Source organism: Aotus nancymaae, unplaced genomic scaffold (genome assembly GCF_030222135.1).
Source record: "Aotus nancymaae isolate 86718 unplaced genomic scaffold, 86718_ANA_hifiasm-v0.15.2.pri h1tg000021l, whole genome shotgun sequence".
NCBI lineage: Eukaryota > Metazoa > Chordata > Mammalia > Primates > Aotidae > Aotus > Aotus nancymaae.
The window spans coordinates 1,670,966-1,815,144 of NW_026988433.1; positions in this window are offsets into that span (position 1 = coordinate 1,670,966).

Below are 144,179 nucleotides of genomic sequence, written 5' to 3' on the forward strand. Positions count from 1 at the left end.
GTTGGTGAGAGTTAGCTGTGTGTTGGGAACACCAGGCACTCATATGCCTTGCCTGGTCTCAGTGAATCCTCACACTGACCTATAGGACAGGTATGATGTTACCCGGATTTGTAGATGAAAAATCTAAGTTCCAGAACTGGCCATCTTGTATTTAATGGCGAAGATAGGACAGGTCTAAGATAGGACTAGTAGAACTAGTACATATCACAAGGATACTGTGATTAGTGGGTACACAGAATTGGAAAAGGGGGACACTGTGGGAACCATGAGGATGATATCGAATGGGTGTGGTTCATCCCATTCATCCTCAGCAGGGCGTGGGGTCACTGTTAATCTCCTGGACCTTGTTGAAGCCTCACTTATCATCCAACAGCTATTCACTGAGCACCTATCACATTCTAGAAAGTGGGGATGAGACACCGAGCAGGTTCGACACGGTTCCTGCCCCAATGGAATTAATGTTATGAGGGCAGAGGCTGACAATAAGCAAGTAACAGAATCATGGACACAGTGATTCCAGGTGTGATGTGTGTTCTGAGTGATCTAGGGTAGTGGTAGGTTGTGTGTGTCTGTGCATGTGTAAGTGTGTAGATGTGTGCTTATGTGCAAATGCTCCTGCAGTTTGTGTCTGTGGACTCGTAAGTAGGATTGTGTTTCTATCTGTAAGTGTGGAGGTGTGTGTAGGTTTACAGGTATGAGTGTGTAGGTGTTTGTGTTTTTATGTGTGTGTGTACATGCATGCTAATTTAGAAAGAGTGATCAAGGAGAGCTTTCCTAGATTTCACAGCCAAGCTGAGGTGTTGGGGAAAAGTGTTACAGGCACCGCAAATGTCAAGAACAAGCAAGCTAAGGTCGGAGTGTGGAGAAGAGAAGCTTTCATTAGAGGTATGGGAAGCAATGTAGGTGGGGCCAGGTCCCATCAGGAGCAGCAGCCTGAAGGAAGAGGTTTGGGTTTTTATTCTGATTCCCTTGAGAAGCCCTCGGGGTTTTTTCATCAAAACCCCATTTATTAAGGGTAATTGTTATGTAATAATCTGCACAGATTTAAAATGTGTAAGTTTGATAAAGCTTTATAAGGTTTGACACATGTGCTCACCCATGAAACCATCATCACAATCAAGGTTGTGAACATAGCCCGTTACTCTCCAAGCCTTCCTCCAACCGATCCTTGCTTGCATGACAAACAGAAAGTGCTGGCATTTGATACCCTCCAGGAACAGCCTCCCACTGATGACTGATGGGAATTGGTGTATCAGTACCCCAACTCCCTCATCCTTGGGAGGAGATACCTCTGAGGCATGTTTTCTACCTGGATTCTCAGGTTTCCCAGGGGATAAAGCTCTGGTTGCCACAGAAGTAACACCTGAAAACAAATTCTTTACTAACTGCCTCCTCATCCTGCCCCACTCCCCCTTCTCTCACCATTGTTTCCTGGGGTCACTTACCAAATACACTGCTTGTCCTGAATCTTTGTCTCAGGCCTGCTTGTCTAAGATGACATATATTAGAGGTAGACCTTGTAGGACCTCCAGGAGATTAGACGCGGGACGTGAGGTGATGAGGGAGGTAATGAATGAAGTCTACAATTTTTGGCCTGAACATGAAGGCAGCGCTGCTGTAGAATCATGGATTTTATAAAAGGAAAGCGTTCCAGAATTGGGAAAATACCAGTAAAATCTTGAGAGTCACATTATCTAAACTCTTCATTGGCAGGCCCGGGATGATGGGCTGTTGAATATTTATCCGTCATTTCAATAGCCCCAAACTGCAGATGTCTTCTGTGGGTCTTTTCAACCCTGCCTTACAGCAGAGTCTCTCTTCCTATCATCTGTTGCCAGTGGAATATTCAAATAACTTCCAGTGAGCAGCATTTGTGTGTAAAATGTCCAGACACTGTCCCCAAAATAATTTCATTAGCCACCTCATTTTCAGTCACACATGACTTTATTAAAAGTTTCCTCTTAGGAATTAAATTTTCATGCTTGGTTTGCACCTGATGGTGAATTCATTGCAGAATTTAGTTAAATTTATTTCAGTGCTTTTTGAGTTAGCAGAGGGTGTGCTTCTAACTAGCAAATGGATTTCTTCAACTTTACCTTTGACCATGTCAAAGGTATTCTGGTTAATAGGCAATTAATACTGCAATTCTCTCTCTAATGGAGTGTGTCAAAGGTGAAGTTAGCACAGTCGGTAGGCAGGAGCGGGAAGGTGAAGAGCCTGGAGATCAGTCTACAGCCCCCTTCCCACCCTGGCCTTGCACGGTCCTTAGCGAGCTCACCCACCTGCTGCTCTGAGCAACCCTCGATTCAAGCCCATGATGGTGTGTTTGGTGGAACAGTGGCCCCCAAATGTGCGCACGTCCTAATCTCTGCAATCTGTGAATATGTCCCCTCACATAGAATAAAGGCCTTTGCAGATGCAATTAGGGGTTTGGACCTTGAGATAGGGAGAGCATCCTGGGTTGTCCAGTTAAGCCCAGTGTCATCACGTGAGTCCCTACAATAGGATAATCCCCAGCTGGGCCAGAGAGATGAGCCAGAAGCAAGAGAGATTCGGTCTGAGAGAGCCTCACCCTATCGCTGGCTTGCAAGGTAGAGGAGGGTGCCAAGGCATGCACATGGCCCCTAGAAGTTGGGAAGGCGCTGAGCCAGCCAGCCAGCCAGCGAGGAAACGGGTCTCAGATAACCACAAGGAACTGAATTCTGCCAGCAACCTGAGTGCACCAGCCAATGATCCTCCCCTAGGGTCTCCAGAAAGGAACACAGCCTGTGGACACCTTGATGTTAGTCCAGTGAGGTCCACGTCTGACTTCTGACCTACAGAACTGCAAGAAAATAGATCTGTGTTTTCAAGCCTCTGAGTTTGTGGTGATTTGTTAGGGCAGCAGCGGGAATGGAATACACGTGGCTATGGTTCTGGGAGTAAAGGAGAGCGGACCTGCAGCTTGCAGAGACTGGAAGTCTGCGCCACCTGAGGCAGGTGTGTACGTGCAAGCTACTGGGCGGGGAGAGCCGACCTTAGGATGGAGAATAGAAACAACTGTGGTGAGAAGGGCGCGCCCAGCTGCCCAGGAGAGAAGGCTGGCAGTGCTCACCAGTATCCTGAAAGGTAGGACAGGGTGAGTCGGCCGCAAACCACCTCCCCCGTGAACTGGCATCCTGAGAGCTGATTACCCGCTTAGCAGAGCGCTGGCACTGCCATTTGCTTAGCAGACTTGGCAGAGGATCAGCAGAACGACTTCCTAGCAATGCTGGGGCAGAGAGACAGGTTTGGAAGGTGTGTGATCTGCTGAAGTGTTTTTCTTTTCTTTTGAGAATGTCATGTGTGTGTTTTTTGTGTCCTAACTGTGAAATGATACATTGAGAGATTAATCTTGTTAAGAAACTGCTCTTTGCTTGCTGTGATCTTGTACTTTTGAAAGGTTCTCAGGGAGGGGGTCATTTTTTCTTTTGCTGGCAGGCCTGAATCACACACCATTATTTATAGAGCAGTTGGACAATTTCTCTCAGCTTCCCTGGTGGTGACCGGCTGTACCAGCTCTGGTATGGGTCCTAGAACATTGTCTGTGACTGTGGCAGGTGATGGCTTCCTGGAAAGAGACCACATTGAGTTCTCATGATGATATGCAGCCTGTGTACAAGTCTGCGTCTGTGACAAGGACTTGGTGGAATGGTTCTGGGAACCTGGACACTTCCTGATGTTCCTTCTTTCACCTGATCTTAAGAGTGTGTATTGTGGGCCAGGCCCCCTGGGTGCTGGGTGTGAGCATCAGTGGGAAGACCCAGTCCTGTAAACCAACTCCCATACTAGACACGTGGGGAGGAGGGAAGGTGGGATGTGGCACGGTGAAATTGCACCGTCTGAATACCAGGACGGGGAGGTATTTTATTTTGACTTTGCCCCAGTGTTATAAGTCAGGTTCTGCAGTGGACTGAATGTTTGTGTCTCTTTAAATTAATAAGTTAAAATCCTAACACCACCACGGGGATGATATTAGGAGGTGGGGCCTTTGGGGGAGTGATGAGGTCTTGCAGGTGGAATCCTCATGAATGGGATTAGTGCCCTTATTAAAGAGGCCCCAGGAAGCCTCCACCATGCAAGGGAATGGCAAGAAGTCTGCTGTCTGCAACCTGGTATAGCCCTCACCCTGCTGGCAGCCTCATCTCCCCTGTAGAGCCCTCACCCAGCTGGCACCCTCATTTCCCCCGTAGAGCCCTCACCCAGCTGGCACCCTCATCTCCCCCGTAGAGCCCTCACCCTGCTGGCAGCCTCATCTCCCCTGTAGACTCCTCACCCAGCTGGCATCCTCATCTCCCCGGTAGAGCCCTCACCCAGCTGGCATCCTCATCTCCCCGGTAGACCCCTTACCCAGCTGGCATCCTCATCTCCCCGGTAGAGCCCTCACCCAGCTGGCACCCTCATCTCCCTGGTAGACCCCTCACCCAGCTGGCATCCTCATCTCCCCGGTAGAGCCCTCACCCTGCTGGCACCCTGATCTCAGACTTCTGGCCTCTAGAACTGCGAGGAATAATACATTTCTTTTGCTCATCCACCCAGTCTGTGATATTTTCTTATAGCAACCCGAGCTAGGACAGAGATCCTAGAGAGCTGTCCCCTTGCATTTGGGGTCAGTTATGTTTGCTTTGTATGAGTGAGCGTGAGAAAGAGAAGGCAGAGAGGAGGGAGAGACATTGCTACTGGCTGACACAAGAGCCTGAGGGAACACTAGGGAAGGCTGAGCAACTTCAGCTCTCACTCAGGTATAAATCAAAAACCACCTAAAGTGAGTTGATGGAAAACTCAGGAGACTTTTCTTCCAATTGGTAGGCAGAGGAAATGGGGTGTAGAAATGAAACAGATGTTCTGACTAAATGTTAATAACCCAGAGGCATGTGTGAAAGGCAAGATTGTATAAAATCAAAAAATAAATTTTAATCTAAAGGAAAAAAATACAATGATAGTTTCTCTTGCTGTTATTCTTCTAAAGTCTAGGTTTAAGCATTAGGACTGAAGTGATAAGAAAGACAGTTAATGCAGCCAGGAGAGGAATAAAAATGTACATTCAACATGAAGACATATTTGCGTCCAGGGTCCTAGTAATGAGAAGGATGAGAGAATACTTGATAAAAGCCTTCAAATGCCGTGGTTTATTCACAGACACCTTGGAGCAAGGCATGACAAATTCAGTCATCATTTCTGCCTCCTTTACTGCAGAGTCCATCCCGTGAAGCCGAAGTTAATAACCACAGCATTTGCTGTGCACCTGCTGTGTGGCAGCCCTTGTGCTAAAGGCCTTAGATGCATTGTCTCATCTAATCCTCGTCTAGTGAGGCACTGCTGTTAGCATCCACATTTTACTTTGGAGGAAACCGAGGCAGAGAGGTTGCAGAGTTGACAAAGGCCATGCATCCGGTGAAGGAACGTGGCCCAGTGGGCTGGTGACACACAATATGCAGGGGCTGCAAAAACACGGACAGTGCAGTTGAGCCACCCGTCACTCAGGGACTGGGTCACACGCAGGGCCTCTGAGCAGCGCCGTTTGCCTGGCGTCGGAGCAGACTGCAGTGTTTCGCTTCTGTTTCCTGTCCAGTTTCAGATGAAGGCGCTTCCTTTTTGTAGGGCCATTTTGAATGAAAAACTTAATTTAAACATCAAGACCAGCTTCCAAATGGTGAGATGTTCTCCCGTGGAGAGACAGATGAGGGGATAGACCCCGTACCTCAGCTCCTCTCCATTTGGGGGTTAGGCTCCTTGACTTGAATTAGTTGAATAGTTCAAATTACATTCTCTCTCTCTCCCGCTGTTTTTGGGTCTATGCATTTGGACTTAGTAATCACGTGAGTGTGGCAGGGTCCTACTGCGTACTGTATAATAATAGCTCAGTAGAAGCTTCCTTGGTCGATACTCACATTGCAAATCCCCCACGCTGACCCTTTGCTCCTGTGCACATGCTGACCACAGCCCAGGGCGTGCTGACCATGTGTGGGGTCAATCCCTCTCCATTCCCACCCATGTCTGTTCCGACCCGGGAGGGTACTGGTTGGCCAGGAGTCAGCGTGTCCAGTTCCTAGCCTGCTTATGCCAGTTGTGTGTATGCCTGAATTTAGGTGCTTTAATAAAGCATCATAAGTCAATGATATAAGAGGGTTATTGCTATGAAATCTGCATTGAAAGCAGTGGGTTTACTTAATGGGCATACTAAAAGGAATTCATTCATACAGAGTGTAGCTGAAGCAACGGTCGAGAACCAGGTACAGTTATTGGAGGATTTTGTCCTGGAATTATAGGATTCGTTCCTTCGTTAAAAACAAGAACAGAAACCCCTAAAACGGTGACTACTGAGTACCATACTGTGGCTGCGGTTGATGGAAGAGAAAGCGAGTGGACCTCCAGTTAGGAACCCACGCTAAAAACACTGGCAGACAATTGCACATTTCCATGCACTGTGTGAAAATATTTTTAAGAGGTATAGATCTTATTTTTGTCATGATTCGCCGCTTTACCCAACTTTATTCAGTTAACCACCTAAAGAGATGTCTATTCTGATATGAAGGTCATGGGTAGGAAAGAGAGAGTCTTAGTTTCAGGAACTGAGATTCGGCTGTCCTTTAGGCTTTGATCTTTAATTCTGTTAAGCTCAACATGGGTGACCTCTGACTCCTCCATCATCCCAGTGAAATGGGAAAAGTTCCCTTGTCCCCCTCACGGGGCGTGTGATGGGAGAGTGGCTTGCTTCTCAGTGCCCTGCTGCTCAAACCTCTAGGGGAGCACACAGACTGGCAGGGGTGGGGCTCTGACCCCACGGCAGGGTCTGGGGGTGAATGTTTACAGCTGAAGCCCCAGGGCATGTGTGTTACAGGCGCTCTTTTAGCTGCTTGGGTTAGTCAGCTCAGTTAGACCCTCGTCTTATCTCAAGGACAGAGGGCTTTCTGTATCCCAGGGTTCTTGCCTTCGTGCAACTTCGTGCAAGAAGAATCAAATCACACATGGCCTTGGAGAATACTCATTCTCCAAGCTTTTATTGAGTGGAAGTAGCTCTCAGCAGATGGGGGAGCCAGAAGGGAGATGGTTCTGCCCGGGAGTTGGGCCACTCAGGGTCTGAGCTCTCCTCCAACTGCCCCAGTCCAACTCCACATCATTCTGCCAGTCAGTGGCCTGTTGATGCATTTTCCTCTCAATGCCCAGCCTCCCGTGTGTTCCTCCACTGACGTCCTTCCTCCTCTGACATCCAGCCACTTCTGTCTGCCTTGCTAGGGTCTTGGGTCTTTATAGGCACAGGATGGGGGTGGGGCAGGCCAGGGTGGTCTTGGGAAATGCAACATTTGGGCAGGAAATGCCTGTCCTCACCTAGGTCTGTGGGGCCAGGGACCATGCCCCCCTCTACCCAGCACCTCCCTGCTTCTGTATCATTTAAAGGGATCATGCCCTTTCCTTCCCAGCACCTCCCCGCTTCTGTATCATTTAAAGAGACCATGCCCTTCCCTTCCCAGCACCTCCTTCCAGTATCACCAACAGCTCTGCCCTTCCCCTCCCCCTGCCATCCCTGGCTTCCATCTTCGTGGCTCCCACCTGCTTCCAGACTTACTTCCCACTCACCTGAGTGATTCTGTGTCTTCCCCCTCTGTCCACTCCCTTATCTTTCTCTCCCCAACCCCGCCCATTCCATCCTCCACCTTCCTGAGACACGGCTCACTTCACCCAAACCTAGTAAGCGAGTGAGTGTCTGCATGGACAGATGAGGGAGCCCCAGCAGTCCCTCAGCATCCAGCACCACCCCAGGGGTCCACTGTGGCTCCGTCCACTGTCGTGCTCTTCAAGTCTGATCCATTCATTGCGCACAGAGGAGCTCCAGGCCCCTGGATACATCCTGCCAGAACCAGTGTCCTTCCTGGAGACACACCAGCTAGAGATCTCCAGTTCATCAGGAGATGCAGATGGTCGTCCTGCTGTTCCTGAGAATGGCTGTGGGGACAGACTCACTGTGATCCTACAACAGGCTGCAGCTGAAAGCCCCAGTATGCCCAGCACCTCTGGCCTCTAGCTTCCTTCCTTCCCTGAATTACTGGGCTCAGTTTTTGAGCATGGTGAAATGATTTGCTGTTCAAACATGGAATAGCATTTCCTTCATCCTGCTTCGGGCAGGCAGGCAGACAGGCAGACCCCAGTCCTGAGACTTCCTCCCCACCCTGGACACCTGCATCGCCTCCAGCATCCGTGTTTGTAGAGGGGCAGACCGTTTGAAAGTGGCATGCATGGAGAAGTCCAGCATGGTAGCATGTACAGTAGATCCTTGTTAAATGCTGGGGCCAAGAACTCTGACCGTGCCAGCAGAGAGGGGCACTGGCAAAAAGCCAGACCTCTGAAGGAGCCACATGCAGATAGTCAGTTAGCAGGGCAGACTCAGCTTCATCTCCAGAACACTCCTTCTGGGAGGAGCCCTGCTCTGTTTGGGAGATGCCTGGGAGCATCCATGGACCAGATCCACTGGGGTCACGGTGTCTGGCTGGACCAGCCTTAGAAAGACATTTTAGAGTCTCGTGTTGAAAGTGAGAGGGCACTAGGGAAACTTCTGGGCAGTTTTCTCAGTGCTGCAGCCTTCAATTTGGGTATCATGTTCTGAAATGACTGGAATAGTCAGGAAAGCTCTCTGTGGAGGTGACATTCAGACTGAGGCCTGGATAGAGATGTGGGAGAATATTCTAGACCAAGCCCGTGAGGATGGGCCAAGTTCAGGCTCATCGTTTCTGAGTTCAGGGTTTGGGTGAAGCTGCTGAGGGTGTTTTGTGGCCTCTTATGGTCCCTGTGAGTGCCTTTCCTATGGGCACACATCTGTCATGGTGCCTCTCACAGTTCCAAGGGGGGAACCAGACTCCATTTCCCAGCATCCCTTGCAGCCAGGCCTCTCATGTGATCTGAGCCCCATCATGTGACCCAGGCTCAACCAATCAGAAACCTCCCATGAGCCTTTTCCTAGGAAAAGAACTGGATGAAGATGGCAGCTGGGTGGATCCCTGTGTGGGTGCTGGGGATGGCGGGCAAGTGGACTCAGTGGGAGTGGGAAGGAAGAAGGTTGATGTCTCCTCCTGGGGCCAGCAGGGCGAGCATTGGGGTCGTTGAGTGGCCTTCCTTGTAGCAGCCCCTGGTGTGGGCTGGGCATTTGTAGCCATGGAGTCTGCCCCTACGAAGTCTGCCCGCATGAAGTGCTGGGACCTTCCTGATGTCCACACTGGCCCCAAGGAATCCCCTTCCTCTGGGTCTTGTTGGAAATGCATAGTCTCAGACCCCAGTCCAGACCTGCTGAGTTGAGGCCTGCATTTTTCAAGACCCCTGGGGATTTGTGTGTAATGGGAGTTGGAGAAGCACAATCTGTAATGAGCTATTCCTGCTTAATGCAGCTGGAGGGGTGGGCTTCTGTGGTTACAGCAAAGAACCCGATGATGCAGAAGCTGTGGGAGGGATGTGGCCAGGGAGTGAGATGATCGGGTTCATCCTTTATCCTGCTGCTGGACTGCACAGGGGCGAGACAGGAGGCCAGCCCATATCCAGAGAAGGCACACCTACGACAAGACAAACATGCAAAACCTGTGGAAAGACCCAGACACACACCTGCGGGGGAAACATAGACACACGTGCACACACACGCAAACCCAGAAACAACCATCTACACAGGTGCACAGAACCACAAAGACACAAGCGGGGTGGGGTGACTTCACCCAGAACGCCTCCTTCCTTGTTTCCCTGGATCTGCAGGAAGGAGCTGAGCCCGCCTGACTTTGGTCCCTCAGTTACCACTAGACTTTGCAAGTGAAATTGAATATCCACAAGCCCCGACCTTGGGGTTCTGGAGAATAGGTCCTGTGAGGAGTGTCACGGCTCCAGGCCAGATGAAATGCAGGCATTCCAGCCTCTGTCCGGGAGGGTGGCTCGGCCCAGCTGCTGAGGGCTGCGGATGGATGAGGATCAAACGCTAGTGACTTTTCAGCTGGGGCTGCTAGAGCCCAGGGCAGGACCAGGGCCGTGTGCTTGCTGGCACTGGCACTTTTGCCCTCCATCACGGGCTACCTGCTGTGACCCAGGCTGGCACAATGGGATACGTGCCGTTTGTGCAGCAGCAGGGGACTGGGCATGGAGACAGGGGGCATCAGCCTCTGCCCGTGATCCAGCTGTAAACAGATTTCTACCCAGGCCAAATCTATCCATGAATCCATTTCAAAGGAACAAAATCGCATCAGAGGGATAGTAATTGTGCAATATATTGCACTTGAAAGTAGAATTCTGTGAAATCTCATTATTTATGTCTAGACTAAAAGAGATTGAGTTTTGATTATTTAACTACATTTCCTGTTGCTCTGATGAGGAATGATGCTTCTCTAAGGGCCGACTGTCTCATTCCTGAAGATTGGTGTTTTCAGAGCAGCACCACGAGGGGCTTCTGGAAGTCTCTGGGCCTCAGGGTTGGTCTGGAGGGACATCGTGGCTGCCCTGGGCCTGCTTGTCCTCAGGCCCCTTCATCCCCCTTCTCATGAGTCTCTGGGCTCACCCCCGTGGGCCGCATGTTCCAGGCTCTGGGCTGGTGTCTGCCTGGATTAGCAATGGGGCTGTGGTGGAGGGGAGGGCAGGAGGACCCAGGGCGCCCCTGTCTGCCTGGGCCCCATTTGTAGTGGCTGCCTCTCCCCTATGGCTCCGGTCCCCTCGTGGCCTCTGAGCTGGGGACCCTACTCCTGTCGTGGTCTACCCCAGGGTCAGTGACAGGTTGCTGTGCTGACTGATCTTCACCTCACAAGCCTTCTTTTGCCTTCACAGCTTTCCATGCCGATCCCTGCACTGTCCCTTCCTGGCTGAAGTGCCTGCAGTGAGCCCTCTTTCCTTGGACCCTGGTGCAGATGCGCCCCTCCCCAGGACACTCAGGCCTCCACCCCAGCCCGTTGCATCCTCCTCTCATCCTCACACACCCTCTGCCCTGGTACAAAGACTTCCTGCTGTCCCCCACACCAGCCCCAGCACCTTTGCTCCTGCTGCCTGCTCGTCTGGAGTCCCCACTGTGGAAACATCCCCTCTGCGAAGTCCCTACTCACATGTCATCTCTGGAGGTCACCAGTCCCGAGCTTCCCACCTGAAGATAGCATCTGATGGGACCTTCCAGAGCCTTTTTCTGTCCCGCTTAAGTGCTCAGCGAGAGGCATCTTGTGGTAGTCAAACATGCTCATTTGAGTTCATTCTTTTATTCATCAATTATTCACCAAGTATTCACTGATACTAATTGTGTGTAAATCATTGTGATAAAGCAGGGTAATCAGGACTTTTTCCACTGTAGGTGACAGAAATCCCAACTCAAACTGGCTTGAGTAAGAAGGAAAGTTTTTTGACATACAGTAATCCATAGGTAGTCAGCTTCAGGCATGGCTGGATCTAGGAGATCAACTTAGGTCTCTGAAGGCTGTCTCTTTGCCCCTCTTGGCTCTACTTTTCTTCATGTTGGTGATGGAGCTGCAACAGTGTAATGAGAATTTATTTTCAGTTCAATGTAGCAGAAATCTCTAAAACTGGCTTAAACACCTACTCGCTTAATGATGCAAATAACCACCCAGGGGTAGTTTATCTTCAGGCATGGCTGGATCCAGGAGATCTCCAGAATTCTCTCTCGTTGCCTCTTACTGCGCTTTCCTGTGCACTGGCTGCGTCCTCAGCCAGAATCTCGCACTGTGGTGTCAGGATATTGTCCAGAGGTCTGAGGCTTGCCTCTCAGCCTCCCAGGAACCCCACTGGAAGAGGAGGTGCTTGATTTCTCCAGTCCTTTAAAGCAAGAGTTCCAAAATTTAGTTTCCTTGTCTCCCAAAAGTCTGGTTTGGGTCACACATCCATCTGTGTTCCTGTAACTGGCCAGGGGAATGCAGGGTTTTGATTGTGACACACAGGCCCAATGAGCTGAGCGTACATTTCAGAGAAGTCAAATACACGTGTGTAAACAGGAAAAGATGACATATATTCAATTCAAACTCTGGTTTTGAGAAAACTGTAGATTCACGTGCTGTTGTAAGAAGTAATACAGGACCTTCTCAATTTTTACCCGTTTCCCCAGTGGTAACTTCTGGCAAAGCGATGGCCCAACGTCACAGCCAGAGCGTCGCCAGTGAGGTCTTGTCAAGTGGCTAAGTGGCGGCTGTCCCCACATCACAGCCAGAGCTTCGCCAGTGAGGTCTTGTCAGGTGGCTAAGTGGTGGCTGTCCCCGCATCACAGCCAGAGTGTCGCCATTGAGGTCTTGTCAGGTGGCTAAGTGGTGGCTGTCCCCGCATCACAGCCAGAGTGTCGCCATTGAGGTCTTGTCAGGTGGCTAAGTGGTGACTGTCCCCACATCACAGCCAGAGTGTCGCCATTGAGGTCTTGTCAGGTGGCTAAGTGGTGGCTGTCCCCACATCACAGCCAGAGCGTCGCCAGTGAGGTCTTGTCAGGTGGCTAAGTGGTGGCTGTCCCCGCATCACAGCCAGAGCTTCGCCAGTGAGGTCTTGTCAGGTGGCTAAGTGGTGGCTGTCCCCGCCAAAACGTCAGCAGATAGCCTTGGTTGTGTTTTCAGATGCTCCCTATGCTTCTGCGTGTGCATCCGTGTGTCTGTAAGAACACCGCACAGGGTGGCAGAGGTTCGCCACAGAGGCCGCAGGTTACAGGGTTTCGTGGGGTGTGGTTAGGTTGGAGGAGGCACTCAGAGCCTTGTGAGTTATGCGTTAGCTTTAGAGGGAAAATGTTCTTACACGGTGTGCAACAAAAAATTAGTTTCCCAAGATGGTGGACTAAGAATGTGCTCATGCATCTCTGTGTAATTAAAATTGATTTTAAAAAATAGAAATAAAATAAAATAGTGTCCCTTTCCCTGAAGGCAGACTGTCTCTTATCTAGTGTGACATTTGTCACATGACTGGCAGAGAGTGTGTGATTTTATCACATTTTATCTCATTGGAAAAATTTTCTAACACAATAAGGTTAAGAGCGTCTTTATTATTATAGCTTTGTGTAATTGCAGCATTTTATTGGTGACAGAAACCAGCATGGGCTCTCAGTCTATAAACAGTCCCCTCCCCGCCTATAGCAGAGATCGCCCTTCCTGTGGTTAATGGGGACGTATCCCTGGCTTCCTAAGGGAGGAGCTGTCCTCAGAGGGTGGTCAGTCTCCCAGATCCTGGTTATGCAGGCAGTGGGTGCTGTCACCCTGTCCTGGGAGGGTGAAAAGTCGAGGGTACTTTTCTCCAGGGCAGGGGAGAAGGAAGTACATGTGCAGTATGCAGCAGGCACAGCCCCTGCTCCAGGATCTGCAGTGGCTCCCTACTGACATTAATGATGGAAGAGCTACCGGCAGGGGGGAGGGAAGGCCCCGCGAGCAGCACTTACCTGGGGGGGTGTGTGTGTGTGTGTGTGCGCGCGTGTGCATACCAGATGCTGACTCAGTGTGTTTTATGCATCCTCTGATGCATATTTAAGGCAATCCTGTGGCAGGGGCATGAAAATTATCCCCATTCTACAGAGGCAGGAGCTAGGCTCGACTCCTAATGGTGGGGCCCATGTCCACGCCCCTGACTGATTGATTTAACCAGAGCCTGTGCCACTTGCTACAGCCCTTCAAGGCTTCAGCACCATGCTGGCTCTGACTTGTGAGCAGGTTGCCTAAGGATGAACCCAATCATCTCACTCCCTGGTCACATCCCTCCCACGGCTTCTGCAACATCGGGTTCTTTGCTGTAACCACAGAAGCCCACCCCTCCAGCTGGATGGGGTGCTGTGCACGTGCCCCTTTTTTTCTTTTGCCTCAGGGAAATGAAAGGATATACATGGAAGTGGAGTTGAGGAGGAAGGTCTGAAAGGCAAAGGAGGAGTCCATTTTATTATGACCTTCTGGCTATCCATCATTACCATCATCACAATTATCTTCATCATCCTCATCATCACCATCACCATTCACCATTGTCATTGTAATCATCATCATTACTGTCATCTTCATTATCATCATATTCTTTGCCATCGTGACTTTTGTCACTATCAACATCCCCTTCATCATCATCACTGTTGTCATAACTATCACCATCATCACCATCATTATCATAACCATCTTCACCATCATCATCAGCACCATCACCATCATTATCATAACCATCTTCACCATCATCATCAGCACCATCACCATCATCATCATAACCATCTTCACCATCATCACCACCCTCATCGTCACCATTATGATCACTATCACCATCCTCACCACCATTATCATCACCATCATCATCATAACCATCCTCACCATCACCATCCTCACCATCCTCACCATCATCATCCTCATCATTATAATCATCACCATCATCCTCACCGTCTTCACGATCATCATCATCATCACCATCACCATCATCATCACCATCATCATCATCATCATAACCATCACCCTCACCATCCTCACCATCATCATTACCATCACCATTCTCACCGCCATCGTCATCATCACCGCAAACACTATTGTAATCATCACCGTCATTAGTACCATCTTCTGGATGATGTTTCTTACCACACTCATCACCAGTACACCCATCCTTGCTATATCATTATCACTGTTACGGTGTTCTTCCTTATCATAATTGTATGTTTTACCATCGTCACCGTCATCACCTTCAGTATCACTGCTGCCATAACTGTCATCATTTTCACCACCACCATTATCTCAGCCATCAGGAAATATGGTGCTCCCCATGTCGCAGTGACTGCACTAGGTGATTTTCATCTATTACTTCTCTATCATAATCCCAAGCCAAGAAGGTAGGTGTCATCACAATCCCCATTTTAATGATAAAGAAATTGGGCCACAGAGAAGTTAGAGCTCACCTAATGTCATACAGGTGATGGCTGGCATAGTCTGGATTCAGAGCAGCCATCTGGCACCACAGTCCATTCCTGTGGGTACTCCCTGTACTGTAAAATACAATCTGGGATGCCTGAGTAGGAGTGGCTTCCGTAAGGGTCCTTGGAGACTCCAGCCCTAGGATGTGAACCCTGAAACCCTCTGGTCAGTGTGCAGATAGGAAGAATCGGTATTGATGATACCTGCTCTGTGCTGACCACACTTGTGGGAGAATTACTTATAAGACCAGCCCACTGAATGCTCATCCTAACAGGTGGCGATTGTCTTACCTTCGATATGCAAATGAGGAAACTGAGGCATTCAGTGGTGTGGACCCAGCGAGTGAGTAATGGGGCTGGGGTTTTTGTCCTACTGATTCTCATCACCATCTTCATCCTCATCACAGTCACCCTTCCCTCCTTTGAAAAAAATGATTGTCTTTTTCTAATGTCTTGATTTCTTTGAGAAGGCGAGGTCATTTTTCACTATGGTTTTGATTAACTTGTTTCTTTCTTAAACATACAGGCACTGTTCAGAGATTTACACAGAGAATATGTTCAGATATTGTGAAATTAAAACCAAATAATTATAGTAAGAGAAGAAAAAGTCTGGTCATTCATTCGCACTAGTAGTATTTTTACGGCTTTCCTTCCAGTCTCAGTTTTCTGAAAAGATAGGCATTTTTTTCTTTAAACAAACACGGATGAATGCAGTCCGTGATATTCTACCACGCGCTTCCCTCCCTGGGCGATACGTCGTAATACAGCATGCCACTGTGGGGAACCCTCAGCTGTGACTCTGGCCGGCCCTCCCACCTGTCCTCATGGCTGGTCAGTGGACAGTCCTCGGTTCCCCACCTCCCTCTCTCCATCTTCCTCCCACTATTCCTTGATCATCAGCCCCTGACCTGTTTAGGCTGATCTATGAGGGTCCCAGGGGACCCTTGCTCCCTTGTCCTCTGGCATCCTTCTTCTCGCAGAGGGTTCACAGCCCACAAGTGATCTCCTTCCATGCCCTCGTCATGAATGAACATGTCCCGAGCCCTCCCACTCCAGACACTGGGCTGGGTATCGGGGACATAGGGACAGCCCAGCTGACATTACTTGACCCCTTACAGGCACCAGGAGTTTACTTGTCTAATCCTGTTAATTTTCACAGCAGGCCTATGAGGTATGTTCTCTTATGTTCCTGAACTGAACATAGATAGAGGTGGAAGTTGCACCGTGAGCAAGAGGAGAGGCCACACTTCACCCCAGGCCATCAGAATCAGGGCTGAGCTCTGAACTCTCATGCGAGTCCATGGCCCCAGCCTGGGAGGAGGTCACCCTGCGTCAGAGGACCCTTCCCCTGTCCCTGTCTTGTGTCCTGAGGAAGGCCGGGCAGTGCCCTAAGTGCTCTGAGCAGCTGGAACTTGTTGGGATACAAGCGACAGAAAAGCCAACTTGAACCAGGGGATTCCAGGTTCAAGCTCCTGCACAGTCCAGGGCTAGAGCTGGCTTCTGCAAGGCTGGATTCGGGCTCCACGGCCCATCAGGACCCGACGCCTCTCTCCCCACACCACTGTCTCCTTGCTTCTTTCACGTTGACTCCTTTCTCTGACAGGCTCCTCCTTCATGGACGCAAAATGGCTGCAGCACCTCCGGGCCTCACATGGTCTCAGCTTCAAGCCCACTGGGAAGCCACCTGCCTAGGTCCCAGCATTCCCTGCAATCATCTCATTGGGTCTCACTGGGTCGGATTGGGTCACATGTCCGTCCCTGAGCCAATCACAGTGGCTGGTGGAATAAATGCCCCTGTTGGTTTAGGCTTGGGGAAGCCACATGGTCTTGCCTGAGGAGTTCTGGAGCCTTTTCCAGAAGACAGGTCTAGGAGCAGGAAGGGCCAGCTCACCGGGGAGAGGGAAGAGACAGCGCTTGGCACAGCCGACAGCACGGCTGCTCATCCACACCCACAGCCTCTCCACGGTCAGAGGACCTTCCCTGCCACTGGCATCAGGCTGGGCTGGAGAGGAAGTGAGGGCATCGCTCTGGGCAGCAGCTTTAGGACTTCGTCCGTCACATTCTCTCTCTTTCCCTCTGAGCGGCCCGAAGTGCAGATGGTGAGGAGGAGACGCCCAGCCAGGGACAGTGGACGAAGAGCGTGAGCAGCTGCGAGGCTTTCCCTTCGTGAGCCGCTGGGATCAGGGGTGCTTGCCACCGCAGTGCAGCCTGGCACGTCCCGGCCGGTCCCCCACTTACACGGTGCGCACCTGCCGTGGACTAGGACCTGGGCATCCCTGGGGCTTGTTTCCCCACAGAGCCAAGTCTGCAGGGCACCCAACAAATAACCCCCAAGTCGCTGTTCACACTGCTCCTGCTTCCCTGGGCTCTGAGTGGCTCCTTCTCCCTCCAGAGCCACCAGAGCCGCCCGTGCTCCTTGCTCCGGCCTGAAGCACCCAGGAGGACCCAGCAGCAGGTCGGGACCAGCGACAGGCTCCAGCTCACCCGGCTGAACTGTGGAAATGAGTCTGGTTTTGATCGATATCCTCGGGGCCTCTGGGCTTGGGTGTGATGAGTTTCTGCCCTGGATAAAATAGCTGTGGGGAGAGCTTGCCCCAGACGGATGTATACAGGAAGAAAACAAATGTCTTTTACTGTTTTTCTGTTTTTTCTCTCCACTATTCAGGAAATATGGGTGTACTGGCAGCCAGACGTTCCCCAGAGTCATACAGGGCGGCGCCTCCAAGGCAGCATGTGCCCAGCGCTCACCCGTTCTGCGCACTCTGAGGTGTTGACGCTCCCAGAAGCAGCCACTCCTCCCTCCCACGCGACGCGGTCTGTGCATTTTCAGGTGAGGGCCGGCCTGTGTCATCGTTGGAGCTTCCTAAGACTCCCAGAGGCTGACGTGCCTCCCAGACTCACCTCGGCCGGGCTCCCTGGGCCCTGCTCCCGGGGCTTCATTGCTCACCGCCCTGGCTCACCCCTCAGCTCACACCATCTCTCAGGTAGGCGTCTTTACATCAGATGTGTGGCTTTTTCAAAAAAATTCTTCACAAACTGGCTGTGCCCCGGCGGCCATGGCCCAGGGCTGAGCAGGGGCTTGCGGAGAGTGAGTCCTGGCCCCCGCCGATTCTGACTGTGGGACTTCAGTCTTCTCCTCTGTAAAATGGGGATAAGAGAGTCTTCCTCCCCATGGTTGGGGCATTGCCCCGGACCACGTGAGTTCTCAGCACAGCCTTGGGATGCATGTGCACTCACCATGTGCACTCACTCGGGCGTTGCTGGCCCTGGGGAGACAGAAGGAGCGGCCGATTTGCACAGTGATGGGAGTGAGATGAAGGGCATCTCTGAAGTTGCTCTCATGGGGACCCACATTCCCTGTGGTGGGGACGGGGGGCAGGGGTGGTGGTGGCTGGAGGAGGCCTTTGCCGTGAACCAGGCGAACAAGCTTCACGGCCTCTCAGCTTGAAATCTGAGGATGTTAAACCTACCCAGATGTTTCACTCCTGGCTGTCCCAGTAAAATTCTCTTTTCTTTCTTTATTCTTGAATCTGGGCAAATACCTACTTAGAAAGGCAGCAGAAGCACGTGCTCCCTGCAGCTCCGTGGGCGGCTGCCCTGGGGTCTTTACAGGGGGCTTGGTGCAACCTGCCTCTATCGACCGAAGTCGAAACCGATTCTGTTCTCAGCCCCATCAGTCCCAGCTGTGGAAATGTGCTCAGCAAATGCACTCACACATGAACAAAATGTGCATTCACACACAGTTGCCGGAACGTTGTTTGGAGACTGGAGGACATTCGCGTGGGCCTGGCTGACACCGCGTGCTCATCCACGTCACGGGGCCCCGTGGGTTCTTCCCAGGGGAGCCCGCACACCTGTGCTGATGGCAGCAGTCATGGAGCTGCATCTGGGTGAGGAGCCCGGGAGTGGCCACGTGTGTGTGAGCTCCCGTCAGCGTGAATGGGGACACGGGTGGGTGCCCTGTCTACCTGTCCTGTCCCTGCTCAGTGTTGGCCTCCTTGTGGAGTGGGGCCCCATCGGTGGCTTTTCAGATGAATCAAGGACGCTCCAGGCAGAGCCGCTGTCACTCCAGGCAGAGCCCCCGTCTTCGAGGAGCTGCCCCTCCTCAGATGACAGGTGAGGGCACTCATGGGGCTCAGGTCTCCACCCCACCTGCCCCCTGCTTCCCTGCTGCTGAGGCCGGGTGGACTCCGGGGAGGGGACCCAGTGCTCACAGGTTCACAGACACACAGCAGGATGTGGGGACAGAAAATCACATCCCTGTACACACCCCTTGGTTCTTCCCAGAGACTCTCTTTTTCACGCCCAAATCACCTGGACGCTCTTCTATTGCCCTGGTGGTTCCCAAAGTGGCCCTGACCCCTACGTCTGAGGCACTGTCCTTTCCACATTCATCTTCCCCCCAGGAGGCCCCCATCCCTGCCCCAGCCCAGGGGACTTCAGTCCCGGGTCCACAGCGGCTCTTGGGGGTCTCTCTGGGAAGGATTGGGTGGGTCGCTCCCATTCCCATCATCCCACTGGGGCCTTCCTGGTCGATTCTGGGGTCCAGACCCTTGTCTTTTCATCTTGATGGGGACACTGAGGCTCTGGGAGGGAGGTGGTGCTGGGGGGACCATCAGGAGATCAGCAGCCAGGCCTGGGCCGTGTGTTCTGGGGCAACCTGGGGCCCTGCCGCCTGGCCTCTGGGGCCTCTTGGTCCAGGTCTGCAGCCACCTGTGGTCCCGAGGGCCACACAGCTCGCATCTTGCTGTCCAGGACATTTCTTTCTAAATCAGTCAAGCCTGACCTCTGTGACCACCAACACCACTGCCAAAATCAGGTCAAAGGCAGCTCCCTTGTGCACAGGGCGGGCAGCCGTGCGAGGCGTGGAGCAGCAGAGCTCAGAGCGCACGAGGGGCTGATGCGGGGAAGCCGCCCCCCATGCTGGGGCCCCTATGGGGGAAGAGGCACGCGGGAAGGGGGCACTGTCATTGGCTGGGAGCCTCCACTGACTCCACAGCACTCCTGAGTCCTGCCAGACGCCTTGGAACAGTCACTGGGCGGAAAAGGGACCAGGGCACGGGGTCGAGCTGTGAAGACGAGCTGGCCCTGAGTGGAGACGGTGAGGGAGGGAGCAGCCCTGGCCTGGGCTCTGGCCGCCCGCTGGGTCCAGCTCGCTGAGGATGGGTCGGGCTGGGCCGGGCTGGCACCCGTGATGTGGAGCGGGTGTGCTGCGGGAGCCTGGGTGGGAGGGACTCCTGCTGAGAGGAGCCATGTGTGGTGGAGGCGGTGGTTCCGAATCTCTCCCAGGTGTGATTCTCTCCTTATTCAAACTAACTGTAAATCCCGCCGCCACAGCCACTCCCACTGGTGTCCGTGGATTTGCTGCTCATTTCTTGTTAGAAAGTGCTCTGGGCATCGGGAGAAGCTGATAAGCAAAATGAAGCGGGCGCGGCAACTTCCGGCAACCGAGTGTCCGCTGGGCCGTGCCTGCAGGTGTCTCCCGTTTCAGGAAACCGATTTGCCCCTGGTCCGCCCGTCATGATGGGGAGGGCGGGGTTTGCTCCCCGGGATGGAGGAGCCGGCTCCGGGAGGATGAACCGAGGCGCAAACAAGATGGTACGCTGTGCCGGGTGTCGTGCCCAGGTCCCTCTGACACTGCAGGTGCCAAGCTCTAGGGCCCCTCTCCACCCACGTCCTTCATCCCAGGACAGACGCTCTCCTCTGTTCAAGCCCAGAGGTGACAAAGTTCACCGTGACCTCATTTCCCTTTAACGCTCGGGCAGGATTTTCCCTAAAGCACGTCTTGGCGTGGCTACGCCACTCAGGGGGCCTTCGCCTGTGTAAAGCCCAGGCCGCCTGGCTCCAGGGAGCTATGGCAAGGATGTGACGACGGCACAGCAGGAGCTCTGGGAGGGCCGCAGCAGGCCCCTGGCAGCACCGTGGCCCGACCTGCCTCCCCGCATCACTGGCTCCTCTCCCGACCTCTCCTCGTCCCACCTCCTCTAGAGGCGCCCAGGAGCGCCCGTCTCCAGGGACTCCTCCCTAAGCCCACATTCTCTCCCGGCACGTCCTTTATTCCTCCTCCAATTTACGGCCCCACTTTTCCATTCTCTTAAATGAGGGGTTTTAAAATTAATTTCCACCAGGAAGAATACGTGGTGATTTTAAATGAACGTCCTCTTTCTCTAACAACTGCCACTGAGAGAGGATTCTCCAGGCTCCCTCCGTGGGCAACCCTGTCTTTTATGAACCTTCCAGAGACATGTTAAACACACGCAGAAACATGGAGACGTGCGTGCTTTCCAGGATAACAGCACAGCGCGCACTGTCTTCTTGAGAATTTTTTCATTCTTTTCCTTCTGCTGTTTTTTTTCGGATGGACATTCTGCATCTCTTGTCGCTTACCCTTTGACACGTGCATTTAATTCATTACACTTTAATTCGTAAACCTCTCTGCCTCCTTTCTGAGTTATAATTATTAATTTCAACTATTGCCCTCTGGCTGCCAGGCTGTTGACATACAGTCTTTTAGCTGGGCTTGGTTTTATCTCCTCTGTGGATGTTATTGTTTAATAATTATTTAATGCTATAGCACATCCGTCGTTCTCTTTACTCACGGTGACTCGCTGTATTTCAGATGCTTCTCAGCAGATCGTCTTCTTTACGCATCTCCTTCAGGAATTCTAGTGGGGGCTCTAAGTTGGCCCCTCCTTTCTCTGTATGTTTGAAAACAGTGCTGGAGGTTCTCCGTCAGTGTCCCCGGGAGCCTCACCTACCCCTCATATTCGCTATTTTCCATCTGGCCCTGTTCGGAAATGTGTGGCTGCCTCTGGGATCCTGGGAGATGGTGTCCTCCTGAGAGGTCGACCTGGAGTCACCTTGCAGGGCCTGTGCCTCCCCAGGCGCCCCTTGGGGACGTCCCTGCTCCTCTCAGGCCCCCACCTATGAATAGCCCCCTGTGGTGGCTGTGTTAGACCCAGCTCGTGGCCTCAGGGCTTCACCCCTCCCTGAGGAGCTGGCACCCTCTGCTCTGGGCTTTGGGCTTGAGCCTGGGAGTGGCTCCGGCCAGCAGAATGGGGTGGGGATGGTCAGACCCCTCAGGCTTCTGGTGTCCACGTCCCTGGCTCCTCACGGCACTGGGACAGGACTCCCGCCGGCAGCTGGCTGCTGTGGGCTGAGGCGCTTTTTAGACACGGGATATTTCACAACTTATCAGGAACACAGCATCACTGCTCATGGATGTCTCATGACTGCTTTATGGGGAAATAGGTCTCTCATTGGAAGATTAAGGAAGAAAGATTCTCTCCCCACAGACTCCTCCTGAGCAGCCATGCACAGGGCGTTTGCTCCCAGTGGGCCTTTGCTGTGCAGCGGGCGCTGACGGGTGCGCCTCCAGCTGGGCGCTCCCTGCTTTTAGGAAGCTTTGCCTCTCCTGGGCCCCATGGTCCTAGGATCCACCACGAGCCATCGCTTTGGTTATTTCTCAAGTTCAGAGAAGAGTTTTCTGTGCAGTGAAAACCTTCCTTGTGACACTGCCCAGAGGCTCTGTGTGCATTTGGCCGCTGGCTACAGCACAGGCTCTGAGCTTCCCCTGGGTAGTGGTTCTCCATTTTCAGTGGTTGGCAGGGGCTTTCCTGGATGCGTTCGTCCCCAGAGTGGGTGCCGTGCAAATTAAATCAAAGGCATGAAAACAATCTTGATGACAAGGCTGCTCAAACACGCTCTGTCCTCTGGGCTCTGGTGTCCAGGAGGTCTTTGTGTTCATCTCAGAAACAGGATCGTGAATTAAAGGCCCTCTAAGGCCCCTCTGGGTGTCCTGAGCAGGAGGACGGATGGAGGTGTGGCACCCACCTGACCTTACCTCTGTCCCCACTTATCCCGCCCCCCGCTGATGGGCAGAGTCATGTGACTGGTCCTGGCCAATGGGCTGAGGGCAGGAGGGTCCTGGTGACACTTGGCTGAGGCAGAGAAAAGCTGCCCAGGCCCCTCCAGCTGCGTATTTCCTGCTGCCCTAAGGGGCCATGTGCTTTCTTGAGTGTGGACATGAGGAGCAGAGCCTTGGTCATCAGGGCCCTGAGTGACTCTGTGGAGCCGAGCCTCTGCCCGCTGTGCTCGTGGAGTGTGGGTGAGCAGGAACTGAGAGTTTGTGCCGCTGCTGGGATTTCAGGGCCATTTGTTACTGGAGAAGCTGGCACAGGGGTCCCAGACCTGGGCTTCCTCTTAGCTTGGTGCATCTTGGGAACTCTGGATATTACCATCCTCATCTCTACAGTGAGATTCATCGTCATCATCAAACCTCATTCACTTATATGAAGATTAAATGCGCTAACATAGTAAAGCTTTAGAACAGTGTGTAGCAAATGTAGTCACTGCATTCCAGCCTGGATGACAGAGTGAGACCCTGTCTCAGGAAGGAGAAGGAGAAGGAGAAGGGAAGAAGGGAAGAAGGGAAGAAGGGAAGAAGGGAAGAAGGGAAGAAAGGAAGGAAGAAGGAAGAAAAGAAGGAAGAAGGAGAAGAAAAAGGTCTGACTTTTTCACAGTGTCTCCTGCAAACACTAATTCTACAGAATATTAAGACATTGTATAAAAGCAGTATTCTGTGGTGATTTTTTACTTTTTAGCAACAGTGGATTAAGCAAAGTGAATGAATTGTTTTCAACTTGAGAACTTGTCAGTGCCTTTAATATGAGGGATGAGTCTCCAGGAGAGTTTGTTGTCAGGATTTAACACTTATTCTTGGCAAAGCAGTGATTTGTGCTGGAAGTGAACTGGGCAGACCCCGCTCCCATGTCCATCTGCCCCAATCTCTGTACTGCCCACTCCCATTAACAGTGCCTGTAAACCAAGTCACTGCACAACGTCCACAAATGGCAGAGTGGAGGAGCGTCACTTTCCACCCAGGACCATGGCGAGGGCTCCGTAACTTTAACGACCGGTCAGAGGACACCTGGGCTTGAGCTTGTGCAGCAGCTCCGGAGCCTGCCCTCCCTTGTCACCCAGGGCACCATGACTTTGGAGGGTCTCAGCTCAGTCCTCCCTGCAGAGGGGCTGTCAGTGCAGGGCAAGAAATTGTGCCTGTCCAGAGATGGGGCCTAAACCTCCTCTGGAGGCACCTGACATGCTCCTCCCATCTTCCTGTTGCCTGGGGTGATGCCCAGGTGACCCTGGAAATCGCATTTGATGGTAGCTTTTAGCCATCAGCCTGGGTCCCTGAATGACTGCATGGCGCAGTCTTCCTGCCGACTGGAGTTACCACTCCACATTCCTGTGAGAGAGAAATGAGTGTTTTCCTTGTGAGGTTGTTGAGTTTTGGATGTGTGTGTGCATACACAGCTAACCTTGGCCCAGTACACAGGGTGAGGGCAGATGTTCCCCAAGAAGAGAAAAATGGTGTTGGGCAGAAGAAGAGGTGAGGCAGGAGGGCAGGTGTGGGAGGGTGACTGGCTCTTCCTGGAGCGGAGGTGGGGGCGGAATAGAGCTGTGGGCCTGTGGGCAGGTGGGTGGGGGAGTTGGTGGCTGTCTTCCCACTCCCTCTAGAAAGGAAGCCCCAGGGTTCTCAGAGCTGGGAAGGAGCTCTGTCATCTTGCGGAGGGGAGAGTACACCCATGCCTGGGGGCCATCGTCCTCCCCACGGGCTCCTGTGACTGAGCAGTGGGTCCATCCCCTTCAGTCCTGTTCCCTCCCCTCTGCCGGCACCCCCTGAGCTGCTCGGATGACATAGGATTGGACCAGGAGCCCTGCTGTCACCACTCGAGCTCAGAGGACAGAGCCAGCCTGGCTCAATTGCCAGGTCTGGGGGAGACCCTGAGGGTTCCAAAAGCATATTGAACCAGTCCCTTCCCAAAACCAATGGGCCGAGTGGCCAACCCGCCTAGGCCTTGTTTCACTTATCCTCAGGCAGAATCATCCTCATAGCTACAACCCGGAAATACGCACTTTACGGATGAGGGCTCTGCTCCAGGTTTAGATCAGCCTCGTTCAACCCACAGCCTTTGGGCCACATGTGGCCCAGGACACCTTTGAGTGCAGCTCAACACAAATATGTAACATTTCTTAAAATATTATGAGATTTTTTTTTTTTTAGCTCATCAGCTAGTGTTAGTGTGAGTGTATTTTATGTGTGGCCCAAGACAATTCTTCCAATGTGGCCCAGGGAAGCTGAGAGACTGGACAGCGCTGGTCTGGATGGACAGAGTCTCCGTGAATGAAGTGCATCTGGGCTGGGGACGAGCAGAGAACAGGCCGAGGCTCAGTGAGCAGAAACCACAGCTAAGCAGGATGCCAGGTCATAAGACCATAAACCCAGCTGCCAGAATGCACATTTCCTCCTTTTCTGTAATTGGATCCATTTCCTATCTTGAGCCAATATTATGACTGATGTGAAAGTATAGTTTATGAAATTCTAAAGAGACTTGGACAAGATCAAAGTAAAGTAATGTGGTAGACAGGGCGTGAGTAGGAGCTTTGCAGAAAAAATATCCAAGGAGGAAGCACGTGTGTGTGTGTGTGTGCAGTTCACCCACACAGGGGTTGGGAGTGCTCACCTCCCATGCAGTTGAAAAATCCATGTATAATTTTTGACTCTTCCAAAACTTAACTATTAATAGCCTACTGTTGACCAGAAGCATTACTGATAACAATAGATTTGCATATATTTTGTACATTGAATACTGTATTCTTATAATAAAGTAAACTAGCATACAGAGAGTGTTATTTAAAACCGTAAGAGAGAAGAAAACCTGTTTTCTATTCACTAGTGGAAGTGCATCATCGTAAAGCTCTTCATCCTCATTGTCTCTGTGCTGAGCAGGCTGAGAGGACGAGAGAAGGGAGGGGTTGGTTGTGCGGTCTCGGGGGTGGCAGAGACGTACGAGGTGGAGGAGGTGGAGCGAGGGAAGGCAAGGCAGGCCGGCACCCTTGGTGCAATTTCATGGAAATTTTGTCTGGCTTGTTTGCTTTTTCATTTCTCGAAGAATATTTGTATGTGAATCCCTCTGCCACCGTTTGCTTTAGATTCAGAGCCTGCGTCATAGAAGTGTTGGCGTCAGTAAGGGACTCAAAGCGGGGTGGAATAGCTGGGACGCTCCTGGCAGACTGTCTGAGGTCAGTGTGTTTCCTGGCATGGCTTCTTCCTTTTCAGCTCTTGGATTTCTCCAAGATCCATATCTTGAAACTCTTCACCCTCCAATCACTTTTTTTTCCAGATCCGCAATTGCTTTTATGATTTTTTTTTTTTTTTTTTTTTTTGAGATGGAGTCTCACTCTGTTTCTCAGGTGTGTGGCTCACTGCAGCCTCCGCCTCCCGGCTTCAAGCAATTCTCCTGACTCAGCCTTCCGTGTAGCTGGGACTACAGGCATGCGCTATCATGCCCGGCTGATTTTTATATTTTTAGTAGAGATGGGTTTCACCATGTTGGCCAGGATGGTCTCGATCTCCTGATGTCGTGATCTGCCCACCTTGGCCTCCCAAAGTGCTAGGATTACAGGCATGAGCCACTGCGCCCGGCCTCATGATTTTTTTAATTGGCTCTGTTGTAAACCCTGTGAAGTCATGTACAACATCCGGACACAGTTGTTTCCAGCAGGAATTTATAGTTTCAGGCTTGATGGCTTTCACAGCTTTTTCTAACAATGGCCTCTTCCATGGCGTAATCCTTCCAGACTTTCATCACATTTTTGCTGTTGGAATTCTGTTCCATAGCGTTGACAATCCTTGCCATACAGTACCATGCGTAATGGGCCTTACAGGTCCTTATGACCCCTGATATAGAGACTGAATGAGAGACACTGTATTTGTATTGTGTTGTGTTTTATAAGACATTGTATTGTATTTGGGGACAAGACCACTCTGATGCCTTTGGTGTTGAACCCAAGACATTCTGGATGGCCAGGGACATTATCCAATATCAAAAAGACTTTAAAAGGCAGTCCCTTACTGCCGAGTACTTCCTTACGTCAGGGAAAAGCAGCCATGAAATCCATCCAGGAAAAGGGTGCTCACTGTCCAGACCTCCATGTTGTATAATCATAGACTGGCAACTGGTGTTTATCTTTTCCCGTCAAGGCTCGGGGGTTAGCAGCTTGATAGATAAGGGCAGTCCTGATTGTAAACCCAGCTGCATTTGCACAAAACAGTAGAGTTGGCCTCTCCCTGCCTGCTTCGGTGCTGCTGCTCACTTCTCTTTCTTACTAATAAATGTCATTTGTGGCATTTCTCCTCCAGAGTGGAGCACTTTTGTCAGCATTAAAAATCTGTTCAGGCAGATAGCCTTTCTGCTCATTGATTTTCTTAATGGCGTCTGGTAACTTGTCTGCTACCTCTTGGTACGCAGAAGCCGCTTCTCCTATTATCCTGACATTTTCTGAAAGCCAAACCTCTCTCTCTCTAAAGTTATCAAACCATCTTTGACTGGCATTAAATTCTCCAGCTTTAGCTTCTTCACCTTCCTTTTGCTTTAAGTTGTCAGACAGTGACTTTGGTTTTTCGCAAGTCATATTAAAGTCTACAGGTGTGACTTTCTCCTAGTAATCCTGCACCCACACAAAAGCCGCGTTTTTCCATACAAAATTCAAGGGTCTGCCACAAAAAGTGTAAGGTGTTTGTGCTTGCAGCAACGACTTCATGGATTTTCTTTTCTTTTTTTTTTTGTAACGGTCCTTATGCTAAATTTGTTTATCTTGAATTGGCAAGCAATCACAGCTGCAGACCTTGAGTAGAGTACACATCAGGCAATTCAGCTTTTTATTGGAATGTCATGACTCTTCTCTGCTTCTGGGAGCACTTCCAGCATCACCAGTGGCACTTCACATAGGCCTCATGGTGCTATGCAAGGTTTATGGCATTGCAGTAAACAGGATTGAAAAATACATGAGAACCACAAGTGATCACTTTTTACTGCAATATGTAATTTACTGGAGAGGTGAGCTGCTCATGTGGAGGTGACTAGCATCACACTGCATTTAAAGCAAATACTCAGAATACTTGAGCTCACCATAATAGCCACAGGCGGTGGCTGTGAAATGATTCTGGTGGTGTGCTATGTGTGCAGTTAGTTTTATGCAGTTATGATTCGACACTGTATGTTTATGTTTGTTTACATTTCCCTTGACTGTGAATGATGCCATGTAAAGTCTGTGTTTTTACGTGTAATTTTGATAAATTTTAACTTCTATAATTTGTCTAATTTTGTGGTAGTAAATAAGGTAGACTAGTGTCTACATATATTTTATGCATTCATGACATGCCTAACTTTAAATTTTTTCCCAATATTTGCAGGTTGTGTGTTTCATCTGCAAGTTTTTCAAATTGTTGCAAATCTTCGAAAAATTTTCCAACATATTTAATGAAAAAATTCACATATAAGTGGACCCCCACCAGTTCAAACCTGTGTCGTTCAAGAGTCAGCTGTATTTATGAGGGATTTTCAAAAGTTCATGGAAAATGTGTCTTACGAAAAAACTATGCATGGATTTCAAATTTCTTTTGCACCAAAATAAACTCATACTAACTTGTTATAATACGCCTGAAAAGTATCTGGTTTGAGACACTAAGAAAGATAACACATCAGTTTGGAAAGAGTCCCTATCAGAGCAACATGAATTATGCTAAAATTGAAGCAAGAATAAACACCAAATTTATGGTGAAGCTTTGATACGGGAATGGTAAAGTCATTGATGCTTTATGAACAGTTTGGAGAGATAATGCCCCACAGAAAGCAGCCATTTACAAATGCTTAAGTCATTTTAAGAAGGAAGAGGGTGACGTTGAACACGAAGCCTGCAGCAGCAGACCACATCAATTTGAGAGGAAAAACATTAATCTCGTTTATGCCCCAACTGAAGAGGACTCGTGCTTAGCAGCATAAGTAATAGCTCAGACATCTCAACTGGTTCAGCTTACCCAGTGCTGGCCAAAAAATTAAGTTGAGTGAATTTTCTACTTCATGAGTGCCTAAACTGTTGCACCCAGATCAGCTGCCAAGCAGAGCAGAGCTTTCAATGGCAATTTTAAATGAGAGATCGAGATCTTGAAGCTCTGCTTTGAAGAACTGTAACCGGAGATGGCGCATGGCTTTGCTAGTACCACCCTGAAGAAAAAGCACAATCAAAGCAAGGGCTACCAAGAGGTGGAAGTGGGGCAGTCTCAGCAGAAGTGGTCCGCTCAAGAGCAAAGGCCATGGCAACCATTTTGGGAATGCTCAAGGCATTTTGTTTGTTGACTTTCTGGAGGAAAGAAAGTTATTGTCCAAAGAACAATAACAGCTGCTTATTATGAGAGTGTTTTGAGAAAGCCAAAGTTTTAACAGAAAATTGCCCAGGAAAGCTTCATCAGAGAGTCCTTCTCCACCACCACAACGCTCCTGCTATTTCCTCCCATCAAACGAGGGCATTCTGAGAGTGTCCCTGGAAAATCATCAGGCGTCCTCCTTTCAGTCCTGATTTGGCTCCTTCTGACTTATGTTTTCCTTATCTTAAGAAGTCTTTAAAGGGCACCCATTTTTCTTCAGATAATAATGAAGCCCAAGGAGAGGACATTGCCTGGCCCTGCCCTGAGGCTGCCCCCTGGCTGAAAGGAGAGCTGACAGTTGCCAGGGGTGGACATTTGGGACAACAGGGCCTTGTCCGGTAGCCTGTGGGCTCCTGTGCCATTTCCCTCTTCAATCTAGTCAGCTGTGGCAGGGAAGCTCATGGGCAGAGAAGGGGTCCAGGGAACTTTCAGAGTCCCTCTCAGCCCTGTGATGGAAACAGAGGCCACCTGGGGATGATGGTCATAGTGTCATTAGGCACAGTGTCCACTGTGCCATCCAAGCCCCAGCCAGGCCTGACCCTGCTTAGCTTCTGGGCTGCGGCACCCTCAGGCTGCTATGGCTGGGGAATGCTGGGGCTGAGCCCCATGGGGAGGTCCTGGGTCGCAGTGGGGGCATGCAGGCAGATGGGAAAGAGAGAGCCAGAGAGACAGGATGTGGTTGGGAAGTGAAGTGACAAGCAGGGGAAAGCAGGAAGGGATCCAGAAGCCAAAAGCCTCCAGTCCCAGGTCTCTGCCGGCTGCCCTTCCAAGCCCCAGCCAGACCCGACCCTGCATAGCCTCCGGGCTGGGGCACCTTCAGGTTGCTGTGGCACTGAGGGATGCTGGGGCCAAACCCCACGGGGAAGTCCCAGGCTGCAGCGGCTGGGGTGGGGCGGGGAGGGGGTTGGGTGCCCACAGGCAGGCAGGAAATAGGGAGCCAGAGAGGGTGCGGTTGGGGGGCAGCGGGGCAGCAAGCAGGGAAAAGCGTGAAGAGAGCTGGAAGCCAAGAGCCTCCAGCTGCAGTCTCCCTAGGTGGTCCCCCATCTAAGCCCCAGCCAGAGACTGTGCTGAGGACTGACGAGCCATCCAGAGACACTGCTTACATCCCAGGGCAAGATCCCCCAAACACTGGGAAAACCTAAGAACCGAACACAGGGACTGTCTCAACTTTAGGACGGAGGCAGACGAGGGCTCTGCAGAAATCAAGGGGTCTTACGGATCTGCGTTAGTTAGAAGCAATGGTGTGAAATTTAAATGGTGTTAAATACAATCTAGTGAAATTGGTAGGTGACAAAATATTGTTTATAACGCGGTCCCATCTAGGTATAAACAAGGTTATGTCTATTACGTACATTCTATGTGTGCCTTTTTAAAAGTGAAACTGTAAAAGATGGTAAAGATTCAACCCTAATTGTTCACAGTGATTTGTACCTGATAATAGAGATTTGTAGGCTTCTACTTTCTTTGCCTGCCAGTATCTTCTGGCCCCTTCCCCTTTCTGCCTTTATGAGCAATGAATATGCATTACTCATGCAGTTAAGCAAATTGGAGGCTTTTAAAACCTGGCTTTGTTTTCTGGCTGGCATCTTCCTCTCTGGGCACCTCTCCTAGCAAGAACAGCTTCTGAATTTTCCCATGTTTGTGAAATGCATGGACATTAGCTCTGCCTGGCACAGCTGAGAGCGGGGAAAAGTCAATCAGAAAAGCAGAGAAAACAGATCCCAACACAGCTCGAGTGACAGAATATGGTGACACCCTGTGCACCCACACTTAGCTTTGCCTCGTTACTCATCCTGGTGGGAAAGATACCGGGTGGCGAGTGATGTAAGAGCAGTCCGTGGGGTAATTTATATTTGGCTTCAGAGTAAACCATTTCCCTTTTTAATAATGATCTCCTCCCAGGACAATGACATTTCAAAATGTCCAACTTCGGTAAGTGTTAAGAGTGGAGTCCTTGGTTCACGCTGATTAATAGAGAGGGCAGGGGAGGAGCAGGTGTGTGCAGGGGCACAAGGAGGGCATAGGTGGGTGGGGCAGCCTGTTTGGTAGCAGAAATCCCGGGCCGCACAGGAACCAGCACATGTAGGATGTCCGTGAACAAGGGGCACCGGGGCAGGGTCCTGAAAGTAACACCTTCATGGAATTCACTAAGAAAAATCTGGGCAGACTTCATGGAATCTCACTTAATGATCGATTCTCATCGTTAGAAGTGGGACTCCGGTGTGGGGCAAGGCTTGGGGAAGTTCCTTTTCAGGATTAATTAAATAAGCCACATGTATTTCTCCATGGAGACCTGTCCTCTGCATCTGCACAGTTAATCGGGGAATTGTCAGGACATGCTCTTTGCTGCTCCCAGGTCAGATCCCTGCCCCCCTTTCTCTTGTCACCGTCCCTGTCCCTCCTCCAGACTGGGGTCACCTGCGCAGGCCAGGCTGGCGCTGGGGGCAGGGGGCGCAGGTCCATGCGCTGTGGCTTGGTGAGAGCACAGGCGGCGGGCGCCCCTTTGCGTCCACGTTTCTCCCCACTCCTCCTCATGCCCCACCATTGATGATCAAATGGAACCAGCTCAAACTCGGCTTCCTCCTGCGGAAACAGGGAAGAGGCACAGGCAGACAAGAATCTGTGACCGTCACAGCGCAGCAGAGCTGACAGCCCTTCAAGTGGCTGGGATTTCTTTTAAGGAGGGATAATTACATTTTCATTGTGTTAAAAAAGGAGGAAATGTGGTGTACGCCCACCATCACTGCTTTGAGTCTCTTGAAATTTCATTTCCTTTTGAAACTGTTGGGAGTCCAAGGCAGGCCTGTGTGTGGGTGGATGAGAAGGTGCTCGGGGCCCTTCAGTGTACGGTGAACAAAACCCCCACAGCCCCCCCTGCCAGCTCAGACCCACAACTGCTGGTGCGGTGCCGAGCCTCGGGCGCGTAAGTGAATGCCTCCCCAATAAAGATGGCATTGGCGCAGAAAAAGATGAACGTCATTGGAGAGGTTTTCAAGCTCAGCAGCACCTGGGCTTTGTCCAGCCCGGGCAGGGCGGGAGAGCGTTGAGGTGCTTCCCAGCGTGAGTTTGGATTTGGGGTAAACCCAGAACCTGTGGAAGGTGAGGAGAGTCTGCGTCGGTGTCTGTCCTGGGACCTCCCTGCACAGAGAGGCTCACGTGTTCCCACACTCCCTTGGGGACTTCAGCGCGGTGGGTACCAGAGCCGGATCTGCAGGGAGGGCAGGACAGAAGCCACTCGAGACACCCCCAGCCTGCGATCCAGCACCTGTCAGCGTGGGTGCCATTGAAACCTAATTGCCAGTCATTAAACAGAACAAGACTGCCCCGGATCTCAACTGGATAATTCGGACAATTGGATTAACACGGGTTTGTCTGGTGCTGACATCACAAGTGGAAGAACAATGTCTGTGGCATTAACTCTGAAAGCGTCTTGTTCCCAGGACTAAGCAGGTCAGCCAGTGATTAGGAAATACTTCACCACCACAAAACCCCCAGCTTCCCTGTAGGGTGGGCTCGGGGTCCTGCAGGCAGAGCCCACTTGGACACCACACCCAGGAGGTTCATTACTACACCCAGGCAGCTTCTTTGGGTATAAAAGAAAAATCACATTTTAATGACCTCATCACCTCTCTTCATTATGTCATTAGCAAAAGCACCATAATTACATACTTAGAAACTGAAATCGTGAACGGGGTCTTGTTTTGTAATTTGGGCTGTAATTTATCATGGTGAGCCCTCTGCAGTTCCAGGCGACATGCAGAGAGGTAATTTCTAGATAGATGACAAGGGGTGTGGTCAGCAGCCTGGGCAGACACTGTTCGGTAGTGAAAACCAGGATCGGAGCCCTGGTGGGACACTTCAATTTAAAGATGCCAAGGCATTAAATAAACAGAAGGTAGATCTGAAATACATGCTGCGAACTGGCAATTTGGTTTTGAGTGTTTGAAAATCACAAACTGTAGAAGACTCTGACACACTCTGGTGTTTTTCAGAAACAAAGGTTGGGATTTTCCCTGACATTTAGAAACAGTTGGGAGCATGTGTGTTAACTCTGGTGTTGAAACTGCTCTGCATTCATTTAGGACTTTTATTTACAAGTCACCTTTTGGAGGACCCGGGTGTGTGTTTGCAGACGTCCCTCTGCAGCTGCTTGGGAATCCGTAGAGCCCAGCCTCGCAGGTGCTTGGGAGTCTGGAGCGAGCAGCACCCACTGGTCCAGATCTGCTCTTCTTTTCTGAGGGGCGTCTGGAGAAAGGAAGAGGCTGCCGGCTGGGATAGGCAGGGGCCTGCCTGTGCCTGGGGTCCTGCTGCCTCAGGGTCAGACCCTGGGAACCCCACCCCGACCCACGCGTGTCCTGCTCTGACTTTGCTCTTCATGGTGGGGGGTCTCTCTGTGGCCCTGCCAGGCTGGGAAATGCCTTCCCCGTGTCTGGCTTCCTGCTACCCGCCTCCCCATCTTGGCCGTCAGCACTGCTCCAAGACCCAAATCCTCCTGGACTGGGGATGGCGAACCTGGCTGGAGGCAGTCAGGGTCCACCGCTGGGGACTAAGGGGACTGAGCTGCCCTGGCGTTGGCCACACACTCCCATTCTCAGCTTCCAGGGCAAGGAGAGGACGGTGCATCCTCAGTGGCGGTGATGCCCCAGCCTGCTTCAGAGAAGCCTGTCCTCGCCCCCGAGCTGCTCTCCAGGGAGTGCTGTTTGCGCACAGGAGGTCCCTGAGGAGTGTCCATCAGGTGTGGACGTGCACCTGACCTCGCGGACTGAGAACGTGGTGACTAAGGCTCCCTTAGCTCCACGTCTGATACCCAGGTCCATGCAGGCCTCTCTGGCCTCTGTCCTTGGACCCTGAAATTAATCCAAGGATGCAGCAGTCGGGGTCTCACGGGGAGAACCCATGTATTTACCCACAGGAGGCTGATGCAGGGAGTCGGTTACAGAGGGCATGGGAGAGCTAAGTCAGACGGGGTCTGGGAGGCCACTCAGAGGCCAGGAGAGAAGGTGGCGGCTTCGTCCCTGGGATGGATGGTCGGGGGGGATGGCACTGGCACAGCCCAGGGCTGGGGTCTCTGGGGAAGCTGGACCCACAGCAGCCTCGGTGTGCAGGAACGATGTACACAGCAGGCCGGAGGCTGCTCGATTCTCACGCGTGTTCACAGATGTTCCCGGATCCTCAGCCAGCATCCGGGAACTTGGCTTCCGGGCTGTTTCCCGAGTGACTGGTTGACCAGATTGTTTGTACACTTAGGGAACTAAGCCCTGCCCTACCAGCTGCCTGGACTCTGCAGTGTGATCAGGGTGCATAGCACTGTGGCTGCACAGGCAGAGGGTGCATATGTGACCTGTCCCCTGTGCTCGGAGACCTACACGACCTCCCTGGGAAGCAACACTCTGGATGAGTTGCTGCTCTTCATTGCTGGAGCAAGACTCAAGTTCAGTGTGACGCGCCCTCCCCCAGGGAGAACTCTAGCCTGCACCTGGGCAATCCAGACTCACCTGGGTCTTTCTCCCCTGCTGATCTTGTTACATGGCCTTTCTCTGTAATATGCCATGGAGTATTGTCTAATCACACAGTGTGTGGTGGCCACAGGACCCCTGAGACGTGGAGCTGCAGGGAAGACAGATAGCTGCTCGAGGCACTTGAGGCAGAGAAGGATGGGGAATAGCCCGGCTCCTCCCTGCCCCCATAGCCCACCAGGGCCTCCTGCTGTCTGACTCCAGCCTGAGGCTAGCTGACCAGGGTTTTGGGAAGCCCAGCTCTAGGGCTCTGTTCCCCCAGCCCCGACAAGTTCACAGCAGAGCAGGAAGGGCCAGGCATGGATGGGAGGGCATTGGGGTCACAGGCCCAGGACAGGCACATGGGCTGCTCTCAGGGGCATTTGCAGATACACTAAGAAGCTGTAGGAAGGAAACACACACACACACACACACACACAGTTTCACACACACATACACAGATGCATATACACACACAGTCACACACACACATACACAGACACACACAGACACACATACACAGTCTTAGACACACAGACACAGTCACACACATACGCATATTCACACATGCACACATGCACACACATATGCACACACACATCCACACACATACATATACACATATCTACACACATCCACACGTGCTCACACATATACACACAGACATACAAACACACACACAGACATATACACACAGACACACATACAGACACACATATAGACACAGACACAGGCACACACATACATATATACAAACACACATGCACACATATACATGCACACACATACATCCATACAGACACACACACTCACTCACACACTCACCTGCCCTCCCATCTCCAGACCTTGCAGTCACCGTGGTCCTCCTCCTCAGCTTCCTGACACTGCCGGGCGGTCCTGAAGTCTCCTTTGGCCAGAATTGGGCGATCAGCCCTCCTGCTGTCGGGTGAGTTGTGCTTCTCTGCCGTCAGAGACGAGGACGAGAAGCCCCCGGAGTGAGCTGGGCTGGGGTCTCAGCTGCAGATGACGAGGAGAGCGCAGAGGAAAGCCGGCCCACCTCCCCTCTCCACTGGGTCCCTGGGGGGGGTACCGCCATTTCCAGAATGGGCTGTGGGTTGCGTGGGCTCCTGAGGTTCACTGAACCAGGGCTCTGAGGGGTCCCCAAAGGGCTTCCTCCCTGTCCTGTGCCCCCACCCCATGGGGTGGAAGAGCCGCCCGCAGGCTGGGGTTCTGCCATGCACAAGGAGCTGGACCTTGGCAATTGCTCAGAAGGGAGTCTCTGGGCTGCCCTCCTCCCGACCACATATCAATCTGCTTTGGCCCCAAGGGAATTTCTCATAACTCTCCCTTGGAGGAGCCCCCTTGGTGCCAGCCCACCTTCACCACTCTCACCTGGACGTCCACGAACGCCCTCCACGGCGCCTCCACCTGTCCGTGTTCCGCCAACCCTCCCCGCCCAGAGCAGCCACCGGGCCTCACAGTTTTAAGTCTGACTGCATCACGCGTTTCCTCAAAGTCTCCTCGGGCCGGGTGAGTCCTCGTCGTAACAGGCCCTGACTGCCTGGCCCTGCCTAGCTCTCCTGCCTCACCAGGAGCTGCCCACACCTGTCCTCCGCCAACCAAGCTTTCCCGTCGGGGATCCTGGGACTCGGGCCTGCCTTTGCTGGACACTTTCCTTTGGATTTCCACCTGGCCATGATGACATCCAGGTAAGGAGCTCGGGGTTTGAAGGAGCAGATAGAGCCATGGGGCTGAACACAGGGGTGGGGGCAGGAGCCAGGGCGTGTCAGACTTTGACCCAGGAAGGGAGGGAAGCCATCGGAGGGAGCGCGTGGCCTGGTGACTGTGGTCGGGGGATTGCTCTTCCTTAAGCGATCCTGGCAGTGGGCATGTGAGGCGGGTGGCTGGGCACTGCTGCACGGCCGGGCTGCGTCTGCCCTGCGTTCCCCTGAGTGGGGCGGGTGCTCCTGCAGTGGAGCTGCTTGCAGGCCCTGTCCCTGCCACGTCATGTGGGCCTCCGCAGAGCGTGGGACGGCCCCTTGCAGCTCTGCCTGCGTGATTTTATAGTGTCTTCCCACAAGGCCTGGGCGCCTCTCCCGCTCCCCTGTGTCAGGTGCCTGGGGGACAAGGACCCCTCCCGCCAGCTTGTGGGCTTCAGTTCCCATCAGTGCTCTGCCTGCTGCAGCCCATTCTCACTGCAAATGGTCTTTGTTTTATTTTTAAAATGATATTTCTTCCATAGCAAATAACCCCAAAGCAGGAAGCGGGCAGTGGAGCCGAGAGGCACAGCCGTGCAGAGGACGCCTCATGGCCGGTGTGAATACCAGCTTCTGATTCATGTGCAGCGTGCTTCACGGGAGGGGAGGGTCAGAAGGCGGTTTTATCAGAATGGCACCGTGGGGGAGGGACTTGCCCGCCGTTGCTTGGGCCCACAGCTGCAGCGTTTGCATGCTGAAAGCTGTTGTTATTCTAACCGTTGACATGTGGCCGCTCCAGCAGCGCTCCCAGCAGGACCCTGCTTCTCCCCCCGTGTCTCTGGCACCATCGCTGAAGCAGGGTCTGCAGCAGCCAGTAAACTGACTAATTACTGAGGAGCCCCCTGTTCCTCATGACCTGCTGGCTCTCATCTGGGGCAGGGCACGTACACAACATTTCACCCAACAACAGCAGTAGACACAGTCTCTCCACATGCTCGTGGTACAAGGAATACATCCCATTCCAGGTGACAAAATAAGTCTCAGGAAATATTAAAAGAATGGAATCATACCAAGTAAGTTCTCCAATACTGGAGTGAAATTGGAAATCTGTAATCGAAGGAAACTTGGTAAATTGGTCTCTATGTGAAAATTAGACAACATATTTCTGAACAACAAAATGGGTCCAGAAAAAATCACAAGGGAAACTAGAAAATACTTTGAGATGAATAAAAACAAAAGCACAATATACCAGAATTTATGGAATGCTGCGTTCATGGGGAAATTGATTATAGACACATATATCTAGATTAGACAGAAGAAATATCTCAAGTCATCAACCTAACTTTCTACCTTAGGAAAAGAAAAACAAACAGTCCAAAGGAAGAAGAAAAAAGTAAATACAGATTAGAACAGAAATAAATGGGATTCTAGTCATTTGAAAGAATCAACAAAATCGACAAAACTTTAGCTACGTTGACCCAGGAAAAAAGAGAGAGGACTCGAATGACTTGAAACGAAAGAAGAGCATTACTACCAAGCTTGTGAAGAATAAAACATTATAAGGAAATATGGCCGGGCACGGTGGCCTACCCCTGTAATCCCAGCACTTTGGGAGGTCAAAGTGGGTGGATAACCTGAGGTCAGGAGTTCGAGACCAGCGTGGCCAACATGGTGAGACCCTATCCCTACAAAAATACAAAAATTATCTGGGCATGATGGTGAGTGCCTATAATCCCAGCTACTCAGGAGGTTGAAGCAAGAGAATCGCTTGAACCCGGGAGGTGGAGGTTTCAGTGAGCCAAAATTGTGCCATTGCACCCCAGCCTGGGACAGAGTGAGAATCCATTTTGAAAAAAAAAAAAAGATTATAAGGAAATACAATGTACCATGTACACCAACAAATTAGAAAACCTAAATAAAACGGGCAGTCCCTAGAAAGTAGCAAGTTTCCAAAACTGACCCAAGAAGTTTTGAGTTCTTGGGTACATACATTGACTTCATAAATAGTAATAACAATTTCTACAAAGTAAATTGCAGGACTAGATGGCTTTATTGAGAAATTCTCCAAATGTTCGAAGAAGAACCACCAATCCTTCAAAAACTCTCTTAAAACATATGAGTATGGAATACTTTCTAACTCATTATCTGAGGCCAGTTATTACCCTGACACTAAAACCAGACAAAAGTATTACAAAAAAGGAAACTACAGATGAGTGGCCTTAAGAATATAGACACAAAATTCTTCAACAAGGTGCTATTAATCTAAACTCAGGAGCATGTAAAAATTACACATCATTACCAAATAAGATTTTTTTCCCGTGGAATGCCATGTTGATTTAACAGGAAAATCTATTAATATGATAATATATTAATAGAACAATGAACTAAAACTATGTGATTATCTCAATAGATGCAGAAAAAAGTAGTTATATTTGACACATCCAACACTTTTCCATAATAAAAGCATTCGACAAACTGGGAATGGAAGGAAGCTTACTCGGCTAGCTGAAGGGCAGCTATGAAAAGCCTACAGCTAACATCACACTTCAGAGTGGAGGATGAACTATTTTCCCGTAAGGTGAGGAATAAGATAAGCATGTCTGTGCCACCATTTTCATTCAGTGTTGTACCGGAAGTTCCAGCTATAGTGCTTAGGTAAGGACGTGAGATAAAAGGCATCTGGACTGGGAAGGAAGAAGTATAATCATCTCCATTTGCGGAGGGTATGATCTTATCTACAGAAAACACTGAGCAACCTCCACACACACACACATGCACACACACGTGAGGACACACGCACGTGCACAAACACACGTGCGTGCACACACGTGCACACGTATACATGCGCGTGCACACACACGCACATGCGGTCACACGCGAGGACACACGCACGTGCACGCACGTGCACGCACACGAGGACACACGCACGTGCACAAACGTGCACACACATGCACACGCACGCACACGTGCACACACACAAAGACTATTAGAGCTAATAAATGAGTTCAGCAAGGGTGCAGAGTACAAGATCAACACACAATCTAAGCTGCACTGCTAAACACGATCAATGAAAAAACTACAATGGAAATTAAGAAATAAGTTCCATCTATTATAGTATCAAAAGGAATAAAACACACATAGGAACAAATTTAACTAAAGACATGCAACATTTGTATACTGAAAACCATGAAATATTGTTGAAAAATTGAAGAACTAATAAATGATCAATGCAATCACTAGTGAAACTCCAACTGTCTCTTTTGTAAAAATGAATAAGCTGATTCTAGTTCTGTCAAAGCCCCTGACTTGACCATTACGAAATCTACACACGCAACAAAATTGTTCTTACCCCAACTTATAATTTACCCCGTAAATTTATAAATTGCATAAATTTACACAAGTAAAAAATTAAAGTTCATGTGGACATGCAAGGGACCCAGAATACCCAAAACAATGTTGAAAAAAGAACAAAACTGGAGGACTCACACTCTCAAGTTCAAAACGTATTAGAAAGCGACAACATTCTGGGAGATGTGATAATAGCATAAAGCTAGACATCCGCTTCAATGAGTAGAACCGGGAGTCCAGAAATAAACACATACATCTATGGTCAATCGATTTTTGACAAAGGTGCCGGGACCATTCAATATGGAAATAGTAGTTCTTTCAACAAATGGTGCTGGGACAACTTGACAGTCCACAGAAGAATGAACTGGGATCCTCACCTCACATTATATATGAAAAATAACTCAAAATGAATTAAAGACCTGGAAATAATAGCCAAAAAATATAAAACTCTTAAAGGCACAAATCTTCATGACCTTGGATTAGGCAACTGTTTCTTAGATTTGAGATGAAAAAACACAAGCAACCAAGGGGAAAGAACATAAATTGGACTTCATCAAAATTAAATTATATGTGCATCAGGGAACACTATCAAGAAAGTGAAAAGGTGGCCGGGTGCGGTGGCTCGAGCCTGTAATCCCAGCACTTTGGGAGGCCAAGGTGGGCTGATCATGAGGTCAAGAGATCGAGACCATCCTGGCCAACATGGTGAAAACCCGTCTCTACTGAAAATACAAAAAATTAGCTGGGCATGGTGGTGTGCACCTGTAGTCCCAGCTACCCGGGAGGCTGAGGCAGGAGCATTGCTTGAACCTGGGAGGCGGAGTTTGCAGTGAGCCGAGATCGTGCCACTGCACTCCAGCCTGGCGCCTGGTGCCAGAGCGAGACTCTGTCTCTCAAAAAAAAAAAAAAAAAAAAAAAAGAAAGTGAAAAGGTTACCCAGAGAATATCTCATAAGTATCTAGTATCCAGGATATATGAAGAATTCTTAGAACTCAACAATAAAATGAAAAATAAATTTTAAAATAGGCAAAGTATTTGAACAGACATTTATCCAAAGAAGACACACAAATGGCCAATAAGCACATGAAAAAATTCACATCATCAGTCATCAGTAAAATTCAACCAAAACCACAACGAGATACCCCTTCATACCCACCGGGTGGCCAAAAAGCAAAATAAAATGCTAAAAAGTAAGTACTGGTGATGATATGGAGGAACTGGACTCTATTCACTGCTGGTGGGAATGGAAAATGGTGATGCCAATAAATAACTGGGCAGCTCCTCAAAAAGTTCATCAAAGAATTATCACATGACTCTGCTATTCTACTCCTAGATATACACCCAAGAGAACTGAAAGATATGTTTACGCAAATACTCACACACAGATGGTCACGGCAGCATCATTCGTAATAGCTGAAGGGTAGACATGGCACAAATGTCCATTAACAGATGCATGGATTGGAAAACGTGGTCCATTTCTACGATGGAACGTGATTTAGCCGTAGGAGGGAATGAAGCGCTAACACAGGCCGCAGAGTGGCTGCACCATGAAAGCATTTTGCTGGGTGAAAGAATCCAGACACAGAGACCACGTGTTCATATCAGGCGCCCAGGACCTGCCAATCCACAGACACGGAAAGCAGCTGGTGGTTGCCAGGGGCTGGGGAGTGGAGAGAGGAATGCATGCAATTTTTGGGAGGTGGGGTGATGAAGACATGACTGTTGCCTAACTTTAGGTATTTACTAGAAACTATTAAGTTGTGCGGTTGGTGCAATTCTATGGTATGTGAATGACATCCCAGTTTTTAAAGTTAAAAAAAAAAAGAGTTGGGGAGTGACTGGACACATCGGGGGTGCAGGCGTGGGCAGCGAAGGCCCAGTGTTTGCATTCCTTGGGAGCAGGAAGCAGCCCCCACCTGAGGCTCCTGCGCCTGGGGGACCCGAGTGAGGGTCTCATTCTTTCCTTGGACTGGGAGGCAAGGGCAGCGGTGGGTGAGCAGTGCAGGGCCGTGCAGGCTCCTCTCCTGGGTGCAGGCTCCTCTTCTGGGCTCGCCTGACTCCCTCCTCTGCCTCCTGCATGGTGCCTGGCCCTCCCTGGTGTCTTCTGGTGCCCGATTTCCTCGGTATCCCAGGTGCCTGACTCCTCCTTCATGAACCTCAGTCAGTTCTGTTTCTGTCCCAAGACGCCTCACCCAGGGAGGCCTCCCCAGTCCCAGTGCCGGAGTCCTGGCCTTCTCCTGGGTCATGGCCCTCAGTCAAGGTGCAGCCCCTCCGGCATCTCTGGAAAAAGCCCTGCTCCCACGGAGGGGGGCTGCCCGCCCTGCACTTTCTCCTTTTAAAATTAGCTTTCCTGACATTTTCCTATTCTGAGCACAACTCATTTCAGGAAATACAGAGAATGTAGAGAAGTGAAAGGAAAATGTCCCCATCCACGGCCAACTCTTTCCCGAGCTGCACAAATACAGACAAGTGATATGTGTTTCGTGAACAAAAATATAACCACCCTGTCCAGGTTATTCTTAAGCCCAACTTTATCACGCAGCCTGGTGTTTTGTAAATAGTTCCTCATGACAATAGAATAACCCTCCTGGGACTCCGTTTCAGCGGCTGCGCAGCACCCCCAGCGCTGTCTCCATGGAGAAGCTGACCCCGAATTCCTGAGCCGGAAACTCACCTGAGCGGAGCTCCAGGGCATCTCTGCGGGGAAGCGGGGTGGGGGTGGAGCAGCACCTGCCGTCCCCAGGGCCCCGGAGACAAACTGGCCCAGAACCCTCTTCCAGCAGAGGAGCCCCACGTCCCTGGGAATGAGGATCAGAGGGCCCTGGTGGGTGGGCTCCACTGCAGAGGGGGCGCTGAGGCCCAGGAGGGTCCCCACAGGCCAGGCAGACCAGACGGTGACCGCTTTAGTCTGGGCCACAGCACCCTGTGCCCTTCGGTCTGCCTTTTGCATCTCAGGAAAAGCCCCACCCTCCTGTCCATCACAGGCACTGTTTTCTGCTCCAGCTGCCTCCTCCTCTCCAGTAACGGCCTTTGCTTTGCCTTGGAGGAGCCCCACCCTTGTCGGATGCAGATGAAGATGCGGCCGACCGTGGAGCCACCATGAGGGGAGGAAGAGCTGAGGGCCCGGGGGAGCTCCCGATGGCATCACCTGAGCACCTGGATCCAGCCACACCTGCAGGTAGCCGCCCTTGCACCTTCGAGTTACATGAACCAATACATTCCCTTTCATTCTGAAGCCGGTTTGAAATGGGTTCTGTCCCTGACAAATGGAGCCCTAGTTGGTCCCTTCTCTGTCCTTCCAACTCCACCTTCAGCCTTCTCAGCCTGGGAAAATTCGGAGAGAAATGAGGGCCGTGGAGAGCCGGGTTCTGAGGCTGTGGCCGACGCACCCCTCCCGCCACATAGCTGGGTCGATGGTCAGAAACACCACTTCCACTGAAGGCTTTGGTCACATCCTGGTGCCCGTGGCACCCACGACTGGAGACCCCTCCCGGAGCTTCTCTCTGCTCTGATGAACCCCCAGCTGCTACCCCCACACCCTTGCTCAGCAAGACCCCAGCTCCTCTCTGATATTGGACCCGCCCCCGCCTCCCCAGCTGTGCTCAGCCCTGAAGCAGGAGCTCCTGAATGTCCTGGGTTTCTTGGCTCCTCGCAGAGCCCCAGGGTCCCTGATAAATGTCTGGCACTGGTGGGGCACCCGGTGACTGTTCTCCCACTCCCATAAACACACTGTTTACTGCTGAATTATAAAGGGCATGGGAACAAAAGAGAGGCTTCAAATCATCGTTCTCGTTCCTATGGTTTGAATACATTTCCACCATCATCTAATTAGGCTTGTATTTCAAGCAGAGAGCACACTTCAAAATAAAATTAAGAAATAATTCTGCTATGGGAGGAAATGAATGTTTCTCATATAAAATTTCAGCGGCTGTGCCTGGCAGGCAGGAAGCTTGTGGAGGCTCGTTATCCTAATTGAAGAAGCCCCGGAAAGGAGAGCAGTTAAGAGAAGTGACATTTTCCTGGACGTCTGTCCTAAGAGGCTTCCATCCCTCCTGGATGCTCTGGGTCTCTGAGCACCTAAGCCTGTGGGTTCTGATAGGAGGTGGGCGGGGACGGGACGGGGCCTCAGGCAGGTGCCCCAGCCCGGTGGGGAGCAGAGGTGGGGCAGTGGGGACTTGCTCAGACCCTCCTCTTCCTGCAGTCCCGACACCGCACGGTGGGATCTGGGCAGGGTCCTCCCTCTCCATCTTCTCCTCGCTGGGACCCAGCACAGCACAGGAGGGACGGCCAGCACCATTTAGACACTAAAATGTCTTAAGTCATGACCCCGGACTCCCCAGGCGGCCACGCACAGCGGTCTACACCAGGAGAAAGTCGGTGAAAAGCGCGGCAGCACCAGGAGGCTGTGTGGGTTTGCTTCGGTTGATCTGTCTGGCTGCAGCTCTGATTTACTCCTGGGCTGGGGCCGAGTTGGTTCCCTAGGAGGGTTAGTCTGTGACCATCAGCAGACGGCCCTTCATCCTACTCTGCGTGTTCCCCTGGATTTCTTTTCCAGCGAGCTCAGGGAACCTCCTTCCTTTTGGCTAAGGGATGCTGACGGCCTAATTAATTGATCGCCGTTACTGTCCTAGCCCAGCTCCCAGAGGCTCCTGTGTCGGGCTGCCTGGGGTTTGCTGGGAAAGGCACACGCTCTGACTCGGGGCACGGAAAGCAGCGGGCCGCTCCTGTCACGGTCACTTGTCATCTGGATTTGAATGTTCAGGACATGTTTTTGACCTAAGATACCTGATCTACATGACACGTTATTTGAGAACATAAAATCTGAACTTGAAATTTTAGCAAGAAGAAAGCTGACGTTCACTTTTCACATTAACCTGGGCTCCGAGCGGTCTCAGAAAGACGTCTCTGATTTCTGTTACATGAACCACAGGTTTATTTTTTCCAAGTTCTGCCTGCAGCTCACAAGTCAGATGAGGACGATGCCCTGAGAGCAGGAAAACCGTTCGGAGCTCTTCTGGCTCTAGGACCCGGGACTCTGCGAGAGTTAACTCCTCACTCCCCACAGGGCTCTGGGAGTTACCCTTCCTGCTAAATCGCTTTGCAGGGAGAGCTGGGCACTGCCAGCGGGAGCCCTGCCAGCGGGAGCCCCTCAAGGCCAGTTGCCCTGGGTCCCGGGAGAAGCTGCTGCGCTGAGGACTCCTGTGTTGAAAACTGGAATTGCGAAATGTCGGTGGAATCTCAAAGGGAGACCAGGGGATGCCCCGACCAGCGAGGAGGCTGCATTTCACCCCATCAGGCCCTGCCCTTGGCCTCCGCAGCCCAGTACAAATACTTCAGGGCAGTTGATCAGCACTAAAGCTCCTGGAGGAGGATGGGGACCCTGGGTGGCTCCAGTGAGGAGTGGCCGCGGTGGGCGTCGGAAGAAGGCTGTGCCTACCCCAGATGGAAGAAAGAGGCAGAATCAGTGGGGAGAGGCCTCTCATCTGCCTGCCCTGGGCAAGTTCCAGATGGTGGCCCCGAGGCCTCCTCTGTCCTATGAGGCTGTCCCAGGGCCATGGTTTATGTCCATGGGGAGCCCCACCCCAGCCAGGCCCCCTGGCCCCCTGGGCTCCAACCTCCTTGGGAGGCTGAGGGTGACTCGATGGGAGGCAGGAGAGCACGGGGGAGCTCACTGCAGGTTTAAGCGCAGGGCCAGGGGCCACCCAGAGAGAGGCCACAGCCACGGCCCTGGGGCTGGGGAGCAGGGAGGGGGTATGCAGGCCCTGCCCAGGTCAGCGGGAGGTGGGGGCGCACGGGGCTGTCCCAGGGACACTGGGCCATGGAGGACGCAGCGGGAAGCCTCAGGGCGTGGGGCCCACCCTGCGTCCCCTCCTTCTTTCCTCCTGCTCCTGACTCTGCCCTGTGTTGGTGAAACCTGGGTGGGGGCCAGTGGACTCACAGTCTGGAACCAGAGGGTCAGCCCGCTGGACACAGCCAGGGAGGGTCAGCCCGCTGGACACAGCCGGGGAGGCTGACAGGCCACTGAGCAGAGCTGGGGGCAATGACTCTCCACCCGCCAAGGCCTGGCTTCCCGGGTACCCCCAGCACCCTCAGCAACTGGTCCCACCATGGCCTAAGATGGGCCCAGGGCCACCTGGGAGAGTCTCCTCCTGAGGGCAGAGCTGCTCCTCCTGCCTCACCCGCCATGGGCTCTGCTTTAACCCAGCCTGGGGGCCCCGGGTGGAGGGGACCAGTTAGAACCCGGCATCCCTGACTCACAGGCTGAGAGGCAGGAGCCGTTCCCAGAGGGGCGCCCCTGGGTGTAGGCGTCAGAATATGGGAGGCAGGTGTGGGGAGGGGTTGAGGGGTCTCTGCCCACGTGAAGCTGGACCGAGCCTTCCCTGGACTCTCTGGTTTTCTGTGGACTTTGGGGTCACCTCAAATGTCAGCTCCCAGTTCCTGTCCCAGGAGGACCTCACACTGACCCTGAGGCCACCTGGCTGGGCCCTTCCTCACTGGCTGATGCCAAAGGGCTCCCACAGCCTAGGGCAGTCCCAGGAACTGCCACCTGCTGGCCTGGGCACTGGGACCTCAGCACAGGCCTGGGCCTGAGAGGGAGGGGTGGGGACGGGAGACCCCCAGCTGCAGCGTCCCCCACAGGTGGAGTCAGCCCAGGGAATAAGCAGAGGAAGGGAAGGGTGGAAATGTGTGAGGAACGTTTCTGACAGTTTTGCACCTCCAGGACACGCAGGGGAGCGAGCTGGACTGCAATGGGAACACTGCCCTGTGACCCCAGCCCTGTGCCCTGCCCCTGTGACGTGTTTGCTGCAGGACATCCAGTGGGTCTGATGAGCACAGCCAGTCCCCACCGGCACCGCATTCAGTGTGAGCTTCCCGGAGGACGGTTCTGCCGACCCCACGCAGACCTGGGCTTCCTCCTGTCGGCAGCGCAGCCCACCCCAGAGTAAGCCTCACCCATGTGCCTGTGCTGAGGAGTGCGGGCCTGAGGTGACCCGAGGACAGAACAATCAGAGGAGACGCAGACGTCAGCTGTCGGCCACCTGGAGGGTCTTTCCCGGCAGGAGGGCACACATACTGGCAGAGTCCCCCACGGGCCCATCTCTTCTCAGGACCTGGCTCTGAATCCCACCGTTGGGCAGGACCACGGGGCTGGCGGGCAGGCTCAGTGCCTGCAGAGTGAGCCCCTCACAAGCAGGGGGGCAGCCAGGCCTGCAGAGCCATACTTTAAGTGGTGCCCCTGCTCCGTGACCCCAGAGAGCACCACAGGCTCCCAGGGAAAGCGGCCACGAACGGCTGGCGTTGGTGACCTGGGGAAAGTCAGCCACTGCGAACGTTAAGGGTGCTCCTGGGTGTGGCTTCCGCGAGCCAGGGAGTCTTCGGCAGAGTGGAGGGGATTCTCTGAGCAGAGAACGTTCCCCGGACAACCCGAGCCTGGTGGGTTGAGCTTGACTGAAAGAACATCACTTGGGGACAGTGACCCACATGTGGTTGTTCTTTCATTCATTCATTCACTCCTGAATTGTGTGTCACTGAGGCTACCGAGAGGAATCATGCACAGGTGACCTTGTGGGGGACTGAACACAGGTGTGGCCAGTTCAGAGCAGGCCCCACCCCACTCCCCTCTCACTCCTGTGTTCCCGGTGTAACCGCCCAAGAGGCCCGCATGCACAGAGCCGATTCATCAGGGAAATTACAGTGGAGAAAGCGCGACTCACTCGGAGCCGGCTGTGTGGGAGGCTGGCTTTTATTATTACTCAAATCAGTCTCCTGGGGAGCGGAGGTTTTAAAGATAGTTTGGTGGGTCGAGGCTTGGGAAGGGGGGGAGTGCTGATTGATCAGGCTGGGGGTGGAGTCATAGGGGGTTGAAGTGAGTTTTCCTGCTGTCCTCTGTTCACAGGCGCGACGGCAGAACTGACTGACCCAGGTTATGTCTGGGTGGTACCAGCTGGTCCGTCCAGTGCGGGGTCTGCAAAATATCTCACACACGGATCTTGGATTTTACAGTAGTGATGTTATCCCTAGGAGCAATTTGGGGGGTGTTGAGACTCTTGGAGCTAGAGGCTGCGTGACCCCTAAGCCGTAATTTCTAATCTTGGAGCTAACTTGTTAGTTCTGCGGTCCCCAGGCAAGAAGGGGGCTTCGTAGGAAAGGGCTATTATCAATTTTGTTTCAGAGTCAAACCATGAACTGAATTCCTTCCCCAAGTTCGTTCGGCCTATGCCCGGGAATGAACAAGAACAGCTTAAAAGTTAGAAGTAAGATTTAGTCAGTCAGCTCTGATCTCTTTCACTATTGTAATTTCCTGTTATAATTTTAAGAGAACTTGGGCCAGGTTCCTCAGTGTCTGTTTGTTCCTCTATAAAATGAGGACAGTAGCCAGCTCTCCTCCTGGGGAATGCCAGTAGCCAGCTCTCCTCCTGGAGGTGCTGGGCTGAGTAAGTCCTGTGTGGAAGGCGCTCAGAGCAGGGCCTGGCCCAGGAGGCCCCTCAGCTCGCAGGGCCCTCACCGAGGAGCCGCAGGGCAGGTGGAAATTGATTTTCTGGTTCTGCCGACGTGAGACGCCGCACCTGCAAGGCGGAGGCTGCCCAGGGCTGCTCAGGGAGCCGGGGCTCTCATTGGCTGTTCCATGATTCAGCAACTTTGGATTCTCACCATATCCACATCTGAGTTATAGGAGTTCCAAGACATGCATTTTGCAAAACAAAACGAGAGAAATAATTCAAATGGAATGAGAGAAATAATTCGAATGGAATGCCAAATTAAATTTAATGCCTCCACTATTTATTATATGCTATTCATTTCAGTCTGTATTCTGCATCCTGAATATGTTCGCATCTGTTCTGCATGTATTTTGCAGAACCATTGGGCACTGTGTTTTGGGGTGATTTGTAAGGGCAATTTTACCGAGCAGTTTGCCCTGTGCCGGCATTAGAACAGAGCCACATGCGGTGTGCGGGTCAGCCCCATAAACAAGGGCTCTGTTCCTAGCTCAGGATGAACATAAAAGTGTGAAATGAGAATTCTGGGAGCGCCCTCGCTCCCCCCCTCCCTCCTCCCTCCTCCCTCCTCCCTCCTCCCCTCCCTCCCTCCCTCCTCCCCCCTCCCCCCTCCCCCCTCCCTCCTCCCTCCTCCCTCCCCCTTCCCTCCTCCCTCCTCCCTCCCCCTCCCCCCCTCCCCCCTCCCCCCTCCCCCCTCCCCCCCTCCCCCCTCCCCCCTCCCCCCCCTCCCCCCTCTCCCTTCCCCCTCCCCCTCCCTCCTCCCCCCTCCCTCCTCCCTCCCTCCCTCTAGGGTGGCAGGTGTCCATCGCATCTCAGTCCCCCCCGAGTCCTGTGCAGGCCTCTCTGTTCCTTTCCAAGAGCCATGGTTGAATTCAGCCCTGTCATGCGATGGGATCACGTCTGGCACCTGCAGAGGCAGGGCCCTTGCAGTCGGCCTGGTGAGCAGGGATGGTGGCCTGGCTCAGGGCAGGGGCAGGGACTTGGAAGAATGGCCCAGGAGCCTTGGGCCCATTTTACAGGGCAGAGCAGGGGTGGTGTGGCTGAGTTAGCAGGAGACACACATACACACACACACACACCACTCACACACACACCACTCACACACCCCACTCACATACACACAACACACAGATTCATATATACATGCACAAACTCATATGCATACACGCTCACACTCTCACACGTGCTCACACATTCCCACTCACACTCATTCACACTCAGGACTGACACAGTGCCCTGAAAGCTAATGACAGGAAAACCACATTCTACCAAGAGATTGAAAGTGGTTTATTCTGAGCCACTGCTGGGGGTGCAGCCCAGGGAACACAGTCTTGTGAGTTCCTGAGAGCGCCCCAGGACCTGGGTTACAGCTGGTTTCGTGCGTTCCAGGGACAGGGCCTGCAGGTACAATCACGAATCCGCGCAGGGAAGGGATGGGCTGGCTCAGCCCGAAAAGCCAGGACCTTGGGAGGCCGGGGCTCACCAGTCACCCGTGGGTTTCTGAGATTCTTTAGCTCACAGCTGGCTGAGAGAGCCAAGCTCTGTCTAATGTCTTGGAGTCAGGGGAAGGGGTGCTGGGGTGAACAGGAGGGGTCTGCTGTCTGTCACGTGAGCTGTACCACAGCCAGGCTGGAAGGTGAGCCCCGTTATACCAGGTTAATAGAAAAACCTGTTTCATGAGATTTTATGGTTTGTAAGATGTGACTCCCCACGAATCTTTGAAAGGAATTTGGGCAGGAGATGGAAAGGTCAGAGCCTAGGGTCTATCTTCCCCCGACTTCCCAGCCCTCCTGGACCTCATTAATCCCAGGACCCGGCGGCCTCCCCACGGGTCCTGACCCCACTGCCCTCTGCCAGCAAGGCTTCCTCCATGTCCTGGCCGGTCCTGCTCACCCTGCCCCTCTCTGCGCAGCCCCTCCCCAGGGGGTGTGTCCCCACCCGGACCTTGGTCCCTCGTCCACCCACTCGGCACTGCAGGACTGGTTGGCGTCCAGTTCAACTCTGTCCCTGACACAGGACCCTGTGCTCAGGGACTGCCCGGCTCTGCCTCGCACACAGCAGGCTTGGAGTGTGGTCTGGGTGTGGCCAGCGGGTCCCAGCGTCCCCATCCCACCCGGGAGGGTTTCCTGTGGGAGGGGGCGGTGGCCCCACAGAAAGCGCCCATCCTAAGAAAGGAATAGAAGGGGAGCTCTGCTCTCGGGCCCCCGAAAGCTCTTAGGAGCCTGAGCCGGGGTCACCTGCAGGGCTGTCCACACTAGAGACGGCACAGCTCTGTGCCAGACGCACAGGGGACCCATGCTGAGCCGAGGAAGCCACCACTCCTATCCTGAGGAGCTGGGGCTGTGGGGAAAGGGGGCTGCAGGCCGAAAGCCTCTGTGACGCCTAGCACACAGGAGGCAGGTAGAGACGGGTACTCAGGGTGTGGTCAAGCCTAAGGGATGGGGCCAGGATGGATGGGCGGGGTCAAACCACAGGGGCAGGTCAGGGTGGAGAGGCATAGTCAAACCATAAGGGCAGGGCCAGGGTGGAGGCGAGGGATCAGAGAAGGAAGTGGCTAGAGATGGGGTGGGAACAGGATGGACAGACTTCAAGCCCTGGGTATGGAGAAAGGGGTGGGGCCAGGATGGAGGGGCGGAGTCAAGCCACAGGGGCGGGTTCAGCGTGGATAGGCGTGGTTAAACCCTAAGGGCCAGGGATCCGAGAAGGAAATGGCTAGAAAGAGGGGTGGGGACAGGATGGGGGCGGGGTCAAACCACAGGAGGTGGGCAGGGTGAATAGGCGTGGTTAAGCCATAAGGGCCAGGGTGGAGTCGAGGGATCAGAGAAGCAAATGGCTAGAAAGAAGGGTGGGGACAGGATGGATGGGCGTGGCCAAACCATGGGTGTGAAGATAGGGGTGGTGGCAGGATAAGGGGAGGAGCCAGACAGAAGGGTGGGGCCAGGATGGGGGCGTGGTCAACCATAGGGATGGGGTCAAGCATTGGGGGAAGCCAGGACGGAGGGGCAAAGACAAACCACAGGGGTGGGACCAAGGTGGAGAACACGTGGTCAGGGTGTGGTCAGGCCATAGGGGCAGGGCCAGGTCGGAGGGGCTGGGTCAGGCATGGGCGTGGCCAGGCTGGAGGGGCGGAGTCGGGCGGGGGGCGGGGTCACACTGTCCTGTGAGAGGGGAGGGAGACACGCCCATCCTGACACCCAGTCTTTGGGGGTCTCTGCGGTCTCACTGTCCCTGCTTCAGGGCCTCCATCTTTCCCGTCTTCACGACGGGTCCTCGAGAGTCGGAGCTGAAGGAACCCCACTGCGCAGAGCGTGAACATCACACACCGTCCGTCCGCGCGTGGATTCCGTCAGACTTTATAACGTATTTCCTTTCCTTCCCGTTCCTCACCCCGTTCCCCTCCCTGCCGTTAGGAAATCACTGAACCGTGTTCAACGACGATCTTGTCATTTGAACGTGTTCTTGGAGAGCGCCCATTGCTGTTACCGACGTTCTCATGTGATTAATTTCATTCTGCGATTTTTAAACTTTTACAAATAATGACGTTTTAAAGATGCTCTCCTATTGCTCCGCATGCACCAGCTCACGCTGCTCCCTCGCTGCGTGGTTCTCCGTGCGCGCCCACCCCGTTTTCCTCTGTTCTCCCGGGACACCCGCCCGGGTCCTGTGCCCCTCCCGGCCCCCACAGGCCGGCTCAGAGGTCACCTGCGGGGCTGGGTCGGCACCTCCCTGGGTGTCTACTCGAGGCGGGACCGCCGGGTCCAGGGCCCTCCGCCCACCCCCACCTGCAGGACGTCCCTGCCTCCCTGCCCGGGCTGGGCGGCCGCCAGCTTCCCAGTCACCGCCCGGGGTGGAAGGAGGCACCCTGGGCGTGGCGTCCCGGCGCGCGCGTGCTGGCACGTTGGGGGTCGCTCTCCGGGTGCTGCCTGCTCACATCCTCTGTCCGTTCTTCGGGATTTCTCCCTGTTGTCGTGTTGATTCTCAAAGTCACATTGTGTATTTCACACACTGATCACCTTCCAGTTTTAAACCTGGCAAACCTCTTCTCCCATCTTGCCAGTTGTCTAATAATTCTGTTCATGGTCTTCTTCATTAAGCAGGCGTCCCTTGTTTTGATGTGACAAAACGAATCATTTTTCTACGGTTTGCGCTTTCCACATTTGTTTACAAAATTGTTCCCAGGCACAAGTTCCCAAAGGCTCTCCGCGTTCTCCTGTTTCCGCTCTTCTCATATTCAGGTTTGACCCACCTTTGTCTGCGGTGTCGGGTGGGGATCGGCCTCACTTCTCTCCACACAGACAACCGTTTTCCTGGCACCAGTTTTACACAACGCATCTTCTGTCCACTGTTTGTGGAGCCGGCTTCATCACGGTTTTAATAAATACCCTGTGAGCATATTACTCAGCGTGGTTGGTGTTCCTGAAACGTTCTATTTCTGAGGACTGTGCTCCCAGAGGAAAGCAAACCGAAACCACGCAGAAGAATGAAAACGTCCTCTCATCAATGGCCACACGCCTCGCACTTTTCCTCCAGCTGCGGTGCTGGTTAAGAGCAGAGCTTTGGAGCCTGACAGGCCTGGTCCCGGACACAGATCCTGGGATGGGGACTCGGGAACAGGTGGTGTGTGAAGGGAGGGCCTGGGAGCCGGGACAGAGACGGGGTTAGGACCAACGGAGCTGTGAGTGCCAGGAGTGACCCAGATGGCTTCCTTGTGGTCCTGCAGGGGAGCCCGGGAGCATGAACTCCGCCCTCAGCCGCCCTGTTGGAGGCTCCCACACCCGGTCACTGGTCCAGGCCTTGCTGGGCGGGGAGGATGAGGCAGGGCGAGCTGCTGAGTGAGAAAAGACTCGCTCCCAGGGCAGCGGCAGCACAGCCCCTGCCAGGCTTCTGGGGTGTGAATAATTTCACCGTGACTGGTGTTCAGCCTGTGTCATACCTGGTTTATATAATTCCTGAAAACTGTAAACAACAAAATCATCTCCCACAAGCTGGGAGGAGGCCGCGTCAGCACAGCGGGCCCCCAGGCCGCTCTGGCTCACTGCGATGGGGCCAGTCGGGCTCAGCGGCCTAAGGACAGTTGTCAAGAGGAGTGTCAGGAGCCAGCCCTGGAGAGAAGAACACAGAAGCCCGAGAGGGATCCCTGGGAACGGCGAGGGCCAGGGGACCTGAGTGGAGCCCCCCTGGGTCTGGGTCCAGCTCCTCCCCGACTCAGGCAGGTCCTAGAAGGTTATCAGGGAGCTGTCCCATAGCAGCTTGTGGGAGCCGATTCCCACATTTTCAGGGGTTTTATGAGCCAGTTGTTAAACTGCTAGCACTTGAAATTGGATATGCCGGAACATTTGCACCAGGGAACCTGGCAATCTCCACAACTCTGGGTGCTGTGTCTTCCTGGAGAGCTACCTGTTAAATGTCACCAGCACCCCTGTGATCGCCTCAACGCACCCCAGCCTCTTCCTCTGTCAAATGGAAACGGGACTGTCCCTCACCCAAGTCCCTGCGGGTATTGAGTGATAGGAGAGCATGAAGCCTCAGCTCAGGGCCGAAAAGCTGTGTGATGGTTTCATCAGCCTGCCATGCCCGTGACACGCACTGGCCCCGCCCCTCCCCCCGCGGGAAGACAGTCCAAGTTCACAGAGCCCCTTAGTGCCAGGATCAATTCCAAACCTTTCTGGACCTGTGGCCAACCAGGCAGATCAGCGTCCTCGAGCGGGGCTATGAGGGAAGCAGGTAGCTTCCCGCCCCCGCCCCCTGTAGCTCCTGCTGGCACTGCTGGGGTGGGGTGGGGTGGGGAGGGAGGCCGGTGCCCCGTAGAGAGGCCAAGGCAAAGGGGCTGCTCTTTCTAGAGCTGGCGTTGGGGCCTCAGGACAAGAGGAGAGAGAACCGAGCGACCCAGCTCTGGCCTCTACCGGGTAGGACCCGGCCTCCCTGCAGCCCCACCTGCAGCCGCCGTCCTTGCTGGAGGGGCACAGAACAGCCTGCCCTGCAGACCACAGGGACCACCCAGACCCTGGGCTGTGAGGAGACCCTGTCCAGGGAGCAGGAGCACTGGTTAGGCCTCTCCTTGAAGGGGAACCCACCTCACAGGCACCCAGGGTGCAAAGTGCCTGTCTAAACACCACTGACCCTTCCCCGGGAGATGGGAGTGACTGTCCCAAATCACTCCAGGTGGAGCTGCAGGTTAGTAAATAAATGCACAAATGTACCTGATGCCAGGCAGATTTGCATTTCAGATAAACAGGAATGACTGCTGCTCTAAATATGACCCACACCCCGTGGGGAGTGCTCCCAGCAGATGGGGCTGCTCCATCAGGAGGAGGAGGGGGCTGTGGGTGGGGACGTCCCCACTGGGGCTGCTTTCCCCGCTTCCCCTTCTTTCCCCGGATTTGGACCACCCTGGACAGGAGGGCCACGTGGCCACAGGAAACACGGGGATGAAAACACTTGATAACGTGTTAAAAGCTTATCCTGTGCACTAATTCCCTAGAAGATTCTCCGTGGGTGGAAAACAAGGTGTAGCCTGTAGGTCAGGGGCGACGACAGCAGAGAAACGGCTCTTTCCAGCACTGATGCGCCCGGGCATGTTACGGGCTGGGGGACGCAGCCAGAGGAGAGGAAGCAGGTGGAGGGGCGGAAGCCCGGGGCCTCTGGAGGCAGCAGTGGGAGCAGGTAAGGTCAGGGAGGCCAGGCTGGCTGCAGCCATGAGTAGCTCTCCTGAGCCGGGAGGGGAGAGGCGGCGGGAGGTGCCCAGACCTCCGCGGCATTCCTGCTTGTGCACAGACGTCTTACGTATAACCCGCTGTGTAAGCACATTGAACACATTGATGGGTCACATATTTAGCTCTTGGACAGAAAACTTTTTTGCAAAATCTGTGATTTGCTTTTTCGTATCCGTTTCCCATTCTGTTGCTAAATGAACCCCAGGGTTCTTCTGGGTGATCCCTTGGACCCCACCTCAGTGGTTGAGGAGGAGCTCAGCCTGCCCTCCGTTCCCGAGTCCACATCTGACCCATCAGAACCAGTAAGTGACAGGGAGCTTTCTCTTAACGTTGGAATCCTGTTGGAAAATGTCAGAATCTGTGCTTGGAAACACCAACTGAGAACACATTTTGCATTTTTATTTTAAATGGGAAAAATTATAATGTATGATGTCAAAATCTCCAGTCAATTCCCTAATTCAGCCAAAGCCCCATAAAATGCTTACACACCGATATGGTGTGACTGAGTCCCCACCCAAATCTCCCCCTGAAGTGTAGCTCCCATATTTCCCACGTGTCATGGGAGGGACTTGGTGGGAGGTAATTGAATCTTGGGGGCGGACCTTTCCCAGGCTGTTCTTGTGATAGTGGATTTGTCTCAGGAGAGCCGATGGTTTTAGAAAGGGCAGTTCCTCTGCACGGGCCCTCCTGCCTGCCGCCACGTCACACGGCATTGCCCCTCCCTTGCCTTTCACCATGATCGTGAGGCCTCCCCAGCCAAGTGAAACTGTGAGTCCATTAAATCTCTAGCCTTTATAAATCACCCAGTCTTGGGTGTGTCTTTACCAGCAGCATGAGAACCGACTAACACACATATGACGGTCCAAACCTGTGTTACAGTGCACAGCACTGACAGGATCCTTTTTGATCAGCAGATAAATGATCGACGAGATTGTCAGCCAACTGTGCCTGTTTACAAATGGTGCCCCCACAACCAGCAGCGCAGGTCAGCGTGTGTTAGCGTCCTTTGGCCCCTACTGGCACCTGCTGCACTGTTCAACACACAGGATCGTGACAAGCATGTGTGTGATGTCACTTAATTAGTCTCTAGACATAGTTTTCTTGGATGTATTATATGAAGATTTGTTAACGGGAATTGGATTAACTCTTATGTAATCATCGGCCATTTTTTCAAAGACAGATCTGCACACTCTGTGAATTTTGCCTGTTAGAGCCAAGAGGTGATCGACTGCACTCCCAGCCAATCGCAGCAAGGCACTCTGTAGATGGTGTCAACTGATCCTAAAGTTCACATGGAAAGGAAAGTGCTCGAACAGCCAACCCCATGAGGAAGAAGAAGAACAGAGTTGGAGGACCCACGTACCTGACTTCAAGTCCTACCATAAAACTACAATAACCAAGACAGCGTGGTGTTGTCACCGACAGCCATTCTCCCAGTGACAGGGTCTTTCCCCGTTGGGTGTCAGGAAGCCAATACATGGAACTGAAAGTGAGCGTCGAGCAGTGCAGGCTTTGTTCCAAGGCCGTGAGCTTGAGGAGCGGGGCACAGCTCACAGATCAACCCGGCATGGGAGGGAGGGGTGGGGAGGCTGACGTGGGAGGGGTGGGGAGGCTGACGGGGGGGTGGGGGGGCTGACGTGGGAGGCGTGGGGAGGCTGACAGGGGAGGGGTGGGGATGCTGACAGGCAGGACTCATGGGAGGGGTGGGCAGGTGGACATTCGGGGACTCTCTCTTGAAAGGGCTGGACATGCCAAGCAAGGGGAGGAGTATTCACGTCTTTTCTGGGAACGGGCAGTGAGCTTCCCAGAACGAGTGCAGCTCTCCTTTTTGCCTCTCTAAGGCTTCTTCCAGTCATTGTCATGGCGATTTTCAACTCTCATGGCACTGAGGGGAGTGTCACTGAGCATGGAAATGAGATGATAATGAGGCTTGAGGCCTTTTGAAGTGGTTTGGTCTGCTATCTGGGTTTGAACCAGTCTCAGCTGGTCTGGTTACAATGGGAACTTTTTATCCCAGGCGTCCTGTTTCCTAAAGATAAGCAGAGTTAGTACAGGTAGAAATCCAGCTCTGTCCCGTAGGCATTCAGCCCAGGTAACAGTGTCAATGAAAGAACAGATAAATGGATCACTGGGATGAACCAGGGAGCCCAGGGAGAGACTCGCAAAAGCCAGCCAGCTGATCTGCGATGGGGAAAGCCGGCTCTGCTGTGGCCTTTGCCTGGCGGCGGCTGTCCAAGAACAAGGACACACGGGACGCAGGGGCCACAAGGGAGAGGATGCAAGGGATGCTGGGACAGAGGAGAGGGGAAACAGGGGACACAGGGGACACAGGAGAGGGGATGCAGGGGACACAGGGGACACAGGAGAGGGGATGCAGGGGAGGGAACACAGGGGAGGGGACACCAGGGACATAGGGGAGGGGACACCAGGGACACAGGGAAGGGGATCAAGGGGAGGGGACACCAGGGACACAGGGGAGGGGGCACAGGGGACACTGGGGGGTGGAGGACCACAGGGGAGAGCTGGGCCAGAAAACTTCTTCTGTAAAGACCATTTGGGAAATACCTTCATCTTCGAGGGTCATGGGGCTCTCCCACAGCTACCAAAACCTGCCAGACATTGCAGACACTGAAATGTCATTGTGTGAAAGTGCAGAGACTGAAGAGCCTTCCCTACAGGGGACGAAACTGGGCAGTGAGAGCCCACAGATGCCTTCTGCTCCCTTCCTCCTCTTCCTCCTACCCCTCTTCCTCCTCCTCTTCCCCACTTCCTCCCCCGCCTTCTCCTCATTCCCTTCCTCTTCCTCATTCTCTTCCTCTTCCTCCTCCTCCTCTTCCCCACTTCCTCTTCCTCCTCCTTGCGTCCTCCTCCTGTCCCTACTGGGTGAGCCATCAGCAGTGATCAGTCACAGACTGAGTCTGAGGATTCTGGTCTTGCCTCTGCCTTAGCCTTGCTCTGTGGCCCTGGGTAAGTCCTGTCCCTTCTCTGGGCCTCAGTTTCCCCACTTGTAAAATGAGGAAACTGAACTCGTTCTTGGCTTCCCAAACTGCAGTCTCCACTTCCCACTTCCCATGTTCTATACACATTACTCAGTCCACGTTTTTCTTTAAATCATCTCACTTTCACTTCGCTAAATTCCTCTAAAGAGGAAACATCATGTCACTACCATAAGCAGAAAATCATTCTCCCCGGCCGTAAACAGAAGGTGCTTTGAACGTGAAATGAAGACAGAATGACGTTATTCACAACCAGCTAAGGCCTCATCCGTCCAAAGCTCTGAGCCCGATGCCCACTCACAGGGGTGGAAAAATCAGATGCCACCAGGGGCAGGAAGCGACCTGCATGCAGGATGGGGTTTTATTTGCATATTAAAGTGATGATGATGATGATGAAGCTTAACAATCTGTGTTCTTCAGGAGTACGGGCTCATTCAACCCTCATGAGAGCCAGAAGAGGGGCTGGGCGTGGTGGCTCAAGCCTGTAATCCCAGCAGTCTGGGAGGCCGAGGTGGCAGGATCGCTTCAGCCCATGAGTCAGACACCAGCCTGGGCAACATGGCGAGGCCTCATCTCTATTGAAACTGTTTTTTAAAAAGAGCCAGAAGTGGCAGGTGCTGTTCTCATCCCCATTTCACAGGTGAGGAACCTGAGGGTCTGAGACACAGGCAGCTGCTCCATCCTTCAGCCGGGACGGGGAGGCTGAGGGACAGCCCAGGCCACCCGGCTCTGAGTGTGGAGTTTTACCGTGAATTTTCCACAACGGTGAGGAAATGTTCATCCAGGGGTTCTGGAAACACTCCGTCCTCACGGTCTAGCTTCTGTTTTCCTAATTTTGGTAAACATGAAAAAAACAAACAAACAATAAAAACCCTTCCCTCTCCCTGTTGGTCTGTTCCGAGGAAGCCTCACCCAGTGTGGTGACAAACAGCAGGTGGCATCAGCCCCAGCATGGGAGCAACAGGGCGCGGTGGGGACTGTGGCACAGAGAGGGTGCCGTCCCCACCCGAAGGAGAGCAGCAGCTCCACACACAGACGCTGCAGAAAGGAGAGCCCGGTGCCAGCTGCCCAGGCTGCAGGATCCAGTCAGGGATCCGGCTTGAACGTGGCCCCACAAAGGGGTCTCCACGCAGGCAGGGCCTTTGTTCCCCACGTATCTATCCCCAGCACCCACAGCAGTGCCCAGCTCAGAGCTAGGGCGAGATAAATGGTGTGTGAACAGAAGAATTCACGGAAATTTCCCTTTTCAACGACTGGGGATTAATTGCATGTTTTCAGTCTGGGCTGGGAGTGCTGCCTGGCCCTCCAGGTGTGTCCTCTGTCGGGTGCTAGAAGACACCCCAAGGTCAGCGGTCTCTGAGCCGTTATTCTCCCGTCTGTCTCACGCAGACGCAAGTTTCCGGGTGGAGTTTAGTTGAGAGATCTCAGTAGGTCACGGGAGGAAACCTGCTGCTTCCTCAGGGGCGCAGTGAGCTTTGCGCGTTAGGACGGAGCCAACACCCACGCTTCCTAAGGCCTGAACGTGAATTTCTCTCGACTCCCTTTCCTTGAGAATTAGCAAGTCAGACCAGTGTCTCAAATCCCCCTTCTTCCCTGCTGAGCCCAAGCAGAGTGAAGGGTCAGAGGATGCCACAGGGTCGACAGTTGAGAAGTTTAATTAAAGCCTCAGGTTCAGTCGAGGGGTGATCGTGACCCATCACTGAGGTGCAGCCGCTCCTCCTTCACGGAGAGACAGCCCAACCCCGAGGATCAGAGCTACGTCTCAGACGGAGGAGAAGTCAACGCCTGACAGCCTTTGCTCATTTGACAGACGCTTCTCCTGAATTCTCCTCTTGGTAATAAAGTGGTCTCCATGGTAACCGCTGAGGCCTTGACGATGGATTAGACAGGCTGGTTTTAATCATTCTGAAAACAATGCTGGCAGGCAGATAAAATCTTCCAGAACCTTCCAGCTCAGCCCAGCCACCAGCAGGGTACAACTGAGGAAGTGAACCCAGGCAACACCACAGCAGAAGAGCCACCCGGCTGGGCCCTGCCAGAGATCCTGAGCACAGAAATGTCAGAAATAATAGATCATTGATTTTGTTTGAAGTGGCAGCATTTTTGGGTGGTTTGTGAAGCAGAGAGACATGAGGACAGGTGGCACAGACTGGGCATGGCTGGGACTTTAGTCAGCCAGGAGGAGCTGTCCGACCTGGCCATCCACTGGTCTAGAACCCGGGCCACACCGCCCTGCAGCTGGTGACCTGTAGCTCATGTTAGTGCCGCGTGGCCCTGCTCCTCCCTCTTCCTCATTAGGTCTTTACTGCCCTCCTGGAATGTCGGGCTTTAATTTCCATTCAGCTTAATGAGTCCTCCTGACCGTGTGCTCATACACTGAAATTAATTTCTCCAGCCTGGCTCTGGCGATTTTCATCCTTAATTCCTCCACGTCCCCAGGGTGCCTCTAGGAATGTTGTTTCTTAATTCGTCTTCTGTGATTTGAGAAAGGGATTGTCCCAGCGTGGGGCATCACATGCCACACACGTCTCACCACAGCCACACCTGGGCCAGGTAGGAGCAGTTCGGAGCTGCTCTTGAGGGGCTGTGGTCACAGACACCAAGGGGAAGGTCCATTTCTGGTCACAGACTTGCGTCCAAGCTCTGTCTGCAGCCAAATGGGAGCAGCTGCATTTGCTGAAGCCACGTGGCCTGTGGTTGCATGTCCTGTGGCATTTTGGCTGCCTGGCATTTGTTCCCTCTACTTCCAGTAACAAACCCTGATTGGCTGTGTGCAGCCACACCTGCCCCCTCAGCTCTCACAACTCCTTTGGAATCGCTTTCTCCTGGCCCAGGCATTTCACAGAGGCTGCACCACTCAGCCCCTCCCAGTCCCCTGGAGAAAGTGGGCGAGGGAGTGGTGGGGGATAATTGCATTTCCAAGGTCAGGGCAATCAGCCAGTGTAAACAAGCACCTGAGTCACAGTGTTGGGCTCTCTGGGAATCGGGTAAATTAAATACACATAATTTCCCAGCATCCCAGTGCATTCTGCATGAGCTGGGATGGGGGAGGCCACCGTTCCTCTGGACTGTTTCTCCTCTCAGCTCTGAGCAGAGCAGCAGGTGGGCTCCTGAATCCCCATCTCCTGGCTCACAACTGCTGGTCACCTGCCTGACAGCCCCTTCTCACCTGAGCCAGGTGCTCTCTGCCCTGCTCTGCAGAAACCTCCCCAGCCTGGCCAGCAGCCTCAGAGGCTTGAGAAAATGTCCTGGCTGCAGGTGATAGAGGACGAGGGTGCCGCTTCCCCAGCATGCTCTGAGTTCAACCCACTGGACACAACCCCTTCTCACAGTCACACGGGCTCTCAGGTTCCCCTGTGGGAAAGGCCAGTGGAAATGGCAGCGTGGGCGGAGGCATCTGTGGCCCCGTGATGCGTGGCTGTGTAAATGGCAGATCTGAGAATTCACCCAGTCCTGAGTGCTGCCGCATCCCGGCCACCCTATCCTGCTTCTCTTCTCCTTTCCTCTGACGACCTTCTGCCCCTCTGGGCTCCTCACTGAGGACCACCAGGACTGTCCCCAACACCGATGCTGGCTGGGATGTCTGGGTGTCCGCTTCCACGCGGTCTGTGCATGTGTGCTGGTGTGAGGCCCACTGTCGGGGGACACCACGGGCGGGCGGCCCACCCAGGTGCTGAGGGAATCCAGGCGGAGTGCAGCGTCCTTTGCGGCAAGGTCTGAAGGTTCTCTGCCCACAGAGCCGCTGTGGTTACACGCTGTTACATCTCCAGAAGATGTGCCTTGTATGCCCTCAGCACTTATGAAAAATGAATTCTCTGTCCACAATTTATTTCTGTGCTTTACAAGTTTGAATTCCCATGGAAAAGCAGCAAGATGACATCAGCCTGAAGGATGGCCCTGGAAATGGGTCTGATGATGGCACTTGGTCCACCAAAGTTTTCCACGAGAACAGTAGGTTGTTTTTGCTGACACCCCCAGCCCCCAGTTCAGCTCCTCCCTTGGGAGGCTGAGGGGGGTCACGGGGACCTGTTTTCCTCAGGGAGAAATCCTTGCCAAGCACGTCAGATGTAGGACATTATACGTCAGAAGTCAGGTGCAGGGGTGGAGCCCTGGCGCTCCTCTCACTGGATCTGCCGTCTTGATAACGTCTTTTCGTCAGGTGAGGTGGCTCATTCCTGTAATATAATCTTAGCACTTTGGGAGGCCAAGGCGAGCAGATCACCTGAGGTCAGGAGTTCGAGACCAGCCTGGCCAACATGGTGAAATCCTATCTCTACTAAAAATACAGAAATTAACTGGGCATGGTGGCAGGCACCTGTTATCCCAGCTACTCAGGAGGCTGAGGCAGTAGAATCGCTTGGACCAGGGAGGTGGAGGTTGTAGTGAGCTGAGATCACGCCACTGCACTCCAGCCTGGGTGACAGAGACTCTGTCTCAAAAAAAAAAAAAAAAAGTCTTTTCATCTCTGTTACTGTCAGTTTCCTCTTCTTGGAATGAGTGTAGGACATGTCACACAGAGCCGACGGGTGAGTCACTAAATACTCAGAGGTTGGCACCCAGCCTGGCTGAAACCCAGCAGGTGCTCTATAAACGGTAGCTACCATTATCGCCATTATTATAATCGCTGCACTTTCTTGTCAGCTTTCTATATGTCTTTGTTACCTCAGGAGACGGTGTTTCCCTCGAATATTTCTACTGTGGCTCCTGGTTTTTTCAAAGTTTTGTCAAATCTGAAACAAAAGGAGACAGGAGAAATCCGTGATGAAACATAATAGCCACCATGTCTCGGGCATCTGCTATGTGCAAAACTGTGTTAGGGACAACTGTGATCCGTCTTTTAATTATCGCGACATCCCGACAAGATATACACTAGGATCTTTTTCCTTTTTTAGACAAACGAGACAAGGCCCAATGCCTGCAGCTAGCGAGTGGCCGAGCCAGCACTTGGATCAAAGGCACGCCCCCTCCCTTTCCACCAAGGGGCATTACCTTCCTGCTCCATCCCTCATTACGTTACAGTAATTACCTAATTCCTGCTCAGTTTTCTCCAGCGCTGTCCAACGTAGGACAGCACGTCTCTCACTTCAGCGTGTGCTGAGAGCTTCCTTGGAGAAAAGAAGACGTAAACATTTTTTTTTTTTTGTATTAGTAGAGACGGGGTTTCACATGTTGACCAGGATGGTCTCGATCTCTTGACCTTGTGATCCACCCACCTCGGCCTCCCAAAGTGCTGGGATTACAGGCTTGAGCCACCGCGCCCGGCCAGAAGAGGTAAACATTTGTCCCCGCTGTTTCGGTTCCAGTTGCTCAGTCAGCAGACCTGTCTCAGTGATGACTTATTCTTTGCTTACCTGTGCGTCAGACAGGCTGCCTGGGGAAAGCGTTCTGCGGCTCCCTCTGAGATTGTGTGAGCATTCCATCCTCTGTGATCATTTCCATCTCTCTGATGATATTTGCTATATTCATTCATGTTCTTCATATTTTCCATTGAAGCCTTTAATATATGAATCAAAATTATTGTACATTCACTGACAGTTTCAGCGTTGTGATAGCCGAGTTTGTGTTTATCATTTTGACTCTCGACATTGGAGTTTTTCCTTGCCTTTTCTGTGTTTTGTAATCCTTGGTTGGAAGTTAGACATGGCGACCAGGCACAGTGGCTTATGCCTGTAATCCCAGCACTTTGGGAGGCTGAGACAGCCTTATTGGTTGAATTCAGGAGTTCAAGACCAGCCTGGGCAACACGGCAAAACTTTGTCATCTCCAAAAATACAAAAAAATAAGGTGGGCTTGGTGGTGTGTGCCTGTGGTCCCAGCTACTTGGAAGACTGAGGTGGGAGAATAGTGTGATCCCGGGAGGCACAGGCTATCGTGAGCTGAGATCATGCCATTACACTGCAGCCCAGGTGACAGAGTGAGACCCCGTCTCATTAAAAAACAAAAAGATAGCTAGCTAGACATGGGATAGACAATAGAAATGGAGGTAAGTGCTTGTACCTGAATGGGCCAGATGCTTCTTCTTTAAATAGGCCTTTATTTGAGATGGGAGGTAAATGAATCCAGTGGAGCTGGCTTTAAATGTCTCTGTTCTGTGGTTACTCTCAGTGTACCACAAAGCTTCAAACTCTGCTGGTGTTACCTGTGTCTACAGTAGGGATTGAGAGTTTTTCTCAAAGCTCTTGCTCCGTGCTCTGCTTTAGGCTGTGTTTATGAGACTGTGCCTCAGACAGGGTCTCTCTTCACCTGCTTGCCCCTCTCCCACGGGTTCTGTTTTAACTTGTCAATGCCTGCAAACCTCATGATGAGGGTGGGGACATTCTCTGCTGTCCTGGGTCAGCGCAGGTATTGGGCAGGCTCTGTGCCACTGAGACTCAGGGAAGAGGCGCACCCGGCACTCCTGCTCCGCCCACAGTGGCATTCAAACTCTGCCTTGTAGTTTTGGTGTTTCTTGTGTGGGAGTTTCCAGCCCTCTCTCAGCAGAAAGCATCTCCTACGATCTGGGCCTAAGGTATTTTTGGGCCTCCCCCAGGAGTCTAGTCACAGTGGGTCTCTGTCTATGGCCTGGAGGCAGAACGATTTGTTGCCCCACCCCCACCCCCTCTGTGGTTTAAGATTTTTGCTCCATGGGTGAGACTGGAGAGAAAGATCTGGGAAGGCTCTATGCATTTTCTGCAGTGACAACTACACCCTTCACCCAGGCCGACACCGTAGAAGGGAGCTTTCTCTGCTCTCACCCTGGCTCCAATATTTCTTGAGTATACAGCAAGCTCCATGGAGAAGCCTCTGAAAATGGCTGCACACTGCCCATGTATCTGTGCCTGCTAAGATTCTGTATGCACTGAATAGAACATGCGTATGGAGCTCGTAGAAATTTGCTAAACATTTTGGAAGTAATGTTCTTAGCAGAATTTCTAGAAGCCTGTGTTACCCCCACTCCCTGTCCAAGTTAAGCCAGTTGTTCCTGCCCCATCTCTTCACTGGAGGCACCGTGAAACCCCAGTTCTCTACGGCTTTAAGGAAATCCAGTATGATTTTGGAGATTTCCTGGCCTTCCTTGATGCTAGCGTGGGGATGATGTTTTTTAGCATCTTACAACCTCAGTGGAAACCACACGTAACCCTTTTTGTTAAGGGCACTGCTTTTTCTCTTGACCTGTTAGTCAGAAATGGGTCGCTTCACCACCATAGCTGAACAGGCACTGGAGAACATAGTTTGTGTTCTAAAGAGTCATGCACCCACCTAAATACTTTAGACTACGGAAGATGCAAAGAACGGTCATTGAACTGTAACCAGCAGACTCTGCCATGCCCTGGAGTTCTGTTAGTCTTCACACTTTCCCGTTAATTGTATAAATAGAAATACTAAGGTTGAAAGAAGCAGCATCCTTTGCACCATCACGTAATTCCACTGCACCAGGGCTCAAGCACAAAACAGTGTCCCAAGATGGGAAAACTTACCTAGCCAAGAACCATTCGCCCAGTGCCCACTCTGCACCGAGCATTTTAAGCATAAATGTGATGATGTGAGTGGAAAAAACTCAATGCTAAGGGTGACAATGTGGGAGAAGAGCAGACGACGCAGCAATTTGCTATCTGGGCTCACCAGTGGGCCTTGCCTCCTGCTCCCCGAGTCTCTGCCTGGAGATAATTAATATACATGCCTAACGCTTCCTGTGCTGAAGCTGGTGATTAACGTTGGGTTCATGTAAGACACGAAGATGGACGGCAGCTGAACATCTTTGCTCGTCTTATGGTGAGTTATCTGACGTAGGCTTTTTGGTTGGCACTAATGTTTTGTAAAAGGTATTTCATACGTATAAATGTCTGATTAACAATTTAGTTTGAGCCTGGGGTAGACACAGGGGCTCGGGAGAAACTATCCTGCCTGTGCAAGTAAGACTTCGCAATTTTCCGGTATTTTAAATCATTCTGAGGGGGAGACTAGAAATGTCTGTTGATCACCCCAAAACCTCCATGAATCCTCTGCAGCAGTCTGAATGGCAAGGAGCTTCCTCCTGTGCTGTCCCAGGGAGGGGCAGGAGAGTAGAGTTCAGGGACTGAGAGACGATGGCAGGAAGGAGCTGCAGGAGTCCCCTGGAGACCTCAGCTGGGGCTACGCACCCTCCTCCCAACACAGGCTGGAGACTGCCATAAGCCAGCAGACCCCTCTGCCCCAGACTCCAGGGGCCTTCTCCGTGGCTGTAGCCCCACCGTGAAACACGAAACCGGACACATAGTAAGTGAACAGAAGATGATTAGAATGAATTAAGGGATGAGCACTGCTGAGGACCGAATGACCCCACGTCCCTGAGGAGGCAGGAATCCGGGCTGAGCAACAAGCGGAGGGGAGTCTATGGCTCCATGTGTGAGAGGAAGAGCATGGTCGGCAGGGTTCAGCCGCGGGAACAGGGATCCCAAGTAAGAGTGGCTTAAATAAAATGGGGATTTTCCTGTTATCCACACTCCAGGCATAAATTGTCCACTGTCCTGTGGTGATCCCAGGGTGCCAAGGGCACAACCTTTCTACACGGTTGCTCCAGCAGCCCTGGCTACCCCTTCCCTACTGTGATCCAAGATGCCTCCAGGCATCCACTTCCCTCCAGGGGCCAGTGGAGAGAAAGAAGAGGGCAGGCTTTGGGGGGCATTTCCCCTCTCATCCCATTGGCCAGAACATCACAATGTGACCACACTGTGCTGCGAGGGATGCTGGGAATTGTAGTCTTTATTCCGGGACCTCATGTGTCCTTCTAAATCCTGGGGACACTATTGCCACAGCACAAAAGAGAAGGAAAGCACACTGGCGGCAGCAGTCAGTGCCCCACGGCTGTGCCCAGGGGAGCATCAGAGCCTTGAGGGCTTTCCCATTCCTAATTGTAAATAATTAGAGATGAGCAAGGAGAACTCAAGGGAGAAGTCTCAGCTGGGTCGGGTGACCCCCCACAAGGTTATGGAGAAAGAGGGATTTCAAACAAGCTGGAATTCTAAGTTCACGAGGCTTGTTTTCCTAGAAGCAATTAGATAATACAAATTTAAAAATTAAAAAGGCACCAGCCAGCTCCATGTGGGAAGGATGTGGAAGCTGCTTGTTTGAACGTTTGTGCTGCAGCAGCCAGCAGAGCCCGCCTCGATGCCGGATGATATTTCTGAGCTGCTTTTGTGCTACTGGAGTCTCTTTAGCAGTCGCTGCTCTTACCATTTGCCATGATGACAAGTCCTCTAATGCGTTTCGTAATCCATGTGTCAAGTGTCCTCCCTTTGCGACGTGCATCCAACACAGCGATCTCCCAAACAGCTGTTTCCTTCCCAGGAAGCTCCCCTCGGGGCAGGCAGGCTGCTCTGTCCCTCTGCCGTGGAGCTCAGGCAGCAGGCATGGGCGACACCGCCGCTCCAGGTGCACACGGGGCCCGGACTCCACGCGGGAAAAGTGCCATCTGAAAGGAGAACTGGAATGCACGGCCAGTCTGGCGCTGGTCTCGCTGAGACATTAAAAATGAACAGCCCCCGCATCTGTACGCGTGGAAGTCAAAACCGCCAGCTGTGTGAGGACCAATCTTTCTCTCTCTTTTCATGCACGGTTTTCCCGCACAATAGCCACGAATGTGTCTTTCATTTCTGGGGACGATTGTCCACCCCAGTGTTAGATGAAGGAGAATTATCTCCAAGATGCAGTGCAGGAGCACGACCGTGTTTCCCGTGCTGAGGCTTTCTCTGCAGCTCTCTGAGCCTGTGTCAACGCGTCTGCAGGCAGACACCGGAGTCTGTGCTCGGGAGGCAGCCCTTGAAAGGGAGCCAGGAGGCCCAGACACACGCAGACACCTGTGCCCAAATCTGGGCGATGATCCAGAAACTAAACGCCCAGGTCTGTCTCTAATTGTGCGCTTCAGCAACGCGGCCCACCTAATCCATCACTCTCTCATGTGAAGGGAGGGGAACTGCAGCCAGCGAGTCTGGTCTTTCCTCTGGAAAGGTCTGTGAATATCAGAGGAGTGGCAGCAGCAAGTCACCTCACGGGAACCCTGAGCTGCTCTGTGTCCCCAAGGGGCGGAGCCTGCAGCTGCTGGGGTCTGGGATGGAGGGGCTTCGCACTGGACACCTGAGCTATCCAGGGTGTGGGGCTACACAGAGGCCCAGACAGGGGCTGAGGGGCCACCAGCCAGGGCAGAGCAGCTCGGGGGAGGTTTCCGGGCTCCCTGCAGTGAGTAGGGGGTAGGAGGCACCGAAACAAGGCCCCTCCCCCTTGGATCTGCAGGGCCTGGGCTGGTCTTATGTCAGCTGTTGCTGCCACAGAAGTCAGCGTTCCGGGACGGAGTGAGCCCCGGGGTGACCTGGTGATTCTGCAGCCACTGTGACAAGACGTGGAGTGTCTTTCGGGTCCCCTGCGGGCCGGTGTTAGAACACTGAGTTACATAACCCATGTGTCCCTGGGCTTCCCAACACAGCACAGGCTTTCCCGCAGGCCCTCCTTCACCTTTGACAGGAAGGGTGGAATCCGAGGAATCCTCCTCTCCATCAGGATGCCGGCGCCTGCAGCAGCTGCTCCGCGAGGGCGCGCATGTCCGCAGACCTGGACCTCAGGAAGGGCATACAGGTGACCAGAGCAGTGCGTTCGGGAAAGTTCGGGGCCAGCTGGTGGCCACGTGAGGAGCCTGCCCTCCCAGGTCAGCTGGTCTCCTGGCCCTGGTGCTCTGGCCCAGTGTGGCACAGCCGCCTGCACCCTGCTGGGAGGACTCCACGGCTCTTCTAGGACTGCCCGTCTCTCCCTGCAGGTCCCTCAGTCAGGGATGGAGGCTGCAGAGTCATCCCCTCTCCACTGTCCAGGCCCGGCCCTCAGCGGGGCAGAACAGGAGCCTCCCTTCCCAGGAGGAGGCCCACGTTTGGCTGAGGGCACCTTGAGAAAGCGGCAGCTCCTGCCTGCACGGGACCCGGGAGGCTGGAGACGGGCGCTCCAGGGCCTCCTCCTGTTGCCAGCACGTGCCTCTGCGCCTCCGGTCCCAGGCACTGCAGGGGCCCAGGGTGAGGGTTCCGCTGTTGCTTGAATGCTGGGGTCCTGGTTCCATGACTCTTTCTACTGGACCAGAAGCTTCTCTAAGTGACTGTCCCTGAGCATAGGCCCTGGTGGACAGCTGGAGCTCAGGGATGTTGGTTGAATGTTTTCTTAGATGACAGTGACGTCCACAGCAGAGTCTCTACCATCTGGCCATAGGCCACACTGATGTAGACCCATGCCATGGTAGGTCACGTGACCTTCTCTTCAGGCCTTAGGTGGCAAATGCATCATGTGACCTCTGCAAGCTTCTCTGTGCGGGGCACATGGAGGTGTCAGGAGAAAAAGGTTCTTTCACTCCAGAACTTTCCATGGAGGCTTTGCCTGTCGTGTCGCAGGTGTTCAGAGGACACTGAATAAATGAATGAATGAATGCTGGTGACTGGCGCCATGTCAACAGGAAGCCAGGGAACCCTCCCACAGAAGCATCCTGGGGCTGTGGCATCCGAGAGGCCCAACTAACCCTCATCTGTGGCCCTCGGAGCTCATGGCCACACCAGCACCACGAATCTGGCCTAGGGTTCCAAGCCCCTGCTTACCCATTCCCCGAGTCCCACCACTCCAGCAGCCCACGGAGGCTGTCCCATCAGTGACTGTCCCCATGGATCTCAAACACGCCTAGGTAGGGTTCTGCTCCTCACTTCCTCTATCAGCTGCACACAGGCCGCTCTCCCTACCCTGAGAGCTCTCGTCTCTGAGGCCTCAGAACTCTCCACCAGCAGCCAGCAGCTGGGACCCTGGAGGTGTCGGGTGTGTGCTGAGGGGAAAGCGCATGGACTCAAGCAGAGGGAAGGAGCCCCCACTTGGGGGCAGGAGGGTTGGCAGGAGCCCTAGCGTTGCTCTGACCCGGGCTGAGGCTGCGTCCCAGGGACATTTGCAGCAGGCCCGTCTCCCGGCTCTGTGCTTTTCTAGGCTGATCCTCACCTGTCCCTCCTTTGTGACTCAATCCTCTGGGTCTCCAGGTGTTACACGGCTTGCGTCACTGGCATGAGTCAGGCTCAGCCCTCCTATTGCCAGGGCTGAGTCTCCAACCAGTAATTGGGCCGCATCTCCCGACGTTGGTCAAGTGGTTTCTCCGAAATCACCCCTCAGGGTCCCTGAACTGACATTAATCAGCTTCAGCCTCAGTTATTTCCTGGACTGGGTCACCTGTACCCGAGGCTCCCAGCTTCAGCCAGATTCAGGCCTCTGACATTTCTCAGCTCGCCTGGTCATTAACCTGACGGTCTACTCAGGAGCCAGCCTCAGGCATCTAAATGTGAGTCCTCACATCTCTGCTCACAGAAGTCGAAGCGGGTGCTGCGGGGAACCAATCTCTCCTTTTTGATGAGATATTTTCCCTGTGAAATGCCCTGCACTTTGCCTTCTGTTTCCAGGAGCAGTCGTCCATCTGCCTGTCAGATAAAAGACCCAGACGCAGTCCCAGATGCAATCATGACTCTCAGCACCGAGGCGTCCCCTTCAGTGTTCTGATTGTGTCTGTTTTTCAAGCACCATCATCTGAGTCTGTCCATCAGCAGCAAAGCAGCCTCCTTAAATGGCTCCCACAGGACCTGGACACAAACACACAAACACACACACACACACACACACACACGTCCGACCCCATGGCAGTGGTCTAGAAGCCAAACCCCAGGTATCTCTCAGTCAGACGTCTCAGGAGTGCTGTCAACCCAGTGATCACCCTAGATTCAAAGTGAGGCAAGAAACTGCAGTTCTCAACCTCTTTAAAATTGCCAGACGATGTCAAAGGCACGGAGTGGGATGGGCAGGCTTGGTTCTCAGTTACCGAAGCTGTGAGTGACCTGTGTCCCTCGTGGGGAGCTGAGCCTGTGACTGCTGCGCGTGCAGGGTGGGAAATCCAGACTGACGGCCTGAGTCCTCCACCAGCTCACGGGGTGCAGAGCCCCAGGGGACCTGGGCAGGGCTTCAGGGTTATTGACCTTCCAGGGCAGGTCCGAGGCCGGGTCCCCTCTCAGGGGGTGGTTGTCCTGGGTTTACCTGCAGTGCCTCGGGGTCTGCAAGCCCTAAAACAAGCCCCCTCCTCCTCTTAGACCCAGGGCTCAGGGGCAGCTTTCAGTACCTTGGCTGTTGCTGCCATGGGCATCTGGGCGCCTGGGTTAAAAATGGAGCAGGCAGTTTTTCAAATTTTGATAAGTGCTGTTTGTTTGATGACACATCACAATGGCCACAGGTAATGCAATCCACATGGGGGCTTCACTTCTCATCATTCCAGCAACCCCCACCGCGTGTGGAAATGCACCTTCTGTTCTTGGGGAACATGTTCCTCCCATCCAACCGTCTGCTTCCAGGAAGATAATGTGCTCATATATGACTCCCCCACCATAACCACCACTGATTGGTCTATGGGTGGTCACCTGGCCCCAGACACGCCTATTGGAAGTGTTCCCTGGGATTTTTCAAACTGGAACTGACATGAAGCCAAGAGGGGGAAGAGACCGCATGCTTTCTGGCATATGGAGAAGGCTGATCTACTGTGACAAAGAGTTAAGCCAATCTCATTAGAAGATAGAGGAGGTGGGGCTCTGCTGCTCTGATGCTCACCTGCACATCTGACCTGCTCTTTGACTGCACAACCCTAGTCTGAGAGCAGACCCACAGGTCTCCCTGCAGAGAGTCCAATGCAGAGGCTATTTACAGAGGTCTAAATAGGGGTGTGGAACCTGCACCCCATGAACTGGAACAGCAGGGAAGCTGTTAGCCACCATAAGCCCCGGGGCAGAGGTTAAGGGCTTTGTTTCTGGAATGCAGGCAGGGTTGTAACTGTGGGAGAGGGGTCACCTGGCAGGATCTAAGATCTTACTTGGGGAAAACTTCACTGCCAAAGCTCAGTCAGGCAGGAGCAATACTTGCTCCAACCTTTGTCTTTTCCCATCTCAGCCTTCTCCTGCTGACTCTCATCAGCCAAACCAACAGAATCCAGAGGGCGGGGAGCCCCACCGGTGCTGTTTACAGAGGTCAGCCTGCTGGGCACAGTGATGTCACAGGAGGACACAGAATCGATGCAGAGGGACAGTCAGAGAATAGCTTGTGCAAAAGAGCCCTTCGTGTATTCCTTGAGTCGGTAAATGTTCCCATTGGTCTTAGCATTTCTGAGTTGCATTTATCTTATTTGACTCCAAAAGTCCTATTCTGTAACTAACTCCCCAAGGACAGTTTCTCAAGCCAGTTACTAAATCAAGTACAGGGGCCGGTGAAGCTCAGTAATGCCTGTTGGATGGCTGGATGAGAAGGCGAGAAAGCGCTGCAGAGGCTCCATCACTGCCAGACAGATGCTGCCCTGGTTTCATCATCCGTTTCCCAACCTTAGGCAGCATCTTTGTGAAAGCATCTTATGATCTTGGCCAAGATTACTTGTGATGGAGCACGGAGGTTCTTGGCAGCAGAATGACTCTTTTCACCGTCTTTTATAAATCCAGCCGCCCGTCAGTGCCTGAGATGGAGCAGACAATCCATTCATGTTGTGTGAATGAAGGGGCAGATGAGTGGATGATGGATAGATGACAAATGGATGGATGGGTGGATGGATAAGCAAATGAATAGAGGGGGAAACGGATGAATAAGTAAATGAGTAGACGGGTGGATGGGTGATCGATGAACGACAAATGGATGGATGGGTGAATGGGCAGATAGATGTGTGGGTGACACACGGATGAGTATGTGGATAGGGGAACAAATAAGTCAGTGGGTAGATAGGTGGATGGGTGAATGGATGGATGATGGATGTACAGACATGCAGATGGGTGGATAAGTGGGTGGATGATGGATAGATGCTAGTGACTGTTTCCACACCATCAGGAAGCCGAGTGCCCCCTAAGAGAATTAGCACTGGGGCTGAGACTTTAGAAAGGCGGTGTCCTAACTCATCTCTGTGACCCTTACAGCTTAACTCCCACACTCCAGAAACTTCCCGTTGGGAAGACCTTGACCACGAGGAGTCCTTATTTCATGATCTCACCAGGATGAGCAGCTGACCTTCCCTGGGGGGCTTCCCTTTGAGTAACTGCACTCATAGTTCCACAGCATCCTCTTGAACTGAGCTTTGACAAGGGCGGTTGCTAATTCCAGTTCATATTTTGTTGCAGAAGTTTAACACGTGCTGGTCACTCCCAGCTCTAGTACAGAAGTCTGTGGGATCTCAGAGCAGCTCAATGGGCAATTAAAATTCAGGTAGATGTGAGGGGTCAAGTGTGTGCCGATGTGGAGAATGAATGGACCCCGGAGCAGCAAGATGAAGGGTCCTTCACAGTGGGCCTGAACCAAGGCACCTATTCAAGCTCAGACTCTCAGTCACAGCAGGGGCCTTTCGAGCAGGTATTTAACTATCGCCTTTTACCTTTTAAGAACAGGCTAGGGTATTTGCTTTCCCTTCTCCCTCTGGGACACAAGAGCTTGAGTCTCTCAACATTAATCAGGCGGAGTCACCCGTATGAAGACTAATTCCTCTTCATGGACCACACTGATTCTCCAACCATTCACCAGGCTGACTCCAGACTACCCAGGCTGAATCTCCTGGAAATATCCAGGGAAGCCCCAGGATGTTAATTATCTCTGTTGCCCAGTTATTCGCGAGACTGAGTCTCCAACTGTGAACCAACGCCAAGCCCCCGCATGTCTTAGAATCATTCCCCAGGAGCTGGGCCAGGAACGGTGGCACCAGCCCGGCCCACACGCTGGACACTGCCCTGGTTGACTTCCCGTCATTCACCACGGTGGATCTCTGGACAGAAGGCCACCCCAGGCCCTGCACCTGAGTCAGCTGATGGGACAGCGTTCAGTCCTAGCCCTTTGAGCATGGGCCAGCCTGTCCATGAGGCTTCTGAAGCCACAGGGCTTGGTGTCTGGTCCTCTGGAGAAGTGCTGCTGTGAGCTGGAGAGGACACAGTGGAGGCAGCTTCCCGAGGAACATGGGAGAGACGCCAGGGAACGGCACGCGGCCCTGGTCCTCGCAGGAGGGCTGCAACTCTGTCCAGAAGGGATTCTTAACCGTTCTCAGGTGCTGTCTCAGCCCATCAGCATGTCTGGGCACCCTGGCCCAGTCCTCCCAGCAGTTCCTCTAAGAGACTGGTCGTATGGAAACCTCCCAGCCTCAGACAGCCCAGAATCCAGTCCCACAGCCCCGTGCAGGGACAGCAGTGCTGCCCAGGCTCCGGTTCCCTCTCACCTGAGATCTCTGTTAGGAAGGAGGCTTCTTCTGCCTGACACTCGGCCTTCTGTGCAACATGCCATTTGGTCTGAACTCATCACAGAACCCGAAGCTGGGCTGGGCTCAGGACTGACGTGAGAGCTGCACACACTGGCATTTCACCATGAGGACATGGGGCCAACCAGGCGATGACCCTCGAGTCCCAAATCCCAGGTCCACATCCCCACCATGCTCTCCTCTGACTGAGAGCTGGCCCAGGTTTGGGCAGTGGGTAAAACCGGAGGGAGACAAAGGCAGTGCCAGCTGCCTCTGCAGTGTGTCCATCAGGGCCTCTCAGGGGCAAGAGAAGGAAACCCCATTCAACCTGGATTAGAGCATGCAGGAGCCTTCCTGACTCCCCTCACCAGCCAGAATGAGCAGGATTGAGAGGCTGAAAGCGTCCACATCCAGTTTTCCTGGTCCATCTCCTGGCTCATTGTCCCTGGATTCGTTTATGTTATGGGAGCGCCGGTGTTCTTTTACATAATTCCAACCCTGTGTTTGTTTATATTAGGACAGCCCCTTCATTAGCTAATCTAGGAGGGGTCTTCCCTGCAGGTGGCTGCTCCATCTCCAGCCCACACCCCAGGGCTCAGATCCAGTAATAAAGGAGCTCGTTCTGGGACCGCCCACACCAGTCTTAGGACTCTGATTGGACCCACACAGGTCACGTGCACATCGTGAACCAATCGCTGTTGAGCTCAGCAGCTCAGGGCTCTGACTGGCCAGGAAATCTACCTAACAATCAGCGGCCATTAGTGCAGAGGGGCAAGCCTGGTGCCACGAGGTGGGGACGCTTCTGTTGGCTCCCTCGACTGTTCTGGGAACTGGGAAGCCGCAGAGGGACCGCCCCTTCCTGACACCCACAAGGGAACACTGTCGCTTCTCATTCCGCAAGTGCCTTAGAGCCTGTGTAGCGGCCCAAGCCCTGGGCAGAAACATGGGAACAGAACTGTGAGACCGGGACCGTGGGAACAGGACCGTGGGAACGGGACCGTGGGAACAGGACCGTGGGAACGGGACCGTGGGAACAGGACAGGCCGCAGGGCTGGACCCCCAGCTGAGACCCCACTCAGAGATGCACCTGGCCTCCCGTGTGGGGAGGAGGGCTCAGCGCAGTGGGAGTCAGGGTCTCGGACGCCCTGTTCTTGGGTCCTGTCTATGAATTCTAAGGACTCAAGTCCAACCTGTTCTTTTGTTCTAAAGGGATTTCCAGCTGTGACTCCCGAAATGGGTGGTGGGTTTTACCTGCGTGATTCCAGAGGTTGTGTTACTTCATCCCAAGGCACTGCATCTGTCTCCTGGATCTGATTTGCTTCTTATTTGTCTGTGCCCTGCCTCTGGCTACTGAGGACTCCAGTAGCTGAGTCACAGGTGTAGGGAAGCTCAGGCCAAGAATGGAGCCATTTCCCAGGGTCACGCTCACTCTCAGGAAAGGGTGTGGAGCTCCAGTGAATGGTGGTGGCAGCCAGAAATGTAAGTAAATGAATGAATGCATGCACGCCCTGATGAATGTGTGAGTGAATTCACGTGCGGGTGAATGACTGAATCTTGAATGAATGAATGCATGGGAGAGTGAGCGAGTGAATGAATGCATGCATGGGTGAGTGAATGAATGAATGTAAGTGTGGGTGAGTGAGTGAGTGAATGTGTGCATGACTGAGTGAGTGAATGAATGAATGAATGCATGCATGCATGCCCCGATGAATGAGTGAGTGAATTCACCTGCAGGTGAATGACTGAATCAATGAATGAATGCATGCATGGGAGTGAGTGACAGAATGAATGCATGCGCAGGTAAGTGAGTGAGTGTTGCTTGGTGGTGACTGGCAGAACAGACCTGCCTGCCAGCTGCTACCTGGGTCTTCCGTTCCCTTCATCCAAGACCCTCCTGTGTCTGGGCGGAAGCCCTGCATCCCCTCTGACCAGCGGAGCCCCCCTGCTCCCCATCACACTGCCGCATCTCAGGCACTCTCATTCTCTAGGAATCTGTGCCCCCACTTTATGTCATCGGTCCTGGCATCCCCTCATGGTAGGACAGGCACCCTGTCCAAGAGGAATAGTGTCCTGGCACTGCCTCCCTGGCAGGAGGAGAATGAGTCTCGTGAAGGCCGAGCAGCTGTAATGAGGCTGGGAGGGGCAGGAGGACGGCTTCTCAGGTGCTGGGCCCAACGCTGACCCAGAACCCAGGAACTGTGGTTTCTGCACAAAGTTAGCAGCGCAGGAGATGGGACAGAGACGTGGGCAGACCCAGCATGTCGCCGTCTGAGAAGAGTCCATGTGGCAGGCGTCGAACTCCACCTCTAAAGACAGCCTCTTGGCCTTCCTCAGACAAGCGCCCATGGTCTCAGGCCAGGGGTTGGGGTGAGGTCTGCCTCAAGTTCTGCTTCTACAATGGGCATGAGCCCCCGACCCAGCCAGTCTGACACTTGCCAGCTCGTCACTCATCAGAGTGCCAGCTGAGCAGTGCCAGCCAGACCAGGCAGAGTCCAGAGGCTCTGCTCTCCTGGAGATGCTGAGAGAGACACTCCTCCTACTCACGCTGCAATTTTTAACTCTCTTTACAGGGATGCTCTTGAATGCAAATTTTTCTATAATTAATCCGAATATTTTAAAGTATGGAGTACCATGCGAGATGCTGTATTTGTCCCCTTAGGCTTTTAAAATAAATCTTTTCGGGCTCCACAGCCGCCGCCTGCTGTGTCCCGAGTAGCCCAGGCATCCTGTGACTCTTAAGAGTGCCCAGGAAGTGTCTGCCATGTGTATGCTGGGTTGTGGTTCAGAATGAGCCCGACGGAGAGGAAGATGCACAGCTCTCCAGAACCACAGAAAAACCTCCTGCTGAGGCCACCGGGAGATCAGAGGGCACAACGTGCATCTCCCATTCTCGTGATCCTGGAAGATTCGTGAATGAGCATTCAGCTCATGCTCACCTCTGGGATCCAGAAAATAGACTTGATTTTCATGGAATTTCACACCCTCTCCTCCTGGGTCTGAAGGCATCGTAAGAGCTTGAGGTTTTTGAAGATCTTGTGTTCTTCTAGGTACAAAGCAGCATCAGGCCTGAGTCGCTGTGACCTACCACTTCTCCTCTGAGCAAGGACTCTGGCTTGCCCTTCTTGATCCCTGAAATGGAGGTGGATAATCTCCCGGTCCCGGGCTTGGTCCTCCTCCATTTCCTTTCACAATGTCCCCTATTCTCTTGGGCAATTCAGGCTCGGCCCTGGCCCTTGGTCTTTTCCAGGCATGTTCTCCATGGCTTCAAACATCATCCACTAGCCCTTCTGTTCAGAGCTGCAATCTGAAGACCCCTTCACCAGCGACCTGGCCGCAGCCTGCTCTGAATGAGGAAAGGAGCAGTGGGAAGGTCCTTCCCTCCCCTGCCCCTTCACTGAGCCTGTTTTGGCCACTGACACCCAACAACGCACCTGGCAGGCCCACCAGAGACCATGTCCCATGATGCCACCAGGCCCCACGGTGCCACCGCAGAGAGCAGAGAGGGCTTCCACATCGTCCCTCTCTCCAGGCCCGCCCAATGACCACCTTTGCCAAAACGTAACTGGACCCCAGCTGGCAAGAAGTCGGGTGGTGGAGGAGTGGCCATTGGCTGAACACCACCGGCAGTATTTGGGGAGATGCTGGGTGGGAAGATCTCAGGTCCACGAGGAACTGAGCCTGCGAGAGGGAACACCAAGACACAAGGCTGGATGCTGAAATCCACAGGTTGGGAGGTGTGGACCCAGGATGCAGCATGGCAGATAGGGCTGGATGCTGAAATCCACAGGTTGGGAGGTGTAGACCCAGGATGCAGCGTGGTGGGTGGGGCTGGATGCTGAAATCCACAGATTGGGAGGTGTGGACCCAGGATGCAGCATGGTGGGTGGGGCTGGATGCTGAAATCCACAGATTGGGAGGTGTGGACGCAGGATGCAGCGTGGCGGGTAGGGCTGGATGCTGAAATCCACAGGTTGGGAGTTGTGGACCCAGGATGCAGCGTGGCAGGTGGGGCAGAGGCAGGATGGGTGCCAGGCAGGGCAGAGCCCACACTGGCAGGGCCCACAGGCTCAGCGAACCTCATAGTCACACGAGTGAACCCCACCGCCCTCTGCTTGGCATAAAGTAGGGGTCCATGTCTCGGCGGCAGGAGCTCCTGAAATTGGAGCTGCAGAGAGTGGCAGGCAGGGGGCTGTGGAAGATGGCATGGAATAGGCCCTCTTTGCAACTGGCTGGCTACAAGTGTGGCTCTGAAGAGGGACCCTCTAGGACCCCCACACGTCAGGTCTATGAGAGCAAAAGAGGGTTAAAGTCCAAGCCGTACACATGAAGGGAGAGGGGACGGGAGAGGGACTGCTGACCGCCACAGGGTGGGAGGGAGACAGCAATCTCCCTCCAGTCGACAAAAGGCGGGTGACGAATGGGGCGGGATGGCGTGGCCGTGCAGCAGAGGAGCCCTGCGCCCTGCAGGTCTCCACTGGCTCAAAGAACCGGATGCCACCCATGGCCTCTGTGGAGCAAGAACCTGTGGCAGAGGCACTGGCTGGAGGAAGACGTCAGAACACAACAAAAGGTGATGAAAACGAGGTGGCAGCGCTCAAGAAAGAGGAGGAAGGAAAAAAGTCAGACATCACAGAAACGGAGGTCATAATCACAGGAAGAGGGAGAAACGCACGATGGAAGCAGCAGCAACAGGGAGCTGTTTGCAAACTAAACGGAGCAGAAACGACTTCAAGAAGGATCAACGAGGAAACAGTTCATATGAAAGCACATAGAAGGCTGGGTGCGGTGGCTCACGCCTGTGATCCCGGCACTTTGGGAGGCCGAGGTGGGCAGATCACCTGAGGTCAGGAGTTCAAGACCAGCCTGGCCAACATAGCAAAAGCCCGTCTCTACTAAAAATACAAAAATTGGCTGGGTGTGGTGGCACACGCCTATGGTCCCAGCTACTGGGGAGGCTGAGGCAGGAGAATCGCTTGAACCCTGGAGACAGAGGTTATAGAGAGCCAAGATCACACCACTGTACTTCAGCCTTGACAGAGCGAGACTCTGTCAAAATAAAAAAAAAGGAAAGAAAAGGAAAGGAAAGCCCAAAGACGTAGGGTGCATGCATAGTTTGTTTCTGCGAGAAAAGCGAAATAGAGAAGTATCCAGAGATACAAGTAAAAGAGCTTTCCTGAAATCTAAGAAGGGTCAAAATCAGAAGACGTAAGATATCCCAGGTAAAATCAATACGGATTTATCAACCCCAGGCTACTTTCTCATTTCATTGAACTTCAAAGAGACGCAGTTTCAGACAACAATAGCAACAGAAAAACCAAGTCATTTTTTCAGGACTGGTCAATTTCCTGAATTTATGGGAAAATTTAGACTGGCTCAAACTTTTCCAGGCAAAATGGAACATTAGAAATAAGCAACCCTGAGCTCCTCTTGAAAAGCATCTGGGCGTGCCTGTGAGCCAGGGCCACACGGGAGGGGCAGGGAGGCGCTCTGGGGAGTAGGGCGGCTGGTGAGCCGGATGACCCTCCTCGAAACACCCGGGGCCCACCTGTGGCAAGGACGCCCACAAAGCAAAGTTGGCCTGTGTCACCTGGACGTCATAGAAAGGTCCCCACTGCTGCTGCTCAAGTGAATCTGTGCACGCATACACATCCATGTCCATGCACACACGCATACTTTAGCAGAAATGAACATTTAACTGCACACCCTTCCTTATTTCCGAATCTGGCACCCTAGGTCTCCCTCCTATTTCTCCCGAGCCTATTGACCCAGTCTGGGTCATCTCCAGCCACACGTCTTCTGGAATTCAGACCAGGATGACCCCTGCTGCCACCCTCCACTAACGCAGTGAACCCATGTGGTGGGGTGGGAGAGTGTACCGCCTCTCCCTGCAGCAAGGACCGGGTGATAGCAGAATGGGTTTGCCCCTTGCTCAAGGCTCTGCTTCAGCTGCTGTTGGGCACCTTGTGAGCCTCCTCTGGGGACCACGACATCCCAAGTGCAGCAATGCATCCAGCAATGCATCCAGCAAAGCATCCAGCTTGACCCTGCGTGTCCTCTGTGTGTTGGGTGGTGGGGAGGGCTGGAGCCCTGCTGGGAGCTGTGCAGCGGGTAGCCAGGTGTGCGCTGCTGACTTTGAGAGAAGTGATAGTTGCCAGTAGTCACAGTGGCTGCACACCCTCACACTGACATCCGGCCCTCTGCCCCCCAGTGCTTTAGGAAGCTGGCACTGCCCTCTGCCCTTCAGGCCCTGAGCTAGGGGTGGTGTGGGAGCAGAACAAGTGCAGACTCGGTCGTCCCTGGAGAGCTGGGACAAGGGCAGGAGGACAATGGCGGGGAAGCGTCACTGCCAGGCAGCTGGGAATCTCTGGAAGAGCCATTCTGCTTGCCCACTGCCTGGCCCTGGCCCCCTTGACGTCCCCAAAGCATCTCACCCACACCATTGCCTCAGATGTAACTTCTGAGTTTACTTTGAAGCTGGGATGTTGAGGGCTGAGCATAGGCACCCAGCAAAGTGGGTTGAGTGAGCGGGAGCAGCCACCAGGTCATGCGGTTCCTTCCCCTACCTGTGTGCTGGCCACGTGCCCAGCATGGGCTCGCCCCACGGGAGGACACGGCAACAGCCACAACAGCCAAGAGGCGGGAGCAGCCAGCAGACGCTGACGGCGAGTGGATGCTGGAAATGTGGGACGTCCACACAACGGAGCATTATTCAGCCTAAAGAGAAGGCAATCCTGCCATTTAAGGCAGCATGGATAAATGTGGAGGATGCTGTGCCGGGTGAAATAAGCCAGCCACAAAGGACGAATGCCGCACAACGCCCTTATATGAGGCATCTGAAATAGGCTCACGGAGGCAGAGGGGAGCACGGGGGCGCCAGGGGCTGGGGGAGGGGGACGGGGAGCTGGGGGGCCCAAGGGCGTCATGTCTCACTCACATGCATTAGTCCCTTCTCGCATTGCTAGAAAGAAGCTCCTGAGACTGGGGAACTTCTAAGAAAACAGGTTTCATTGGCTCCTGGTTCTGCAGCTGTACAGGAAGCATAATGGCTTCTGCTCCTGGGGAGGCCTCAGGGAGCTTTTACTCATGGCCGGAGCTGGCAGTCACATGGGCAGAACGGGAGCCAGCACGTGGGGGTGGGGAGTGCCACACACTCACCATCACAAAGCACCAAGCCGTGGGGGGTCCACCCCCGACCCAAACACCTCCCCGCAGGCCCCCCTCCAGCATTAGGGTTACAGCTCAACACGGCAGCAACAGGACGCAAACCATCTCACAAGACGAATGCCCCCGAGGTCTGCTGCAGTGTGCCACATCTTATGTGAAATGTGCATATCACGCTCAGAAAAAAACCAAGAAACAGAGGGTGGGAGGAGCTTTTTAGCTGGTGTGCTGATGGCGCGACGGCGGCCATGGTTTCCTGAGTGCACGCTCATTTCCAGACCCGCCCAGCTGCACACATTCAATACAGACAGCTCTTTGTCTGTCAATCATTCCTCAATTAAAAGGTTTTTAAAAAGGTTAAGTGCTGAATTGTATGTTATGTGTATTTGACGACAGTTAAAAGTGGTTTTAAGATGAAAAGTTGGTATTATTATCATGTCTATGGTATCATCTTTTCTTTTACATATATACGTGTGTGCAGGGCTTATAACTTTTCTTCCTCTACAATCATATCTGTTTTCAGGCGCTCTACAGTGAATCATTGCAATAAGAAAATACAATGTGGACAACATCTTTTGAAGATGCCTGGGAACCTCCTCTGTGTCTTTAAAAGTCTTTTGTTGCAATGTTTGTGAAAGTTACACTGATCAGCGCGGACAACAGCCAGACCTCTTTCTCCATAAAGCAGGTGGAAGAGAAGAGTAAGCTCGAGGGTCCTGTGGTCACCTCCAGCGCACAGATTCAGATGCCCGTGAAAATGAGCTGGCAGCTAGCAGATGGGAAGGGAGACGGGCTGGGACCTGGTGCTCAGGGACTGCCACGATTCTCCTGAAACCGAGCTTCCCCATCCCAGCCCTGTTTAAGAAAACCCTCATCTTCCAGCCGCCGATGCATCCCCCTGTCTTCTTGAGAGCACAAACTGTGATATTGCCTCTGTCCGCTTTGAGGCCCCTTAGGGGAGACAGAGGTCACACAGGAGCACAAGACCCCAGCAAAGGTTCCCAGCTCCTACCACTCCTGACCATGCTGTCCCTGCAGATGGAGGGATGGGGTCACTCAGCTGCCCGCAGGCCTCATGGACATCAGGATCAAGGAAGGAAGGCAGTCTCACCAGCTGACCAGACCCCAAGGGTCCTGCTGCCCCGGGCTGCCTTGAAAGGTGGACACAGAGACCCTTTATGAGGGGGCATGAAGGGTCATTGTGGCTCCCTGGGAGCAGCCATGCCTTCTGAGTGGGGTGATGTGTGTGGAGCCCGCAGTCCTGTGGAAACATAGTTCTCAAGGCCAGTTACACCCTTGGACACACATGAACTCAGTTACCTCCTATACAATCTATGGCAGTTCTGAGACCATAGGGGCCCCTCTTTCTATTTATCCTTTGTCCACATGTGCTAGTGGGGAGGTCCCGGGCACCCTGACTTCTCCATCCCATCCCTCATTTTGTATGATCTCGAGTGACCTGTCTTTTTTCCTTCCTAGAACTTATCACAAGTTGTAATGACTTTTTGTCTCTAGGATTGTTTGTTAAATGTAGGATTTCCTGCCCGGACTATAAATCCATGCAGTTGGGGAACAAAGAGCATTTTTACGCCAATATCGAGCACGATGCCACTGGACATTTGCTGAAAGCATGGATGATATTTCCAGTGTCTGTACTTTCCAGGGAGAGCAGTGGAGGCCCAGAGAGAAGGCCATTCAGCCCCTCCAGTCTGTTCAAAACCATATCCTAAGGACCAACACGTCTCTCTGCTTTGACACTGAGATCACCCCCTCCCCACCTCCCATGAACGTCTGAGTCTCCCTGCTTGAGCTTGGACCCAGGCCCCTTCTCTGCAGAGCTCTAAACACATCCTTGGCTGTGACGTAACAGGGTGGCAGCCCCCACAGCATTGCCCCTGCCCCGTACGCGGAGCAAGGAGATAGGACGCGTGGACCCACACTTGCAGGACAGGCTGCAGACTGACCAGCTGTCACTCAGCCCCGTCTCTGGTGACAGAATTTTGGGCTCAGTCTTTTCCTGGAGTCCTGGGTGGTAACATTGGGCATATTGTGGCCTTCCTGGAGACCAATGTCAATGGCCCCATTTAGCCCTGATCTGCGCCCCCAGCCCCTGTGAATGATCCTGAGCTCCAGGGCACCCCATGGAGTAAGCCCAGAATAGCAATCACAGATGACGAGCCTGTGAATGGGTTACCTTTGCAGGAAAAGAAATGACGAAAGAACAGCAGAGCTAAACAGGTCCATTGGGAGGACACTAAAAGAAGAAAATAAAGTCAACCTTACCTTCCCTGCTCAATTTCCCGGAACACCCCTGTGTGTGCGTCCCTGAGGGCGCCCAAATGAGGTGCAGAGGGCCCCTGGCAGACTCTCCACTGGCGTCAGGAGTGGTGACTCAGCTTGGCAGGACCGGAGAGGCTCTGGCTCCAGCAACAGCCTGGAACCCGGTGACTCGAAGGGTGCAGGCTCCTGGGGCTTGCTCTGCATTTGCTGCTTCCAGCTTTTCTTGCTAAACTACATTTGTCAGGGTCCTTTCTGTGGCAAGTGACAAACCCAACTGAAGCTGGCTTAGGTGGAAAAACAGATAAAACCCACGCACCCTTTCGTGTGGCGGGAGCAACTGTCTAGACCTCAAGAGCAGTCACTTCCTGTCCTCTCCCGGGCTTTCTCCAGCTTTGATTTGCTTTCCTGTGTGCGATGCTCTCAGCCACCCCAGCCTGACACCCCACCAGCCTCCCAACTCAGTGGAGAGGGAGCTCCCTGCTTCTGCCAGTTCCCACAAAGGTGTGGAATTCAGCCTCCTGGCCTGGCAAGATGCCTGGGATGACTTCATGAGGGCTCAGCAGCTCAACTTACAAATGCATCCCGAAGTCTCCTGATGACTTGGGAAGTGAACAGAGCTTCTGTGGTGCTGTTGACTTGCATGGAGAGAGAGAATCGCACAGAACCACAGCCTGGATCCAATCCCCAGTGCTGGGCCACCCTGGCTGCTGCAATCCACTCAAATGAACACACGTTCCTTGATTAGCACAGTGGTTTCCCGGGCCAGGTCAAGACACTCTAGCTCCTGGAAACGGGGTGTGTTAGGAGTGCCTTTCCCAGACGTGATCACCTCAGAGAGGGCTCCTGCGGTCCTGCTCATGACATGTCTATAAATACTGGGAGCAGATTCCTCCCATTGCCCCCAGGACACAGCAGAGACCCCGACCTGCCCCATAGCCCAGACTCAGGAACCATGGAGTGACTGAGGTGACTCCCCGCAGGGGCTCTGGGGGCCTCCACCCACTCACAGCAAACCCACGCCACGTCCCATGGCCCGCGAGGCCCCGTGGCCTGGCCTCCATCTCCCCTCTGCTTATTTTGCTGCAGCGTCTCTGGCCTTCCTGCCGTTCCTCGAGTGCTCCACGCTGACTCCACCCCAGGGCCTCTGCACGTGCTGTGCCACCTGCCCCAGCACTTCTCACAACCCGCATCCTTCCCGTCTCCAACCAGGGCCTGCTCAGAGAGGCCGTCCGTGACCTCTCACCGAATGTCCTCCTCACACCCAGTCACACTCACACCACACTCTTGACGGTCTTCATGACACTTTCCACTGTCTCAAAGTATCTGCCTGTCAGTTTACGGTGCTGTTTCTGAGTCCACTGATTATGGGACCAGGTGCTTGCTCTGAATCCCAGCACTAGCACGTCCTGTGTGCCTTGAGGAAGGTGACTTGACTTCTCTGTGCCTCAGTTTCTCATTTATCAAGTGGAGATCATGAGCACTTACGTCAGGTGTTGTGGTGTCAGTTGAGTGACCCAACATATGTGGGTGTCGAGAACAGTGTCTGGTGCACGGTAAGGGCCGTCTAATGTTTATTGGGATTGCTACTACAGTGCTGCTTTCCCTGCTGATACTGTCATGACCGTCATCACCATTACCACAGGGGCAGAGCTGCCCAAGGCTGTGGGTGCCCACCCTTGCATCAGTATGCCCTGGATGTGGAGTTGGAGCCCCCACACAGAGTCCCCACTGGGGCATTGCCTAGGAGAGCTGTGAGAAGAGGGCCGCCATCCTCCAGACATGGATGGTGAGACATGGAGTCAAAGGATATTTTGGAGGTTTAAGATTTGATGACTGACCAACCAGGTTTCCAGCTTGCGTGGGGCTTGCGGCCCCTTCATTCTGGCCAATTTCTCCCATTTGGAATGGGAACATTTACCCCATGCCTGTAGCAGCATTGTGTCTTGGAAGTAACTAACTTGCTTTCGATTTTACAGGCTCATAGGTGAAAGGGACTTGCCTTGTCTCAGATGAGACTTTGGACTTGGACTTTTGAGTTAATGCTTTTGAGTTAATGCTGCAATGAGTTAAGATTTTGGGGAACTGTTAATAATGCGTGATTGGTTTTGAAATGTGAAAAGGAGGTTGGGTGTGGTGGCTCACGTCTGTAATCCCAGCACTTTGGGAGATTGAGGTGGGTGGATCATTTGAGGTCAGGAGTCTCTTGCCTGATGCCATCTAAGACATGCCTTGCTTCCCCTTCCCCTTCTGCCATGGGTGTAACTTTCCTGAGGCCACCCAAGCCATACAGAACAGTGAGTCAGACCGCCTGTCTTTATAAATTACCTCATCTCAGGTAGTATCTTTATAGCAGTGTGAAAGCAGATTAATACACTCATCACCATCATCCCATCGTCAACACATCATCACCAACATCCCATGATCATCATCACCATCGTCATCACCAACGTCCCATGATCATCAGGATCATTGCCATCACCATCACCAGCATCATCCTGTCATCATCACATTACTATCATCACCATCGTCATCATCACCACCAGCACCATCATGACCATCATCATCACCAGCACCATCACCCTCACACGGCCATAAGCTCAGTGTGACCTGTGAGCTGTACGTTCACTCTGCCCAGCGTCTAGATCTGTGTCTGGCACGTAGGATACAGGTAGGGTATGTATTGAGTTAACACGGGAGTTATAAAATGAGTACCTGGGCAAATACCCAGGTTGCCCGTGGAATTCTGTGGCAGCGCCAGCATTACAGGGCATCGACATCTCACCGCTGGAGCCTGACGTTACAGCACCAAAAATAAAAGCCGCCCTTCGGCCACTCTGGACGCTCCCCTCGCCTGGCCTTCACTCCCGGTGACTTCCGAGTCACACGGGGCTCCCTGCAGCCTCATTGATTAAATGCCCAGATGCACTAAGTGATGGATTTTGCATCAATACCATCCTGCCCTGGAAGCAGGCCCGGGCAGGAAATCTCCCTAAATAAAGACATCCAGTGACGGGTTTGTGAGCCTGGGCGCAGAGAGGCAGGGGAGGGAGCTTCCATCTCATCAGCCGAGGCCAGAGGAGGCTGAGCACGGGGAGGCGTGGGGGCTGAAGCCTGTGCTGGCTCTGAGTCAGAGAAGCCTGGCTCCTGAGAGCTGATTCTGGTGAGGAGCCCGGAGGCTGCTCAGAACTTCAAAGGAGACTGGGAAGGTCAGTCAGGCAAGAGTTTCCATCCCATCTGCCTGAAGACGGCCAGGAATAAGAGGTGGGGAGGACGTTGGGGTGACCGTGGAATTGTTCATAAAGACAACATTGTTCATAAAATTTAGTCCTCTGGGTTACAGTAGGAATTTGGTTATCTCATATTAGCAATATTTTACTAAACAAGATCAAGAAAAATGTCTATATCTCATTCACGCTTCCATTGAAAAATTAAAACAAAAACCTGCTACTTATACCTTTCCTTGACACGTGTTTTTAAATTGTTAATATCCTTGCACATCTTACACCTGGCAAATGGTACAGATCTTTCCTCAGGATTCTCTTCGTTGGATTTTGAAAGTTCAGTGAGATCCCCGGGGTTTGACATATTCCCAGGGGAGGATGTCTCCTCTGGCACTCAGCTCCCAATCACTTCATTCATTTCTTCAACTCACAGAGCCAGCTTCCATTCTGCCTAGGGAGCACCGGGAGTTGGGACAGAGCTTTGCTCTTGATTTTCAGGAGGAAGTTGGGGAAAGAGGGGGAAAGAGAGAGAAGGAGGCAGAGAGAGAGAGGAAAGTGGGTTTTCCTTGGGGGAACTTAGGTACAGTGGAAAAATGCAGTCAGATATTCTGCTCTTGGCCTTGAAGATTCACAGTGCTGACCTGGGGACCACAGGGTTCGTGCCAGGCAGGTCCCCATCTGCAGACCAGATGAACTTGGCCAAGATGGACAGGGAACTGCAGGTTGGAGAGGAAGCCAGAGAGAAGGGACTTAGACTGTGGCCCTGTGCTGGGTAAAAGGTGGGGTGATGCATGGGACAGGGGCCCTGGCTCTTCCCACGTGGACCTCCATATCACAACCACACCCATCTCCATCTCAAACCTACACCCACCCTCCATATCACACCCACACTCACCCTCCACATCACACCCACACTCACACCTCATCTCACACCCACACTCACCCTCCATATCACACCACACTCACCCTCCATATCACACCACACTCACCCTCCATATCACAGCACACCCTCCATATCACACCCACACTCACACCTCATCTCACACCCACACTCACCCTCCATATCACACCACACCCTCCATATCACAACCACACCCATCTCTGTCTCAAACCTACACCCACCCTCCATATCACACCCACACTCACCCTCCATATCACACCACACTCACCCTCCACATCACACCCACTCACACCTCATATCAGACCCACACTCACCCTCCATATCACACCCACACTCACACCTCATCTCACACCCACACTCACCCTCCATATCACACCACACCCTCCATATTACACACACACTCACAGCTCATATCACACCCACACTAACCCTCCATATCACACCCACACTGACACCTCATATCACACCACACTCACCCTCCATATCACACCCACACTCACACCTCATATCACACCCACACTCACCCTCCATATCACACCACACCCTCCACATCACACCCACACTCACAGCTCATATCACACCCACACTCACCCTCCATATCACACCCACACTCACCCTCCATATCACACCACACCCTCCATATTACACACACACTCACAGCTCATATCACACCCACACTAACCCTCCATATCACACCCACACTGACACCTCATATCACAGCCACACTCACCCTCCGTATCACACCACACCCACACCTCATATCACACCCACACTCACCCTCCATATCACACCACACCCTCCACATCACACCCACACTCACAGCTCATATCACACCCACACTCACCCTCCATATCACACCCACACTCACCCTCCATATCACACCACACCCTCCATATTACACACACACTCACAGCTCATATCACACCCACACTCACCCTCCATATCACACCACACCCTCCACATCACACCCACACTCACAGCTCATATCACACCCACACTCACCCTCCATATCACACCCACACTCACCCTCCATATCACACCACACCCTCCATATTACACACACACTCACAGCTCATATCACACCCACACTAACCCTCCATATCACACCCACACTGACACCTCATATCACACCACACTCACCCTCCATATCACACCCACACTCACACCTCATATCACACCCACACTCACCCTCCATATCACACCACACCCTCCACATCACACCCACACTCACAGCTCATATCACACCCACACTCACCCTCCATATCACACCCACACTCACCCTCCATATCACACCCACACTCACCCTCCATATCACACCACACCCTCCATATTACACACACACTCACAGCTCATATCACACCCACACTCACCCTCCATATCACACCACACCCTCCATATCACACCTACACTCACCCTCCATATCACACCACACCCTCCACATCACACCCACACTCACAGCTCATATCACACTCACACTCACCCTCCATATCACACCCACACTCACCCTCCATATCACACCACACCCTCCATATCACACACACACTCACCCTCCATATCACACCCACACTCACCCTCCATATCACACCCACACTCACCCTCCATATCACAGCCACACTCACCCTCCGTATCACACCACACCCTCCATATTACACACACACTCACAGCTCATATCACACCCACACTAACCCTCCATATCACACTCACACTGACACCTCATATCACAGCCGCACTCACACTCCGTATCACACCACGCTCACCCCCCATGCCCTGGCCCCCAAGACGGAAGGGGGACTGGGCAGGGCAACTCTGACTGATGGGCGCTGCTGGTGGCTCTCCACGTGCTGCCTCTCAGCCCTGCTCTCTCAGTCTGGAGACTGAACGCAGGGGCTGCTGCCCACAGATGCCACTAATAGTTTCTGTTGAGTTTGGCCAAGGGAGGCCCCAGTTGGAGATTGGGACAGGAGGAGGGGGAGGCTGGTGACTGCCCCCCAGCCCTTCTTGCTGTATTGGTGTTTCCAGCAGCGTCCATCCCTTTACGGCCAGGACACCCCCTCCTTCCCTGTCCCAGAGCCTAAGGGAGGGGCACCTCCTTCCCTCGCTTGTCCCTGGGACACCCACATCCTTACAGAATCCCTGTTGCCTGGCCACCGCTCAGAGAGCAGCCTCATTGCGCCATTCCTTGCAAAGCACTTGGGCCAGTTCTGCTCCCCACAGGGTTCTGCCTGCTGCCTGGAGGAACCTCTGCACCAATGCAGACAAAAGGATTGACTGTTGAGGGACCCAGCCCTGGAGAGATAAGACTCATCGCAGGTGGCTCGGACTCCCAGACCCAGACAGCCCACCCCCTGCACACCTGGGCACGTGGCCTGGGGTCATCCTTGTCCCTGGTTTCCAATGGCTCCTCTCTCCCCAATGCCACTCCCTCTCCTCCCCTAGAAATGGACTCAGAGCTGCCTGAATCTGCAAGCAGAGCTCCCAGAGATGACCCTGACAGGCAGTCACAGTAACAAGGGCACAGCCCAGGGAGCAGTGCACCATCGCGGGGAACACTCTGCAGGGACAGGGCAGACCCGAGTCCCCTGGGTCCCAGCCCTAGCCACCTGCCCTGCATCAGAGGTTCCCAAAGCGGCAGACACAGACACCCCTGGGAATGTGGAAAAGGCTACCTCCATCTCAGCATCCGGCTCCGGACAGGGATGAAGAACAAACATGTGCATCCGAAGCCTTCCCCTCCCCGCACCAAGCCATTTCTAAGGCAGGTGGTCTGCAGGCCACCCCTGGGGAACACGTCCTCAGGCCATGCTGGGGCCACACCTCCACCTCTCTTTCCTGGGACAGAGCCGGGAAGATCTCCAGAGCCGGCAGGGAAGACAGTGGGCCTAGGAACCCTTTGTCACCAGGGTCATTAACGAGGAGCTTGCAGCATTCCTTGGTAATTTTTATATGGTGAACGCCCCAGGAATTTATAGGTGGCAGGGACAGCTCTTAGCACAAGTAATTTTCCTCTTGTCATCATATTAACTGGGAGCGTTAAATGGCCATGTAAAAGTCACAGCTGTTGCTGGGAAGGACAGTGTCCTCGCCCGACCGTGTGCTCTGGAAGTCAAAGCAGAATATGAGCTACTGGTGGAAGGCAGCCTGCACTCCCCACTGTTACTAAATTACTCGGCTTGACGGTGAGCGCAAGCATTGAATTATTAAACACAGGGATGCTGGCCCCATTTAAACGTACTTCCTGTAAATTCAATGCTGGGCAAAAAGGTCACAGCAAAAACTTTGTGTGTAGATGAAAAGAAACCTTCAGAGAGACCTGGCCCCAGCGGTCAGATGTTGCAGCTGAAGCCACAAGAGGAGGGAGCCTGTCTGTCCCTGGGGCTGGGAAGGGCATGGGGCGGTGCAGAGCTGAGAACACCAGCTGCCCAGACTTCCCAGTGGAGCTTTTTCCTGGGTCAGACTTTGTTCCTCCTATGAGGTTTAAAGACATCAAGGAGCAGCTGTCCAAAGCAGAAGGCAAAGATGTTCATTCCAGAGCTGCCCACGGATCCTGTGTTTGCCCACTTCTGCCCTGAATAGAGTGACCTCAGGCTTCCCATACCTGCGTGGACCTCTCCAGGGTCCTGAAAACGTCCAGGGCTAGAGCTTCAGACAGCTCCCCAATGCTCAGGGAATCCAGCTGTGCTACTAAGCGCCTAGGGTGTGCAAGGCCACCTGCTGACACCTGCAGATAAATGAGACAGAGCTGCCTCCACTCTCAAGAGGGAGCTCATGAGCGAGGGAGGCAGAAACAGAATTACAAAAGTCCAGAGTAATTGTGAATCCCATACACTTGTGCACAATGCACAGGTGTTTACACATTTGACGCGGGATTCATCCCAAGGCACCGGGCCCTGAAATGTAGGCATGAGTCAGAATCCAGGCAGGACACAGGTGGTACATGAAGCCAGGAGGCCGAGGAGTGTTAGTAAGACGCTTGCCAAGGAGGGCTCAGGCAGGAGGCAGGGGCACAGGAGGAGGGGCTGGAAACAGCAGGCCTGTGCCGCAGCCCCCAGGCCAGAGGAAATGAGGGTGGAATCTGTGGGTTGGACCAGGAGCAGGACAGGGAAAGAGAAGATTCAAAGTCTGCAGCAGCCACCATGACCCCACTGGGACCCAGGGAAAGAAATACTGAGACCTCATGCTTTCCCCTCCCTCTGATCTCACCAGGGCTCCCATGGACTAAACCCAACCAGAAGCCCAAGGGCAAAGGCACTGAAGAGAGGGGTCTGCACAGGTGGGCATCTCTGTGGAGAGAGGGGCCTTTGGGGAAATGGGAGAACCGGGCACAGAGGTGCAGAATTGCAGCCAGTAGAGGAGGGAGGGCCTTTCCATGGGAAGCAGAGCCAGGGGAGAAGGACACAGGGCTGCTCTGAAGTCAGGGTGCGCGTGGGGTGGAGTGTGGGGGCAAGCGGAGCCTTAAGAGGTGGGACAAAGGAACCAGCAGGGACACATTGTGAGGACCTGGACACCACAATGTCCCTTAGGCCAAGCACCTAACCCCCCAGGTGTGTCTACACTGACCTGTGTGTCTCCCTAACCCCCCAGGTGTGTCTACACTGACCTGTGTGTCTCCCTAACCCCCAGGTGTGTCTACACTGACCTGTGTGTCTCCCTAACCCCCCAGGTGTGTCTACACTGACCTGTGTGTCTCCCTAACCCCCCAGGTGTGTCTACACTGACCTGTGTGTCTCCCTAACCCCCAGGTGTGTCTACACTGACCTGTGTGTCTCCCTAACTCCCCAGGTGTGTCTACACTGACCTGGATGTCTCCCTAACCCCCCAGGTGTGTCTACACTGACCTGTGTGTCTCCCTAACCCCCCAGGTGTGTCTACACTGACCTGTGTGTCTCCCTAACCCCCAGGTGTGTCTACACTGACCTGTGTGTCTCCCTAACCCCCCAGGTGTGTCTACACTGACCTGTGTGTCTCCCTAACCCCCCAGGTGTGTCTACACTGACCTGTGTGTCTCCCTAACCCCCCAGGTGTGTCTACACTGACCTGTGTGTCTCCCTAACCCCCAGGTGTGTCTACACTGACCTGGATGTCTCCCTAACCCCCCAGGTGTGTCTACACTGACCTGTGTGTCTCCCTAACCCCCCAGGTGTGTCTACACTGACCTGGATGTCTCCCTAACCCCCCAGGTGTGTCTACACTGACCTGTGTGTCTCCCTAACCCCCCAGGTGTGTCTACACTGACCTGTGTGTCTCCCTAACCCCCAGGTGTGTCTACACTGACCTGGATGTCTCCCTAACCCCCCAGGTGTGTCTACACTGACCTGTGTGTCTCCCTAACCCCCCAGGTGTGTCTACACTGACCTGCAAGTCTCACTAACCCCCCACATGTGTCTACACTGACCTGGATGTCTCTCTAGCCCCACTTAGGTCCTGTATTGTTAGAAGAGGTCAGTGAAGGTTTGTGAGAGAGCAGCCTGGGTGGGTTGGGGAGTCACTTCCTACCCCATCCTCTGTCCTCAGCCTCCGAGTTCTCTTAGCTCCTGCTGGAGGTCTTGAGGCCTCAGTCCAGGAATCTTTTACTGGACTGAGGCTTCAAGATTTGAGCCTGTTTCAGACAAAATCTCTTTCCTTGTGAGGCGTAACCAGCCACCCCGCCTGGTGCTTCTAGCCCCGGTCTAGTGGGGCCTCTTCTGTTTTCAGTGGCATTTTGGTTGTGTGACACAGCCTGGTCGTGAGCCTGCGTGACGGATGATTCTGTGGCGGGAGACGGAGCTCTTCATCAGGAGCCATCTGAGGAGGGGGAGGGGCAGCTGCCATGGGAAACCCCTGCCTGAGCCTGACCCCTCCTGGACCTCAGGCCACAGCCAGGAAGGCTTCTGGCTCCTTCCCACAGCCTGGCCTTGAGGACCCCCAGGTGAGGATCCCGTGAGCTGCTCTCAGGCTTTGAGCCCAAGGAGTGGCAGGAGGGGCAGGCCTGGTCCGGGGCCCTGGGAGGGAGGCTGGTGGGCTCTCTGCTCTCCTTTCAGGCTGTGTTCTCTGCCTGTGGGGAGGAACCTGCCTGTGTTTTCGGGAACGGGGTGAGGGTCAGCTCCTGCATCGGTGGTCAGGTCAGGAGGCTGCCTCTGTTCCCACAGCTCCCATCCTTAGCACTGCCCCCACCCCATGAACTCCGGGCCCACCAAGGGGTGGAAGCTGTGTCATCCTTGCCTGCACCTGCCCCCTCACCAGATGAGCTGCACCGGAGACATTCAATGCTGAGTGCGGGCGTGGCCTCAGCATCCTGCTGGGCAGGTCACCTCTGGCTCAGCCCAGGGACTCCAGGACACCAGTGTCGCCTCTGCTCTGCTGCGGGGTCATCTCCGACTTAGCCCAGGGACTACAGGACACCACTGTCACCTCTGCTCTGCTGCGGGGTCATCTCCGGCTCAGCCCGGGGACCCAGGACACTAGTGTCACCTCTGCTCTGCTGCGGGGTCATCTCTGGCTCAATCTGGGGACTCCAGGACACCAGTGTCGCCTCTGCTCTGCTGTGGGATCACCTCCAGCTCAGCCTGGGGACTCAGGACACCAGTGTCACCTCTGCTCTGCTGCAGGGTCATCTCTGGCTCAGTCTGGGGACTCCAGGACACCAGTGTCACCTCTGCTCTGCTGCGGGCTCACCTCCAGCTCAGCCTGGGGACTCAGGACACCAGTGTCACCTCTGCTCTGCTGCGGGCTCACCTCCAGCTCAGCCTGGGGACTCAGGACACCAGTGTCACCTCTGCTCTGCTGCAGGCTCACCTCCAGCTCAGCCTGGGGACTCAGGACACCAGTGTCACCTCTGCTCTGCTGCAGGGTCACCTCCGGCTCAGCCCGGGGACTCAGGACACCAGTGTCACCTCTGCTCTGCTGCAGGGTCACCTCTGGCTCAGCCTGGGGACTCAGGACACCAGTGTCACCTCTGCTCTGCTGTGGGCTCACCTCCGGCTCAGTCTGGGGACTCAGGACACCAGTGTCGCCTCTGCTCTGCTGCTGTAACTGCCAGCTCAGCTGCAGGAGGAGGAGGAGCTGGGACATCAGGAAAGAGGAATGGAGCTCCTTTGTAGAGAATCTCAGAGGTTTCCAGAATGCAAAGCAGGCCTCCTGCCTCAGAGCACCCTGAGGTTGGAACAGTAAAGCCCAGGCTTCTTGAACCCCAGCCCCAGTTGAGGCCCTGCCTTGGGGAGCAGCAGACTCCAGGCTTCAGGGTGGGAACTCTGTTCTCTCCTTTCATGACAAATGTGGACCTAACAATTACAGCTGATTAGCATGCAAAAGACAAACAACATTTGGCAGAAACGTCTTTCACCTGTAATGGTTCCCATCTGAGCTGCCAAAATGGTCGCTTGACACCTGATTTGAGTGGGCCCAGGGGGTTTGCTCCGCCCCATGGCTCGGGGAGGGGGAAGTGGGGGGAGGCAGCAGCTGGCACTCCCTGGGCACTTGCTCTGGCCGGAGCGACTTCAGGGGCAGGAACAGCCTAATGCGGAGGTGTAGGCTGGAGGAGAGATTCAGGGAAAGCTTGCCCCGGGGGGCAGAGGGAGCAGAGGAGCAGGCGGGGCAGTTGCAGGGCTGGGCTGACCTGTGACAGGGGAAGGAAGGGGTTTCTTACCGTCCTGTGGCGGGTAGTGAGCTCCCTGTCACTGGGAAGGGTTAAGCTGAGGCAAGATGACTGACCCATGGAGAGGGTGGTCCCAGCCGGAAATCCCCGAAGCTGCCTGATGGAAAATAGCATCCGGGATGCTGCAATGCTTTGCCTTCCAGGTCCCCTGGTGAATCTCAATCTGCTGGGCCTGAGGACCCCCTTGTCTCTGCTGTCCCTCCTGGGTCTGAGGACCCTGATTCTGGGCGTCTGTGAGCCCTGGGCTGGAGACTGACCGTGGATCCTCTCGGTGCAGGAAGGGGCTCTGAGAGGGCAGCGGTCTCAGAGCCTCAGCTCTCCACCAGCGCCCCAGAACCCAGAACAGCTGCAGGCATGTGGCAAGCTCTCACCTGGCCTTTGTGGGAACACTGAATATGAGGGAGAGGACACTGCCCCCCTTCTCCTCTCCCACCCCCGGGCTAGGAGACAAGGAGCCCCGTCCTGGGACCTGGGCTGTGAAGCCTGATAACATGAGTGCTGCTCAGTGTGGGCGCGTGGAGGATACAGCGCTCAGACTCCTCCCAGCCCAGCCCATGGCGTCCCACAACACGAGGGGGCGTCCCACTAAGGACTGGCTGACTGGTTCCCTCCCCTGCCTGAGCAGCTGGCAGAGAATGTGTTTCAAATCCCAACTCAATTTAGGGGCGGCCCTGGCATCAGGTGTGTGCTGATGGGTGGATGCCAGGCCCACGCTGCCCCTTCTTTCTCAGGAGCCCCACGGCAACCCCTCTTCGAGGTCAGTACTCCAGACACGCATGAGTTGGCGGGAGGGCATGTCTGGGCTCTGTAGACCTGGCTAGACTTTCTCCTGTTGGGGATCAGTTTCATCAGGGTGGGGAACAGGCTCTGTCTGACGTGAGGCTCAGAACCCCTCAGGCGCCTCATCCTGGAAACCCTCCAGGGGCACCTGAGCTTGACGCCCAGGAATGAGCTCTCCCTGGGGTGAAAGCCATTTCCCACCCACCCCCACCTCCTGCCTAGCACTGCCCTTTAGGATCCTCTGCCTGGGGTGGGGGTGAGGCAGGGGCTGCACTTGCAATTTGCAGACAACAGCCCCTCCAGGTGGCTGCTCTGACCCCACAGGAGCCCAGGATTCAGCCCACAATACCTCTTCCTGGTACTTTAGTGAAACTCCTCAGTACTCCAAGAGTGCAAACCCGCAGCAACCCCCACCCAAGCTCTGACACGTAGGGTCCCCCTGAGTCCTCCAGCTGGGGAGGGGGAGCCTCCGGCCATTTGTGTCAGAGCTTTGCAGAATCCCTTAAAAGTTGCTTAAGAATGTTATTTACCCTGAGTTTGCTGAACTTTCAACAGAACATTAAATCCATGTGTTTTACACAGAAATTTAAACTAAAAAACGATGCTAGGACGGCTGAAACTAACAAGCGCTCAAGATCATTTAAATAAGCTTGGAAACTGAGCTGGAGACATTTCCGCCTAAGGACAACAATTCAAAGACTTATGGGTTATTTATTCCTTTAATTTCCCCTCAAATGCAGCCGTACATCCATATTATGTGGTTTTAATGAATATTTATTTCTCAAATGAAATATGTGCCTGTTCAGATTTTCTAATGAAAGGCAGGGGAGGAGGGAGGCCCAGCCTTCTGCAGGCGCTGCCGGCCCCGACGGCCCCAGATGCTCCCAGAACCGCCAGTGCAGGAGGCCCTGACCCATCAGGGTCTGCAGGGGGCTCTGGAGAAAGGAGCAGAAGCAGGTGAGGGCGGCAAAGACGCTCCCACCACCTGCCGGGGTGCACTGCACTTCACAGTTTGCAGAACGCCTGCCCTCCCCTCCCCCTCCATGCCACTCATGCCTGTGTGTGTGACAGAAGCCACACCACACCTGGACCCATGACTTGTGGCAGTCTCTTGAGTCCCGGGCACCCAGGCCCAGCTACGGCCTCTGCAGGTCTCTTGGGCTAGGCCAGGTGCCGTTTCCAGCGTAGGAGCTGTGGCCTGCCTGCCCATTCTGGCTTCCAGAAGCTGCAGCCCGCCCGCCCCGGCTCTCCAGAAGCTGCAGCCCGCCCTCCCCGGCTCTCCAGAAGCTGCAGCCCGCCCTCCCCGGCTCTCCAGAAGCTGCAGCCCGCCCTCCCCGGCTCTCCAGAAGCTGCAGCCCGCCCGCCCCGGCTCTCCAGAAGCTGCAGCCCGCCCGCCCCGGCTCTCCAGAAGCTGCAGCCCGCCCTCCCCGGCTCTCCAGAAGCTGCAGCCTGCCTGCCGCACTCTCCAGAAGCTGCAGCCTGCCCTCCCCGGCTCTCCAGAAGCTGCAGCCTGCCTGCCGCACTCTTCAGAAGCTGCAGCCTGCCTGCCCTGGCTCTCCAGGCAGCCCCAGCGGAACAAGGGGCTCTGTGCCTCTTCTCCCCCACGCAGGCGACTGTGCCAGCAAGCTGCACAGGCTCGAGGGAGGGCTGGGGTCTCTCAACGCTGTGCACAAACTGTGGCACCCAGGGTTCTGAGGCTCTCTCAGGGTGGGGGCAGAGGTTGGGAGGTGCAGACCCTGTGAAGCAGTGGCGGACGCCCCCAGGGGCCCATGGGAAGACAGGAGTCCCTGTCCCCTCCTGCCCCCAGCGCGCCTGTGGGGCTGCCTCTGTGCTGTCTCCTGCCCAGCTCAGGTGGACAAGGTGCTCCTGGAGGACCTCTGGCTGCCCCTGGGGGACGCCATCACTTGCGGGCCTTGGCTGCAGGCTCACTAGGGTCCTGGAGGGTGCAGCACCCACTCAGCAGCTGCTGCCTGGCGGGGTCAGGGGACAGGGACAGCTGCTGTCCATGGCAAGGCTCCAAGGCTGCAGCTGTGGAGTGCGGTGTAGGAGACACCCTGCAGGGACTCAGTTCAGGACCTGCTGTAAGCAAAGGTCAGACACGGTCGTGCCCCCAACAGGTGTGCGCAGGTCAAGGATGACCACACTCTAGGTTAAAGGGCCACCAGGCCAGTGAGGTGGCTGACGCCTCTAATCCCAGCACCGCGGAGGCTGCGGCAGGCAGATCACTCGAGCCCAGAAGTTGGGCAGATCACCTGGGCCAGTGGATTAGAGGCATCAGCCATCTTGCTGGCCCCGGACCCCACCGCTCCCCAAAGCCCAGGCTCATCCCTGCCTGTGGCATTTCTGGATTTCTGCGTGGACACCTGTTTCCCGTCACTCTGTGCCCAGACAAACATCCCCTCATGGGGAGGCCCCCGACCTCCGTCTAAAGCAGCCCTTTCCCTGTCAGTCCTCCGCCACCCGTGGAGCCACAGCCACAAGGAGCGAGAAGCCTGGAACAAGCCCCCACTCACCCTCTTCCCTCCTCGATCAAGCCCGACAGAAGCCAGAGGCTGTGGCAGCCCAGGGACGCTGGCTGTGGAGGTGAGGACACAGCTGGGCAGAGAGATGTGGGGAGGTGACAGGAAGAACTCTGCGCCCCTCTGCCACCCTGCATCCAGCCGGCCCCGACTCCCTCCTCATGCCCCCACCTGGCCCTCGGGCCTCTGAGCAAACTGCTCCATGAAACTGCATTTGACAGGTGGGTGTGCTCCCTTCCTGGGACTCAGAGGGGAGGACCCGGTGTTCACGGCGGGTACCTCCCTGGGTGCCAGTCCCTTCCAGGCCCAGAGGATGTCCAGAAACCCTTGCCGAGCCAGTGAGCCGTCAGCCTCCCACAGGGAAAAGGAGGGCGGGGTCTCCCCTTGCAGCACCCACAGGGGTGTAGGAAGGGCGGCAGGGCTGGCAGAAGAGCTGAATTCCCTCTGGAGAAGCAGCCGCCCTGGGGAACACGGGCCAAGCCCTGGGTCTGAGGCTCCAGGCGACTCCAGGCACCAAGGTGGCTTGGGGTGGCCCAGGGAGGTGAGCAAGGTGTTCCCAGCACACAGGGGTTCTCTGGCTGGGCAGACAGCCTCAGGGGACAGGGAGGGCCACTGAGTGCTGTGGTCAGGGCCACAGGCTTGACTCCAGCACAGCTCTCTGTTGCAGAGGGGAGAACCCTGCCAGTGGGGCAGGGATGAGGTTCGGAGCTTCCTCCCACTCCTGGAATGGGAAAATGACAGGGCAAGAGCCTGTCCCACCCCTGCGTGCGGCTGGGTGCCTGAAGACCCTCCGAGTCATGTCTGGCCAGCGGCCCCCGAACCAATGACAAGGACTGAAGCTTTCACTTCCCATGAGTTGGAAGACGGGTGTGGCCCACCCTGATCAGGTGTCTGGGCTGGAAGCACACAGTGAGAAGTTAGGGGATTCCAGGCCAACTGAGGAAAAGACAGCACCCGGGGTGCTGCCTCCCACAAAGAGCTTTACTGGCAATGAGGACAGGCTGCCTGTGGGTGAGGCCCCCCGCCCTAGATGGGGGAGGCTTAGCCCCAGGAGGGAGCAGGAATCAGAGAGGGCACAGCGCCCGGGGACGCGGCTCCGGAGCATCAGGGGCTGCAGGGCTCGCGCTCCTCTCGGGCCCGGGCTCTGCCTCCTCAGCACTGGCAGAGGCTGGGGCGGTTTCCCTGGAGACACAGAGCCTGGAAATGGGAAAACCCCTGCCTGTTTGGGCCCAGCTTCAAGTGACTGAGGTGCAGGGTGTGGGGCTGTGCCGAGGGCCCTCCTGCCGGGAGGTGGGCACAGAGGCCGACGCCAGGCCAGCGCCAGGCCACTCTTGGGACAGGCTGGCCTCGGGGGCGGGCAGAACCCCCCAGGCTGGACCCAAGCACATCGTCCTCAAACCTGCTGTCCAGTCCAGTGCTCCCTTCTTCGGGGTCAGCCACGCAGGCTGGCAGGGGCCTGCTTGAGGGTGAACACTGACGTTCCCCGGTCGCCAGCGCCCATCTGATGACCTTTGCCCTACAGCCTTCCCTGGGCTGAGAGATCGAGGGAGCAGGGAGGCCCCAGCTCTTCCCCTGGGTCGTTCATGTCTGTGGGTGGAACCCTCCGCGAGTTTATCTCAGGAGCGTGGAAGGTGGGGTGGAGGGAGGGGTCAGAGTGGGGTCCAGCTTCCGCTAGGAAGAAAAGGAAATTCTGTCTGCTCCCTCCCCTGGGGCTTGAGAACGCCGTGGTGTGGTTGTGCCTGCGGGACTGAGGCCTCCTTCACCCCTGTCCTGTGCGTCCGGCTCCTCCAGCCTCAGTGGCCCGGGCAGCACATGGGGAGGTGGCTTCCCCGCTGGGACCAGGAGATTTGGGTCTCCCCTCTGTCACAGTCTTGTGTGACCCCACCTCAGCTTCCGTACCCAGCCATGGCCACCATGCTGGCAGCCTGGCACCCTGAAACAGGCAGACGGGGACAGGCCCTCCCCACTGGGAGCCTTGCTCCCCACAGGCCGTGCTGCCCTCAGGCTGTTAACAGCTTCGGGGACTCCGAAGAGCCCAGGAACAGCTCTCTGCCCCTGAGTCAGGCCTCTCCCTTTGAAAGCAGCTCGCCCTGGAGTGCAGACCCATTCGGGGCCAAGGCTCCCCTTCCCAGTCCCCTCGTTTACTTCTCACCCACCCCCGCCACCATGCTCATGCTCAGGCAGCGGCAGAGAACCTGTGTCCTCCCCGGCTCACCATGGCGCAAACCAGTGCCCAGGCCGTGCCCTCAGACGGGGAGGGAGAGGGAGACAGAAATAGAGGGGGAGAGGGAGAAACGGAGGGCTATGGGGGAGACGGGGAGAAAACAGAGGGAGGGAGAGGGAGGGAGAGGAGCTCTTGGAGCCGGAGATAGCTCCGTCTCACCCTTGGAGGTCAGAGCGGCTGGCTGGGCCCTGGAGGCCCCAAGATGGACACACAGTCTGTCCCGGGAGAGCAGCTCATAAACAGGGCACAGTCCATCACGGTCCCCTTCCTAAATGAGAGCTTCCTTGCTCAGCTCGGGGAATGACCTACATTTTCGCTTTTTATTGAAGTTCAATTTACCAATCTCGAGTGTGCGCCTGGGTGGACTTTCACAGCGAACACAGCAGGCAGCCTGCACCCCACTCAGGAAGCAGCTCCCGCCCCTCCCACCTATCACTGCCCTTCCCTGAAGCCCAGCGGTGGCCACGGTGAGCCCCGAAACTGAGGATGGAACAGGCTGACAGGTGTGGTGAGGGCCAGGGCTTGGGACAGCTGGCTGGGGACGCTGAGGCAGCGGGTGTGAGGGGCGAGTCTGCAGGGGTTCTCCTGTCCGGATCACAGGTACGCGGGGCTCTGCCTCCGTTTGTCCTGGAGTTGCTCAGGCTTTTGGCTTGGTTTACATTGCTTTGTGTTTCTCTCCGGGGATTCACAGGGAATCAGTCCACTGGAAAAACTAATTAAAAACAAAAAGAGATTAAAGGCATTTACAGTTACCCTATGAACATTTCAAATAGCACTGGGAATACACCGCTTAAAATCAACTCCCATTAAAATTAAGCAAATAGTTTACACTTGACTTTCGTTTCCTCGGTCAGGTTTGTGTTGTCTCCATGGGAACAGAAGCGCGGTGCCGAACGGGCTGCTCCCTGGCGGATGGCCTTTCATCCCGAGCCCTTCCTCGGCAACGTGTGTCTAATGAGTGAGCGAGCCGCCCCGTGCAGCGTCTTTGAAGGCCAGCTTCACGGTGGGTCAACAGGGGCTTTGCCTCAGGACCCTCTGCACTAAATCTCAGGGAGAATAGAACAGAACAAAACAGAACAGAGCAGGACGGTGTGTCCCGAGATGCAGCTGGGTGCCAGGTTGTTGGATCTGCAGTGAATTGGAGCAGACGTTCCAGCGAGCGCCTCTAGGAGAATTCAGGACTCTGCATCAGTTCTCACACAATCAGCAAGAAACGCCCTGAGTTCTAATGGACGGTGCTGAGATCTGACGAGACACTGGAGAGAGAAATCCGAGAAATGACCCCCTTCGCAGCCATGTCACACGCCTCTGAAACAGAATTTGTGCTCTGTTGACTCAAAGAGCAAAGACTAGAGTCAGGAATGGGGTAGTCACAGAGCAGACCCTGAGAGAACGGGGGGCTGGTGGGGCATCCTGGTGGGGCAGCCCTGAGCTGGCCACAGAGCAGATCCTGAGAGAACAGGGGGCTGGTGGGGCATCCTGGTGGGGCGGCCCTGAGCTGGCCACAGAGCGGACCCTGAGAGAACGGGGGGCTGGTGGGGCATCCTGGTGGGGCAACCCTGAGCTGGCCACAGAGCAGACCCTGAGAGAACGGGGGGCTGGTGGGGCATCCTGGTGGGGCGGCCCTGAGCTGGCCACAGAGCGGACCCTGAGAGAACGGGGGGCTGGTGGGGCATCCTGGTGGGGCGGCCCTGAGCTGGCCACAGAGTGGGAGGCCGCCCTGGGGAGGCAGCTGGTCACCACCCTGGTGTTTGTGGTCACAAGGATCTCTGATGTGGGGCCCCCGGGGTAACTCTGGGGCTCAGTTGCAGAGTTAACCACGTCACGCTGGCCTGAACTACAGCGAGATTGAAAGCACCATATCTGTGCTGAGCTGAGGTCACCTGCCGGGCTGTGTATGTGGGGAGGGGACCCTCTGCCACCCTGTCTATAGCTGGGATCTGGAGTTTCCCTGGGATCTGGAGTTTCCCTGGACGGTTGCGTGGATGCATGGCATGCCTGTGGAATGGCAATGCTGAACGCACCTCCTCACGGCATCAGGGTTCCCAGAATAAAGGGGTCCCACTGGCACAGTTTAGGGTGCAGCCACTGGAAAGGGTCTTGAAGACATGGGACTATGGATGCCCTGGGTGGACCTGCTGCCGTGTGCCTGTGGTGAGACCCTGCCCTCCAGGGACAGTTGACTAGGTCTTTGCCAGCACCTGACAGGAGCTGGCCCAACCCAGCCCTTTCCCGGGCATTTGGCCTTGGAGCTGGAAGATTCCAAGATGCTCCAAGATGCTCAGACCGAACATCACCTCTGCGGTGGAGACATCACCTTAGGGCTGGGGGGTTCATCTACTTCCAAGATCATGTTGCAGAGAAATCTGGTCATCGGGCGCAGGGCGGGCTGGCCCTTCTCTTCCGGAAACCCTCCCTTTCCTGACCTCTCCTCCATCTCTCGGGCACCTGGGGCCCTATGCTGGCCCTTCCTCTCCTCCTGTAAGCAACATCTAAGCTGAAGCTCCTGAGGCCTCAGACCCTGCCCCTCTTCTGTGTGCACTCCTGCTCAGGAATAGAATCCAGCTGTTGGCAAGGGCTTCCTGGGAAGGGAATGGCAGTAGGGATTGGAGCCTTTGCGGCCTTTCTGTCTCTGTTGAAATCACTAAACTTTGCCGCAGCAGAATGAAGACAGCCAAGGGCAAAACACACATGAGCAGGTGTGGCATGGCTCCAGAGAGACTTCATGATGGCAGCCAGCCAGATCCAGCCAGGTCCAGTCAGGTCCAGCCAGGTCCCCCCAGGTCCAGCCAGATACAGCCAGATCCAACCAGGTCAAGCCAGGTCCAGTCAGGTCCAGCCAGGTCCAGCCAGGTCCAGTCAGGTCCAGCCAGGTCCAGCCAGGTCCAGTCAGGTCCAGCCAGGTCCAGCCAGGTCCAGTCAGGTCCAGCTAGGTCCAGCCACGTCCAACCAGATCCAGCCAGATACAGCCAGGTCTAGCCAGCAGGACATTTTTCAGAGCCTGACCCGTTTCCACTGCCACAGTGATCATCATAGAGATCACAGGCTTCTCCGTCTCCACCCTGGAGCCCTGTGGTCCTGTCTCTGGTGGACACCTGAATGTCCCTGGACGTCTGACATTCATCATGATGGCACGACAGGCTTGCTGTGTACTACTAAGCCCGCTGCTGGGGCTGTCTCGTTAATTCTCCAATATGAAGTCTGCACCTTTCTCCACCACCCTGTACTGCTTCTCAGATTTACCCAGAACAAACCCTGCTGTATCCCCTCTGCCACACTTCCCACAGCCTCCCACAGGCTCAGTGACACGGAGTTTCTCGTGTCTGTAAAGTGAGTTAGCCTTGGCTCTCCCCCTCTCACTGCCACACTGATAAATGTCATCAGATCTCCCTCCAAATATTTCCACATCTGCCCCCCTCTTCCCATCTCTCCTTCTATGGCAGTGAAACAGCAGAAGAACTGACATCACTCACTCCATCTTTAGTTAAAGGGCCCTTACCCCTTCCTGCACGAAGGCTGGGATAATTTTACAACACTGGGTTGAAACGCAAGGACGGCAATCACGTAGTTTTAAAAACTAAGTCTGAGAGTGAAGGAGAAGCATGTAAATCACTGACTGGTGTTTTGTTAAAGATTTACAGGAGATGTGACCTGGCAGAGGACGAAGACATGCCCAACCTATATTTTTACTCTACAATTCTACTTCTATGTATTTACTAGAAAATTCCTCCCAGGTAATAAAACTGGACTTAACGCTTACCAAGCACTTACTATGAGGTAGGCACTGCCCCACATGCCTGAGTATGCCAATTTTCTCTTCACAGTAGCTCTCTTATGTAAGCACTTACGTAAGTACTGACAGCACAAACTTTCCACACTTAGCAGATGAAAGTGAAGAGAAGTTGAGTAATGAGTCCATGGTTGCTGTGGTTTGGATGTGGCTCACTGGCTGATCAAAAACTCAGGTTTTCCCATGGTCAGGTTTTGATCACCAAGTCTCAGGTTGGCATGGGATCCCTAGTGCGGTGTTGGGAGGTGGGAGGTGTGTGGGTCATGGGTGGGTGCCTCATGAATGGCTTGGTGCTGTTCTCTTGGTAGTAAATGAGTTCTTGCTCTCCCAGGAATGGGCTCGTTTCTGAAACAGAGGATGCTTTAAAAGCCTGGCTTCCTCTGACTCCGTCCCTGGCATCCTCAGTTTCTCTCTCTTGCTTCCTCTCTCACTGTGTAATCTGTTTGCACACATCTTCTGCCCTCTCACATTTCTGCCATGAGTTGAAGCAGTCTAGGACCCTCACCAAATGCAGCTGCCCAAACTTGGACTTTCCAGCCATCAGAACCGTGAGCCAAATAAACCTCTCTTCTTTATAAACTCTGCAGCCTCAGGTACCATCTCAGAGCAACACACAACGACCTAAGACAGTGCTCACGTGGGTAGTAAGTCCTTGAGCCTGGATTTAGGCATCTAACCCATGCACCTAACTCTGGAGTCTCCTCTCTCAACATGGCAGGAGAGAACCACTTGTATAGCTACACAAATTTGTATATTTAGGATTACTCATGGCAACATTACAGGAGCACAAAGTGGAACAAATTTGTAAGAGCAAAAGTTCTACCAATAGGGAATGTATTAAACAAATTACAGCACAATTATACCATAAAATATTGAGTGGCAATTGCTGAAGAAGTGACCGTCCTGTGTGCCCTGGAGACTGTCTATGCACACGTACGTCCCGTGTGCCCAGAAGACTGTCTATGCACACGTATGTCCTGCATGCCCTGGGAGACTGTCTATGCACATGTACGTCCCATGTAGGCTGGGAGACTGTCTATGCACATGTATGTCCTGTGTGTCCTGGGAGACTGCCTATGCGCACGTATGTCCCGTGTGCCCTGGGAGACTGTCTGTGCACATGTATGTCCTGTGTGCCCTGGAGACTGTCTATGCACACGTACGTCCCGTGTGCCCTGGGAGACTGCCTATGCGCACGTATGTCCCGTGTGCCCTGGAGACTGTCTATGCGCACGTGCGTCCCGCGTGCCCTGGAGACTGTCTATGCACATGTATGTCCCGCGTGCCCTGGAGACTGTCTATGCACATGTATGTCCCGCGTGCCCTGGAGACTGTCTATGCACACGTACATCCCGCGTGCCCTGGAGACTGTCTATGCACACGTACGTCCCGCGTGCCCTGGAGACTATGCACACGTACATCCCGCGTGCCCTGGAGACTGTCTATGCACACGTATGTCCCGTGTGCCCTGGAGACTGTCTATGCACACGTACGTCCCGTGTGCCCTGGAGACTGTCTATGCACATGTGCGTCCCGTGTGCCCTGGAGACTGTCTATGCACACGTACGTCCCGTGTGCCCTGGAGACTGTCTATGCACACGTACGTCCCGTGTGCCCTGGAGACTGTCTATGCACATGTATGTCCCGTGTGCCCTGGAGACTGTCTATGCACACGTACGTCCCGCGTGCCCTGGAGACTGTCTATGCACTCGTATGTCCTGTCTGCCCTGGAGACTGTGTATGCACACGTACGTCCAGTGTGCCCTGGGGACTGTCTATGCACACGTATGTCCCGCGTGCCCTGGAGACTGTCTATGCACACGTACGTCCCGCGTGCCCTGGAGACTGTCTATGCACTAGTATGTCCTGTCTGCCCTGGAGACTGTGTATGCACATGTACGTACAGTGTGCCCTGGGGACTGTCTATGCACATGTACGTCCCGTGTGCCCTGGAGACTGTCTATGCACACGTACGTCCCATGTGCCCTGGAGACTGTCTATGCACACGTACGTCCCGTGTGCCCTGGAGACTGTCTATGCACATGTATGTCCCATGTGCCCTGGAGACTGTCTATGCACACGTACGTCCAGCGTGCCCTGGAGACTGTCTATGCACACATACATCCCGCATGCCCTAGGATACTCTCTGCGTACACATATGCACCTGCAGGTGCCCATGTCACACACACACATCCACATGACTGTGTTTCGTGACTCCTCCTCCCCGAGGGCTGGATGAAATGATACCTTTCATTTCTTTCAGCATTCCTCAATCTTTTGCAACTTTTATACAACTTGTTTCTTTGAAGAGGAGAAAAAACCCCTAAAAATGAAATAGAAAGAAAAGTGAGAGAAATGATGGATGCAGTCTGGCCAGCGAGCTCATGCCCATGGGACATTCACTGGGATGCTGATTTCAAGATGGAGAAAACAGTTGATGACAGCGCTGAGCAGAGTCTGTGGATTGAACTTCTCCAGGAAGGTCACCAATTTCAGTCAAGGGTGTCTCACTCCCTGCTGCCACTCTGTCATTCCTAGTGACCAGGTGCCTGCCCATGCCCTGAGGCGGTTGGCAGGATATAAAACTCCTTGCCAGTCCCCCCAGGGCAGCTGGTGGCACGTGCCAAGGCTGGCCCCCTCACCTGGCCACGGCGTGTGCACAGCCTGGCTCTCCTCCCCCTGCATGGTGCTATTACAGCCTCTGAAGCTGGTGGGGAAGGAGTCCCTGTGTGCTCATGCCCTAGAGTGAGGGGGTTCCACACCGTCTAAGGGGGTCTCCTAAAGCAGTTTCCCAAGTGTTCTGTGTGGTAAGAACCAGGGACGCAGACGTGTGCTTAACATACAGGCTCCTGGGCCCCCAGACCTCCCAAACTCACATCTCCATGGCCAGGGGCTCCAGGTCTGGGCATGTGAGGATCATCCTGGTGCATCAGGCTGGTTGGGGAGTGCTGCTCTCAAGTGACTGCTCTCAAAGGCAGTGTCCCCAGGCTCCTTGAAACACAGACCCCAGATCCTGGGCCTGTACTTAGAGTCTGACTCTGCAGAATGGTGCCAGGGATCTGCATTTTAACAATGTCAGGGTGACCTTGCATGAAGCAGATGCCCACAGATATGCTTTGGAAAAAACCACTCCAGAGCAAAAGAATGCTCCACCGTGAGGGGCGAGGGGTCGCCTGCGTACAAGGCCTTGTCCTGGCTGGAAGACCTCAGAGAGGGAGGCGACAGCAGCACAGGACAGGCCTGTGGCCTGACCACTGCCCAGAGACGTTCTCATGCCGACCGTGGACTGAGCGATGTGGTCTCGCCATGCCAGAAGGAAGATGGGCCAAGCCTGTGGAACGGCTGGTGATCTCAGCCACATCTGCCCACCCCCATCGCTAGCCGCCAGCTTGGGTTCCTGGAGGCACAACCCTCAGCAGCTGTTTAGTGTCCTTTAAGAGTTATCTTAAGATTAGGCACATGTATCTTCTACACGTGCCACACAGGCACACACGCACACATGCACACACATAGGCACACACACAAATGCACACACATAGGCACACACACACGCACACACATAGGTGCACACACAGGCACACACACATGCACACACACAGGCACACACGCACACATGCACACACATAGGCACACACACGCATGCACACACACAGGCACACACATGCACACACATAGGCACACACACACAGGCACACACACACATGCACACACATAGGCACACACACACAGATGCAGCTCCCTTCTGCCTGGCGCTGGGCCTGTGTCTCCCCAACTGCCCTCCATCCCTCTCTTTCCTGTTCCTTCCTTCCTCCCTGTCTCTTCCCTCCCTCTCTCCCTCCCTCAGTTCAATTTCTCTTTCTCCCTCTTTCCTTCTATTTCGTTCCCTTTTTCCTTCACTTAACAGTATAGGGGCCCACAATCATACATACGGAATATGGACCAACGCCATTCTTCTTAATGGTGCCGCAGTGTTCTGTGTTATAGACGCACCGCAGTCTGTTTACCAACTTCCTTCTATGCAGCATTTAGATTATTCCTCATCTTGTCAAACAAAGATGCTATGAAGATCCAATTGAAATAGTTTCTCTTTGTGTATCATCTCTAGGATCAATTTCTAGGAAAAGAACTGCTGGCTAACGGAGTAGTGCCCTCGCTGCTTTAACAGACGTTGCTAAACTGCCTTTGAAAGAGGTTGTTTATAGACAATATTTAATGGGCCACTAGGACTGCGACAGACACCCTCCCAAACCATCCTTGGCTTGCAAGGAGCTTGTCCAGATGACGTTCTCCTCAAATGTCTCTATGCATTCAGTGCAAGCTTATTCAAAATCCTGGAAGATCGTTTTTGTAGAAATGAATGTGTTGATTCTATCGTGTGTGTAACCACGCAAGGAAAGAGGACATCCCAGGTGAGCAGAACGGCGGCCACTGAGGGGCGGGACTGCGCCCTCGGATGTCACACCGGTAATGACGCAACAACGTCAGAAAGACAACGAGGTATTGGTCACCCAGAGAGCCTAGGCATCGTCACACGTGTGCACCAAGGCCGCACCGACCACACAGGTGGCCCTGCAGGGTGCCAGGGGTCTTTCCCATACTGCCATGCCCGTTGGATCTCCGTAGGCAAATACACGGATCTTCCAACATTCCTTATGCTCCCCTAGCTCACTTCCAGGTCGAGCATGGTCCAACTTTTAGAGGATAACACAGGAATATCTCTTGGCCTCAAGGCAGAGGAAGACGTTAAATGGGAAACCAGATATAAAGGGTTAAAATGTCTTGATTGCATTTAATTAAAATTAGGAATTTCTGGTCATTAAAAAAACGTGTTTTATACTATCACGGTGGAGATTAAGTTAAAAAAGTGTTATATGCTTTGGGAGGCTGAGGCGGGAAGACTGCCTGAGCCCAGGAGTTGGAGACAGCCTGGGGCAACATAGCAAGACCTTCTCACTACAAAAATGAAAATTTAAAAATTAGCCAGATGTGGTGACATGTGCCTGTAGTCCCAACTACTCTGGAGGCTGAGGTGGGAGGATCACTTGAGCTTGGGTGATGAAGGCTGCAGTGAGCTACAATCTTGCCCCTGCACCCTAGCCTGAGTGACAGAGTGAAACCCTGTTTCAAAAAAAATTAGAAAGTAAAGATATAAACCACCCAGGAGGAGAAGTTATTTATACACACGTAACTGACAAAGGACTCATATCCAGAATATATTTTTTAAAGCCTGTAAGTCAGTAAGAAATAGACAACCCAGCTGAATAGTAAACAGGTGTTTGACGAAAGTTGTCAGTATTATAGTAACTTTGTTTGGTATTTCCATGTTTTGTTTTCTGCATAATTTAAGAGACGAATACATTTAAAAATTATTTGTTTATGGTTTTGGACACATGACATATGAAGATAGAATTCCGTGACATCAACAACTGAACGAAGTGGGAATGGAGAGGTGAAGGAGGGAAGGTTTTTGTGTTACCGACACTTATTTAACTGGGATAAATTCACGTTAGAGTGTAGCAACCTTATCATATCAGCCACAAAGAGAATAGCTGCAGAGTATACACAAAAGGAAATCAGAGAGGAATTTCAACACTTCACTAAACAAACAATAGACTAAACACAAAAGAAGACAATGCAGAAAAGGAGGGGCCAGGAAAGCAATAAAGGACGTAGAAAACAAATTCCAGAAGGACAGAGGTGAGGCCCCCACCTTATCAGTCACCTGAGAAGGAAGGAAGTTCCAAACATGCCACAGCGCGATGCACCTGGGGGAGGTGGTGCGCATGCAGCGGGGTCCCACTCACGGGATGGAGGGCGGGATTGATGGATGCAGGGATGGATGGATTGATGGAGGGATAAACGGATGGAGGGAGGGATTCATGGATGGAGGGATGGATGGATGGATGGATAAATGGATGGAGGGCGGGATTGATGGATGGAGGGATAGATGGATGAATGGATGGATGTATGGATGGATGGATAAATGGATGGAGGGAGGGACTGATGGACGGAGGGATGGATGGATTGATGGATGGATAAACGGATGGAGGGCGGGATTGATGGATGGATGAATGGATGGATGGAAGGATGGATGGATAAATGGATGGAGGGAGGGATTGATGGATGGAGGGATGGATGGATAAACAGATGGAGGGCGGGATTGATGGATAGAGGGATGGATGGATGAATGGATGGATGGATGGATGGAGGGATGGACGGATGGATGGATAAACAGATGGAGGGCGGGATTGATGGATGGAGGGATGGATGAATGGATGGATGGATGGATAAATGGATGGAGGGAGGGATTGATGGATGGAGGGATGGATGGATGAATGGATGGATGGATGGATAAACGGATGGAGGGAGGGATTGATGGATGGAGGGATGGATGGATGGATGGATGGATGGATGGATAAACGGATGGAGGGAGGGATTGATGGATGGAGGGATGGATGGATGAATGGATGGATGGATGGATAAACGGATGGAGGGAGGGATTGATGGATGGAGGGATGGATGGATGAATGGATGGATGGATGGATAAACGGATGGAGGGAGGGATTGAGGGATGGAGGGATGGATAGATGGATTGATGGATGGATAAACGGATGGAGGGAGGGATTGATGGATGGAGGGATGGATGGATGGATGGATGGATGGATAAACGGATGGAGGGAGGGATTGAGGGATGGAGGGATGGATGGATGGATTGATGGATGGATAAACGGATGGAGGGAGGGATTGATGGATGGAGGGATGGATGGATGGATAAACAGATGGAGGCTGGGATTGACAGATGGAGAGATGGATGGATGAATGGATGGATTGATGGTTGGGTAAACGGATGGAGGGAGGGATTGATGGATGGAGGGATGGATGGATGGATTGATGGATGGATAAACGGATGGAGGGAGGGATTGATGGATGGAGGGATGGATGGATGAATGGATGGATTGATGGTTGGATAAACGGATGGAGGGAGGGATTGATGGATGGAGGGATGGATGGATGGATGGATGGATAAACAGATGAAGGGTGGGATTGATGGATAGAGAGGTGGATGGATGAATGGATGGATGGATGGATGGATAAACGGATGGAGGGAGGGATTGACGGATGGAGGGATGGATGGAAGGATGGATGGAGGGAGGGAGGGATTGATGGATGGAGGGATGGATGGAAGGATGGATGGATGGAGGGATGGATGATAGATGGAGGGATGGATGGAAGGATGGATGGATGGATGGATGAATGGAGAAGTGGATGAAGGGATTGGTGGATGTAGGAATGAATGGAGGGATGAAGGGATAGATGGATGGAGGGATGGATGGATGGAGGGATGGATGAAGAGATGGCTGGAGGGATGGAGGGGTGGGTGGAGAGATATATGCAGGGATGGAGGGGTGGAGAGATGGATGGAGGGATGGAGGGATGGATGATGGGATGGATGGTGGTGATGGTTGCACAGCAAAAGCAATGTACTTGGTATCATCCAACTGCACACTTAAAAATGGTTCACATAGTCAATTTGTGTTATGTGTATTTTACCATGATAAAATATTGGCCCCCAAGCCCCACAATGTATTAAAAACAGCAAACATTTAAACTTCCCTTCCAGGAAACTCAAAGATGCACGGACGTGTGGGCCACTTGCTTCTGCCCTTGGACCCACTCGCTGACCTTGATTTGCTCCTATTTGCTTCCCAGGGGTGCTGCACTCCCTGGCCTCCTCATCCCCCATTTCTGGGCAGTTCTCCAGCAGGCGGTTACTGAGGGAATGGGCATGACCTGCAGGCGGCTAAGAGCAAGCCACATGGGGCCAGTAGGTTAGCACAGGCGCCCCGGTCAGTAACAGATACTCCGGAAAGGGGCTGGCGCAGATATCCCTGGTCACCTGCAGTGGGTAACTTCCTTGCTGAAGGAGGAGTGACTCGGTTGGAGGAAAAGTTCCCAAGGCCGAGCCAAGAACCATATTCTTATGGTGAACTTGGCTCACCATAATTGTGAAAAGCACACTCCTGGGCCGAGATTTAAAACACAAATGAGACATGCAATGTATGCACCAGCGTGTACAGCGACCGCGCGTGCAGGCCCAGGAGCCCACCCACAGCACGATAACGTCCTGCTCCTTCAGTGATAATCACGGGAGACCCCATCAAGGCGTTTCCAGGGCCGGCCTGGCTCTCTCATTGCGGAGCTGCCCGCTCCGACCCAGCTATTGGAGCGCACTTTCGCTTCGCAATAAACTTCTTTGCCCACTCTTACTTTGAATTTGCTCCCAAATTATTTTGTGCACTGATGTCAAGAACCTGAACAGGCCCACCCACAGCAGCCCTGGCCAATGGGAGACCTCAGCAGGACGTGGAGGGCGGGAGAGATGGGAGGCCACAGCCTCGGGCTCTCTGTCTCGCCCCCTCCAGCGCGGCTGGCTTCTCCGGGGGCACCTGCCGTTACTGAAGCCCCAGCTTTGCCTCGGTCTTTCTTCCTCCAACCCAAGATAAGGAGCGGTGGAGCTGCGTCCCTGCTGCTGCTAAGCTCCGGGCTGCCCTGTGCCCTTGGGTTTGGCGCCTCCGTTCTTCCGCCAATTCTCTGCATGACGTTTCCTCCCTGTGAAATACCCTGAGTCAGTTCTGCCTCTCGACTAGCCCGTGCCTGCAACAGCATCTGTTCTATTCAGACGGGAGGTTCGCGAGGGCGCACTGGCGTTGCCGCGCTCCACAGAGCTGCTGCTCACAGGTAAATGCGGACGGGAGGTGTCGCCGTGACCCTCTCAACGTCCAGCAGAGCTCTCGTGCGTGATTTACTTTCTCCACCAGCTTGGTTGGCCTTTATGCCACGGGGGTGAGCAGCCTTGGACCCGGGTGAGGCTGTGGCTCCTGCAGAGCCTGAGCTGTGGACCCGGTTAGTGGTCACTACCTGCCACGTAGGGTCTCCCTTCATTCCTCCAGGGAGCCGAGGGGCGTGTTTGTGCCACAGAGAAACCACGCTTTTCATGCAACACGGCCCTTCAATGCAGGCCCTCTCCCAGGCCTGGAGCTCAGCTTCAGGAAGCACCACCCATGGGTTCAGGGAGGGGTTGTGTCTGTCACTGTACTTCAAGGGCTACAAAGGTGTCTCGGGCGGTCACTCTGCCATTTGTGACTTCACCCTATGTACTAACGTTGGAATGTTACTTCTGAGAAGAATGTGACTCACTTATTCCATTAAAAGAAAAGAGTAAATCGTCTTCGTTTGTTTGTTTTCTGGAGCCTGCTGCCTGAGGGAAGCCTGTAAAGTTCTGGGTCAGGAGCGGAGCCTCAGGCCAAGTGATTAGGAACTGGAAGAGTTTCTGGGCAGAAATGATCGACGCATTTATAAAGGAGATTCTATTGGCCCCACGTCTGAAGGATGAAAATACAGAATGTCGACTCACACAGAGCACACACTCTGCCTGCCCTGTTCTTATTCAACCCACACCAAAGCCCGTTCTGCAAAAAACAAAATGGAGACACAGAGTGACTAAGAAGCTCCCTGCACCCCACACTCCATAAACCCCGACGCCAGCCCTCTCACTCCCACGTCCGTGCCGTGAGCACTGCCTGTCCTTGCTGTAGAAGCCGGGCTCTGGGCTGTTCATTTCCAGCGGGAAATTCAACAGCTCATCAAACCCATGGCCACCTTGGCCTGATCAGAAGAGACTCTTCTCCCCCCAGGAGTAAGAGTGAAGGGTTATCGGATTCTCAGTCTTGGGAGGATGCTTTGTTCAGGAAGTCACCTCCTTAGTGGGGGGTCCCTCCTCCCACATCTATTTTTGGAACCCCAGGTTGGCTAAGGGCCCAAGGGGGCATCACTTGAGGTACAGAGACCCCCAACACTGTTTTACTGGGGGGACACATTGGACCCAGACTCTCTGTTTCCCTCTGAAGGGCCTGGTTCTTACTGCAAAGGAGACCTCTGAGCCAAGGAGGCTCCCAGCAGGCTGTCCCCTGCCTCATCCCAAGCAGCCCTGCCCACCGCCCCTGCCCTGCTCTGCCTGGCATGCCCAGAGGTGGAGGATTGTTCATGAGTCTCTCTGCATTGATTAGGTTTCCACAGCCAGCAACCCAGGTCCTTGTCATGGACGCTGCTGGTTTGATGCCGGCATCCATCGGACAAGTCAATGGTCAAAGGGAGGCAGGGACTAGAGAGGGCGCACTGGGCTTTCTGCAAATGACTCCAGAGTCCAAAGTCAGCTGGTGACGTTAAAACAAACAACTCACTTGCTGATGTCCAGGTGAGTTGTGGAGGCAGCGCTGCAGAAGTTCCCGAAACCCTTCTGCATGTGCGCATTTGGAGCTGCGAGTGGATCTGCTCCAACATTTGGCCAAGACGGGAACACAGGTCTGACATCCACCCCCCTCCCAGCCACGTTTTCAGCTTCCACACAGGTTCCTGGGCGGAGGCCAATTCTGCTGAAATCAGGCCTAGGAGAGCTGCCTGGGGTGTGTTGTTAGAACAGACATCCTGCAGGTATGCCAAACACATTCCGTCCCAGCAATCCAGGGTTAGTGCCTCGGAAGGAAGAGCTCAGCCCCAGGCCCAGCCTCGCTGGAGAGAGTTTAGGACACTCACAGGACAGGGCTGTGGAGGGCAGGAGCTGGGGCTCCAGTGAGGCGGATTCCAGGCTGCGGGGAGGAGTCCTGGAGGGAATCAGTGAGGAGAGGGGTAGACCACGAATGGAGAGCAGGTGTCTGCAGAGGGCCTGGGGTCACCAGATGGCGCACAGTGTGCTGGAACTCCAGAGCCTGGCCACACTGCCTCTGGGGCCCAGGGGAGCCTGACCCTTCCCAGGATCGGACCATCCATGGGGAGGACAAAGACGGGCCCACAGCTCACCCGGAGATCCGGATTGAGGAAGGAGCCTGCAGCTCACCTGGAGATCTGGATTGAGGAAGGGGCTGTCAGCTCACCTGGAGATCCGGGTTGAGGAAGGGGCTGTCAGCTCACCTGGAGATCCGGATTGAGGAAGGGGCCTGCAGCTCACCTGGAGATCCGGATTGAGGAAGGGGCCTGCAGCTCACCTGGAGATCCGGATTGAGGAAGGGGCCTGCAGCTCACCTGGAGATCCGGATTGAGGAAGGGGCTGTCAGCTCACCTGGAGATCCGGATTGAGGAAGGGGCCTGCAGCTCACCTGGAGGTCAGGATTGAGGAAGGGGCCCGCAGCTCATGGACACCTCCCTGCTTCTCACACTGGCTCCACTGAGCCCCCAGCTCCTTCCTGCCCTGCTGTGGGCCCTACAGGCATCTTTCCTGGCCAGGAAACCCTCAGCAGTGAGTCCACCCCTCAGAGCAAACATCCAGGTCCACCCCGTGTGGAGGCTGCTGGCCTCCCTGCCCCCTGAGCAGCCACGTGGGTGCTCTGAGTCCAGAGCTCATCCATGCCCCTTCTTCTGATTCCACCTGTCACCACCTGGGCCACGGCCTTAGTGAGGGGCCCTGTAAGTGTCCCCTCGGGATACACACTGGGGTGAGGGCGGGTCCAGCTGCCATCAGTTGCACCCCAGGGTTGAGGGTCGGGTCCCGCCAGCACCTGGTCCCAGGTGCCTGCCCTGACCCTGGCTGAGTTCAGGAAGGGGCCTCTTCCAGAACCTCCCCTAGAAGGGGCGGCATCTTCCCGTTTCGACAGTCCTGAGAGGGCACCTTTCCCTTCTTTGCACACGTGCTGGTGTGCCCTGGTGTGCCATGCTGCCACTCCAGGGCCTGTCCTCTCTGTGTCCAGTCGGTGGCCATGCGGTCCACGCTGCACGCCCTGGGCTCTGCTGCACTGTGACTCCCCAGCCCCAATCTCAAAGGCCGCATGCTCGGGACCTTGAGGGCTGAGCCTCCAAAGCTCTCTGGATCCTCTGCCTGACCGAGGGTCGCCTCTGCCACAGGAACACATCCCCCAGAGCAGCCTCTCCCTGGTGGGCTGGCCTCCTGCCCCAGAAAGCAGGCCAGCCCCATGGCTTGAGATAGGACACTTCTCCAAATTAAATTCCTCTGCCAGAGGCATCTGGCTCTGACAGTGAGCCCTCATAATCGCTCATTTTGGGATCTGATCAGATATCTCCTTGACAAGAGCCTGTGGATATAAAGTTAATAGAAAAAAATCATATTTGGCGTTTCTGTGCTCTTCCTCGCCAAAGGCGCTGAGCCTCGCCGCTTCCTGGTTTCCTGCAGCAGATTCATGTTGCATTTCCGCCTTATGACGGGCTTCGTGGAACCAGAGCTGTTTGAGGAAGGAGATACTGTGATCTTCCACCTCCGTGCTGCGCAGCTCATCAACAGGGTGCAAATGACAGTGGCTGGGTGGGGCATGGCGGACTCGAAGGCAGAGGCCGGAGACCAAGTGACAGAGCCCAGTGGCCGTGAGAGTCAGTGTGGACAGGAGCTGGGGTCACAGCTCTGTAGTCCCCGCTGATCACCACTAGAGTCCAGAGTTGCCAAAACTCCATTTGTCCAAGAGCATCCTGGCACTGCATTCCCAGATGAGGCCCCTGATGTCCGCAGGTGGCTCTGGGTGAGACCTGCTGCCGTCTAGGCCCCTGTCCGGCTCTTCCCACCCAACTCCACCCACCCCAGGGTGACGGGGGCCCTGTGTCCAGCCTCCCTTGAGTTGGGCTCCACCGATGGAGGCTCCTCTGGGATGCAGAGGGGGCTGGAGAGAGAGGCTGAGGTCGGGGTGTTGATTCCTCAGGCCTTCCCTGCATGGGGCAAGAGCTGGGACCCTCGGTCTCCAGGCCCAGCTTCTGTGGAATGCCCCGTGTGGCCTCCCTGGGACCCAGCAGCGTGGCTCCGCCCTGCTCCTCAGGCCAGAGGTGGCGACCACGTCCACTGTGGGCCCTCCTCTCCGAGTTCCACGCCATCCTTGCTCGCCCCGCCCCGGCCAGCACCTCTGCAAGGCACGTTTCTATGAAGGCTTGAGTGAACTCTGGTTCCTGCCAGGGCTCCAGCTGGAGCCTTGAATGAAAACAAAGACACCACAAGCCTCTGAACCCTTCCCAGCCCGACAAGAAAACAGTTTCCCGCTCAATTCATCCAAACAAATGGCCTCTGTCCCTGGACTGACCCTGCTCTTGAACCCAGCCCAAGGCCAGACAGCTCCCCCTTCCCCGACCCTCATGGCTGGGATGTGGCCTGTCCTGGGGCTGGCGGGGGTCAGCTGTGGCCTCTCCTGGGGCTGGCGGGGGTCAGCTGTGGCCTGTCCTGGGGCTGGCGGGGGTCAGCTGTGGCCTCTCCTGGGACTGGCAGGGGTCAGCAGGGGCCGAAGGTCACAGATGGCGAGGACTGGGGAACTGGGAGTGGGAACCCCGGAAGAGCCGGATCCTGGGAACCATGTCAAGGAGCATGGCGCTCATCAGGGAGCACGTGAGGGAGAAGAGGAGATGCCTTCTCCAGAGGAGGGAAGCTTGGGGCAGGCAGCTGCTCCATTCCCTTGGAGCGTGGGCTAGACTGTGACCCTCGGGGTGGGGAAGCAGCAACCATCTGGGAGACTCCAGCTCAGGGCAGAGGCACGCGCCCAGCCAGCCCCTGCCTGCGGGCCTTGCTCATGGGAGATGCTGTGGTGCAGCCGGCACGTGCGCCGGACAGCTCTTCTCTAGGGCCAGGAGAGTCTGGTGGATGTCACGGCCCCAGACAGCCCCGCTCTCAGCTGAGAGGGACACCTGCCGTCCAGAAGGATGGGAGGTTCTTCTCCTCAACACAGAAACCACACGTGGCTTCACTGGCTGTGAAAGTGACACAAGCTTCCTGTGAAAGGAAAGGAAGAAAAGCAGGGCACAGGCGAAGGCATGCGCACGAAGTGGGGGCGTGTGCGGGGCAGCAGGCGTGCGCACGAAGTGGGGGCGTGTGCGGGGCAGCAGGCGTGCGCACGAAGTGGGGGCGTGCGCGGGGCAGAAGGCGTGCGCACGAAGTGGGGGCGTGTGCGGGGCAGCAGGCGTGCGCACGAAGTGGGAGCGTGTGCGGGGCAGCAGGCGTGCGCACGAAGTGGGAGCGTGTGCGGGGCAGCAGGCGTGCGCACGAAGTGGGGGCGTGCGCGGGGCAGAAGGCGTGCGCACGAAGTGGGGGCGTGTGCGGGGCAGCAGGCGTGCGCACGAAGTGGGGGCGTGTGCGGGGCAGCGCGCCCTCCGTGCCGCACGCTTTGGGCATTCTGTTCACGTTTTTTTCAGCTTTAAAATTTTCTACGTATTAATGTCATACATGTATTTTGAAATAAAATGAGTCCTGACGCACAGAAGTTCCTTTTGAAAAGCACTTAACATTGTGCTGTGCGCATTTCACAGTGACTGTGGACCTGCTGCGTGGTGCCATTTCACTGTGCGCATCCCCACACCCTGCCCTGTAAAGGGACCGGGTCTGTTGTCACTGCTCCTCCAGCGTAAACCAAAAAGCAAACGACCCTGATAGGGGCGTGGGGGGAGGTGGAGGCAGGGACAGCTCCCACAGGGAGGCGAGGGTGGGGAAGTGCGGGCGGGAGTGCCTCCGGCCACCCTCTTAGCAGGAGCAGCTCCGCGCTGCGTGCCTGTGGGGCTCGGCCCTCATCTTGGGTCCTGCGAGCCTGTCCTTGCAGGCTTTCTTCATGGAGCAAACATCTCCAAATAGGAAAGCCTTTCGCACTTTCACCAAACTGCCCCCAGAAGCTTCAAACGGTGGACACTTGCCAGCCCCCAGAGGGCCCCGAGGGTCCATCTCCCAGACCCTCATCGGTATCAGCTTTTAGTCTTTTCTGACCCAATGAACACAAAATATTTTTGTTCTGTTCGCATATCCTGGGTAATTAGTGATGTTGCTTCCACTGCGGCTCCGTTGTTTTCCTGTGTCTTCTTTCGTGAATTTTTTATTCATGCCAATCTGTTGTATACAGATATCAGTTTTTCATATTGATTTGAATATGCTCTTTACATATTAAGGATACAAACTTGTTGTTTGTCATGTTGTCTTCAAATGCTTTCCTCCAGTTTACTTGCCTTACGATGTCATGACGATGCACTCTGCATTCGGACGTTAAAATCGGTGTCACTCCATCACCTCTCTCTTGCTTATTTTCACTGACATCACGCTTAAGAAGTTCTCTCTTACATTCAAGGTTTTGCTTTTCTACATTTTCCCCAAAATCAAACAAAATCTGCAACAAAATTAAAACAATAACTTAACATTATTTTAAATGGCAGAGAAATGAGTAGATTCTGGCAGAAATTTCGAGGACTTTGATGAAGCCCCCGTGTCGGAGGCCTGCTGTTTACCCGGCACTGTGAACGAGGCTGGAAATATAATGAACACTTCTGCTTCCTTAGAGCTCATAGCTAGTTGGCATCCACACATTATCACGTGGATCGGCATAAAGCTAGCCCTGGGAACAGAAATTCTCACAGAGAACAGTGGAGAATCACCCGCTGAGAATTCTCGGATTTCACAGAGATTAATGCGAATGACCACTGAGTCACATGTTGTGAAGATGAGGGGCGTGGGCAGTGCTGGCCTGTGCAGGACGGCTGCCCATGGCATTCCCGTTCAGGCTTCCCCAGAGGGAGTGATGTTGAACTGTGGTTTTGAATGAGTGGAGGTGCTGAGGTGTGGGCAGGGTCGTGAGGAGGAAGGGAGGGGAGTTGGCATGCCAGTTCCCAGACACCTCCCAGCTCGCTCTGCTCTGCCCCCATCCTGCTCTGCTACCTCCTAGTCCCACTGTCCGGAGGTAGCTACAGTCGGAATCTGGTGTGTATCCTTCTAAAACATCTCATGCGTACCTTTAAACACAAATTCATGATGTCAATAATGAAAAAACAGTGCGTGTGTGTATATTTATGTTTGCTTTCTGCTTATGAAAAAATTCAAAAACATACAGAAAGGTAGAGGTTACATAAGACTCTCACATACTCACCACTCAACATCGACAACCACAAACATTTTACCTCCCCCAGAGCCAGAGTCCCACAGGTAACAAGTGACTCTAAACAGGGGGCAGGGGAGAGGCGGATGCTGGCACAGCTCCCGCAGGCGTGGGCAGGTGGAGGTCTGCAGGGCCAATGCAGGGCTTCAGGCCTGGGATCTTAGCAGGGTCTCAGCACTCAGGCTAAGACCTCAGTGCCTGCTCGGGCAGGGAGGGCAGTTCCTCACCCAGCGGTGCCGTGGCTGGCTCTGCAGGAGTGGCTGCCTGACCAGAACTGCAGCCCAGCGGAGAGGGCAGGGGAGCAGGCGTTCTGAGCACTACCCCTCGCGTCTGGTCGAGCCAAAGGGCTCCAGAGGACAGAGTCCCTTTATTGGCAGATACTGGGGTCAGCCTCCAGACACAGGACCGGTAGAGCGCATGGAGAGACATATGTCTTGCAGGTTGGAGGTTGAGTGTTTAAAGCAAATCGCACAGCCATGTCCTCACATTCCCAAATCCTTCAGTGTATATCCAAACAAGGAATCTCTTCTTCCACGCCTACCGCAAAACAAGCGACTCCTTCATTCACTCAAACAGTGCAGCGGGCTCAGGGTTTGTGTCCCACAAAATGCATATGTTGAAAACTAATCACCAGAGGAGGCCTCTGGGAGATGATTAGGTCCTGAGGATGGAGCCCTAGTGAATGGATTAGTGCCCTTAACAAGGGACTCCAGAGCGCTGCCTCGCCCCTCCCATCATGTGAGAAGACCGCCGTGTATGAACCAAGAAGTGGGGCTTGCGAGACGCTGAACCCGCAGGAGCCTGGATTTTGGACTCACCAGACTGTGGGAAATAGACGTCTGTTGCCGATAAGCCACCCTGTCTCAGGCATTTTGTTACAGCAGCCTGAACTGACTAAGACGAACACTTACTCGGAGGCATTTCAGCCACAGGGACTCCATCTTGAACAGGGGCTGAGTAAGATGAGGCTGAGACCCTCTGGGCTGCATTCCCAGGAAGCTAGGCATTCTTAGTCACAGGATGAGACAGGAGGCGGACAGAACTGATATCACAAGATACAGGTCACAAAGACCCTGCTGATAAAACAGGATGCGGGAAAGAAGCCAGCCCAAACCCACCAAATCCGAGGTGGCAAAGAAAGTGACCTCTAGGGGTCCTCGCTGCTCGGTAAATGCTAATGATACATCAGGTGCTAAAAGACCTTCCCACCAGCGTCATGACAGGTAATAAATGCAAGGTTGCCCTATGTGGTCTAAAAGGGGGAGAAACTCTCAGTGCTGGGAAATCCCCACCCCTTTCCCAGGAAACTCATGAATAATCCATCCCTGGTTTAGCATATAATCAAGAAATAACCGCGAAGTTAGCCAACTGGCAGCCTGGGTGCTGCTTGGTCTATGGAGTAGCCATTCCTTCGTTTCTTTACTTCTCTAATATAAACTTGCTTTCATTTTGCTCCATGAACTTGCCTGGAATTCTTTTTTGTGTGAGGTCCAAGAACCCTCTCTTGGGGTCTGGATCAGGACCCCTTTCCAGTAACATCTTGATTATCGAAAAAGCTGAATTTTAGGAGCCGATTTATTTGAATCCAGATCCAAGCAAACTCTATATGTCGTATCCGAAAGCTCTATCTGTTAAGTCTCTTTAAATCTGGAAACATCTCTTTCTGCCCCTGCCTCCCACTCCATTTCACAGATCCACCTCCTGCTGGCTGTTGAGGAAAGCAAGTCAAGTGTCCCGTTAGAGAGTTCCTGTTAGGCTCTACCTGATGCCTCCGGGCTGTTTAACTTGCTCCCCACCTCCCACATTGCTGCAGGCTTGAAAATAAACGCCAGGGCTGGTGAGATCCAGGTTTTGTCTGTGCATGGATACTTGGCAGGTGAAGCTGTATTCTTTGTACTGCAGCTTATCAGGAGACACATAGTGATTAAACCCCACTTTTTGTGATGCTGAGATTGATCAGTGAGTTCAGACGGCAACACCGATCCATTCAATATAAGCTTCTCTGTCGACCTTCCGCTTAAGAGTTTTACCATCTATTGATGACATTAACCTAGTCAATTTTTAATAAGCTGCTGGAACTTCTAATTATCTCCCTCCTTCTGGAATTATTTGCTTGAGTGCTTCTGTTTAGAAGAGCCATCCCTCATCCACTAAGGCCATGATTTATCATGAAATACAACTAATACCAGGAAGGCAGGATAAATGCTTAGCTTTCCACGTTATTTATCAATTTTCAGCATAATGGACTGGCATCCTAGCAACCTCCGGAAGTGGCAGTAAGTTTTGTCGTATATATATTTTCTGCACCACGCCCCACACACATTCTTTTACTCACAGCTTATTTTTAATTGAAGTGAGTCTCTCATAACATAAAATGAATCCTTTTAAAGTGGACAATTCAGCGGCATTCAGCACATTCACAACATTGCACAACAGCCACCTCCGAAGCATTTTCCCCTCCGTCCTCCGTCTCCACAGCCCATGGCAGCCTCTTCTCTGCCGTCTCCGGATTTAACTATTCTGGGTATTTTTAACGTTAATGAAATCATGAAATATGTGACTTTTGTTCCTGGCTTCTTTCACTTAGCGATATTCTGCAGGCTCATCCGTGCTGTCACATGTGTGAGTGCGTCATTCTTTGTTAAAGCTGAAAAATGTTCCATTGCATGGACAGATCACATTTTATGTATTCATTAATCGGCCATTCATGCTGCTCCCAACTTCTGACTGTTGTGAATAGTGCTGTTAGGAGCATTCATCCACAAGCATCTGTTTGAATTCCTATTTGCACTTCTTTTGGGTATATACTTAGGGGTGGAATTACTGGCTCAGATGGTAATTCTATGTCTAACTTTCTGAGGAAGTGCTGAATTGTTTTCCACAGGGCTGTCCCATTTCACATTCACATTGTACATACAGCAATGCCTGAGAGTTCCTCTTCCCCCGCATCCTGACCCACTTCTCACCTTTGTGAAGTGAGCTGTTGTTATGACTGCTATGTTACCATCCTACAGGTGTGATGGGCTTCCTCATCGAGGCTCTGATTTGCATTTCCCTAATGACACCTGATGTTAACCATCTTTTCATGTGCTTGGCAGCCATCTATATATCTTCTCTGGAGAAATAGCCCAGTCATTTGCCTGTTTTTAAGTTTTATTTTAATTGAGTTGTCTTTTCGTTATTAAGTTGTATCAGTTCGTTGTGTATTCTGAATTCTAGGTCCTTAGCAGTTGTATAAATTGGAAATGTTTCCTCTTATTCTGTAGGTTGTCTTTTCATTTTCTTGACAGTGTTCTTTGACGCACAAAGGTTTAATTTTTGCTAAAGTCAACTTTATCTAATTTTTTCTTTTGCTTTGGTGTCAAGGCTAAAAGTCCATTGCCAAATCCAAGGTCGTGAAGACTCACATCTTTCTTCCAAAAGGTCCATACTTTTAGTCCTTACATTTAGGTCTTTCATCCATTTTGTATTAATTTTGGTATTTGGAGTGGGATAGGTCTAATCTCATTCTTTGCATGTGACTATATTGTTTTCCCAGCAACATTTGTTGAAGCGATTATTCTCTCTGTTGAATCCTCTTTGCACCCTTGTCAGTCATTCAGTTGTGGATGCACAGATCTATTTCTGGACTCTCTATTCCATTGGTCTATCTGTCTATCCTTATGCCAGAACCACACTGTTTTGATGACTACAGCACTGTAATATGTTTTAAAATGGAAAAAAAAAAAAAACTGAGTCCTCTATCCTGGTTCTTTTTAAAGATTATTTTGGCTATTTGCCATAACTTCCAACCCATATGAATTCTAATATCTGGTTTGCCATTTCTACAAAAAAAGAGAAAAAGAAAGAAAAATCCACTGAGATTGTGATAGAAAAAGCTCTGAACCTGTAGATCACTTTGGGGAGTTTTGATATCTTAACAATATTAAATTTTCCAAGACATTAATATGAGATGTGTTTCCATTTATTTAGGTCTTCTTTAATTTCTCTCATTAATGTTGTGTTTTCAGCATGCAAATCTACACCTCCTTAATTAAATTTATTTCTAGATATTTTATTCTTTTGGTGCCATTGTAAATGGAATTGTTTTCTTTATTTCATTTTAGGATCATTCATTGCCAGTGTGTAAGAATCCAACTGATTTTTGTGTGTCGATTTTGTATCTTGCAACTTCATGGAATTCTATTATGTTTAGTAGTTTTTTGGTGTGAATTCTTTAGGATTTTCTATAAACAAGATGAAGTCATCTGCAAATATAGTTTTACGTCTTCATTTCCAATTTGTATGTCTTTTATTTTATTTTCTCGATTGGTTGTTATGATTAGAAGTTTCAGCACCATGTTGAGTGGAGGTGGCAAAAGCGGGCACGTTTTGTTCTTGCATTTAGCTGGGAAGGCTTCAGTCCTTCAACACTGAGCACAACGTTAGCAGTCAGTTCTTTTTAGATGCCCTTTTCCATGTTGAAGACGTTCCCTTCCATTTCTAGTTTGTTGAGCTGGTTTTTTGTTTGGTTGGCTTTTGTTTTGCTGCTTACATAGTAAGAGCCTGTTGGGTTTTGTCAAGTGCTTTTTCTACATTAATTGAGACAATTGTAATCTTTTCTTTAATTCTACTAATTTTGTGTATGACATTAAATAACCGTTGTATGTTTAATCATCCTTGTGTTCCTGGGATAAATCCCACTTGGTGGGTTATGTTGTATGAGTATTTTACCATGCAGCTGTAGTACATTTCCTAGTATTTTGTTGAGGATTTAATATTCATAACGGATATTAATCTGCAATCTTTTCTTGTGATGTCTGCCTTTGGCATCAGAATAATGCTGGCCTCATAGAATGAGTTAGGATGCATTTCTGCCTCTTCTGGTTTTTTTGGAAGAGTTTGAGAACTTTTTGTGTTTGTTTAAATGTTTTTTCTGTTTACCAGGCAAGCCACCTTGCCCTGCAGTCTTCTTTGTTGGGAGGTTCTGACTAGGATTCCGTCTCTTTCCTTGTTATGTCTGTTTAAATGTTCTATTTCTTCTTGAGTCAGTTATTGTAGTCTGTGTTTTGCTAGGACTCTGTTTCATCTAAGCTTCTGAATTTGTTGGCATACAATTGCTTGTAGCGTTGTCTCATAATCCTTTTATTTCAGCAAGGTAGGTAGTCATGGCCACATGTTCATTTCCGACTCTGTTTTATGGCTTTTGTTGTGCCTGTGTCTTCTAATCCATTGCAGTCATTGTTCTTGTTGATGTTGTATTAAGGCATCCCTGTTCAGCGAGGGCACCAGGCTGGCTCCTGTGTCTGGGCAACATCACTTCACAAGCCCATGGCAGCATCTTTGATCTGTGAGACACTGAGATAACCCAGCGTACTAGTCCATTCTCACACTGCCGTAAAGGCATACCTGAAGCTTATAAAGAAGAAAGGTTTAATTGGCTCATGGTTCTGCAGGCTATACAGGCTTCTGCCTCCAGGGAAGCCGCAGGAAACTTACACTCGTGGCAGAAGGCGAATGGGAAGCAGTCACAGTCTTTACACGGCCAGCAGGAGAGAAAAAGAGAGCAAAGCCAGAGATGCTGCATCCTTTTCAAACAGCCAGATCTCATGAGAACTCTACCCCAAGACAGCGCGGGGGGTGGTGCTAAAGCATTAGAAACCACCCCCACGATCCAATTACCTCCCACTAGGCCCCCACCCCAAGCCTGGGGATTATAATTCAACACGAGGTTTGGGGGGTACACAGAGCGAAACCGTGTCACCCAGGCGCATCCTGAGCATTTCCTACCAAGGACCTGGAATCAGTTATTCAAATGGTTCCAGATCTTCCCAGCCCTAAATCCTCTGTGCCTATAACTCCCTTGACCTCGAGTGCTCCTGGGCCCGTTTTCAGTACAGTTCGTATTTATTCTTCAGGTCTTGGTTGAGATGCCCTTCTTGGGTGCCTCCCTTGAGCCCCACAGACTCTATCCGGCCCCTCTTTACCGTATTTTGCCTTGGTGGTATTGTTGTCAGTGGTTGGCCGTTATTTGTTTAGAGTCTTCGCGCGCTAATATTAAAGGTGATTTGAGCCTGAGGCTTCCAAGGGCTGCCACGTGGAGCCCAGCAATGACTGCAGCAGAGCGGAAGGCAGCGCCCCCAAGGCAGAGATGGAGGTCTTGATGGCACCGCGGGGCCCTAGTGCTGGCTGTCAGCACTCCCGGGGCTTCCCCGCAATGCTGACAAACAATTGCAATGAAAAGACTTGGTTTAAGCTATCAAGAACCAGGTTTCAGTTGCTTGCAACCAAAACCCCTTAGTTATAAAATATCTTCTCCCAGCTTTTTAGAATTGTCTCTCTACTGCCTGTTACCATGGCAACCCACAGTTATAATGAGCTCGTTTCATGAATAATGGAGGGGAAGATGCGGCCTGTGGTGTTTGTCTCACCCAAGCTTTACCTCATTTAGTGCTTCAAGATTAGATTCTCCAGCTGTTATAGACTTCCAGATGCTCAAAGTATCTGGATGATTGCATGCTACTCTCAGGCAGTAGACCCCATCGGGACAATTTAAATTATATGCACGGGGCAGTGCAGGAGGAAGCAGGCACATTTCAAAGCTGTCATCTGGGAATTTCAGCCCCAGCCCAGGGAGACTGTGGAGGGGAGAGGTCAAGGGGAGCGAATGAATTACAATCTCTTCCTCGAGTCACGTGGGCTGGTGGTCACGGTTCTCACCGACTCGTGCTTTTAATATTTTTGTTTCTACCTTTCAAAAAGAAGTTGCATTTGCACCCAATTTGGTGAGTTCCACAGCTCTGAAAGTGGGCTTCTCCCCTTCCCTGCGCGGGGCCCCCAGGGCCGCCTTTTATTGGTTTAGTTTCCTTGCCTCTTGCTTTGCCTGTCTTCCCATCTCCAAATGAGACGCCCGTGTTTCCACTTCCTGATGCTTCCTCGCAAGGGGTCACCTCTGATAGGGAAGGTCAGGATCTGCTTCTCCTCAGCCTGCTCCACCCACAGGCACCCCTTTCTACCCACTGGGATTCCCTCAGAGACTGGCTGCTGACATTACCGAGCTCACCTGAGCCCCGTTCCCCGTGGAGCTGAGGCGGAGACCACGGGACTTTCCTCATCTGGATATTTCATTTTCCCCTCAGATCAGTAACTTAAAAGAACTGCTTTGTTATCATTAATTCAACCCCAATTCTCCATAAATGGACCAAGTCAGTTTTCAGGACCTTCGCTGGCATCAGCAGCGCTGACCGTTTCCGCTTCCTGCGTCCTCTGTCCTGTGCCCGTCTGGGCCAGACGTGCCTGTGCCTGCAGCGCACTGTCCTCTGTGACATGCACCGTCCTGGGCTTGGCCTTCGCTTCTTTCCCCAGATAGACTCCCGCTTCCTGGAAACCTCCCTCCACCTTAGAATCAGTGTCCCTGATGGCAGGCCGGGGTCTGCCGGGTTTGGATTTCAGGGACGAGCTGGGCCTGGGTCCCCTCATGCAGAGCAGCTGTCCATGCTGCCAGCAGCCTGAGTGAGGACGTCACCCTCACAGCGTCGGGCCTCTCCATCCAGGAGTGAGTTGGTCTGCAGAGTCGTGTGTCCACTGCTGACGTCTGGGCCTCCTGGGAGAAGGCGCCCCGCGCAATCCTGAGGTCCGTGCTGTCGCCTGGGCCTGCGGGTGGAGCCACTGGCACCAGAGATGGGAGCGTGGCTGCTCGGTGATGGGCGTGCCCCCGAGAGCTGCCGAGAAGGCCCCTCTGTGTCATGAGTGTGGGTCCTGGGCTCCCGCAGATCAGGTGAATGAAGCTCGCAGCGGCCCTAACTCCCTCAGAGAGGGCATCCACGGCCTGCGGACCCAGTGACCGCCGAGGGAGGACGCCGTGTTCCTGGCCACCTTCCCAACCTTTTTCAAAGCCCGCCTGGCCTCACTCTTGTATGTCAGCGTCTCTCTGCTTGGCAAACGACTGAAGAACTGATAGAAGAGTTTCATTAATAACTGTCCTTTTCCTGGCAGCTTTTAAAACATATTTTCCCTCCCCGAAAGCCTCAAGATAAATGGCACGACGACTGTGCCGGCTCCCGCTCCAGGGCTCTTTGTTAGGACCAGGGCTATTTATCAACTGCCAGTCACCCCGCCTGGCACAGCAGGGAACAGCGGCCTCTCCCCAGGGATGTGCTCTGCCCAGCCAGGCTGCTCCCTTCAGCTCAGAACAATGAACATGTGCTTCAGTCCCGCATCGGAGGTGGGCTCCGTTCATTCCTACCAGCCTGGTCTCCCAGTAGCTGGGAAGTATAATTTATTGTAAACCTTGCATTATTTTGTGGACAATTAACTGGAATCATGAGCAACTCATTTCCAGAGAATGTGTAGGCCTTTCCAAGGCTTCCACACTTGCATGAAAGCCTGTCACCACGCTTCTCCATCAGCCTACCTGCACCGCCCCAAAACCTGCTTCCTCCTCTTCAGGGACGAAATCATGAGATCAGTTCTCTCTCGCTCTTTCTCCCCCCAGAGCCAATCCATTTGAAAATCTCAGCTCCGAGACAGATCTGGAAGAAAAGTCCCTCCCCATCTCCACTGCCTCTGATGTAGTTTGAGCTACCCTCATTTCCCGCTCGGACGAGTGCAGTAGCCTGCAAGCTCATTTCCTTCCATTCCCACCTCCCTCTGCAGCGCACCCTGCCTGCAGCAGCCTGGGAGGCCCCTCGGGGGACAGAGCATGTTGCACCCTGTCTTGCCTCACCATGTTACCAGCGGCCAGGGCACTTAGCAAAAACTCGGCCCTTTCCCCTGCCTGTGAGGCACATGGGGCCTGACCCCGGCTGAGTTGCTGCAGCTCTGGCCTCATCGCCCTGCCCTCGACCTCATTTCTGCTCCTCACGTGGCCACGCTGGTTTCTGCTGCACGACCTTTCCCTGGCGATGCCCCTGCCTGGTATGCGCTTGCCCAGGTTTGCATGCCGTTGGCTCCTTGGTGGTGCCAATGTCACACCCTCCAGGAGATCTTTCCTGCTGCCCCAGCTCACAATGACCTCTCCCTATCACACTGTCACAGGGTCCATTCGGTTTCATCAACGGCCCTTCCGACAGCTGAGGATTATCCCATTCGTTTTCTCACACACTTGTATGTCTCTCCACTGGACCAGAACATAAGTTCCACCAGAGCAGAGCCACGGCTCTCCTGGGGCTGCATCCCCATGCACAGGACAGAGCCCAGCACGTGGGGTGCTTAAGAACCTTGTTGAATGAAGTCACCAAATCTCTGCCTTCAGTGGCTCTTGCGAGTTCAGACAAAAGCAGCAGCCTGACATGAGGCGTTCAGGGTTGAGGCCAGACGTAACTGAGACTCTGAAGTTGCAAGAATTCCAGCCCTTCAGGAGCTCGCGAGGTCTGCACACACGCGGGATGAACAGGCTGACCCCAAGGACTAAGCTCTCAGACTCCTCAGCAGGGGCAGGTGGGGACAGGGGGCACGGAACGGGAGACTGCACATCGTGGCTGGAGGGCTGTCAGCCGACCACTCTCCCCAGCCGGAACCCCCAGAGCTCCTCTCTGCATTTCCCTTCCAGCTGCTGCCTCCCTGGGTGCACACTGGTTGCTTAGGCAGCAGCATTTACAACTGAGTCACTCCGAGTGGTTTCTGCGGGTGGCAGGGGCAGGTCAGTCACCCTTAGTTGCTGCTGCAAGGTGACAGGTGTAGAGGATGGTCTTCAGTGACTGCCACAGAGGAGAGGGCACTTCGCTCTCTAGCTTTCAGAACATAAGCCTCAGGTTTCTTTTGCCTGTTACCTCTCCAGGGAAAGCAGAGGCAGAGATGGAGAAGGAGACTCCCAAGGTCATCAGTAGACAGCTCGATCCAGGCTTGCTTGGAATGCTGGGGTAGCTCAACAGCAGACACGTGGCCTTTTCTGTGTAGGCCAGTGGGAGCTGGGTTTCTGGCATTTGCAGGACGAGATTCCTGACTGACATGCAGGTCCCAACCCAGGCTGAGCTTGCAGTGCAATGCCTCCCTTCCTGTCCGCCCACCCTCTTGGGGCCTGCTGCTCCAGGGAGCTCCAGGGAAGCCGCCTCCCTGCCAGAAGGAGCAGGGAGAAAGAATAGCTTCACGGCTAATACTTCGTCGTGTTGCTCTGAGGGCACTGTAGCTGGCACCGAGAACCCAAGCTGTGGAGTTCCGATTCTATTCGTTAGTAGGTGTGTGACTCAGGGCAAGTTTAACCTCTCTAAACCTAAATGTCTTCATCTCTAAAGTGAGAAAATAACAGTTCCCAGGTCTGCAGGTTTTTTCGAGGCTTAGGCAACGCTGTGTATGCAAAGCTTTTAGCACAATGTTCTGCATGTATGAAATACTCAACACGTGGTGTTTGTCAGTAAGCACGTTTCTCTCTTTAAACAACCGCACACATTCATGCAATACGTGATGACTCAAATACAATAGAAGTTTATCTCTTGCCTTTATGGCAGTCCAAGGGGTTATCAGGCAGGTAACTCTCTTCCATGGTGTGTTTCTGAGACTCACGCTCCTTCTGTGCTGTCAATCACCATCTCATTTATGTCTGTGTCCTTCTAGGAGAATGGAGAAGACAGCATAAAGGCGGTAGTCACACTTCCTTGGACCAGAAATGGTTCCATCCCATCTATTAATGAGAATGCGACTATGTGACCACATCGCCCTGCAAGGCAGGCTGGGCAATGTGGCTTCACCACGTACCAAGGAAGGGGGGCAGCAATTGGTGACCACACAGCACAGCATGCACCTGTGGTGCCAGGTGGTCGTGCAAGGCCAGACACAACCAGGCAGCCTGGCAGCGAGGATGGTGAGACCTGGAGCTGGTTTATCGGCGAGGCATGGAATCTGTTTCCTGAAGAGCCTGGAAAGACTAAGAGCCTCCTTCTCATGGAAATGGTCAGCGATGTGAGGAAACTCATGCCGTGTTTTCCAAGGAAAGAACACTGGTCCTGGAATCGGCCTCCCTCCGGCTCCAGCAGGCCTGGCCTGGCCATCCTGGTGAGAGGAGAATCCGCCAGCTTCTCCCCTAACCCATCAGGCTTGGCCGGTCCTTCCCCTCCAGCGACCTCAGAGTGGCAGAGCCACTGGTGCAGCAACAAACGATGGACGGCTGGATTGTGTTGGAGGAATTCACCAGGCGCATGTGCTTGGCATTCAGAATGGCTGGTGCCCGTAGTCGGCCGCGGAGCTGCAGGGAGGCCTGGTGGACATGGTCCTGCACTCTCCAGGGCCAGTGGCTCAGCCAGGGTTCAGGGAGGCTCCAGCGGCTGGATTAACTCAGGGCTCCATGTTTGAGATATTAGCTTATCACCTGTCACTTATTTTTTTCCTTTCCATAGACTATTTTACATAATTCAATTTTAAAAAGGAAAATTTGCATCGTTTTCCAAAACAAAAATCAGTCTCTGTGGCCATTCATAGCCAGTCGCAGCGAGGAGGAGGATGTGCATCTCTGATTGGCTTGATTTGGTCATGTGTCAACCTCTTACCCAATCACTGAGAGGAGAGGGTGTCTAACTCCGATTGGCTTGATGTGGTCATGTGGTTACATGTTATCCAATCACTGTGATGAGAATGTTTGAGACTATGATTGGCTTGATTTGGTCACGCCAATATTATCCAATCACCATGATGAGGCTGTGTGCGACTCTGATTGGCCAGGGCTAGGTCACATGTTCACTGGTGATGCCAGTGGCTGGGGCAAAGTCCAGGTCTCTCTCTTCAGGGGAATCCTGATGTTATGACAGGAGGAAGAGGAGGGGTATGTCACATAACATCTCCCATGTTCTGTTCTCTAAATGCCCCCCTTTCTCCCACACTTTGCTGAGCAAGGCTGCTGAGGCCTGAAAGCATCTACAGGTGAAAAGTGTGGTACTGAGCCCCCATGCTGCCCAGGCGAGCCCCTGAGAATGGGAGACCCTGAGTGTGAACACCTGTCTGGTGAGCCCCTGAGTGTGAGCCCCTGAGAATGGGAGACCCTGAGTGTGATCACCTGTCTGGTGAGCCCCTGAGTGTGAGCCCCTGAGAATGGGAGACTCTGAGTGTGAACACCTGTCTGGTGAGCCCCTGAGTGTGAGCCCCTGAGAATGGGAGACCCTGAGTGTGATCACCTGTCTGGTGAGCCCCTGAGTGTGAGCCCCTGAGAATGGGAGACCCTGAGTGTGACTGTAAGGCCGGTAGCCTTGCCGGGAGCACAGATGCAGACCCCTCCACTTTTTTCTAAAGCCCGGACAAGCTCGGGCAAGCTCAGACATGCTCAGGCATGTTCCCTTCTCCCATGCCCGCACAGCCTGACCTTCCCTTAAAAAGCCCAGTATGCAAACAAGGTGCTGCAACCCTAGCCTCTTTCTAGCCAATAGCAGCCAAGTCTTTCTAACCAATAGCAGCCAAGTCTTTCTGGCCAATAGCAGCCGAGCCTTTCTAGCCAATGGCAGCCGAGTAATTCTAACCAACGGCAAGCCAAGTCCTGGCTGAAGGCTTGTAATTCTACCCGGTGACAGTCTTGCTCTTCCACAACCAATTGAGCTATTTCACTCCCTATAAAACCCCGTGCCTGAGAGGAGTCTGTGCGACTTTGGCCCCTCCTGTCGGACCACAGAACCTCATCCGGGAGCCTGAATAAACCCTTCGCATTGGATCTTCTTGTGCTGGCCTCAGTTTCTTCCGTTTTAAGCTCGGCGAGAACAAACCTTACAGTGACCACCTGCCCACGTGAGCCCCTGAGTGTGACCACCTGTCCGCGTGAGTCCCTGAGTGTGAGCCCCTGAGAATGAGAGACCGAGTGTGACCACCTGCCCATGTGAGCCTGAGTGTGAGCCCCTGAGAATGAGAGACCCTGAGTGTGAGCCCCTGCCTGGGTGAACCCCTGAGAGTGAACACCCACCTGGGTGAGCCCCTGAGAGTGAGCCCTGAGTGTGAACACCTGTCCGGGTGAGCCTCTGAGTGTGAACATCTGCCTGGGTGAGCCACTGAATGTGAGCCCCTGCGTGTGAACACCTGGCTGGGATGGGCACCTGTCCAGTGTGGGCATCTGTGTTGGCATCTGAGGTCAGCACCTGAGTACGAGCAGCATCCCCACACCACGCTGTCTCAGGACTTCTCACTGTAACGTTCCCAGTAATACAAGTCAGTCACACTCCACGTCCCACCATCCCGGCCCCTCCACATTCCACATCTTCTTCCTGGTCTTAGGCAGAGCGATCAGTTTGAGGCAAAGTTTCTCATCTGTTTTTAGTGAATGTACACTGAAAACACATACAGAACTCGAATCCTGGAATAAGTCACGTGTGGAATTGAATTTTAAGCACAACTTTGGTACCAAGGTCCACAGCATGAAGCCCCTCGGGAGTCCCACAGCCACCTCCGTGGTGGCCACTGCCACCTGCCCCACCAGCCCAGCATGGCCAGCTTCACCCCGGTACTTCTGCAGTTGAGCAGAAGACTATGGTGGCTATGAATGTGGAAACCGAATGGTCTGGATTTGCATCACTGCCCCTCCATAAGTCCCTCTGTAAACTAGGTTTGTGAGTATTTGATAGTTGAATACAGAAGCCATAAGAGGGATGCCTGGCACTTCATAAATTATCTGACAAGTAGAAATGACAGCAGCGAAGACCACGATGCCCACTGTCTGTTACAGACCACAGTGCTCCCACTGGCAGGGCGCCCACACCCAAGGCGCAGGAAGAGACAGATGGGTGGGGACAGCGTGCCCCTGCTTGGGCTCACCTTGCTGCTGCGAGGCTGGCGGCCACAGATGCCTGCGGGACCTCAGGCCACCCAAGCGTGGCGTCCAGCCTGGCTGACCTCACCCTTTTCTGAGGGACGTGAAGTAGTTGAGGGTGGTCCTGGGACATGCTTGTATATTTCAGAGGTGCCAAGGGTGGAATTGGAAGTAACAGGTCGTGATGTCTGCAATGTACTTCAAATTAATTCCAAAAAGTCTAGAGTGGAAGCAAATGCAGGACGTTATCGGTCACTGTCACATCGGGCTGATGGTAAGCGGCTGTTCCCCATACCCTTCTCCCTCCATTTCTGCAGGTTTAAAATTGTCCACAATAAAAAGACAAAAAATGAATGAAAGTAAGTATCTTTTGCTAAAATAAAATATAGTGGAGGTGAGGTATTATTGCAGGAATACATCTACTTGCGCAGGTTCGAAGCAACCTCCGAGTAACCCCGAGCAGGCCCCGCTGTAAATAGAGCAGGCATAATATCCTCCACTTAACCAGAGCGTCCCTGAGCCCGGGGTCTCGCATGCATCTTTGGTGAAGGTCTTTTCATGAAGCACTTGCCTGCAGCGCCCTTTTGTGAATGTCTAATCTGATGTCAGGTGGTCCCTCCAACGTCAGCCTCTGGTAGAAAAGTGTTACTCCCCGGGAAGAGCGTCTGCGAAACTGCAAAGAGATATCCCTTCTGCCACTTGCAGGGCTCTGGGCTCTTGAAAAGCTGCTCAGTATTTCCTAAAACCTAGGGGCTGTTTCCACTCTCCTCTCTTCTCTGCATCCCATTCAGCAATCCTGAGAGGATTGAAATGACGGCGCTCCCAATGTTTCTTTATTCAGGAAATTCTAAAGCATTTTCTCTGCACTGAGGATTTTGAAGAGTGAATGAGAAAAGATAAACATCTTCAGAAAGAACATGTGGGTGTTGGCAAGCGGGGAGTAAGGTTTCCATTTGAGGAGGCTGTTTGCCCTCAGTGTGTGGAGTGGGCAGTGTCAGAACTTGGCAGTGAACCTGAGGATGTGGACGGGAGCAGATGGGACGTTTGATGTCACCTCCCCTTTGCTTCCTGATGCATTTCAGTGCAGGCCTGGCGAGCTGCACCAGCTGCGTGGCTGAGGAGGAGGTTCTCAGGCAGAGGAGGAGTGGGGCTGGGGTGAAAGCAGCCAGCCAAGCGTGGGGAGGGCGCTCGGTGGGGGAAAGCCAAATTCTGTGGAAAAGAAAAATTGCTCTCCGGGGCTGGCCCCGCCCACTACCTCCTGGCCCTCAGGCGGACTCACAGAACTGACTCAACAGGTGCACACACATGTGCACACATGCACACACATGCATGTACATGAGACACATGCATATGAATGCACCCCTGTACAAGTGCATATGTGCAGACATATGTGTGACACAGACTCGGAAACATGAATATGCACATGTGCACACAGGCATGCACACACAGAGACACACACAGGCACACCTAGGCACACATGCATATATACCACAGACACATGCACAGATACACAAACACTCACACAGACACACACGCACACATATGTGCACACAGACACAAGTACATGCACACACAGAAACATACACGCACAGAGGAAGCAGATCCACACAAATGCACACTGACGCGTGTGCACACACATGCAAACACAGACTCAGTGAGGAGAATGCCACCCCCACTGTGCTACCTGCTTACCGGTGTTTAAGGACTTCCGAGTTGCTTCACCTCTGTCATATTCTGCAAACCTGGACAAGTGCAGCCCTTCCGGGTCACGATGGTATCTGGTTCCCCTGGAGGGACGCATCTGGGCAGCTGTGGCGCTCGCCTTCCAGGGAGACTCCTCTCTCCTCCTGCTGGGAGGACTCCCGTGGACACCTGCAGCTTGCTGACTCACGTCTCCAAGACGTTCTGGAGCCACTTTCCCGCAATTCAAATAACTATAGAAAGTGTCCCCATTCATTTCAGAAAGTCAAGCGCTCAGTGGAACGGCCCAGGACCTCCTGTGAGAGGAGATGGGGGGTGCTGATACAGCATCAGAGCCTGGATGGATGCAAGAGAAATAGAATGTGGTGAAGAATTTCTGGGGACATGGCAAATTGAACTGTGGTCTCAATCTGCTCCCCTTCTGTGGCCCAGCCCTGCTCATGCCTTCAGGTTAGGCCAGTCAGTGAGTCAGTGGAGTCAGCTGATGGGTGAGACGCTCCGGGTACTGGCTGCCAATGTGAGCGTGTGAGGAGGGTACAGGGCTGCCCCAAGGCTGGGAAGTGAACACCTGACTTGAATAGATATGACACAAAATGTCCTCCAAAGAGACTGCTACTCCTAAGCGCACTGCCATCAACGGTGTGAGGGGGACTGCCCAGTCCCTCCCAGGCCCTTTTCCCTTCCCTGAGTCGGCAGAGCAGGTTCTAACTCTGCAACCATGAACCTAAACCCCTCCAGTGGCTGAGCTCCCCAGAGAAGGCAGGGCCAGCCTGGTTCTGCGCCTCCAGGCCATCCGGCCATGGTGGGAGGCAGGGTGGGCACGTGGAGGGGAGGGGGCCCAGGGAAGAGAGGAGCCGGGTCTTCCCCCAGGGCTTCCTCCATCCTGCCGAAGCTCCTGGGCTCGCTGGGCCTCTCCTGGCCCCGCTCCCTGCACCGGGCAGCTGAGGGGCCTGGGCATCCGGGAGGAGAGGCTGCAGGGGAGGGGCTGGCAGGCGGCTGGGGGTCCCTGGAGTCCGGCTCTTCTCCCTCCTCACCGGGTGCACCGCTGTCTGCTCCCCGACTGTTTGGCCCCGAGGCAAAGGGCCCGGGGTCACTGGTGAGGAGGGGCTGCAGCTGGGCCATCCCGGGGGAGGGAAGGAGGTGATAAAAGGCCCTCAGAGAGCCGCACAAGGCGGCCTTGTTTGGGGAACAGCCTCCCCCGAGCTCGGGGTTTCCTCCCACGGGAGCAGGAGGGGTGGCCTGGGACCTGCGGTCAGGCGGCCTGCACTGTGTGCCTGCGGTGGGGTCACTGCGGGTCTATTTCTAGCCTCAGCAGGGGGTACTGGCTGAAGCTGTTTGCAGCCTGAGGCATCCGGCACCCCTGGCCCTCCCTGCAGCTGTGACCTCACCAAAAACAGAGGCCACATTTTCCAGGGTGGGAGGGGCCGGAGGGCCCAGCTGTGAGACCGAATGTGGCTGAGGCCTCAGCTCCCTGGGGACCTGGGGCAGAATGACCTTCCTCTACAACCTTCTGTGGCTCCCCATTGATGTGCAGGAGAGTCCATGCCCCTCCTCACCCGGGGTTCACCACTGTCACTGCCGCCCTCAGTCCCACACCTCTATCCCCCACCTCCCCCTCCCTCTCTGGGCCTGCAGCAGGGGCCCAGGCCAGGATGGTAACGGGGATCACAGTGCCTGGGGAGGGGTGCAGGGGGTGGAAAAGGAGCGGGTGTTTGTGTTGCAGGAATAGGACAAATGAGGCTTTAGCAAGTGGTGCAGTGAGAATTGAAAATGTGAAATACAAACCCAGATGCTCCTCAACTTACAGTGGGCTGTGTCACGAGGACCCATCCTAAGCTGAAAATGTCCCAAGTCAAAATGCATCAATGCATTGAACCTATGGAACAGCATGGCTTTGCCTGGCCTCCCTTAAATGTGCTCAGAACATCACGTCAGCCACCGGTGGGCAAAATCATCTCACAGAAAGCCTATTTTATAATACGGTGTCGAGCGTCTCCTGTAATTTATTCAATACTGCACCGAAAGTGAAAGAATGGCTGTACAGATAATCAAAGTATGGTTCCTACTGAAAGCAGATCATTTTCACACCATCGTAAAGTCAAAAAATCTTAAGTTGAACCATTGGACTATCTGTATGTATTTATGGTAATGGTACAAATTAATTAAAAAGTAAGTGGTCCTGTGGACAAATATTAATCACACAATATAATACGGACAAATAAAATTACAGCTCTGATTAGCCTATGGGTAAATTTTTTAAATTTAGATGTGTATTATTATAGCAATGTGGTTTTCTCAGTGAGAAATCTTTTTAAGTAGAAGGAAGTGTGTGTGGCTACTGTCTGGTTCCCTGACTCAGCACTAGGTCCAGGAGGTCAGGGACCTTGTCCTTCTTCCTAGTGGCTCCACAGCTTCAGCACACTGTCTAGCCCACAGCATGTGCTCAGTGAGCTGGATGGAAGGATGGATCCGTGGGTGGATGGATGGAAGGATGGATAGATGGGTGGATGGATAGATGGGTGGATAGATGGGTGGATGAATAGATGGGTGGATAGATGAGTGGATGGATAGGTGGGTGGATGGATAGATGGGTGGATAGATGAGTGGATGGATAGATGGGTGGATGGATGGGTGGAGGGACAGATGGGTGGATGGATAGATGGGTGGATAGATGAGTGGATGGATAGATGGGTAGATGGATGGGTGGATGGATAGATGGGTGGAAGGGTGGAAGTATGGGATGGATGGGTGGATGGATGGAAGGATGGATGGAAGGATGGATGGAAGGATGGATCTGTGGGTGGATGGATAGATGGGTGGAGGAGTGGAAGGATGGGATGGATGGGTGGATGGATGGAAGGATGGATCTGTGGGTGGATGGATGGAAGGATGGATAGATGGGGGGGTGGAAGGATGGGATGGATGGGTGGATGGATAGAAGGATGGATTTGGGGGTGGATGGATGGAAGGATGGATAGATGGGGGAGGGGTGGAAGGATGGGATGGATGGGTGGATGGATGGAAGGATGGATTTGTGGGTGGATGGATGGAAGGATGGATAGATGGGGGAGGGGTGGAAGGATGGGATGGATGGGTGGATGAATGGAAGGATGGATAGATGGGGGAGGGGTGGACGGATGGGATGGATGGGTGGATGGATGGAAGGATGGATTTGTGGGTGGATGGATGGAAGGATGGATAGATGGGGAAGGGGTGGAAGGATGGGATGGATGGGTGGATGGGTGAATGCAGGGTCCAGCTCCGCAGGGTCTTGTGGGTGCTCTTTTCTGTGAATAGACGATAGATCGTAGAAAGGAAAGACACAAGGACACAGAGATAAGAGAAGAATTCAGTTGGGCTGGGGGTCCACTGCTACCAAGGGCCAGAGTCCTGCAGTGGCCCCGAATGCCTGGACACACTGATATTTATTGTATACAAGGCGGGGGGCAGGGCCGGAGAGTGACTCATCTGACATGATTGGTAGGGGTCAAGCAAATCACGTTCTTACAATACAGGGGGCCACATGGGTAAAGTTCAGGGGGTCACGTGGGTACAGTACAGGGGATCACGTGGGTATAGTACAGGGGGTCACGTGGGTAAAGTTAAGGGGGTCACGTGGGTACAGTACAGGGGATCACGTGGGTACAGTACAGGGGGTCACGTGGGAAAAGTTCAGGGGGTCACGTGGGTACAGTACAGGGGGTCACGTGAGTAAAGTTAAGGGGGTCACGTAGGTCTAGTACAGGGGGTCACGTGGGTACAGTTCAGGGGGTCACGTGGGTACAGTACAGGGGATCACGTGGGTATAGTACAGGGGGTCACGTGGGTACAGCATGGGGATCACGTGGGTATAGTACAGGGGGTCACGTAGGTATAGTACAGGGGGTCACGTGGGTAAAGTTCAGGGGGTCACATGGGTACAGTACAGGGGGTCACGTGGGTACAGTTCAGGGGGTCACATAGGTACAGTACAGGGGGTCATGTGGGTACAGTACAGGGGGTCACGTGGGTACAGTTCAGGGGGTCACGTGGGTATAGTACAGGGGGTCACGTGGGTACAGCATAGGGGATCACGTGGGTACAGTACAGGGGGTCACGTAGGTATAGTACAGGGGGTCACGTGGGTACAGTTCAGGGGGTCACGTGGGTACAGTACAGAGGGTCACGTGGGTACAGCATAGGGGGCCCCCCTCCCAGGTAGCCACAGCACGGAGGGGAGGCTCATACGTCAGCATCTCTCTATGCACTTATCAGAAAGATCAAAGGCTTTTAGGATTCTTCTATTCTTACTTCTCACAGCTTCTAAGAATTTACAAGGGGCATCGGTGGGAAAGTGGGACATGAAGGTGGACGAGGATGGTGGCCGCCGGAGCACAGCACCACAGAGAGGTGTTTAAGCCCCTGGATGTCTGCAGGCCAGCTGGCCAGTGTCAGGCCTTCCTCAAGAGCCAGCAGAGCAGAGTTTTCTCTGAACTCCGCAGTGAGAGGGAAACTCCCCCGGCCTGCTAAGTAACGGGCGCCTCCCCAGACGCCGGCGCTACCGCAAGGCTCTCACACTCACCTCCCAATCACTTCTCACAATGGCCCTTCAGTTCCGAATTATATTTCACCTGATAATGTCTATATACTATAAGATTAACATGTTCCCACTCTATAATACTAAAGATTAATAGGGAATAATGATGCAATAAGATTATATAATTATGTGATTGAATCTAATATCGATTTGGTGTCATTTCTATAACTAAGTAATCAGTTATTTATTACACTGGGACAGATTGTGCCTTCAGTCTCTTCTGTGGCACCTGGGCAACTTTCTTCCCACAGGTGAATGGTGGATGGTTGGGTGGATGGGTGGATGGATGAATGGGTGGATGAATGGTGGGTAGGTGGGTGGGTGGGTGGATGGGTGGATGGATGAATGGGTGGATGAACGGTGGGTGGGTGGGTGAAAGAATGGACAAATGGATGGATGGATGGAAGGATGGATGAATGGTGGATAGGTGGGTGGATGGGTGTTGGAGGGAAGAATGGATGGATGGATGAGTGTATGGAAGGATGGATGAATGAGTGGATATGTGGAAGTTTGCATGGATGGATAGATGGATGGATGGAAGGATGGATGAATGGTGGATAGGTAGGTGGATGGGTGTTGGATGGAAGAATGGATGGATGGATGAGTGGATGGAAGGATGGATGAATGGTGGATAGATGGGTGGATGGGTGGTGGGTGGATGAATGAGTGGATGGAAGGATGAATGAATGAGTGGATATGTGGAAGTTTGCATGGATGGATGGATGGATGGATGGTGGATAGGCGGCTGGGTGGATGAATGAATGGATGCTGCTGGCCTGGTCAGGGGATCACTGACCCATGCTGGGAACCTACATATTTCCTGTTCCTCCAGGTTAGCCCTGTGCTGACCTTTAGAGCTGAGTAAACTTAAGCTGCATGTGTGGACCTGGGATGGCTCCTTGGATGCCTGGGCTGAGGCTTCTTCCTATAAGGGTGGCAGGAGGATGGCAATTCTCCTTAGCTGCAGAATTACAGGCTGGAGCATCAACTGTAAATTACACCTCCTTTTGAATAGACAACGCAGGCTTCAACAGTTCAAAGGACACTCACTGACAAGCAGGTCTCCCTCCCGCACCGTCCCTCCGCCTCCACTTCCCTCCCCAGATGCAGCCGCTGTTACCATCTTTGTTCGTCCTTCCAGAGAATACTGTGTCACTTACAAGGAAGCACAGGGCTGTGTCTCTTATTCTCACGCAAATGACAGGGCAGTCTGTGTGTGACTCCGTGTCCCTTTCACAAGGCGCACAAGGGAGAGATCTCTGTCAGTCAACAGTGATCTGCCGCATTCTTTACCCACGGAATGGAGGATTCCAGGCCTGGAAGCTCCAGGCTCATTTAACCCACACCTGCAGCGGGTCCCTCACAGGCTCCGCATCCTTGGCTAAGACGCTCATTCGGGTGCATTCGTGGGAGTCATTCCCGGAGAACTGCTTGGTGGAAGAGGAGACGCAGTTTAAAATTTGTCTTCTAATTTGCATGCCCTGTTGGTGTGCAGTTCTGTGGGTTTGGACAACCTCACTGACTCATGTAAGCACCAGAATTTACAACGAGCTAAAAAAGATTTACAAGAAAAAAACAAACAAGCCCATTCAAAAATGGGCGAAGGATATGAACAGATACTTTACAAAAGAAGACATACAAGAGGCCAACAAACATATGAAAAAATGCTCATCATCACTGGTCATTAGAGAAATGCAAATCAAAACTACATTGAGATACCATCTCACGCCAGTTAGAATGGCGATCATTAAAAAACTGGAGAAAATAGATGCTGGAGAGGATGTGGAGAAATAGGAACACTTTTACACTGTTGGTGGGAGTGTAAATTAGTTCAACCACTGTGGAAAACAGTGTGGCGATTCCTCAAGGACCTAGAAATAGAAATTCCATTTGACCCAGCAATCCCATTACTGGGCATATATCCAAAGGATTATAAATCGTTCTACTATAAGGACACATGCACACGAATGTTCATTGCAGCACAATTTACAATAGCAAAGACCTGGAACCAGCCCAAATGCCCATCGATGATAGACTGGACAGGAAAAATGTGGCACATATACACCATGGAATATTATGCAGCCATTAAAAACGAGGAGTTCGCGTCCTTTGTAGGGACATGGATGAACCTGGAAACCATCATTCTCAGCAAACTGACACAAGAACACAAAACCAAACACCACATGTTCTCACTCATAGGAGGGTGTTGAACAAGGAGAACACATGGACACAGGGAGGGGAGCACTATACACGGGGGTCTGTTGGGGGGGAGGGGGGACAACAGGGGGGTGGGGAGGTGGGGAGGGATAGCATGGGGAGAAATGCCAGATATGGGTGAGGGGGAGGGAGGCAGCAAATCACACTGCCATGAATGCACCTATGCAACAACTTTGCATGTTTTTCACATGTACCCCAAAACCTAAAATGCAATAAAAAAAAAAGAAAAAAGAAAAAAAGAAAGAAAGAAAAAAAAAAAGCACCTCCAGAACAGCCCCGGCACCCCCACATCCTTCCCGCTTCCTCTGCACTGACCCTCCCCTCCGCGCTAACACCTGGAAACCGCAGGCCGCTTCTCTGCCGTCCACTGCGTCCTATAAATGAGCTCGTGCCCTGGGAGCCTTCTGGGCGGGTTCCCTGCCCTCAGCCCGGGTCATTGAGAGTCTCCGGCTGTGCGCACCCACGGCCTGCCCTGCCGTCTCCCTGTGGACGTCGGTTTTCACTCCACAGGAGTGGGTCCCCGGGGCGGGGCTCGGCCTCCCGTGGTGAGCGCGTGGAGTGTTTAGCTGGAGGAGCGGCCCCTGTTTCTGTAATGAGTGGCTGCACCTGCCGTCATTCCCGTCTTCATTTCTTTGCTTCCCTTTTTCCGTTGATTTTAGCATTCTAATAGGTGTGTGCTGTGACCTCATCATGACTAATTTGCATTTTCCTAATAATCCGTGACGTTGTCTTTTCTGCTATGTGCTTGACACTTGTACATTTCATTTGGGAAAATGTCTCTGCACCTTTCCTCATTTAGAAAACACTGTGCCCTTTGTTTTGTCATTGTTGAGCTTTAAGGGTTACTGACATGGTCCAGATTCACTCCTCGGTCAGATCTGTGAACGGCAAATACTTCCTGACGGCCTGCGCCCGTGGCTGGTCTTGGCATTCTCTGAACGCTGTCTTCTGCAGAGCAAAAGTTTAATTTTCATGAAGTTTGCGGATTTTCTTTTAGGGATTGTGCTTTTGCTGTTGCCTAACCCAAGTCACAAAGCTTTCTCCAATGTTGCTTCTAAAATGTGCCTAATTTTTCCTTTTACACGAAGGTCCCCGATACCCCCTGAGGTAGCTTTTGCGCGAGGTGGGGGTGGGCGGAGCTCACTGCTTTGCCTGCGGACGTGCAATTGCTGCGGCATCGTCTGTTGAAAACGATCCTTTCCTGTGTGTTCTTTGTGGATAGATCCGCGTAAAATTTCAGTACGAAAATAAGAGCCCTCTCCGGTCAGCACATTTCTTCCACCGTGAAGGAACGCGCCCCGGGTGCATGCGGCTTTGTCCCCCTGGGGCTCAGCGCACGGGGCAGGGTGGGTTCTGTCTGTGTGGGGAGGGTGGGCCTCTGTGGGGCGGCAGAAGGCGCCCAGGAAGGTGCTCACCCACCGGCTGCACGTAGTTACCCCTGGGGGCCCGTGCTCACTCCACGCCCACC